Raw genomic sequence first — 144179 nt, forward strand, 5'->3', positions numbered from 1 at the left:
GAGAACCCAGGCACGACACCAGCCTCCGGGGCGCTCCCGCCGTCCCCAGCCCGGCTGCTGCCCCCTGCGCTCAGTGTGCGCTGAGGCTTGGTCCTTTCTAGGTAAGATTCCATTTCTGCTTTGTGGATGCGCCGGGACGCGTCTTGGTCAATTCAGAGGCTCTCGCAGCTGTCGGCGATGGTCGCTACCTGCCCCTTGTAGGAAGGACTCTGTTCTCCTGCTGTGAAGAGGATGATGCACTGGAATTTTCTAACAGCTTCTTCTGCGACAGCGATGGGAGAGGAGGCGAGGGCGGCCCGGTGCCCCTGCCCCTGCTCCGTCCCCACCTGCTCATTTCCTGCGATCAGTCACCAGGTGCTTGGAGGTTGTCCGGACCACGTTTGTGCTGTCTTTTGGAATGAATGAAAACCTTAATCGCCTGCTCTCATAGTTTCTTTTGAACTATGGAAATATCAACCCTGTAAGAAAATATGAGACTCAGACTTGTGGGGGGGGGGGAAATGGGCATTTATTGAAACCTTAAAATCTGTACCCCCATAATATGCCGAAATAAAAAAAGAAAAAAAGAAAAAATATGTCTGAAGGGAACACTGAAAATAGCTTAAACTTTTCTCTGTAAAGTTTTTCCGGGTGAGCAATGTTTTCAACTTAAAATGTTCCCTTGTAATTATGCCTCTGTCTGTGTTTGCGATTTGCTCTTGCTTGACTTCCATTCTGTTTATTCAGCAGCCGAGGCCCGGCCACGGCGGTCAGCTGACCGCCAGGCATCTCACCGTGTGCTTGGAAAGCGAGAGTGGAGCCCAGATAACGAAACCGCGCGTGCCGCCGCCCTGCTCAACACTGCACTTAATGTGGGAGGAATAATCTTGCTGCGGGACCCTCCTCTCTCCCTCTGCCACATAGATGGCCTTAGATGCCACATAGATGGGAGGGCGGGAGGGGAGAGAGAGGGCAGGCGGGAGGGAAGCAAAAAGTGATGTCAGATTTGGGAATCTGTCCAACTTAAAAAAAAAAAGAAAGAAAAGAAAAGAAAAGAAAACTCACGCTGCTGCTATCCCACTACTGTGAGATGGCACCAGTGCAGTTTCTACAGCAAGGCTTTAGGGCACTGGGACACCAGAGCTGTCCCCTGGCCACTCTCTTTCCACCCGCCTCAGCAACAACATCACAGCCCAAAGCCAGTACTTTACTGAGTGATCAAAAGCCAGTTTTTTGAGCGTTTAGCAACACTCCTTGACTAATGAGGTCTCTTATATCACAAAAAAGGAGAAGCCAGAAAAGCATTACGTTTTTAGGTTTGCGGTTTTTCAGGAAATGTACCGTTCTCTCACATTTAGAGTTTTATCTATGCTTCTGAATTCGAGCACACGCTACTGAAGAGAGAAACTGAAATGAAACCGTAACACGACCACTCCCAAAGCAGGTGGCACCACACCCAGCAGGTTCCCGCGGCCGGCCCGGGCCGAGGGCGCCCAGAGCACAGGTGAGTGGGACCCTGTTCGCAGCGCTGCCTGGGACCCCAGACCAAGCGTGGCACGCGGGACCGCGCTCTTTGAATGAACAGGAAATACAATTTCGAAATCAAGGTTTAACTCTAGAAAGCAGAGACACCGGACAGTTGTTTGGGGTTTGTAGGCAGCATACGAGGCTAGCAGAGACACTGCGCGGACAAGAGCATTACTAGACGTGCAGTCGCCAGCCCTCCAGGGCCACAGCCTCTGCATCCATGGATTCAAACAACTGCCGATCAAAAATATTCTGGGGAAAAAAAACCCAATAAAAATAATACAAATAAAAAAAACAATATAGAACAACACAACAGCTATTTACACAGCATTTACATTGTATTAGGTATTATAAGTAACCTTGAGATGATATCAAGTATACAAGAGGATGTGCACATGCCGTTTTCTATCAGGGACTTGAGCATCCACAGAGTTTGGTACCCAAGGGGGTCCTGGAACCAGTTCCCTGTGGACACTGAGGGACAGTTATGCATTTTAGTGGAAAGGCTCTTGAAAATGGGAGAACTAAAGATGGGCAGCTTCCTGGGGAACATCTGTTCTTACTGGGAATCTAAGCTTCGAGATCTAGGCCCGAGGCCATGCCTGCAGAATGTCTGTCCCCGACGCTGGTGTCCCTTTGTGGACTGTCAGATGGTGGCTGCTTGGGAGTGTGACACTACCAGGACAGTGCAGCTCTTCCCTCCCTCAGAAAGAGTGGCCCTTTGGAAGAACCAGAGAGCCAAACGACTAGGAGGGCACAGATCCTGGTGCACATACAGCCGCCTTCTTTAGGGCACTTTCAGTGTGTCACACTGGCTCCCTGCAAGAACATGGCGACAACACAATGCTCCTGCCACAGGTGACCACAAGCAGTGACCTCTGTTAGTACAAATTCAGTAGTGTTATGGTTCGAGAAGAAAATCATTCAGATGTGTGGTGATCTACAGGAGTTGGCACGTTTACTGCTAATATAAAGTACGTTTTAAATAAAGCCCAGCTTAGCAAGAGTAAAGACAAGGGAAGTTATCAAACAGGACGATGTCTGTTAGTCTTTGGTTTTAAATATGACACGGCTCTATTTTCTGTCTGATGATTGCTAAGGGGCATCTAGCTGGTAGCTTGTTTTGTGTTTCTGTTGTCCCCCTTATTTGCCTTTCTTATGGGTGTTTGTTCATCAAGATGGGGGCAAAGCTTTGAAATATATTAAATATTTCTTCCCTTAAGGTTTTTTTTTTTTAAAGAAAACAACTTTATTAATTTCTATATGCTATGGTTTGAATGTTTGTGTCCCTGCCAAAATTCACATGTGGAAACCTAATCACTAAGGTGATATGTTAGGAGGTGGCGCTTTGGGGGGTGATTAGGTCATGAGGGGGGAGCCCTCAGGAATGGGGTTTGTCCCTGATGAGTCAGTCTGTCCTCTGAAGCTTTGAAACCAGGCATTGACTTCTCCTCTCTAGCTGAGGAAGTCCTAGATGGCATCTTCTTCCATTAGAAGGATGTTTCGTCTACATGGAAAATCTGTTGTTTTGCGTAACCACTGTCACCAATTGTCTTAGCTACATCTAGGTAACTTCCTGCAGCTTCTGCGTCAGCACTGGCTGCTTCATTTTACGCTTCTATGTCATGGAGAGGCTTCTTTCCTCAAACCTCATGAACCAACCTCTGCTAGCTTCATACTTCTGGCAGCTTCCTCATCTCTCTGCCTTCATAGAACTGAAGAGAGTTCTGAACACCTTGCTCTGGTGTTAGGCTTTGGCTTAAAGGAATGCTGTGGCTGGTTTGACTACTAGAACTTTCTCCCCATTGGCAAAAAGGCTGTCTTGTTTTTTCAATTGTGTGTTCACTGGAGTAGCACTTTTAATTTTTTTCAGGGACTTTTCCTTTGCATTAACAACTTGGCCAACTGTTTGGTACAAGAGACCTAACTTTTGGCCTGTCTTGGCTTTTTATATGCCTTTTCCACTAAGTTTAATTCTTTCTAGCTTTTGATTTAAAAGTGAGAGATGTAACTCTTTCTTTCACTTAAGAGTCCATTGTAGGATTATTATTATTATTTTTTTTTGAGACAGAGTCTCACTTTGTTGCCCAGGCTAGAGTGAGTGCCGTGGCGTCAGCCTAGCTCACAGCAACCTCAAACTCCTGGGCTCAAGCAATCCTCCTGCCTCAGCCTCCCGAGTAACTGGGACTACAGGCATGCGCCATCATGCCCGGCTAATTTTTTCTATATATATTAGTTGGCCAACTAATTTCTTCCTATTTATAGTAGAGACGGGGTCTCGATCTTGCTCAGGTTGGTTTCAAACTCCTGAACTCAAATGATCCGCCTGCCTCGGCCTCCCAGAGAGCTAGGATTACAGGCATGAGCCACCGTGCCCGGCCGTTGTAGGGTTATTAATTGGCCTAATTTTAATATTGTTGTCCCAGGGAGTAGAGAAGCCTGAGGAAAGAGAGATGGGGGAAGAGCCAGTCAGTAGCAGTGAGCACACACACATTCATGCATGGAGCCCCAAAACAATTAAAATGGTAACAGCAAAGATTACTGATCACAGATCACCTTAACAGATATAAATGATGAAACAGCTTGAAATATTGTGAGAATTACCAAAACGTTAACACAGAGACACAAAGCGAGCACATGCGGTTGGAAAAATGGCACTAACACACTGGCTCGAGGCAGGGATCCACAAATCTTCGCTTTGTAAAACACAGTACCTGGGAAGCACAACCAAGTGACACATGGTAACACCAGGTCTGTCTGCATGAAAGTGGAGAGGTCAAAGTAGCAATGAATACAAAGTGAGCATAAAGTCCATCCAGTCCACCTTCTTGGAAGAAGGTGCAGTCTGGAAAGGACTTGTGATCTTGACCCTTGAGGTGGTCCTTGAAAGGTTAAACTTAAACAGAGAGATGGGCAGACAGGATGGACACCAGTACACTGGCGGGGGTGTGTGTGTGCAAGACCTATTACAGGGGTGATTAGGCCAATTTGGTTGTAGCCCGATTCTACCAGAAAGTAACGAAGGAAGTTGAAGAGGCAAGTAAGGAACAGACGACAGAGTCTTACAAGTAAGCCCAGTGAACAATGGGGGAAACAATCAAGATGTCTGACCGGGACGTGGACGCAGTGTTAGCTCTGCAATACTGATTGGGATCTAGCTGCAGGGACCTGGAGGCAGGGGAATCAGTGAGGTCACGGTGTGAAAGGGCACTAAGCCTAACAACCCATGGGTGGGCTCAGAGGTGAAAGTTTTTTCTTTTTAAACTCTCTGGAGCCAAAGAGCAGTGGCTCGGGCCTGTCATCCCAGCTACTTGGGAGGCTGTTGCAGGAGGATCCCTGGAGCCCAGGAGTTCGAGGCCAGCCTGGGCAACATAGTGAGTGAGACCTTGTCTCTAAACAACAACAAATATCTGGGAAGCATTTCCAGGGTGAAGAAACTGCAGTATTTGTTTGCTGTGCTATGAGGATAAGAAGCACTTTCGGAATGAAGAGCAGTAAGCTGCAATGGGGTTCCATATGGTGACAGAGGAAGGCTGCCGTCAGCCAGGGAAGAGAGCGGAGGAACGGGCCCTGGGGAGGGAGGTACTAGTGACATGAGTGTCTAGAGTGAGTGACTAGACTGCCTCGGTCAGTTTTAGGCTTAAAACAATATGCAGATGTGCAGACGCTGAAGTCCCTTGAATAAAGTGTTTATTTTCCTGTAGAAATAATTTGTTATACGCCATCATAAAATGTACATTTAAATAGCTAGACATACAATAGAAATATAGACACACTTGATCTTCAGGTCAGCCTTTGATACTTTAATAATCTTTGTAAGGCAACCAAGCTTTGACATTAATTAAGAGGGAAAAATTCTACCTCAGTGACTGAAACATTAAATTTGGATCCACTGAGATGGCCCTAGAGCAATTCAGAGACATAAACGTCAAACTTACCTGTTAATACTGTTCAGAGAAAAATAGCTCAAAACCCATTCATGTAAAAACATGACCCACTTTTAGGATAATGCAGTTCCTAGTGCAAGAGAAGGGGTAGTAGGCTCAGATGACAGTTTCATATTACTTTTCACAACACCCCTGTGAGGTGGGTTTAACATTAGTATAATTAGCTTCACTTAACAAAGAGAGGAAATAAAAGTAGGGAACTGCCCTAGGGTTACAGGGTAAATCTATGGAGGTGTCCGGATTGGATCTTAACTTTCCTGACTCTTATAGAATTGAGAGGTCTACCTGAGGAACAGGGTACCATGGTGTTAAAAATGTTCTGTGTACATCAATATATAAAGAATACTGTTAAAAATGCAGCTGCTTTTATAACCTCTCTAAATAGCTTACTATTATAATGCAACATGGTAATTCTATTTTTGAATCAATAAGTAAGAAGTTTACAGTTGCAAAGACAAGGCATTTTTATATGATTAACTACACTAACTCTCTAAACCAAAACTCCAAACCAGCCTACTACATACTGTGAAGGAAAAAAATCCTAACTTAATACAAAGCTGCAAAGTTGTGTTTTCTTTACAAGAGACCTTTTCTCTAAGTTGCCTAATTATATTTTCAGATGGAAGAAACAAAAATTAAAATGCAGCTCTGAGCCATGTCATTTTCAAGTGAAATGTATATATTATAGCTCTAAAAAACCAGAGCCAAAAATATGTTTACTTGTGTCAAGTATTTTGTAATATTATGTGGGAAACTATGCTAATACCCAGTGTATAGACATTAAACCTGGAACAGTCTTTGGTGCCCCTGGATTATTTTCTAGGGCAATACAGCCAATTTCAATTACTCATGGGCTGAATACTATACTGTTTACTCTTAAACCTATCTTTGCTCACTAGAATTTCCTATCAACATTACATTGACAAAATGTCAGTTAATTTTACTATTTATAAATGCTTTGACTAAAATATAAAGTTAATAGCTAATATACTAAGTTATTAAGTATAAAATGTCCAATTTCCTTAAGTACTGAGTTTGACAGTTTATATCTCTGACATTTCACTGACACTTCTTATTTTTATAGTGAAGATACATCCTCAGTCTTCCTAATACATGTTTTGGCTTGTGATTATCTTTCACATTTTTTTTTTTGGAGCAGTTTTTGTGAAACCATGGATAGGTCAAAGATTTGGGGGGTTATTTTTGGATATGATATTGGTTAATCGTGGAACCAATGCAGCACAGACAACTTGAAATACCAACAAAGTGTTTGGGAAGGATGTGGCTAATGAACACACAGTACGTTGACGGTTTGAGAAGTTCCGTTTCCGGTGAATTTAATTTTGAAAATGAGCCACATGGGTGGCCTGAGACCAAGGTGGATAATGATGAGCTGAAAGCTGTAGTGGAAGAGAATCTATCTCAATCTGTGCTGAATTTACAGCAAGGTTTGAAGTTACTATTCCAACAATATTGAACCATTAGAAACAAATCAGCAAGGTAAAGAAGCTGGATAGATGGGTTCCTCATGAATTAAGCGAGTGTCAGAAGAGAAATTATCTCCAAGCTTGCCTTTCTTTGCTGTCATGACATAAAGGTGAACCATTTCTATACCGTATTGTTACATGTGATGAAAAATGGATTTCTTGACAATTGCAAGCATTTGGCACAATGGTTGAATAAAGATGAAGTGCTGAAACACAGTCCAAAACTGAATATTCATCAAAAAAAGCTAACGGTGTGTTTGGTGGTCTGGCGCTGGTATTATCCACTACAGCTTCATGAAACTTGGTCAATTACAGCCAATGTCTACTGCACCCAATTGGACAAAATGGTGAGGGTGTGTGGGATGAAGCAGCCGAGATTGGTAAATAGAGACAGGCCAATCATTTTGCAAGACGCTAGACCACATGTCACACAAACAGCAATGCTCAAACTAGACGCTGGACTTAGAAACTCTATGTCATTCACTGTATTCACCAGACCTTGCACCAACTGACTACCGCTTCTTCCAGGCTTTGGACCACTTCTTGCAAGGAAAAATATTACATTCTCAACAGGCTGTGGAAAATGCCTTTCGTGATTTTAACTCCACTAACTCTACAGGTTTCTTCGCTCCTGGAATAAACAAGCTACCATTAGGATAGCAAAACTGTTTTGACAGTTTAGGTGCATACTTTGATTATTGTACTGCTTCTTGTTTGAGATATAATAAACTACACTTTTGATTTGAAGTTGGACATTTCATATTTAATGACCTAATAGTTTTGGACTATCTGTAGATATGATTTTCAGCACAATTTCAATTCTCCAATATAAAACCAATTAATATGAGACTCTAGACTGATTCAGGTTGGTCATTTAAAAAACTAAACGGAGATTTTAAAAGAAAATTAAATTTTCATTTTTTTCACAAAAATTTGCAATATAGCACCAATCTTTTTATTAGTTATGACAGTAGATACTGGCTGGTATTTTGTTAACATGAAAGTTTTCCTGAGAAGTCCAGTTTACACACTCCACCAATTCCACTCCCCAAGTTCTTTAAATATAGAGGATAATGGCACCCTGCTGCTGTGTGGCAGCTCAAAAAGAAAGAAAAAAGAGGCCAGGTGTGGTGGCTCACATCTGTAATCATAGCACTCTGGGGGATCTGGGAAGATCTCGAGGGGCGGATCGTTTGAGCTCAGGAGTTCAAGACCAGTCTGAACAAGAGCGAGACCCCGCCTCTACTAAAAAAAAAGTAGAAAGAAATTAGCTGGACAACTAGCACTCTAGCCCAGGCAAGAGTGAGACTCTGTCCAAAGAAGAAAGGAAAGGAAAAGGAAAAGGAAAAGGAAAAGGAAAAGGAAAAGGAAAAGGAAAAGGAAAGGAAAGGAAAGGAAAGGAAAGGAAAGGAAAGGAAGGAGAATGTTGGTACTCAGTAAATTAGTGTCAAGAAACACTTAGAAGTCCATCTTTCCAATGGAGGTTCTTAGATCTATAATTCTATTTTAGTGCAAGAATTCCTGAAGGTATTCTCCAGATGACCAGCATGTTCTGACCTCATATACCTTGGCAAAGGATATTTCCTTCCTACTAGGTTTAAAAGACCATTCAAGGCTGGGCATGGTGGCTCATGCCTGTAAGCCCAGCACAACGCTGAGGCAGGAGGATCGTTTAAGGCCAGGAGTTTGAAACCAGCTGGGCAACATAGCAAGACCCTATCTCTATAAAAAATAAAAAGAAAATTAGCTGTGTCCCAGCTACCTGGGAGGCTGTGGCAGGAGGATTGCTTGAGGTGCTGCAGGTTGAAGGAAGCTATGATGACACTGCACTCTAGCCCAGGCAACACAGTGAGACCTTGTTTCAAGGAAACAAAACAAAAACAAAGACCATTCAAGGCAGGCCTTTCTATTATATCATACTACTGTGTCGTGGAGAGATCAGCAAATTCTACTTTGCTTTTCTTAGGATCAGAAAAACTCTTGAGTCATAATTCCGTGAAAGCTGTGAATATAAAAATTTTCTTCAAGAGAAGCACCATTATCCTCAGCACCTATGTTACATATCATCAGATAGAGCAAATATTAACCAAATGACTACTCAGGTTAAATGGCCCGAGAAATCACATTTGTTTTCAATGACGGGGTAAATTTTCAACCCCCCAAAATAAATGAAATGGAAAGCTACAACAAACTATTAAAAAAGCAATATCCATTTTTCTGGCTCAGTTGAATCATGGTTGCTTCCTTTCATCAGTTCAAAAGAAGTCTGGGGAAAATGATAAAAATAATCCAAGAAATGCAGTTGAATGCCATGATATCACGAGAAGACTCTAGAGAATGAGTTTTCTCTAATTTCAATTAACAGTTAAAGTTCTGCTGAGCTATAAATTATCTCCTGTCCCACAAGCTTTAAAAACAACTCACAAAATCCACATTAGAATATAAGTTTTTTAATTTTTATAAATAACTTATCTGTTACAAAGATAGTTTACCCAGCTAAATCACAAAACCATCAACTCAAGATATCCAAATTACGTTTTATTAATAAAACAAGTAAAAACTGATTTATCAATCTTCACATAGAACTGCAGATGAAGCTGAAAAACAAGGCCTATTTTTAAAACAAAATGCATCAAATGTAAGGGCTTTGGGTCTATTGTCTAATTAACTAGGATTGTCATATTTCTTCCCATATACAAAATGCAAAGCTTGAAAGTCAAGGCTTTGACATTCATAGAAATCACTTGTAATAATCCTGTTTATTTGAAACATAGCCACTTGCAAACATTTACAGTGGGTGACAGTCTACATTATCTTCTATCTTTTGCTATATTTCAGCACTTCCCTTAGCCCCATGCTCGGTACTGATATATAATTTCATAATTCTGTCTTTTTAAATGCATACTGTTACTTTCTTTTTCTTGATTCCATTTAGTTATATACATTCCTGATCATCTGAATATTTATTTTCCTTACAAAAATATATCATCAATATAAAGAGATGCTTGAGGTTGCTTCAGTGTTCAAGTTTGCTTTTCTTTTTTTCCAGCTTTTCTTCAGTTGTCCTAAATATGACCAGCCTTGTTTCATAAATACTCATGATACTGCCACCAAGTCAGGTTTAGAAATGGATTGCCCCAACAGTAAAGCATTTAAATTTCTCTTCAAAACAAGGGCTGTAGGTACTGCTGCTATTGCTGGTTTTGAAACTGTACTTTCCCAATAATAAATCTCTTGTGAAAGTTCTGTGGGACACCAAGTGTATGAAGCAAGCTCAGCGTTGTTGTTCTGTCAGTGGGTTAAAAATATCTTTGTTTAAAGCTTTCCCGTGGAAGAAAAAACATTGTGTTGTGTCACCCACTGCTCAAGTCAGTATACACTGTGAGCTACAGACATAATTCTTATAATATTGCCTGCGATTCACTGGCTGCATCTGTATGTCTTCACAGAACACTGGCACTCATGAGGGCAAAGTACAGAATAAGTAGAGGGAAATTATTCTGTGCATAGTTTCATCTCATTAATGCTTTTTTATTTTAAGGCATTGCTTCTCTCAGGTAAGGCTTAAAAAGGGACATGATCGTGCTTAATCACTAAAAGGAAAAAAGAAAATTAGTTAACAAAAGGCTATTACACTATACATATAGAAATATAAGAAAATAATAAAGAAGAAAAGAAATCACTTAAAGCAGACTCAAGAATCTGTACAGTAGGAAAAGCTTTGGGGTATTTCACTGTATGTTTGTACAGACAATGCATGCTGCTTTCCTTTGCATCTTTAGCCCCTAGATGCTGGTTTCACAGAGTGGAGACGTTTCAGGGAAGACAAAGACAAGGCCAAGAGTACCACAGATTTGTGAACTTCTTCCCCTATCCAATGGCACTATGCGGCAGCAAAACAGTTTTTAAATAGTTAAACCTTGTTCCTTTTCTTCGTGTATGTAGTGTTTCACTGAAAGCTTTAAAAATAAAAAAAGCTATCGTTCTATTCCTTCCTCTTGTCAAAATTCAGTAGTGACATGAGGGGAAAAGGTACTGGGAACACCTAGGCATTAACATATTGAGAATTATCCATATGGGATACTGGTAACACTGTACACGGTTAGGCAGTGGGCACCGAAGTCTTCTGGCAGAATACCTTTCATGTGATGAATTTCAACTGCCCATGACATTATACTGAGGTATTATTAGCTCTGTGGGCTGACATTTAGCATTAGCACACCACCATCTTGTCACACCTTCAATTTGACAAAACCCTATGTAGCAGTGAAACTTTTCCCCGACGACAAACTAATTTCTTGAACTTCAGATGTGTTTTAGAAAAGATACAGGGCCTTCTGGCTCAGAAATGCCTTGGCATCTCACACTGTTCACAGCGGATTAAGGCTGGATGGTTCAAAAAAGTACAGGCAGTACAATTCCACTGAGCTCCCTCATCATCTTCTGTGTCTTGAGTCTTTGGTGTTTTGATGGTGGACCTTTGATCTGTAAGGAAGCAAAAAGATTATTTTAGAAGTAAAAATCGCAAAGTCTAAAAAATTACTGGCAACTTTAAATACCATCTGTACTGCACAGCATGAAGCAGCTTGTTAACCAAATGAAGCATCTAACTGAAACTGACACACATGCTTGAGCATCACCAACCTCTATCAAGCTGGTACTTCTCCCTTCAGGAAAATAGCAACATGGACATGATGTTATCACCGTCATATCTCCTTAAAGGAGAAAACAGCATCATTTTCTCCAGTTTATAGCAAGAGAAAGGGTATCTAATAGCAAAGATTCCCACAGTATCACTTAAGATTGTGAAAAGGTGTCCTAATGCAGAAAAATACTGACAGTCTGATTAAATAATGTTACAGTTTCATTTCCCACTGAAGTAGTGTTTATGTTTGTTTTCAACCAGAAATAGAATTTTCTGTTAATACATGTTCTCTATCTGCTGAAAATGTAAGTCTTGAATGACACAAACAAAATTAAAGACAAACTAATTCCTACAGTCTTATTTAACTATACATCAACAATAGATCCTGGAGAAGTAAATCAGTGTAAAAACATTGCCATACTTTATTTCTTGTTTTATTTTTTATCACATTCAATATGGGATTGAAAGCTGTGAGAATGAAGTTCTGCTCCAGGGTTTGCTATTAACTCCTGATTTCAGATCAATCACAGGTTTCTTATTTTAAAATAAAGGTCACTGCAGTTCTAAGAGGCCAATGTTCTAAATGGATAGTGGCATCTTTCACATACAGAATAATTATATTCTTCAAATGTCTCTAATATGAAATTACATTTATGAAACTACTTTTAAAAATTTGGGATTCACAATAAATTTAGAACAGTATTCCTATAAATTATTTTGGGGAAGTTTAAGGTAAAAGGAGCATGCATTGTTGGATTTCTCCACCAAGGTATATAATTTGAAGATTCAAAATTATGTTAAAACAATGTGTATTAATATGCAAATTCTACCTACTCTGCTAAGTTGGTAAGTAAATGATACCTTTTGTTATTTTAAAACAATTATACTTAGCAGATGAAAATATAGGAAGTTCTTATAACAAATTTAAATAATCAAGTGATCTTTGGTACTCTGTTCCCCCTTAGCAGCACCTTACTCACTGATTAGTCTTATAGAGATTTTATTGCAAAGCCCCCGACTTTAGGAATTGGTTTTCCATTTGTCACAATGTTTGCCACATGCATATACACTTTTTTTTTTTTGAGATAGAGTCTCGCTTTGTTGCCCAGGCTAGAGTGAGTGCTGTGACATCAGCCTAGCTCACAGCAACCTCAAACTCCTGGGCTCAGGCAATCCTCCTGCCTCAGCCTCCCAAGTAGCTGGGTCTACAGGCATGCACCACCATGCCCGGCTAATTTTTCCTATATATATTAGTTGGCCAATTAATTTCTTTCTATTTATATAGTAGAGATGGGGTCTCGCTCTTGCTCAGGCTGGTTTCGAACTCCTGACCTCGAGCAATCCGCCCTCCTCGACCTCCCAGAGTGCTAGGATTACAGGAGTGAGCCACCGCGCCCGGCCCACATACACTTTTGAGTGTAATTTATATAGTATTTTCCCCAAATTGAAAAATTTAAAAACATCTAATTAAGTCTTAAGTAACAATAATTGAAAAATCAAGAGTCTGACAATACTAGTTAGCATGCCCTGAAACGCATTAAAAGAAATAAAGTTCAAATAAGTTTGACTTCTTACCACCTAAAATCACACCGCACAGCTGGGAAACTGTTTTAATCTCAGGAGCCTTCCGTCTTACTGGAATTTTGATCTCAGGCATTAGTTAGAAAACATTCCCACCTGGTGCACTTTTAGTACAAGTTTGTCTATTCCTTTTGTTTAACTGCAAAGGTTAAAATCTTAAGAATGGGGACCCTAAGTAAGTACCATTTTACACTTCAATCTGTTATTTAAGTAGTACTTAATGTAATCGATAGGGGATCTATAAAAATTTTTTAAATGAAAATCTTCAGTGGTTTTCTTATATCTGCACAATTTCATTTGGTACTTAGAATTATGAATACTTTTATCAGAGGTATTTGGAAACTAAATAAGTAAAACTGTAAAAGAAAAAAAAGGAAGTTAGATTGCAAAGAATGACATGTGATTCCCACGTTTAATTTTAGCTGTTAAAAAAAAATCTCCACATTGCGAAGCAGAACTGATTCCAAGAACTAAATAAAACTCTATAAATGAAATTAATGTCTCCCTACTTTAGCTTTAAGGCAAAAAATGATTGATTTCTTATTTTTCCCCAAACAGCCACCATACAAGCTTCTTTCCTGAAAAAAGTTTTTAAATAATTGTTTTTTTCTTTTACTTTTTTTTTTTTATTTTAGCGTATTATGGGGGTACAAGTGTTAAGGTTACTTATATTGCCCATGCCCCCTCCCACCTCGAGTAAGAGCTTCAAGCATGTCCATCCCCCAAACGTTGCACATCTTACTCGTTGTGGTTGTATACACTCATCCACTCCTCCCCCCTCCCACCCTCTCGACACCCGATAAATGTTACTCCTATATGTCCACTTAGGTGTTGATCCATTAATACCAATTTGCTGGTGAGTACATGTGGTGCTGGTTTTTCCACTCTTGAGATACTTCACTTAGCAAGAGGTGCTATATCACCATTGTTTCTTAAAGCTGAGTAGTACTCCATGGTATACATATACCACATTTTATTAATCCACGCATGAATTGATGGGCACTTGGGTTGTTTCCACAGCTTTGCAATTGTGAACTGTGCTGCTATAAACATTCGAGTACAGGTATCTTTTTCATAAAGTGACTTTTGATCTTTTGGGAATTCTCTTTTACTTTTCTTACTTTTTAAAATGTCAGACAGGTAATGTGCCTACATCCTAACAAGGTTTGAGAGAGGCACATCTCACACAGGCCTATGAAAACCCAACCATCATGCTTAAGAACTACAAGGGGATCTTTTCTTACTTTTTATCATGGAAAGTTTCAAACATATACAGAAGTAGGGAGAATAGTAAAATGAGCCTTCATGTATTCATCCTGCTTCAATAATTGTCAAGACCAACCTTATTTCATTGTATGTTCCTCCTCCCTCCTACTCTTGATTCACAAGTAATGGATTATGCTAAGGCAAAACAGGAATCTTTTCATGAGAAAAACTAGTTTTTGAAAGAGTAAAGAGATTATATGAAGAAAACTCAGAGTCTGAAATACTCACCTTGCTTATTTTTAAGGAGTTAGTGCATATACCACTGTTTTCTTTATTCCTTTATTCAATTAACAACCAAATAGCATCTAGTGTCTGAACACTACCTTACTGTGACAAATGCTCTAATTTCATTTCTGAACCTCTGTAATAACTGTTCGTTATATTCTAGCTATATTTAAAAACATTTAAATAAAATATGAGGACACATCAATGTCTAATTACACTTAAAAACAAAGGAGTGAAAAGAACAGAATACTGAACGAGAATGTGAACATTCTTTTAACAAACCAAAGAACCAGCAACATGCTTTTTCTTTCTTGTTCACATTTTTTTCATTCCAATAAAACTTAATTGACAAAAACAGATGGCAAACTGGATTTGGACTATAGGTCATAATTTTCCGACATCCTAGTCTAGTGCCCAATTTAACATGGATGGTATCCTACCAGTATATAACACATTGACTACCACACTAGAAAAAAAAAATTATTTTCCCCTAGGGGCCGTGGTGTTTTACTACGAAAATAGAATAAAAACTTCGAAAACAAAATGATTTGTTTTTCTCATTTAATGAAAAATGCATTATTTTTATTGTTTTCTGTGCTTGAGTTATATGCAACTTGAAAAATAGTTCAAGCAGCTCCCAAGGTAAAGAGATATGTGATTTACACATGGTTCACAAGGTCCCAGGCTCAAAATTAGCAGAGTTAAACACAACTCACACAGCAGTTTATGTGATAAGCATGTGAACTGCAGCTGCCTGATTCATAAAATGATTTAATTTTGTATTTCTTAACCTCTTTTCTTTCTTCTCCTACATTAAGTACTTGGTTTCTCAGTGACAGTAACCATAAATTTTATAGGATGTCCTGTAAGTCCAGCCTCACAGGAAAAATGTACACTTTTCTACCCATAATTCATACTTTCCTATTTCTACAAACTTTGTTGTTTCTTATGAAGGAAGAAGTAATACAAATAAGGTTTTTTTTTTTTCTCTTGGAGACAGAGTCTTGCTCTGTCACCTGGGCTAGAGTACAGCGGCATCATGATAGCTCACTGCAACCTCACACTCTCCCCTAGGCTCAAGGGATTCTTCTGCCTTAGCCTCCTGAGTAGCTGGGACTATATCTGGGACTACAGGTGTGTGCCACTACGCCTGGCTAATTTTTCTATAGAGACAGGGTCTCACTCTTGCTCAGGCTGGTCTCCAACTCCTGGTCTCAAACAATCCTCCCACTTTGGCCTCCCAGGTTGATGGGATTACAGGCGTGAGCCACTGTGCCTGGCCACAAATAAGTGTTATCTGTGAAGCCATTTGAAAATACAAACATATGTAAAAAAACTGCATGTTTTGAGCATTTGTTGCAGCACACTAGTGAGGCTGATAATACCCCATTACTAACCTGATTCCCTAAGTGTTTGTTGACTTAGCACATCAGAATTTGAATGAAAGTTCTGCTCTTGTTTTGCTGTCTTTTTTTGGACCCCCTCCCCCAACTTACTGAGGTACAGCTGACAGTTAAAAAGATGATTTATGTATACATTGTAAAATATTGACCAAAATCAAGATAATTAACATACCCAACACCTCATATAGTTACCAGGTTTTTTTGTGTGTGTGTGTTGAGAACACTTAAGACCTACTCGTAGCAAATTTCAATTATTTAGTAAAATATGAACTATAGCCACATTGTTGTATATTAGATCTCTAGAACTTATTTTGCATCGGTTAAACTTTGTAACTCCCTGACCAAAATCTCCTCATATCCCCTGGTAACTACCATTCTACAGTCTTTGTTTCTAGGAGTTTGAAATTTTTAGATTCCACGTACAGGTAAGATCATGTTAGTGTTTGTCTTTCTGTATCTGGCTTACTTCACTTAGCATAACGTCTTCTAGGTTCATCCAGGTTATCACAAATAACACGATTTCCTTATTTTTTAAGGCTGAATAATATTCCATTGTGTCTCTCTGTGTGCATATATATCAATATATCTATCTCACATTTTCTTTACCCATTCATCCACAGACATTAGGTTGTTTTCATATTTTGGCTAATGTGAATAGTGCTGAAACAAACATAAGAGTGCAGATAGTTCTTTGAAGTACTGATTTCATTCCCTTTGAATATATACTCTGAAGTGGGATTGCTGGCTTTTAATTTTTTTTGAGAAACCTCCGTATTATTTTCCTTAATGGCTGTACCAATTTATAATCCCATCACCTGTGTACAAGGATTCCCTTTCTCTACATCTTCACCAACACTAGTTATCTTTCATCTTTTCTAGTAACAGCCATTCTAACAGATTTGTAATATACCTGTTGGCCACTTGTATGTCTATCCAGGTACTTTGCCCATTTTTTAATTTGGTTATTTTCTTCTTTTGCTATTAAGTTGCATGAGTTCCTTATATGTGTTGAATATTAACCCCTTATGAGACATACTTTTTAAACATTTTCTCTCATTCTGTTGGTTGCCTTTTCACTCTGTTATTTCCTTTGTTGTGTAGATGTGTTTTAATTTGATGCAATCCTACTTATTTTTGATTTTGTTGCCTGGCTTTTGGTATCATATCCAAAAAATCATTGTCCAGGCCAATGTCAAGAAGACTTTTACCTATGTTCTCTTCTAGTAGTTTTATAATTTTAGATCTTATGTTTAAGTATTTAATCCATTTTAAGTTGATTTTTGTATATGGTATGAAGTAATGGTCCAATTGTATTCTTCTGCATGTGAATATCCAGAGTTCCCAGCACTATTATTGAAGAGCCTATCCTTTCCCTATTATGTGTTCTTGGCACCCCTGTCAGAAATAAGTAGACCACAGATGCATGGATTTATTTGTGGGCTCTCCATTTTGTTCCATTGGTCTATGTCTATTTTTATGCCAGTACCATACTGTTTTTTTTTTTTTTTTGAGACAGAGTCTCACTTTGTTGCCCGGGCTAGAGTGAGTGGCGTGGCGTCAGCCTAGCTCACAGCAACCTCAAACTCCTGGGCTCGAGTGATCCTTCTGCCTCAGCCTCCCGGGTAGCTGGGACTACAGGCATGCGCCACCATGCCCGGCTAATTTTTTTATATATATATCAGTTGGCCAATTAATTTCTTTCTATTTATAGTAGAGACGGGGTCTCGCTCAGGCTGGTTTTGAACTCCTGACCTTGAGCAATCCGCCCGCCTCGGCCTCCCAAGAGCTAGGATTACAGGCGTGAGCCACAGCGCCCGGCCAGTACTATACTGTTTTGGTTACTATGCCTTTGTGATAGATTTTAAAATCAGGGTGTATGATGCCTCCAGCTTTGTTATTCTAAAGATTGTTTTGGTTATTTGGGATATTTTCTGGCTCCATAAAATTTTAAGATTTTTTCCTGCTTTTGTAAAGAATGCCATTGAGATTTTGATGGGGATTGCACTGAATCTGTAGATCACTTTGGATAGTAAAGACATTTTAACAGTATTATTCTTCTAATCTGTTAGAAGATAGAAGGAAAGGCTGTCTTAATGGAAAGGCTATCTTTTCATTTACCTGTCTCTTCTTTAATTTCTTTCATCAATGTCTTAGAATTTTCAGTATATGAATCTTTCACCTCTTTGGTTAAGTTTATTTCTAAGTATTTTATTCTTTTCGTTGCTATTGTGAAATGGGACTGTCTTCTTGATCTCTCTGATTTCATTTTTGGATAGTTCATTGTGTATAGAAACACAATTGACTTATGCATGCTGATTTTGTACCCTGAAACTTTACTAAATTTATTTATTAGTTTTAACAGTTATTTTGTTGTTGTTGAATCTTTAGGGTTTTCTATAAATATGATCATGTCCTCTGCAGAGATAATTTTACTTCCTCCTTTCTGATTTGGATGCGTTGTATTTCTTTTTCTTATCTAACTGCTCTGGCTAGGACTCCCAAATACTATGTTGAAAAGAAGGGTGAGACTGGACATCCTTGCCATGTACTACATCTTAGAAGGAAAGTTTTTGGTTTTCTTGCATTGATTATGTTACCCGTGGTGTTTTTTATATATAGCCTTTATTGTCAAGTTCCTCCTATGCCTATTTTGTTGAGTTTTAATCATGGTGTTGAACTTTGTCAAATGTTTTTTATTCATCAGTTAAGATGATCACATGGTATTTTCTTTCATTTTGTTTCAGTGTATTGTAGCACACTGATTTGTGTATGTTGAATAATCCTTGCACCCCAGGGATAAATCCTACTTGTTCACAGTGTACGATCCTTTTAGTGTTGTGGAATTCAGTTTACCAGTATTTTGTTGAGGATATTTTACATTTATGTTTATCAGGATATTGCCCTATAGTTTTCTTTACTTGTAGTGTCTTTGTCTGGTTTTGGTACCAGGGTGAAGTTGGCCTCAGAAGGAGTTTGGAAGTATTCCTTCTTCTAATTTTTGGAAGAGTTTAAGAAGGACTGGTATTAATTCTTTTTTGAATGTTTGGTACAGTTTACTCATGAAGCCATCTGGTCCTGGGTCTTTCTTTGTTGGGAGATTTTTGATTACTGATTCAATCTCCTTATTTGTTATTGGTCTTCAGGCTTTCTATTTCTTCTTGATTCAGTTTTGATAGGTTATATGTTTCTAGGAATTTATCCATTTCTTCTGAGTTATTAAGTTTATTGGCATTTAATAGTCCTAACACAGTCCCTTAAGAGACTTTTATTTCTGAAGCGTCTGTTGTAATGTCTCCTCTTTTAGTTCTGATTTTGTCTTCTCTTTTTTCCTTTATTTGTCTAGCTAAGGGTTTGACAATTTTATTTATTTTAAAAAAATCAACTATTAGTTTTGTTGATTTTTTTCCATTGTTTTTAATTCTCTATTTTTGATTTATTTTTTGCTTTTTATCTTTATTATTTTTTTCCATCTGCTAACTTTGGGCTTAGCTTGTTGTTCTCCTAGTTCCTTGAGGTGTAAAGTTATATTGTTTGAGATTTTTCTTCTCTTTTAATATAGGCATTAATCTCTATAAATTTACCTCTTAGTACTGCCTTTGCTGCATCCCATCGGTTTTGATATGTTGTGTTTTCATTTTTGTTTGTCTCAAGATATTTTTTTATTGCTGTTATTGATTTCTAGTTTCATTCTACTGTGGTCAGAAAAAATACCTGGAATGATTTTGATCTTAAATTTGTTAAGACTTGTTTTGTGAACTAACATGTGACCCATCCAAAAGAACAGAATATTCCATGTGTGCCTGAGAAGCATGTGTATTCTGCTGTTGGGTAGACAGTTCTATGTGTTTGTTACGTCTATCTAGTCTATAATATTCAAATTCAAATAAGCAATTTCTTTACTGATTTTGTCTAGATGTACTATTATTATAAATGGAGTACTGAAGTCCCCTACTATTATTGTATTAATGTCAATTTCTATCCTTAGATCTGTCAATACTTGCTTTATATATTTATGTACTCTGATGTGGGGTGCATATATATATATAAATAATTATGTTTTCCTGTTGAATTGATCTTCTACCTTTACATGACCTTTGACTCTAGAGCCAGTTTTAGACTTAAAAATCTACCTTGTCTGATGTAAATATAATTACTCCTGATTTCCTTTGGTTACTACTACAAAAAATATCTTTTTCTATCTCTTCTCTTTCAGCCTATGTATATTTTTAATTATAAAATGAGTTTCTTATAGACAGCATTTCATTAGATCCTGTTTTCTAAAATCTATTCGTCTACTCTATGCCTTTTGATTGGTGAGTTTAATTCATTTACATTTAAGGTAATTATTGATAAGTGAGCACAGACTATTTCCATTTTGTTGTTTTCTGTCTATTTGACAGTTATTTTGCATCTCTTTTCCTCTCTTGCTGTCTTTTTTATTTGAAGATTTTTTAATAGTGATTTACTTTGATTACTTTGATTATTTACTTTGATTATTTTCTCTATCCTTTGTGTATCTATCATAAGATTTTTTCTTTGTGGTAAGCTGGAGGCTTGCATAAAGTGTCTGTTTACGGCCGGGCGCAGTGGCTCACGCCTGTAATCCTAGCTCTTGGGAGGCCGAGGCGGGTGGATTGCTCAAGGTCAGGAGTTCAAAACCAGCCTGAGCAAGAGCGAGACCCCGTCTCTACCAAAAATAGAAAGAAATTAATTGGCCAACTGATATATATATAAAAAATTAGCCGGGCATGGTGGCGCATGCCTGTAGTCCCAGCTACTCGGGAGGCTGAGGCAGAAAGATCGCTCGAGCCCAGGAATTTGAGGTTGCTGTGAGCTAGGCTGACGCCACGGCACTCACTCTAGCCTGGACAACAAACCGAGACTCTGTCTCAAAAAAAAAAAAAAAAAAAAAGTGTCTGTTTACTATACTTGTCATTTTAAATTGATAACTTTAATTGCACACAAAAATACTATACCTTTACCACCTCTATCCTGTCACACTTTGTGTTCTTATAGTTGGAGTATGCTTTTTAAAATATTATATATCCACTAACAAATTTTTACATTTTAACTTTCATATTAGGGTTAAAAGTAAATTATACACCACAATTAGTGTTACATTAATCTGCATATGCCTATATATTTAGCATCACTAGTGGTATTTATGTACTTGTTTCTATTTCTATACATATTGTAATGCCTAAATCAAAAGACACGGACATATTTTTAAATGTCTAAGTTTGATGTGTATATATTCTGTGAATATCAATGATGTAAAATGACCATTTATCTGGAATTCAGAGTATTTTGATTACTTAGAATTATGTATCAATTAAATAAAACATGATATGCATGAAAAAAACTTCCCTAAGGTATCTTTCTTATCATTTGTGTAAAATTTTAAAGACTATAAATCTTTGCACTTGATTTTTGTTTTTTAAACCAAGACTTGCTGTTCTGGAATATACAGTGATTTCCTAAGGTCACACATATTACTCTTAAAAAGCTATGTTTATCATGTTATTACACCTTTGCATCCTACCCAATCTCCAACACTTAAATGAAAATACACAAACATCTTCCCAATGAATTCACCTAAGAAAGCCAAAGTTTGAAGCACTTCTAGGCAGCAAGTTGCTAAAAATAAAAATTTTCTAAAATCTTGCTTTTCAAAATGTAATAATTTTCACACTTAATGGATACACTAACCTTTGGGTTTTGGTGGCACAGGACCTACAAATCCAATATTGTCATAAAAGTTATGAATAGCGCTGGGATTAAAATGTGGTCCTGAAACATATAAAAAGTAAATATATCAATGTTTATAGCTCAAAAATACTTAACTTTATTTTTAAAGCAAGTATTTCTTTCTAAAAAAACCACCATATTATAAACAGAAAAATGCTTTTATTTTGTCCCTCTAATGGCAAATTATACATAAGATTTCAAAATACTTTAAATATAATTTATTAGGTATATTATAGTATTCAGAAACAAAGGTAAGTGGTAAATTGAGGAAGAAGTCAAATCAATGCTCGTAAGACATTAACAAAATCACAAGTAGAAACCTGTTCTACGTGACAAGTTAAAATAACTTAAAATTTAACAATTTAAAATATAATTTTAAATTTTCAAACACGGACTTAAACAATTAAATAGCTTTGCCCCAAGTAAGTATAAAAACATTATACATTAATGTAATATAATGGTATGGATTTTATGCAAAAGGAGTAAGTTTAAGGACTGTATTGTAGTTTCTAAACCAGCATTAACTTTTTCTCTCCAAAGTTAAATTATGGTAATTTTCTATGAATTTTAAGATAAATAGTTTAACCAACATTTTACAAGAAATAAAACTAATTGTCTTCCAATTTAATGGATTCTAGAATACACTCAAAAGTGTGATCTAGGACTTTTTTTTGTCTGGCTTCCCTCCCTTTCCTACCTTTTCCATTTTATATATTTCTATTATTTCTTCAACTTTAGAATTAGATTCAAGTGATACAATTTTCTTTTAATTCTCTACAGAACTGAATTAAATTGTAAATACTTTTTACTACATTAATAAATTATTGCTTGTGGCCGGGCGCTGTGGCTCACGCCTGTAATCCTAGCTCTTGGGAGGCCGAGGCGGGCGGATTGCTCAAGGTCAGGAGTTCAAAACCAGCCTGAGCAAGAGCGAGACCCCGTCTCTACTATAAATAGAAAGAAATTAATTGGCCAACTGATATATATATAAAAAATTAGCCGGGCATGGTGGCGCATGCCTGTAGTCCCAGCTACTCGGAAGGCTGAGGCAGAAGGATCACTCGAGCCCAGGAGTTTGAGGTTGCTGTGAGCTAGGCTGACGCCACGGCACTCACTCTAGCCTGGACAACAAAGCGAGACTCTGTCTCAAAAAAAAAAAAAATAAAAATAAAAAAAAAAAAAAATAAAATAAATTATTGCTTGTTACTAACAACTCAAGCATAAACAACTATCAGTGTCCTAAGAAGGTATAAATCTCATTTTTATTTTGTTCTCTATTTTATCAATTTAGATAGTACCATTGAAAAGGGGATGCCTTTTAAATTAGATTCTTAAAAGTATAATTTTTGAAAGGTAAAAGAAAAAAAAGAAACAGGAAAAATTTATATGAATACATATATTTTAATCTTAATACTGTGACAGATTCTACTAATAAATAAAAGCAATAGTTCTGGCAATGCATCTAGACAACAGTATTGTCATCCCTTAACACATGACTACAGTGATTCTGAAGGGTATAAAATATATCAAGTTACTCTTCAACCAAGTACATAATTATCTTTTGAGGGTAAAGAGGAAATAACTAAATAGTTCTTTAGTGCTATCTGGCTCCAGAGCAAAATGTTCTGAGACAGTATTAAGGTTATGATTGATAAGTTTGATTTTAGCTATAGGAAAAGAGTTGGTAGATTAAAACAATCAATTTCATCTGAGTATGCACTGAACTTTACCTCGGGCTTGAAAAAGATCAATTTCTTTGGTTAAGCAGTCAATGTCAATCTGGAGTTGTCTATTACAACTTCTTAACTGCTGCATTTCTTCGAGCTGAAAAATAATTCTATGTAAGAAAGACTGGCATTGAATTCTCATGTCATTAGTTAATCAAGAGTAGAGTTTGGCAGTGGAAAGTAAGGACAGAAAAATAAGTATGACTTAAGAGCATTTGTAGAAAACTAGATGAAGACATACACTTATGGCAGATGGCCTATTCTCATGTTCAAGCATAGAGGTCACAACAGTTACATAAAGACTTACAGAAGGTATCTGGGATATGGAATTTGATCTTTTCAGGCGCCTTCGAGTTAGATTATTTTCCATTTCATTAACCTCAGATTTTAGTTTATCCAGCTTTTTCTTCTGAATCTCAAGTTCTCTTTGAAGTCGTTCCATTCTGGCCTTCTGGTGTACCAATAGAGCTGTAACACATATTAGTAAACATGAAGACTCACCCACTTTAGTCAATTAACCTTTAAGTAGACTTGGGAAAACAAAACAAACAAATATTTCTCTGACAAGAATTTGCCAAGAATTCCAAAGCTACGTTAAAACAAATATTTTGAGTGTAAACTTTAAAATTTTCAAAAATATTAAAGTGAAAATTGTTTTAATTATTTAAGCAAATGTCACTCACTTTAATTTCTTAACTTTTTTTTTTTTAGTTTTTGGAAAAACTCACTTAATGGCTGAAGATAGCATTTTTAAACCTATAACTTCTCTAATAGTTCTCTAGTCAACTGACATACTCACTGTATCTAATTCACATCTAACTTACGGAAAGGACAAGCCCTTTTACTCCAGAGTCTGGCATGTCTGATCTATGAATGAGGTATTCTAATATGAAAATATTATAGATATTTTAGAAGTAAATGTGGAATAAGTTGAATCTATTTTGACGTATATAACAAATAAAATAGGTAGACTGATTTCAATCTACGTGAATGTTAATATTATTCAAATCACAAAGTAAAAACTCTATCATTTTAAAGAAATCAAACACTTAGATTTCCTTACACTCAGATTATATTTTGTGAAAATATTTTCCCAAGATTTGTAAAGAAACAAAATAAGCAATCAATCTTGCAGCTTAAACAATGAACTACTTGGGAGACCTCACTAAGCTATAAAAACTGGTATAGGTTCTTGTGATCCATCCTTGGATGTGAGTCTCATCTTTTAGGATACCAGACTAGAAGCAAAGATACCTGAATACCTGAATTTTATAAAGAGACAGCTTGGGATGATTCTTCCTCAAGAAAACAGGCAGATTTGACAAAGTACCTTAAACAACCTCTAGAAATAAAAAAGTCATTGAAATGAAAAAGTCGAATAGACAGACTAAACAGTAGATTAGATACAGTCAAAGACACCGTTGGTGATCTGTCAGACAGATCTAAGAATACAGGATGCACACAGAAAAAGTGAGAGAAAAAATAAAACAAGTTGAAAGGTCTCACGTACATCTAAAAAATGAATTCCAGAAGGTGACAACAGAGAGAATAGACAAAAGGCAAGATCTAAAGAGAAACTGGATGAAAGTGTTCTAAAATTGAAGGAAAAAAGGAAGTAACAAATTTTAGAAGATAATAAAATAATGTGTTCACCTAGCAAATTTATCAAAGAATACAAATGAATAAAGACATATTAAGACAAAGTTTGAGAGAATTCATCAATTATAGATAGCTACTGAAATAACTACTAAAGATGTGAAGGAAATTAAATACAAAAGGATGGAATAAAACAAGTAAATTTTTAAAAAAGCTCTGACTATAAAACCAATAAAAAAAAAGACTATGGTGAGGGTGGGGGAGCAGCTAAAACAAAGCAAAACTAAAATATTAGAAAAGAATAATAAGAAATTGGAAGTGTAAAGATCAAAGGTGAAGTACTCTAAGGTCTGGAAAGTATAAGAATACCCTCAAATGTTGCTCAGCCAAATATACATGTTAAATATTTAGGGATCACTACTAAAGGAAGCTAAATAGAGTGTGCAGTTTCTAAATGAAGACAGAACAAAAGGAGAAATAAAGAAATTTGGTTACATTTAGATAGCAGGAAAAGAGGAAGTAAAAGAAAGAAATACAATACAAAACAAAAACCCAACAGGAATAATTCCAAATATATTACATCAGAAATCATAATAAATGCAACCTAATTAAATGTATCTAATTTAATCAGATCTCATTTAATTAGACCTGAGAGATCAGTGGACTGGATTTTAAAAACTCAACCTATATGCTATTTAAAAAAAAACAAAACAAACACTCAAAACATAATTCACTCATCCCCTCTCTTAATAAGTTGACAGCCTACTATGTCAGGTGTTGTAAGCACTTGAGAAATTAATGAACAAAACAGGCAAAAAATTCCTTCCCTTTCTGAACTTACATTATAATGACAGGATAGACTGCGGAAGGGCAGGAGAATAAGAACAAAACTCTATATATGTGGAAAACAAACTATGATGCATGGGTCAAACCTGGCCCACTTCCTGCTTTGTGAATAGAGTTTTACTGGAATACGTCCTTGTTCATTTGTTTACTTGTTGCCTATGGCTGTTTTCATTTTACAACCGAACTGAATAGTTGTGACAGAAACTTTGTGGCCTACAAAATCCTAAATAATTTACTATCTGGCTCATCACCAGATCATGTAGAACCTTGTTGACTGTATTACTGTGAATAAAATGGGGACACATCACAGCAAAGTTCAAAGCAAAAGGACTAAAGTAAAGTATACTGTACTTCAGGCACCACTGTAAGAGGCATAAAATACTAGCAGCCTATTGCTCAAAGCAGTAATATATGAAGGCTGATGCAACTGAAGGCAACAACAAAACCAAAAGCCAGCTCTACTCCTATGCTGACTTGACCCCTTACACTAATAACCTAACAGAAAAAGCGGTATCCTAATTTCTGGGCATAAATACTACTTACTTCAGTCTCTTCTGTTCCTTTTACACACAGTGCTTGGCATTCAGTAAAAAATTATGAGACATACAGAAAAGTGAGAGAAAAACCCAATTCATCAGCAAGAGATAAAGCAATCAACCGAACTATACTCTAAGATGACCCAGATGCTGAAATGTCCTGATAGGTTATTTAAAAATAACTATGATGACCACATTAAAGGAACTAGTTTAAATGGTGGACAACATGTGGAAACAGATGGAAAATTTGAGAAGAGAGGTAGGAATTATAAAAAAATCAAATGTTAGAAATAAAAAATATGATATCAGAGATAAAAAATTGCTTTGACAGGCTTATCAGCACACTAGATACAGAAGAATCACTGAACTTGAAGACAGAAATTACCCAACCTGAACACACAAAAAAAGTGGGGAAAAGAACAAAGAATTTAAGAGTTGCAGACAATATGAAATAGTATATGCATAACTGGTAAAAGAGAAGAGAAAAACAAGGCAGAAGAATTATACTTGAGGAGATAAAGGCCAAAGATTCTCCAAAATTAATGAAGTACAACAAATCATAGATCTAAGAAGCCCAGAGATCCTCAAATAGTGCTAAATCGAAACAAAACACCTACACACAACATAGTTAAACTTGCTGAAAACCAAAGATAGAGGGAAAATCTTACGGCAGCCAGAAAAATTTTTATATAGTTATTTCAGAGAAAGATTTGACTTTAGGGAAAAACATATTATGAGATAAAGATGTTCTTAATAACTCAGTAGTCTACTTAGTTGGTAGACTACTTAGAATCTCTTAGGCATAACTGTCAATTATAAACAAGTTACAAACACTATGAATATAGAACAGAGATATATCTATTTTTCAGCATATTTTTTCTTCAAAGTAACTGGGTTTTTACGAGTCTAGTTCACTTTTTATTTGTGGTTTGGGATTTTTAGATAGGAATCTCAGAAAGAAAAATTACTGAGAAAAAAGAGAATCGAGTGAATCATAGTGAATTTCTAAAAATCACTATGAAAATTCAGCTAAAGCTATACTCTCCTCTGTGTGTTTTCTCTACAATTTTAACCTTTACTGTCCAAAATACTACCCAATACTTGTACATTATGAAATGGTGTTATTAGAGTCACACTGAAGAAGTATAATTATAGTAAAGATACTTTTGTTCTAATTAGCTTCCACAAAATGAAAAAAGGTTGGGTGCTGATTGGGAAGAAAGAAACGTGACAGTCATACTTCCAGGGTCCAAAAGAAGGTTGGACAGAGAGTAAGGAAGGCTTACAAAATTAGTTGTTGGGTGAAGCTAGACATTCATACTTGTTACAGAAAATGACTGTGAATAGAGATTTGAGAAAATCACTTACATTGGCTTTTTGGTTTTTGCTTGTTTTGACACGTAAGGAAACTTATAAACAAAATCATAGCAACCACACATACAGATGAACCGGGCTCATATACTCACATAGTGGGTGGGGTGATTTGTTACACAGACTACAGAGAAGAAAAAATTTTCTCCACCCCTATCATTTATTTACATATAGATTAATACTGACTTAAAAAGCCAAGCTATAAAGATTCAATTATATTGGCCAGGACTTTTGTTTAAAGATAGTTAACTGAGCATTGTGTACAAAGAAACCCCATAAAAATAAAAGAGGAATAAAATAGGTATAATCCAACAGCAATATTAAACAAGAAGGCGGCAGGCAGAGTGTGGTGGCTCCTTCCCGCCTGTAATCCTAGCACTCTGGGAGGCCAAGGCAGGAAGATTTCTGAGCTCAGAAGTTAGAGACCAACCTAAGCAAGAGTGAGACTCCGTCTCTATTAAAAAATAGAAAAAATTAGCCGTGTTGTGGTGCATGCCTGTAGTCCCTGCTACTCAGGAGGCTGAGGCAGAAAGATCACTTGAGCCCAGGAGTTTGAGGCTGTAGTAAGCTACGATGATGCCACTGCATTCAAGTCAGGGTGACAGATCAAGACTCTGTCTCAAAAATAAATAAGAGAAGATAGAATAAAATAAAGAAGGCAATTAATTGACAATAGATATCAGCAAGCTTCTGGAATACTAAGACAGACTAATGAAGAAGAGTCTCATGGACAGGGAGGGCTCTGCAGAAACCAAAAGAGGCTCTTGACTTTGGAGAATGCAGGTAACAACAGGAGGCAGAAGTGAAGAATAGGCCAGAAAACAGAGGCTTAACCGGCTATCTGTATTTGGAAAAGTCAATCTCTTTGCATCCTTAAGGACCTTTGCCATAGGTTTATTGTTAAGTTTCCTCCCACCCCCCAAACACACTTTTCCCATCCTGGCCTCTGCACATACAGAACACTAGGTGGTGATGGTAGAGTATTCACTTGTAGCAGCTGACTCCTTGCCTATCCATGGCAAAGCAGTCTGCCAAGTAACAAGTCTCACTTTCATACACAAGGCTTTCAGTCAGCCTTCATAGCACTTCATTCTTAAATATGAACCAACAGCCAACGATCACCACACATCTGAGGAACAACTGACATGAATGTGAAAGATCTGGATAAACAAAGAGAAAAACTAAACCCAGATTAAGTGAAGATAATTCAGAAGAAAGACAAGAACTTACATTCTAATTAATATCATTAAGAGATGTGAGACATTAAACATAATGTCAACAATAAAACAACAATCTGCTATGAAAAAACAATCAGAAAGCTCTCAGAAATTAAATACATCTTTGCTAAATTAAAAATTTGATATATGGGTTGGAAAAAAATGAAGGAAATCTAAAATGTAGAACAGAAAAACAAAGAGGTGGAATATATCAAGGAAATAATAATGAGAAATAAATAGAAAGTTGGTCCAGGACATTAAAAGCTGAACAAGAGGAGGTCTACAAAGACAATGGAGAAACTAATGGGAATCAGAAGAGAGTTTCTCAGGGATAAAGGGAGATACCAGCTTTTACACTGGAGGAGTCCACTAAATGTGGGATAAGGATGATTAAAAAAAAAAAAAAAGACCTACACTAATACACAATTGTAAAATTTCAGACTACTAAAGACAAAACGAAGATTCTAATATATTTCCAAAAAGAATAAAATAGATTACACATAAAGGTACAAGATCACATACACATATGATTTCCTAAGTGACCCTCAGTGATACATTCTGTAGAAAAATAATTTTCAACTAAGGATTCTGTACCCAGCTAAAAACATGAGGGTATTTTTTAGATATTTGAGGACTTAGAATTTATCTTCCAAGTCTTTTACTAGGAAAATATTTAAGGAGATATTCTAAGTAATTCAGTGCATAAACCAAGAAGATAAGATTCAAGAAACACTGACTCTATGAGTGATAAAAGAAATCCTTAGATGCTTTCTGTGTTTGCTTAAAAAAAATCCTCAGATGGCTGTGCAGTAATCCTACCAAACAACCTGTCAATATTGTAACAGGGAACAGAAGTCTCCTAGAAAAAGGAAGACTTCTGAAAAGAAGTTCTTCTAGAACTTCTAGAACTTTTCTTCAAGAAAAGGCGGCTTCTTTTTTTCTCCTAGAAAAAGGAAGGATGGTATCATGGAGATGTTGGAAGGATATGATAAAGGCAGAGAATGAAAAATTAAAAATTTCAAAAAATAAAAAACCCAAAAAGCTACACAAAACAACTATAATCAGATAAACCATATGGCTCTGAAGTGAACATTTAGAAGTCTGACTACTATATATATCATTTATTAAGTTCCAGCTTTTATAATCAACCTATAGAGCAAACACAATATATAATTGCTATGGTCTAGATCTTTGTGTTCATATATTAAAATATAATCCTCATTGTGGTGGTATTAAGAGGTGGGGCCTTTGGGAAATGATTAGGTCATTATGGGATTAGGGCCTTTATCAAAGAGGCCTGAGGGAAACTTGGTCTTCCCTTCTCTTTCTACCATGAGTACACATAGAAGGCACTATTTATGAGGAATGGGCCTTCACAAGATCCATATTTGCTGGTGCCTTGATCTTAGACTTCCCAGCCTCTAGAACTGTGAGCAATAAATTTCTATTGTTTTTAAGTTACCCAGTCTAAGGTATTTTGTTATAGCAGCCTGAACAGACTAACATAGAGACTATGTTATCTACTATGAATATGTATTATATAAGCAACAATAAAAAAGACACAAGTTGGGAGGAGGGGTGAAGAGAAAGGAATAGGTGCTAGTGATCTATAGGTTATTAGTGAAAGCCTTATTTATCATTATAAGAAGTTAGCAGAAAAAAATTTAAATCTCAGAAATAAAAAAGTATAAATGTATTTAAAAAGCTATATTGAAACTCTTATGTTTTATGATACACACATGCAATTATATATAAAAACTATATTACATATTGAACATATATTAATTTACATATAAAAATATGTATACCTTGACAAAATTAAAGTAATATTTAATTAAATATAAGTAGTAAAAGAATTTGCTTATTAAAAAAAAACCTATGTCATTGGAAAATATATCACGTATTTATAGTTATAAAGATTTTAAGCTTATTTAAAAGAAAAAAAAAGAGAAATTCTGCCATTGAAAAACATAAATGGTACTACCTTCTAGTATCTTTTTAGGTTTTCTGTCATGATAATTTTATATGCTTATCAGGGTAAATGACTAAACCTTGCCCAACTCATTGTACCTAAGAAGATACAATGTCAGCTTCTAAAATAAGTCAACATTATACTAGACTATAACTCTGCCGACAGGGGGATCATATCTGTTTTACATACCACTATTACTATAGTCACTTATTCGGTGGTTGAGTCACAAAAGGTTTAAAGATGGCTATTACACTTTAAAATAAAGCCAACTGCTTTCATTTATTTTGCCATCTTTAAAGGCAGTTAAAATCAGATCTTGCAACAGTGCTGCAACTGGATGTGTAATTTGGGCAACTGATGTAACAATAAAACTATGAGGAATAATGCTTATTCTCTATAATTATTTTAAAGAAATTTAAATTATTTATATATAGGTATTAGTAAGAGATGAGTTTTAGTCATTTTTGGCAGAACTAGTGGGGTCTCTTGCTAGGTAATAATCTGTTGGCATTTATTTGTACATAATTAAGATTCTGCATATGACCTTGTAGTATTGAGATAAATATCTAAAACTTTCATTTTAGACAGAAAGAAAACTGAGGCCTAGAGCTATCAAAAGAGCCTCAGAGAAATACAACTGGATGAACCACTATAAGGAAGTGGGAGCGTTCATAGCTTTGAAAGGTTTATACTTTTAAAAGAGGACATGGTAGCTTGGTAGCTGCTTTTAAGTTCTGAAAGGATGACATATGAGACCAATTCAATATGGTTTCAAGGAGAGAAGTATCACTATAAGGAAAGAAAGTCCAGCATAAGATTTCTGTTCTTTTTTCAAAATCTTGGAACTGAGGAAAGACTCGTAAGACACAAAATCCAGAAGCTATAAGAAAAATACTAAGTCTAAATATATAAAAGCAAACAATTTATAAAACATGTTATTGACCAAGTTAAAAGTGATAACAAATTAGAAAAAAAAGTAGGCATCCTACAAAAACAGGCAAGTTTACAAAATAAGAAATACAAATGGCTCGAAAAAGAACACATGAAAAGATGCTTAATCTCACTCGTATTTAAAGATGCAAATTTCTTGTAAGCTCCTTAAAAAGATGCAAATTTTAAAAAAACAAAATACATTTTTACCTAGCAGACTGACAAAGATGTATTTTTTTCAACCACCTACATACATGATGAGTGGGGGAGTGGAAGAGGAAAGAACATTCTTATAAATGTTGCCAAAAATGTTCCTTATTTATAAACATGGGAGTATAAACTGGTATACTTGAGAGAAAGGCTCAAAATTGAAATTGGCAACATTTACTGTGGCTGTCATTAGTGTCCTTCACCACATACTTCTGGCTCTCTATCTCCCAGTTATGTGATAGAATTAATTGTGCCTCCTGATTCCCTCTGAATTAGGTGTGGCTGTGTGCCTTGTTTTAGTTAAAGAATAACATGTGTTGAGGCAGAAGCTGAAGGAGCCACAGCTGTTCTACTATAGTTCCTTTGTCAAGGTACTTCCATTAACCTGCATCCTTTGGTGAGGATGACATAGGACAGAGGCCACTAGTTAATGTGAGCTAGAAATAAACCTTTCTTGTTTTTAAGACATGGTTTGTTACTACAGCATAACCAAGCCCAAATGATACATCTATCAAAATTGAAAATAAACAAATACTTAGACATAACACTTCCACTCCTGGTAATCTTTTCTGCCAACATACTTGGACATGGACACAAATACGTATACATAAGGATTTTTACATAAGGATTTTACAGCATTGTCTGTAAAAGCAAGAACAACAACTCCCTTAAGGTCCATCAAGAAAGGATTGATTAGGTATTATAGTACAAAACACTATACAGTCACATTTCTTAACAAGCAGATCTGTACATGCTTACATGGAACCTCTCAAAGAAATAAAGACAAAAAGATTAAGACAAAAAGCAAAACACTATGTTCCATCTGTATAAAAAGAGGTATATATGTGTTTGACATAAAATTTCAATTTCTTCAGAAGAATGCAAATTGAACTGTTTGTGAACAGTCATGGGTTATCTCTAGTGAGGGAATTCTTCATTAAATACCCTTTAGTTTTGTTTGCATTTTTAAAAAAATATCAAGTATGTAGAAAAATAGTTGAATTCAATCCCTATCAGAATCCTAGCTGACTTTTTTGTAGCAACTGACAAGCTGGTTCTAATATTTAGATAGGATTCCAAGAGATCAACTCTCTTGAAAAACAAGGTAGGAGAACTATACAACTCAATTTCAAAACCTACTACAAAGTAGCCGTATGTACTGGCATAAGGAACATGACAGATGAAGGGAAAAGAATCAAGAGTCCAGAAATAAACCTTCGTGTTTATGGTGAACTGATTTTCTACAAGGGTACCAAGATCATTCCATGGTGCTGGGATACCTGGATAGTCAAATGCAAAAGAATGAAGCTAAATCCTTACCTCATGCCATTACACAGAAATTAACTCAAAATGGATGAAATACCAACACATAAAAGCTTAAACTATAAAATTCTTAGGAGAAAAGATAGGGGTATATCTTCATGACCTTAGATTTGACAATTGATTCTCAGATAAAGACACTAAAAGCAAGAGCAACAAAGGAAAAAATAGACTGGACTTCAGAAAATAAAAAAACTTTGTGCTTAAAGGACACCATCAAGAAAGTGAAAAGGGGCCGTGCGCGGTGGCTCACGCCTGTAATCCTAGCACTCTGGGAGGCCGAGGCGGGCGGATTGCTCGAGGTCAGGAGTTCTAGACCAGCCTGAGCAAGAGCAAGACACCCCGTCTCTACTATAAATAGAAAGAAATTAATTGGCCAACTAATATATATAGAAAAAACTAGCCGGGCATGGTGGCGCATGCCTGTAGTCCCAGCTACTCGGGAGGCTGAGGCAAGAGGATTGCTTGAGCCCAGGAGTTTGAGGTTGCTGTGAGCGAGGCTGACGCCACGGCACTCACTCTAGCCTGGGCAACAAAGTGAGACTCTGTCTCAAAAAAAAAAAAAAAGAAAGTGAAAAGGCAACACATAAAATGGGAGAAAATATTCTGACGAACATTTTTATAAAACAAAAAGAATGGAAGAAAATAATTGCAAATCACATAAGGGACTTATTTCTAGAATATACAAAGAACCCATACAACTCAATAAAGACAAATAACCCAATTAAAATATAGGCAAAGGATATGAATGGGCATTTTTCCAAAGAAAAAATACAAATGGCCAATAAGCACATGAAATGATGCCGAGCATCATTGGCCATTAGGGAAATACAAATCAAAACCACAATGAAATACTTCACAGATTCTTGAATGGCAAGAATCACAGAGAGAGATCAAAACCCTCACAGACTGCTGGTGGGAATGCAAAATGGTGCAGACACTTTGGAAATGTCTGGCATCTCAATTGTTAAACACAGAATTACCATATGATCTACCACTTCCACTCCTAGGCATATAATGAAGAGAAACACATGTATACACAAAAACTTGTACATGAGTGTTTATAGTAGCATTATTCATAATAGCCAAAAGGAAAAAACAAAAATGTCCATCAACTGATGAATGGATAAATAACATGCAGTATATTTATATAATAGCATATTATTTGGCCATGAAAAAGAAGTACTAATATTTGCTACAACCTGGATGAAATTTTAAGTGAAGAGTGTGTTAAGTTAATTTTTTATATATATTTTAGTTGGCCAATTAATTTCTTTCTATTTTTTTATAGTAGAGACGGGGTCTCGCTCTTGCTCAGGCTGGTTCTGAACTCCTGACCTCGAGCAATTCGCCCGCCTTGGCCTCCCAGAGTGCTAGGATTACAGGTGTGAGCCACCACACCTGGCAGAAGACACATTTTTATTGTATCTTCTTTTTTTGGTTAAAATTTCTTTTACCAGTATATGTTTTTTTCATAATACTTTTTAAAGATATTGGTTTAATACATGAAATAACTTGCTAGTAGGTAGAGCTCTCCAAAATGGGACATGCTGCCTTAGGAGGCATAGAATGGATTTATACCTCATAGGGATCTGAGTGTTAGACAGATAAGGGGACTGAATAACCTTTGGTGTAGGATTCGACATGACTTTAAAAGTTTCTTCCAACCTTGAGATTTACCCCAAATTAAAAAGGTAGTTACTCTTAAGACTGGAAAGAACTTGTGGGTAGCGGGCTAATTTGAAAAAACCAAAATTCTAGAAGTGGTTTGCTGTCAATTAATCTTAATTACTGAGTTAATTTTTTTTTTAAGAGACAGACTTGTTATGCCATCCAAGCTGGCCTTGAACTTGTGGGCTCAAGCGACCACCTGGGACTATAGGTGCATGTCACAGCACCAGGCCAAGTTAATTATTCAATAATGTGATTTCAATGCCAAAACAGAACATTCTAGAAAAGGTACTTCCAATCAGCAGCTGCCATAAAGTGCAAATTAAAAATCTGAATTTAAATTGTATTTCCGTAGAAAAGAGCCCACTGAATTTGTATGATTAACATTTTTATTAAATCTCATTAAAAAGAAAAGTGTTATGATTTGGACGACATATTGGTAAAAAGTGATAAGAAATGAGAAACAAAGTTCAAGAAGCTAATTTTCAATTCATAATTTTTCTTACTTGTATTTCTATTTGAGGTTCCAAGTCAAGGCTATTGATTAACATTATGATAGGACCATAAATATAACTGGGAAAAAAGGTATTAAAGTATCATTAAAAATATTTAGGATTTTATATGTGTTTATTTTTTAAAACAACACAAAAAGTTTACCAGCTAAGTTAATACCACAGATGGATTTCCAAAGAAATAATAGAATGAGAAATCATTTTTGGCAGCAGTGTTAAGTAAAGCATTTTGTCCTCTGTACATATAAAAGCTGCCAGTGTTACAAATCACTGTGAAAGGGAGAGGATACTAGAAAGTTCTCAGAACACAGTGAATGATAAAGTATTTTTTGATATTTTTCAGAAGTTAGGTAGAGTCAGGTGGTATGACTCAAGGGGAAAAAATGTAGCTATGTGACCAGTGACATTACCACTGGTAAGCAATTTTCACTTCTATATTTGTTCTTAACAAAATGAGAATCTTTTTTATACCTATAAACTTTAAAATTTCTCTCCAATCTTAATTTTTTTTTTTTATTTAGCACTCATTTTCATCTTTGATTCCTGTAATCTTTAAGGACTTAAGTTTAATTTATTTCCTTTAGGGGTGGGGGTGGTGGTGATAGTGGTGGTGTTAAAGACTCAGTACTGATATAAGCAAGGTCTTGGTAAAAGTTTCATTAATTTCCTTCTTTTTATCTCTATATAGCAGAGGGCATATCAATATATCTTTTATAAACATTTTCATTAAAATATTTTTATTGTAGTATGTTTAGATTTCAAATGACAGACTAAAAGAAAAATAATGTACTATGGTTACCACATTTATGTATGTTTCCTCCTCATTTTGGGAAAAATATTTTCCTATGATTCCAATACCTGACTCAACTTATTTTTCTACTCTGAAACAGTATGTTCCAGGAGTTTTAGAAAGGTCATTTTCCCTGCAGGAGATAGAACTATTTCTTTTCTCTTTCTTACCCATACCATTCAAGTCAGAGTTCAGAAAAGATTCTTGCTTAAAGATCAAGATTCCTCAGGCTACTTCATTTAATACTACTGTAGAGAGTACTTGTAAAGTATGTAGTATCCTACATACTTTACAAGTATGCAGAAAAGATGCATTTTCCATCCAAGAACAATCGTTTGATTTGTCTTGAACTAGTGAATGCAACACTAGATCAAGATTCCATCACTGGATGCTACGTCAACCTGGGTCAATACCAGTTCTATAGTATCCAGAAGGAGACAAGGAGATGAAGGGTTGCAGAACAGCATCCATCTCAATATAGTGCACACACATAGAAAACTCAAGGGCACATAACGAATGTTATGAACTTCTATATGTATGCAGATATGTTTAAAGAAGGTAGAGCTGTGCATGGGGGCTCACACCTGTAATCTCAGTGCTTTGGGAGACTGAAGTGGGAGGAAAACTTGAGGCCAGGAGTTTGAGACCAGCCTAGGCAAGGTAGTGAGAACTCGTCTCTACAAAAAATAAAAAAACAATTAGCTGGATGTGGTAGTGTGTACCTGTAGTCTCAGCCACTTGGGAGGCTGAGGCAGGAAGATTGCTTGAGCCCAGGAGTTCAAGGCTATAGTGAATTATGATCGTGTCACTGCACTCCAGTCTGGGCAACAGAGCGAGACATTGTCTCTTAAAAAAAAAAAAGTGACTGAGGTTGTTATAGCTGAGTCTGAGTCGATAGCTATTAGTGAAGAGGAACAATTTGAGTGGCAGATTCTGGGGAAGCCTGCTTCTTTGGTAGCTCTTAAACCAGAACCTTTACATATCAGAATTTTTTTACTTTCAGGTTCCTTCAGAAGGTGCTCTCTAAACCTATCCAGGGTGGTATCTAGGGTGCTACTTTATAGTTTCAAGTTATTTCTAATTGTTATCCGTTTATTGTGATTTCTTTCCCTACAGTTGCCTCTTCTTGTTATTTTATTGAATGATCTTTTAGCTCCATTTTCTTAAATTGTTTCTTAAATTGAGGCACATGTGGCCCCCACAATGGTGTGCCATGGGTTCTATGAAGCTACAAGGTGTCTTTCCAAAGGGTTTCTCTTGAAAACCTGAGAAGAAAGACATTATAGTGCAGTGGTTAAGACTGTGGGCCCTGTTGTCAAATTCCTAGTTAGAATCTTGACTCTGCCACTTGTCCTTTTACAAGTCACTTAACTTGCAAGCAGAAAGAATACTACTAGTGCCTACTTTATCGTTGGTTTCAGGAAATAAATGAGCATTCAGAACAGTGCCTAGAACATAGTAAACTTTCTGCAAATATTAGTTATTACATATCTTAATATTAGGTTACTCATTTTTTCTCCTTAAGCAATATAAGCAGGGATGAAGAGACAGGAATGCTGAGAGGTCAAGGGTGGATTTAGATAAGGAGACCTGGGATGTCTCATTGGAAAGGTGACTTTGAGTGAAGACTGAAGCATGTGAATTTCTGGGAGAAGTGAATTCAAATAGTGGAAATAGCAAGTACAAAGGCCCTAAGGTTTGCCTTCTGTGTTTAAGGAAGAGTAAGGCCAGTTGGGCTGGAATAGAGTGAGTAGTTGGTAAGCAAAAGGAAAAGAGAGACAGGGAGGGACAGCTGATCATGTTAAGGCTTCGTTGCTTTTACTGAAAATGAAACAGATGGCCGTCATGTGCAAAGGAGTGATATTATCTGATGTATGTTTTTAACAGGATCTCTCTGGATGTTAGAAGACCACAAGGAGGCAAGGGTAAGAACAGGCAGGCCACTGCAATAATCCATTTGAAAGATGATGGTAGCTCAGAAAAGAGTGCTGTGGCAATGGGATAAGTGACTTTCTTGATATGTTTTGAAGGTTAGAGTTGACAGGATTTGTTGTCAAACTAGATGTGAAATGTGAACGAAAGGAGTCAAGTATGTTTCCAAGGTTTTTGGCCTAATCACTAAAAATATGGGAAGATTGACCATAGGAAGAGTAAGCTGGGGGAAGATTAAGTTGTCAGAAGCTGTTTTAGACATAGTAAGTTTGAGATACCTATTAAACACTCCAATGCAGATGTTAAGTAGGTAGTTAAATAAACTGGCTTGAAATCCAGGAAAGAAGTCCAGTTGCTTTGAGTTATAAATTCTACAAATCTGGGAGTCATGAGCACATAATGTCATTTCAAGTTAAGAGGCTGAACAAGGTCATCTAAATTTGTATAGACAGAAAAGAGTAGAGATCTAAGAACTGAACTGTGAGGCTTTGATTTCATTGGGAACAAATAGGTAGAATAAAAAGAGGTGAGAGGTCAGATAGATGGAGAACCTGTAAAGAATAAAAGCAGCAGGAATCCTACAGTAGTATACTAGAAGCCAAATGAACAGTGTTTCACAGAGAAGACAGTGGCAGACTGTGTTAAATACTGATGATACAAAGATAAAGGAAAATGCAGGCTGCACTGTATGTGGTAACAATGCTATCACTGGTGACCTGGACAAGAGCAGTTCTGGTTGACTACAGTGGGAAAACTCTTGAGTGTAGCAGATTCAAGAACGAATAGCAGAGAAACTGGATATAGCAAGTTTAAGTAACACTTCCTTTTCACATTCCAGATAAATGTGAATAACTTTATTAATATGTAATATCCAGTTAAATGTGAATGTTTACTTTACTTGAAAATTTCCCTTATCAAATTATCTTCATAAAAAATTTGCTCTTCATTTTAAGAATCAGCAACTATCTAAACATAGGAAACCTATTTTTGAGTTTGTTTTTTTTTTTTTTTTTGAGACAGGGTCTGACTCTATCACCCGCACTGGAGTGCAGTGGTGTCATCTCAGCTCACCGTAACCTCAAACTCCTAGACTCAAGTGATTTCACTGCCTCGTCACCATGCCTGGCTAATTTTTCTATTTTTTATAGAGACGGGGGTCTCGCTCTTGCTCAGGCTGGTCTTGAACTCCTGGCTTCAAGCAATCCTCCCACCTTGTCCTCCCAAAGTGCTAGGATTACAAGTGTGAGCCACTGCACTCATCTGAAGCCTGTTGTTTTATCAGAAGTCGAGGAGGAGAAAAAAGACTTTTGGGGAAGAAGAGAAATTAAGTATCAGTGGAAAAAATAGTATATTAAAATAGTATATTCATTGCTGAAACTAAACAAAAGTGGTTGCAGTTAGTCACAGATATGTGGAAAATAAAAGTATTAACATAATTTATAGGGCAAGTGAAATCACCATGAACCTCTAAAAGCACATAGCACGCACCCATGCACCTAGGCTTCACCATTCAGAGGCTCTAATGAAAGAAGTTTGGGCTGAGTCTTGGGCACTTAATTTTTTGAAAGCTGCATAGGTCATTATAGAATCTGAAAGCACCACAGTGCAGCCTGGATTGAGGATCAGTAGTGTATAACCGTTTAGAACATAAAATAAGCCCCCAAAATCAGGTTACTCAAAGAAACTCCACAGTAAAGTCACTGTATTAGAAAGTGTAAAAAGGACAAGTGGTACCAGTGGTACCAGTGATAGTTGGGGGCTGTATGCTGCATGAGGATGATGTTATATAGCATTTTCCAACCTACAGCTGGACATGGAACAATTCATTGTAGATACAAAGATAACTAAGATACGTACTTACTAAAACCATGGTCCCCAACTTGTAGGCCATAGAACTCGGTAACCGATACCTGTTCCCAGACCCCAACCCCCCCTGTGGAAAAACTGTCTTCCATGAAACTGGTCCCTGGTGCCAAAAAGGTTGGGGACTTCTGCTCTAAAAGACTCAGTTAATCTACAAACTTGCAACAACATTCAAAAAACAAACACTTAACCTTCACCTTCTTATCTGAATACATTTAATGTTTCCTGCTGAAAATTAAGTAACTTACGCGGTCAGATAAAACATATCAACATATAACAGAAATTGTCTTTGCTTGAGTTAATACAGATACAGTTTAGTATTATGCCACACTAGTCTATTTCAGAAAGGACAATCAATCAAGGTAGTTTTAAAATTCACATTCTTATTCACAATTCCAAATAAAAAGAAATGTATTACCCAACATTTAAGGGAGGTTCAAGTTGAAAAAGACAAGTATGAGGAACAAGATTCAAATTTCTCTTAGAGAGATAAATTATTCTAGGACTCATGCAGCAATTTAGACTTTGATATAAGATGAAAATGTCATATTAGAAATATGAAGAAACTCTTTTTTTTTTTTTTCTGAGACAGTGTCTCACTCTGTTGCCCAGGCTAGAGTGCCATGGCATTAGCCTAGCTCACAGCAACCTCAAACTCCTGGGCTCAAGCGATCCTCGCCTCCTGAGTAGCTGGGACTACAGGCATGCGCCACCATGCCTGGCTAATTTTTTCTATTATAATATATTTTCTATTTTAATTTTTTCTGTCCAATTAATTTCTTTCTATTTATAGTAGAGACGGGGTCTCGCTCTTGCTCAGGCTGGTTTTGAACTCTTGACCTTGAGCGATCCACCCACCTTGGCCTCCCAGAGTGCTAGGATTACAGGCGTGAGCCACCGCGCCCGGCCTGAAGAAATTCTTTATTCTTCAAATATCTGGTCAAAGAAGGCAGATTTAGCATATTAGTCAAGAGTCAACTAGTTACTTGTTAAAATGTGTTTTCATCAATTTTGATTTGTAGAAATTGTAAAGGGAAAGTCAGTATTACCACAGGTACAAGATTAGCTGAAAAAAAAAGTGTTATGAACATTAACAAACAAGTAAACCAATCAGTTGATTATTCTGAAGAGCTGATAACATTCGAACTTCAAGTTTTATGATAATAAAATTAAAATTTATATAAATACACTCCAATGTTAAGATAACATTATTTGGGGCAATATTTAAAAGATGAAATGATAATGTTGATGCCCATTTCTGCTATGAAATGAAATGTACACCAGTAAGTCCAACATGGAAAATAATCCCACCTTTAGTATTAATACTAATACCTTTAGTATTAACATTACCTTGTGTGTAGGCAGCGTCATCAGATCCCATACTCAATTTCCGTGCTTCACTTATTCTATCCACATGTGCTAAAGTAGGGTCCGTGAGGTGCTGAATATTCTCTGTTTCTACATAATGATCAGGATGGTTTAGAAGATTTGTAAGTTCAAAGGTAGGGGATACCACCCCTGGTGAAACTGCAGGGGGTTTATTGGGAGAAACTGTAATTTTGAAAGTGTATTTTGTATTGGGTTGAGTGACTACCACTCGAGGAGACGTTGCAGAGTTATTGCCTATTGCTCGACTTTTGGGAGGGTGGTGATGAATAAAGGCAGGACCCATGCTCACTTGCCCAGACATATTCCTAGAGGCAGCAGATGCTCCAGAGTTTGTGGATATGAAGAGCGTGGGCTGATTCCGCATGACCTGTTCATCTCCTGTGGTGGCATTAGCTGAAATATAGACCTTGGGTTGACTACGGGACATCAGCTCATCAGTATTTGGGGGACTGGCAGCAATGTAAACGGTGGGTTGATTTCTGTTTAAGGTCTGGCTGTTGACAGAAGAGGAACTGCTGGAGGTTCGAGGTCCAGAAGAACGCAATTTTGAAGAATTGTTTCTTTGTGGGGGTTCAAGTTTGATTTCAATCTGGTTTTTTCGAGGTCCTGTTGAAATATTCTGAATGTTATATTGGCTGTGGGCAGAAGATTGTGAGCTACCAGATGAATGAACTGTTGGTGGTTGTGGAGTAGTAGGTGAACTGATGGGCATGTAGACATGAGAGGTCTGGTGGCCTTGCTGATTTGCTTGTTGGGTTGAGGTATGTGACAGAGGATTAGATGCAGGATAAGTAGTCCAGGGACCAGGCTGTGAAGGTTGATAGACTTGTTGAGGGTTCATGGCATTAAACTGAGACACCCAGCCAGAATGCTGTTGTGTCTGTCGAGCTGTACCACTAGGAGTTGTAATATAAGGCCTAATATAGATAGAATTTCCCTGTGGACTATTTAGTACAGGTGGAGGTACACCATGTATGTGCAAAGATGTAGGAGTATTACGACCAGTCTGGATATTTGGGGCTAAAGTTACCATAATAGGATTAAATCTGGGAGTTTGTTGAGAAAGGTTAGATGTTCCTTTGCTGCCTAAGTGAAATCCAAGATGTGGTGTTGAATTTGAAGCACCAGAACTACTGGACATTCCAAAAACATTAAAGCCTTGAGGAACTTGAGCTGGTGCTGTTTGTGGCTCCTGCTGAAATAGTTCATTATTACACTGACCACCTTGAAGTTGTCCATCACTAATGCTGTGCGTTAGAGTCCTACTTCCATTCATTCTATTTCCTTCTCTTCCATGGTGGTAAACGTTCTGTGACTGCAAGTCCAAGTTGAGAGAAGTCATGTGATTGCGTAGACCAGAGATTCCAGAATCATCTGAAAAATTCAAGTCTCCTTCTCCATAAAGATATCTTGTACTCTCCTGAGAGAGAACAGCACAGCAGGCATCCAGGTTATTATTATTCTATGAAACAAAATAAAAACAGCTTGATGATAACAACCAGAAGCTAATGCTTATATTTTCATCACTATAAAAATATTACATGATTAAAAACTGATTGGTTAATACACTTATAACAGGTATGTTTTAACTTGAGAAATATTTTTATGCAAATGGTTGAATTAAAAATCATTATTACTAGTGTAATGGAAAAGCTCTATGACTAGCAACTGCTAAAACTGAATCAAATCATTGTTCTGTTTTAGCAGTGAAAATGCATAAAAGCAGTAAATGGATTCGAGTAAATAAAGTAGAATTATAACCTAATTAAAAACGCAATTTTAATGTTGAACAAAATATAATCATTCAGCTTAAGTATATATACCATATAAACATTTTTTAAATAGTTAAATGAAAAAATATTTATCAATGCTTGCACATTCAAGTACTATGCAAATTCTTTTGAACTAATAACCATTTAAAAAGTTACAGTTGTAGTATTTAAATTAAAAAAGTTCTAAAATTCTTACCATAGTCATCTCAATTCCTCACATGCTTCCTCTTAATTTGTGTAAAATATATATCTGTATATGAAATATAAGCTCAAGGTAGCCTCCAAAGGAACTGAGTTCATATTTCTGCCTTTATTATATAAACGTAGTTGATATATATCTCTGCCTTTTGATAGCACCATAAAAATCTACTCCAGAGAAGTTAAAAAAAAAAAATTCTGTTGTTTTTAAAGAACTATCAAAAGAAACTAACCACTGGTCATAATAAATCATCTATAGAAACATTTATTGAACACCTACCATATGCACAGCACTTAGCTTATGAAAGACTCAATGACATATAAAACTCTAAAAGAGCTTGCAGCTCAATTAGAGAGATAAACCATAATTTTTTTTTAAAGCGATGGGGTCTTGCTCTGTCATCCAGGCTGGAGTGCAGTGTTATGATCACAGCTTACTGGAGCCTCAAACTCCTGGGCTCAAGCAATCCTTCCAGTATGTAGCTGAGACTACAGGCACGCTATCACACCTGGCTTACCCTTTTTAAAAAAATTTTATTTAGGAAGATGACACCAGACTGGATGAGGAAGAGGAAAACAGATCAGATGAGGAAAAGGAGATGAGACCCAACAAGGAAGATGAGACCAGATCAGAGGAGACCAGGCTGGAAATGGAAGAGGAAACCAGATCGGATAAAGAAGAAGAGACTAGACTGGAAGAGAAGATGAAACTGGAGACAAGACCAGATGAGGAAAAGGAGACCAGATCAGAGAAGGAAGAGGAGACCAGACCGGAAGAGAGTCTCATACTTTTTTTTTTTTTGAGACAGAGTCTCACTCTGTTGTCCAAGCTAGACTGCCATGGCGTCAGCCTAGCTCACAACAACCTCCAACTCCTGGGCTCAAGTGATCCTTCTGCCTCAGCCTCCTGAGTAGCTAGGACTACAGGCATGTGCCACCATGCCCAGCTAATTTTTTCTCTATATATTTTTAGTTGGCCAATTAATTTCTTTCTATTTTTAGTAAAGATGGGGTCTCCCTCTTACTCAGGCTGGTTTCGAACTCCTGACCTTGAGTGATCGACCCACCTTGGCCTCCCACAGGGCTAGGAGTACAGGCATGAGCCACCGTGCCCGGCTGAGAGTCTCATACCTTTTAAACATTTTTTTAGAGATGGGGTCTTGCTGCCCAGGCTGGTCTTTTATCCTACTTGCTATTCTGAATTGATATATACTGGTTTTTCAAATAAAATTGAAAAACTGGTCACAATCTTTATTGGTTGATCACTTCTTCTTATAGTTAGACCTTATCTTTTGCCAAGCCTAATTGGTGCTTTTTGCTGTAACTACTTTTATTGCCATTCCAAGTTAATTCTTTTCCCTTCTAAACCAAAGATCAGAGATCACATCTTCCTCTCATCTTCTCCCTTCTATCATTCTTAAATTAAAATGTGTATTCCCTACCAATTCCAACTCCACAATCCCTGTGTAAAAACTTGATACTCATATTTAAAAAGTCTTCCTGTTTAGCTCTCAAAGGTTCCTTTAATCCTTTGTAATCTGATTATTTAATATGTTCATATTAAACAGCAATATTCTAGCCCCAGCTATGCCATAATTTATTTGCCCTTTCTAACACCCAGGTTGAAGTGCAGTGGCACAATCATAGCTCGCTGCAGCCTTGAACTTCTGGGCTCAAGTAATCCTCTTACCTCAGTCTTCCTGGTAGCTGGGACTACAGACATCGCTTTCTTATCAGCAAAACATAAAATAACTTATAGGGGTTTCAAGAGGTTACAACAGGACAAAACGAAATATACATTAGACTTTTTATTTTAGAAAATTTTAAACATGTATAAAAGTAGAGAGGAAATATGATAAACTCCCAGGTACTCATCATCTATCTTTAACAACATGATGAATTTTTTTCATACAGTGTGTATGCCTGAGCTATTCCTCCCACCAAATTAGATAAAGTCCAAGACATCATCTTGTTTTCAGGAGTAAATATTTCAATATATCTCTCTAAAAAACAGGGACTCAATATCATCTAATATCCAAATAGTGTTTAATTTCCCTGTCTCATAAATGTCTTTTTATAGTAAGTTTAAATCAGGATATAAATAAGGTCCACACATTTCATTTGGTAGATATGCCTCTTAGGTTTCTTCTCTTAATTAAGAGATTAATTTATCTCCTTTTAAGCTCTTTTAAACTCCTCCTTTTAAACTCTTTCCTCCTTTTTTTTTGTGGAGAAAACTTAACATTTGTCCAGTAGAATTTCCCACATTGTGGATTGCACCCTGTGGTGTCAATATACCCTGTATTTGATTGTAAGCTAGCAGTTATATTTAAGAGTGTGATCAAATGCATGTAAAATTTTTGGTAAGACCCTTCATAGAGTCTATTGTCACACCACACAAGGAGATATAATAATGTATACCTGTCTTTTTGTGATTTTTAAAGCTGACTGGTGAAGTCAGATGCTGTCAGCTTGATCCAAATAATGAGTTTTAGCAGCTATTGATGATCACTGTTTAGAAACATTATTTCATTAGGGGTGGCAAAACAGTAATATTGGGGATATCCCAATTATAAGATTTCATCTTTGTTTCCTAGCAACAATTTTTCCTTGAAGACCTGCTCTCTTCAATTATTTGGCTACTTTTTGCATAAAAGAGGCAGGATAAAGAAAGTCTTTTCTCTTTGTGAGTTTTTAGAATAAGTCAGTCATAAGTCGGTGCCCTAGCAATCTCCAAAGGTGATTATGATTTATTTTTAGTATCATTATAAACTTCTGTGTCTTTAATATTTTGATGTGCTTCAATCAATTGTGGTCATTATATCCTATGTTTAGGCTACAGAGAACAGCTTCAAGTTGGCTCCTGGGTACATATAAAATGAATCCAGTAGTTTTTCATAGTTTCTTTGCTTTCTGATATGGCAAGATAGCCAAGCTCATCTTGTACATTTCCTACTCCAGACCTGGAATCAGCCATTTCTCAAAGAAGCCATGGTTCTTTTTAATTGGAAACTGTAGACAATTCCCTTTAAGTGTATCAAAAGGGATGGGATATGAGTTTTTAAAAGGCCAAGAATCATTGTTTTGTATATAACCACAGATCTGCATTCTCTTCAAAGCTACAAAGAAGTCTGAATCTTTATTTCCAGTTTCTCTTTTTCACTTTCCCCCTAAACTCCTGCACAGACACAGAAATTACAGATAGTATCAAAATACACCCTATAACTACCTTTCTCAAACTCTGATTCATTTACCCCTTCAACCAACATTTACTGAGCATCCTTTAGGCAAGTGGAAAGGAAAACGACAGCTCATCTCAAGAACCTCAAAGTCTAGCAGAGAAGATTAATGTGAACACAAATATAATACAGGACAGTAGGTGTTATAATAGAAAAATGAATAAGAACTATGGGTGAAGGTCATCTGAAAGACTTCAACTAAGGAGATGGCACTTAAATACCAAGTCTTACATATAGTGAAAGAATAATAATGCATTACTTAGAAAAGAAATAGCAATTTTAAATCTATAGATTCATTTAATCATCACATGAAAGAAACTTTTAAAAAGTGAAAAACTCAGTTAAAAAAGAAAAAAATCAAATTGCCAACTATCCCATATTTTCAACTATGCAATATTTTAAGTTTTAATTACCAAATATAAAAACAAATTTTAAGGATACAAATTACAGCTGCTGGCAATATAGCTATCTTAGAGAATCTATACCATAAGGAAACCATGTAATTCCAAAAAGAAGGATCTGTGTAAAGAAAGTCAAGAGGAGAACAGAGGATAGACACTTACATTTTCCTCCTAAGCAAGACGTTTAAGAACATGTATAGAGTGGCAGCATGGCACGATCCTTTACCGATTTCTTAAAAAGTTCTGAACCAATATACTATAGTGAGGATCTCCCAAGAAAAAGAACAGAAGTCCAACCAGTTGAGAAAAGGTGAGCAGCTCCCAAAACAGAGGCTGTCATTTAGAAGTAGCTTAATTTGCCTTTATAGTTTAAAAATCTCTCTCTAAATTCGGGAAAACTTGCATCTTAGTTGTATCCCCAAAGAGCCCTCCCCATTCCTTTCTTGTCACATTTCTCAGCAGCTAAAAAGTATATTATATGGATCCCCAGAATGATTATCAACTCATTTGTAAAAAGTGTGGTCTGTTTCATGGGTAATTTGCTAGCAAAACAGATTTCATATGAGTTATCACTAGGTGCTGAGAAGCACGTTGAGTGTAGAGGAGTTTTTTTTTTTTTTTTTGCAAAATCAGATTAACATAGTGAGGGTGGAATTACTGGATGTGCAACGGAAATTCAAAATCACCTATTTTCTATTTTTGAGTAAAGTAGAAAACATGCTTGATTATTTTATTTTTATATAGGTAATTCATTTATATAGATCAAAACAATAAAAAAGATACATATTGAGAACTCTCAATCCTAACTCTATCCCCATCTGGCTATTCTCTCTTGCCTACTATGGGTAACCATCTTTTGTTAATTTTGTTTTTCACTCTTCTAGTATTTCTTCATGCAAATAGGGGCAAACACACATATGTGTATATATTTATTTAACCTGCTCCAACTATACATCCCACTCTGCATCTTGTTTTCTTAACACATCCTGAAGATCATACTGTAAAAGTACACTAGAGCTCTTTATTCTTTTGAAAATATTTTAAGTAATTCTACAAAAGACTCTAATTTTTACACCCAGTTAGGGAATTTCAAAATCTCCATATGGGACGGGGGAGGAAGGTGTGGGTATATTACACACCTAATGGGTACAGTATGCACTGTCTGGGGGATGGACATGCTTGAAGCTCTGACTCGGGCTGGGCAAAGACAATATATGTAATCTAAAGATTCGTATCCCTGTAATATGCCGAAAGAAAGAAAAGAAAAAAATATCTCTATAGCTGTGCAACCGGGAAGTGTTCTGGACAATTCTTTCCAATATGAAGTCTACAGAATTTTATCAAGGAATCTAAAGTATTTTCCTATTAGTTTTTTAATAACTCACTGAACATTCTTAGCACAACTTTATTTTACCACAAAATTCTATTTTATTTGAAAAGTCAGGAAAAGGTACTTGTGTTCTAGGGGGAAGACTAACTTTTTCTCACTATCTCTGCTCCTTCCCCAGACTTGCTTTAACTTCTGACTATATCTTTATTACATTTTTTCCTCTCTTTTTTTCCCTTTCTCATTTTATATAGACAAATGAAAATTATCAAATATTATGGGCCTTCTACTACTATTACTCCTATTAATTAGCTACTAACATCTATTGAATACTCATTATGAATCAGGTATCCTACTAGTTGCTTTACCTGCATTCTATGAATTTTTAAAATTCTCATTGTACAACTGAGTAAATGCAAGTCAGAAAATTAGGGCCAGAGAGGTTAATTAAATTATTGTCACTAACTGCCAAGTCTGTTTATCACCAAAACACACACTCTTAACCATTATACTATGGAAAGAGTCAGGCAAGTTTGGAGAATTCCATGCAGCTAACAATGGCTATAGCAGAGGATTTGAGGAAACAGGACAGGACAAGAGATCAGGCTGTAGAAGAAGCCAGGATTCAAATCACTGACCTTCTATACATTAGGCGAGATATATGAGCCTCATTCTGGAGGGTATGGGAAACCCAAGAGATTTTGGCTAGATGTGGTGGCTAAAGTCTATAATCCCAGCACTTTGGGAGGTTGAGGTGAGGGGATCGCTTGAGGCCAGGAGTTAGAAACCAGCCTGAGCAAGTGCGAGACACAATCTCTACAAAAAAATAGAAAAATTAGCTGGGCATGGTGGTGCGTGCCTACAGTCTCAGCTACCCAGGTACTTGGGAGACTGAGGCAGGAAGACTGCTTGAACCCAGGAGTTTGAGGTTGCAGTGAGCTATGACAATGCCACTGTACTCTAGCTAGTGCAAAAGAGATCCTGTCTTTAAAAAAAATTTTTTTTAAAAGAGGCTTTATGGGCCGGGCGCTGTGGCTCACGCCTGTAATCCTAGCTCTTGGGAGGCCGAGGCGGGCGGATTGCTCAAGGTCAGGAGTTCAAAACCAGCCTGAGCGAGACCCCGTCTCTACTATAAATAGAAAGAAATTAATTGGCCAACTGATATATCTAAAAAAAAAAAATTAGCCGGGCATGGTGGCGCATGCCTGTAGTCCCAGCTACCCGGGAGGCTGAGGCAGAAGGATCACTCGAGCCCAGGAGTTTGAGGTTGCTGTGAGCTAGGCTGACGCCACGGCACTCACTCTAGCCTGGACAACAAAGCGAGACTCTGTCTCAAAAAAAAAAAAAAAAAAAAAGAGGCTTTATGTATGTTATTTACATAAACGAACTCTGCACTTTGATAGAACTAAGAGGGTAGACTGGAGAGATCAAAACTGGGTTAGGCTAAAGGCAGGTAGACCAATTAAAAGGTTAAATAAAAGGTGATAAGGGTTGTGAACAACATGTAGTCACTTAATACCAAGTATAGATTTGATAATACTTTCACATAATTTCAAGCTTTAAAAATAATTTGTCAAGAGTAAATATGTCTAACTGAGCCTAAATAGTTTTTGATATAAAGATTTCTAGTTTAATAAAATGTGAAGGTACAACTATCACCATTCAGAATTATGGATTTCTAAAATTGTGTATATTAACAACCTAACAACAATGTAAAAATTAGGGGATTAGTGATATTAATTGGAAAGCTTACAAATTAAAAATATACAATATAAAAATAGATTTTTTTCTTTAGAATTGGTACCTTAGGCATTAACTAGTTAAACTCCTTCATTTTACAGATAAGAAAATCAAAGTACAAAGAGGACATATTACTCGACAAATGTGCTTAGGGTGTCCATTTAGGATTAGAGCCTAGGTTTCCTCACTCCTTAATTTAATGATTTTTCTCACTTTCATATGAAGATCTGGAATTAGTTGTCCTAGCATAATGGGAGAGGGAAAAGTGAAGAAAGTTCATATCTAGAAAGTATATGGACCACAATCTGTGCTTTACATTCAGATCCATTTAACCCTCACATCTACTCTATCAGGTAATTATTATTCCTATTACAGATGGGATACAGAGAACTCCATCTTGTCAAAGGCCACATGACTATCAGACACCAAAGCTCATCTCATTTCATCATAGATCAATAATGCCAACATGAAGATAACTTAAAAGAGTTTTCTTCCAATGTTTTAAAAAAATAACCAGGTTTGTATTAATAAATTCAGAAATCATTGAACACTGACCTGTAACATGCACCTGGACACAACAACTTCAGGTACTTCAGGGAATTTTTGTCGCAGGTCATGTAAAACCTGAAAATCAATTTGGTGGCTTCCTTGGGCCATTCGTATATTGCCTGATCAGGATTATTTGTACAGTAGGCAATTCTAGGCCTTAGTGGAAATAGTACTCATCTCTTCTGTCCAAGCATTTTCTGTGAAAGAAAGAAAAAAAAATTTAATGAGAACTGATTACAGAATGAATATTATTGTGGGTTTAAAATGTCAGTACAGAGTGTATGTGCTTTAGCACTTAACATTTAATATAAGCTATAAAAATAATATTATTTAAACCTAAAATGCTTTTCATATAGTTATATTGTCTTTTCCGGATAACTTTTGGTAAACTTTATATTGTCTAATTCCTATGTATTTGTGTGCTCTATAATGGCTGAGCCAAAAGACATTCAAGTAAGACATTACTGTCAAGGTTGTTTTCCCTCATTCTTTTAAAGGGAAAATGATTAACTTTACTAATTTTTTTTTCTTGGTGATTAGAGGACAGCCTAAAGTGAGTAGTCGTATTTGCTTACTTAAAAATTCTAAAGTTTGGATACTGAAAAACATTTGGCTCTACAAATGAAAACTTAATGATTTAAAACTCAATTATTTGAAATCTTGCTTTATCTTTTAGACATACTTAATCCTTAAATGTACAATCAATTCATTCTCAGGAGCTTAGTGGCATTTTATTCCTTCTGCTTCTATTAAATCAGTATTTAACAAATATTAATATTTGGGCCCCAATACTAGAGGTTCTGATTTAATTGGTTGCGGAGCAAGTGGCCTGGGCATTGGGGGTTTTATAAATTCCCTGAGTGATTACAATGTGTGGCCAAAGTTGAAAACTACTTACTTTATTTTTATTCCTAATGTTCCTAATGTAAACCATGTTTACTCTTGAAAACCTCTTTGGGATATAAATAGGATGTAAGTATGTTAAACCTAAATAAAACACTAAATTTATTTATGATCATGCTATTTGATTAATAATTAAAATATATTTCATTTTAGGACAAATATAATAAGAAGACAGTATTTTTAAAACTAATTTCTTATTTGTAGTATTTCTCTTTTAACCTCATTAACATAAGCTTAAAAAAATACAAGTCTGAAAATTTCATGAATGTAGGAATTAGGTGTCTTTTGTTTATTATTGTGTCTCTAGCACTTTTATAATGTCCTTAACATAACAGTAGATGCTGAAATAGTTTTGAACAGATTTAGCTATGATAGAACTCCTGAGTCCTCAATAGAATAAATGCTCACTTAGATATCATGCAGAGTAAATGTTTTAGCTTTTTATCATTTGATTAAATTTTACTTGATTTTTCTGTGTGACTTTAGCTTAGTTACATCTCACAGATAAAATCACTGCCAAACTAAGTTACTTGCATTATAGATTTCCCAAAAGTATTTATATGTAAAACATACACACATTTTAGACTCAAAGAAGTCTTTCTATAAATGGGTTGCAGGAGAAAAGAGAACTACTGAAAATTAGTAAATGATATTTAAAAATAATTTAAGCGGTTACAAACATGCCACAGAACTGTTCAGCTTATGAAAACCTTTCTTGATTGCTCTCAAATTATCAGCCCATTTCTCTGCTCCTCCCCCATATAGGGCTAAAAGTCCTGGAGAGGGTTGTTTATGCTTAAGTGTCTTCATTTCCTCCCTCCTAATTTCTTTTAAAACCACACCAATCAAGATTTTATAGTTTTTCTCCACTGAAACCACATTTATCTGAGCAGCCATATACGTTCAGGTCATAAAGCCCAGGGGTGGGTTCTAGACTTCTCTGCAGCTTATGACCTAGTCAACCACTCCTTCATTCTTTAAAGAATCACTTCCCTTGGCTTCTGAGATTTATATCCTTCTGGTTTTCCTTCTACCTACTGGCAGCTTCTTCTCAGTTTTCTTTGCTGGATCCTTTTCCTTTTCTGGACATCTAAATGTTGGTGGCTAGTGGTGCTAGGATTTCTTTCCAACTATATCTACATTCCTCTTTAGGGTAATTTCATTCCAATACACTGCTTTAAATAGCATCTATATTAACTCACAATAAAGCAGATTAAAATAAATAATAAGCATCTATATACTGAGGGTTGGCAAATTATCATCTATTCCTTAAATTCCAGATTAATATATCCAAGTGCCTCCCTGACATCTCCTTTTGGATATCAGCTTATTTCAAACTTAATATGTACACAATCAAATTCTTAATCCCCCTAGCCAACACTTTTCCAATCTTTTCCATTTCAGTAAATGGTACCATCATTTATCCAGGTGGTCTTTCTCTCATCCTACATTTAATCTACCATCAAGCCTTATTGGCTTATCTACAAAAAGTATTCTGAATCTGACCACTCCTCCGCACCTCTATGGCTCTTGTCCAAGCCACCATCTAATTCCCTTAGACTGCAACTGCAAAAGTCTCCTAACTGGTCTCTTCCTGTCTTCATTCTTTGCTCCAACACCCGCACCCTTACCCCACGGCAGCACACACACACACCTCCAGTCTGTTGAGCAAAGTGATCTTTATGAAAAGATCAGTCCTCATTCCCCCTGCTCAAAATCCAACATAGCAAGGCTGCTGGCTATCTGCCACCCTTCTAACTTCATCTCCTATCACTCTCCTTATTCCCTCAATTCCAACTGGCCTTCTGGTAATTTCTCAAAGAAGCCAATTTTGTTCTTTCCTTAAGGTTTTTGGACTTATTGCTCCTTTTGCTTGGAACAGTTTTCCCTCAGATACTTACTTGACTGGCTCCCTCTCTTATGTCATTAAGATCTTTCATCAAATGTCACTTCTTCAGAGAGTTTCTCTGTCCACAATCCCTCTATCTAAAATAATGCCACACCTCTGCTGCACCCCCATCTCACCCTCACATCCTCATACAGCTTTTTATTCATAGCATTTATCAATACCTGATATATATTTATTCATTATCTATCCTAAAAACATTAGCTCCATAGGATCAAGGTCTTTGAAGTTCATGGCTCTATCCCCAGGATCTAGATCATTCCTGACTCCCACAGGACGTGACATTTGTTGGATAAAATGAAAGTTTTACTATAAGGTTTCCTCATATTACTTTGTTTCCAAAACATATTTCAAATCTACTTGGGAAAAAATAATTTATACAAAATTTGAGGGACAGGCAAATAAATACTCAGTCTGAGTGACTTTATTATTTAAAAGAGGATGAATGATGAAAACAAATTTCAACATATTCCATTATTAAAACATATACTGAAATATTTTACCACACTTGCTTGGTTTTCTATTAATAATAAAGACTACCAAGTACACAAATGAGACACTCTTCAAATGTACCATTTTATTTTATGGCTTCTATTTCCTGTAATGGCTGAGTGCCTCCTACTTGACCAACTCTTTCACAAATAACAACTAAAAACACTAGAAAAGCACAAAAAACTACTTGAAAGCAGAAACAAATGGTTTTTACCCAGAGAGCAGGACCCACTTAATTTGGGTAACTAAGACCCAGATAGAAAACCTGCAGTTGTACTTGACTGACGAGCCAAAGGACAAATTTTGCATGACCACTGTAGTTAAAAACTTACCCAGTAAATCACAGGAAGGAGAGAACCACAAAGAGGAAGCCCGGAATTCTGTGTACAAACTCTGTATATATCTCTGATCTCCAAACTACACATATGAGAGACAGATTCCAAGCAGCCAGGCTAATATTAAAATAACTGAACTGAGAAATCAGTTTGTATTTTGAGTTTAGTTATGTACCCACTGAAACAAACTAAACATCAATATTCATTGGAGGAACATAATATAATCCAGAGTGTCTATGTTACCATTAATAACATCCTGAATACACTCCAAAATTATTACACATAAGAAACAGGAAAAACTGACCCATACCCAAGAGAAAAGGCAACCAATGGAGACTAAGCTCAAAATGACCCAGCTGCTAGAACTGGCACGTAAGTATCTTAAAGCAGCTATTTTAACTATGCTCAAGGATTTCAGAGCAAATATACTTGGACCTCTCAGCAAAGAAATAGAAACTATAAAAAAAGAGCCAAAAGGAAATTTAAAAACTGAAAAATAAATATCTGAAATTAAAAAATGCACTGGATGGACTTAACTACAGAGTGGAAATGGCAGAGGAATCAGTGAACTTGAGGATAAAGCAATAGAAATTACCCAATCTGAAGGATGAAGAGAAAAATGACTAAGGGAAAAATAAAGAACAGAACCTCAGGGACCTGTGGCAAAGTAACAAGAGTGGTAGCATACCAGTAACTGGAGACCCAGAAGGAAAGGGAGAAAAATGAGGTAGAAAAAAGTATTTGAAGAAATAGTGGCTAAAAATTTTCCCAAGTTACTAAAAGGTAGGAATTTATAGATTCAAGAAGATGAGCAAACCCCAAATAGGAAAACAAAAGACAACTACACATAGGCACAACATAGTCAAACTGCTAAAAACTAAAGAAAAAGAAAATCTTGAAAACAGCCAAAGAAATGGCACGTTATGTATCAATAATGACAATAATTCGAATGAACACTGACTTATCAGAAACAATGGAAGCCAGAAGATAGTGAAACGAAATAATTTAAGTGCTGAAAGAGAAGAAACTCAAACTGTCAACCCACATTCTATATATTAAAAAAGTAAACTTAAAGAATGAAGGCAAAATAACTATTAATATTTTAACATGTAGCCTTTGTGGAACAGTAAATAATTTTTAAGCACAACCCAAACATATTACTGAAACAAACTGGTATTTACTTAATTTCAAAATGAAAACCAATAAATACCTTATAAATTTATTTGGGAAAATTATTTCTCATAACAAATAGAGACATACTTTCTATGGTTAGATGCAAAATAACCACTCTCCTGAGAAAGAGAATAAAGACATCATAGTTTATAAAATGTTTTCAGCATTAGGTGCAAAGTTTTGGGATCTAAACTTCTGCCAGCTAAAACGATCTAAGAGGACTAATTTCTCAAGGATTCTAAATTATAGCACACAGTACATAGAGCACAGAACAGTGAAAATATTACAAAAGTTTAGAAAAAACCAAAAACAAATAAAGCAACTGGATTTATAGGACTGATGAAAATTTGGACATCTATGAGATAACCAGATAAGAATATTTAAGACTGGTACTATCTTCACCTATTTATCTACCACCCACCCATCCTCCCCCAACCTACCTCCCCAGTTCTGAAGAGGAAAAATAAAAACATATCTGTACCTAGATATATTGTAGTGAAACTGCAGAAAACCAAAGACAGAGATTCTATCTTTAAAAGAGTAAGAGAGAAGAAGAGCTATAACTTAGAAAGGAATAACAATTAGACTGATGAACTTCTAATTAGTCACAGTAGATGCCACAAGACAAAAGAATACAGGTTGAGCATCCCTAATCCGAAATCCAAAAATGTCCCCAAATTGGAAACTTTTTGAGTGCTGACATAAGTGGAAAATTCCACAGAAGTGTTTGACAAAAACCTTGTTTCATGTACAAATTAAAAATATTGTATAAAATTACCTTCAGGCTATGTGTACAAGACACATATGAAACATAAATGAATTGTGTTCAGACTTGGGTCCCACCCCCAAGATATTATATATATGCAAATATTCCAAAATCTGATTTCAACTCAGCAATTCCACTTCAGGAATTTACTTGAGGAAACAGACAATCATATAAAGATATACATGAAAAGATATTTATCACAGCATCAATACAAAAAATTTAGAAACAACTTAAATAGAAGACAGATTTTTTAAAAAGTTATGGTATGTTCATACATGGATTAAGTAAAAATTTTATAAAGTATGAGATTTATCTATATGTACTGACATGGACAGATATTCATTAATACCATTCAATGGGGTGGGGGGAAGCTTATTACCAAACACTGCATAATGTAATCCCAATTATATATTGATAAAGAGTCTTTACTTTTATGTTATATACATCAGAACTGTCTGACATTTTTTATGTTGAAAACGTACTACTTTAAAAAGTAAAAATAATAAAGACATTGTTATTTTAGTTTTTGACTATTAGACTGCTGCAAATGTCATAAATACTGATGAATGAAATAATCTGAATAGTTAAGGTATCTGTAACACTAAAAAAATACTATATGGTTTTTTGAAATGGCAAGTGTATTTTGACAAATTGCTATAAAAATCCTATGGAAAAATAAAAGTCTATTTGTAACAAACCAACTATATATTTTGTTTTAATACTGAATTCATTTTAGACCAAAATGAAATAAAAACAAAGTCTTAAACCTCACACTAAAATAGTGAATATTCTACTTAATGCCTGATGTCACGATTTTCTTATTGAAGTTACTCATGATCTACATATGAAGTTTGGAAAGATTTTTTTGTTTTAGGTCCATCCTCACCTGCTATGATCTAAATGTCTGTCCTCTCCAAATTCTTGTCTAAATCCTACCCTGCAAAGTGATGGTATTAGGAGGTGGGGCCTTCAGGAGGTGAACAGGTATAACCGGTGCAAACCTTATGACTAGGATCAGTGCCCTTATAAAAGAGTCTGGAGGGAGCTCACTTGCCCTGGCCAACATGTGAGGACTTAACTAAAATATGCCATCTACCAACAAAGAAGGAGGCCCTCAGCAGACATCAAACCTGCTGGTGCCTTGATCTTGACATCCCAGCCCCTAGAACTGTGAAAAATAAATATCTATTGTTTATAAGCTACTCAGTTTATGGTATTTTATTACACTAGCCTGAATGGACTAGACATCACTGCATATCTGTAGCCTCATTTAGCTGTTGCTCATTTCGACAATCCATACCTATGTGTATAAAATGAAGCTGAGTCTTGATTTCAGTTAACCCTCAATTTTAGTCATAGTGCCACTGATATACTGCTTTTAACAAAGCCATACTAAATTTTCTATAAATACTTGTTGTATGGTAATCTCCTACATTTCTATGTGGCAAGGTGGAACTATCATTATCTCTAGTTAAAAGAAAATAAGCATTTGGAATTCTCCAGGATATTAGGAAATACTGTGATTAAGTTAAGAAGTACAAGAACAAATTCAGTAATTCTAATTTTAAAAAATCTATTTGAAAACTCAATATACCAGTCACTTTGTCATTTATCATTTCTCAAAGTACATTTCAATGGCTGTTATTGCTATATAAAAAAACAAGTTTTTTGTGGCAATATGTTTGAAAAATGCTGTTAAAGTCAAGGAGGTTTCTTTGTAGTTGGACTTTAATATGCACTGTGAATCTTGGGTAGAAGCAGCAGATGAAGTATTTCCCAAATTTAACTGGGCATAATCCCATTTATCCATAAACACCCTGGGGTAGGAAACACATGAGGAAATACTGTCATATAAAAAGGTAATCAAAAGACAGTATTACTTTTCTGTCTTAGGAATTTATCCTAAGGAAATAATTCACCATAAATTTAAAATAGTTTTCAAATAGCAAAAATCTAGAAAGAACTAAAAAGTCTAACTTCTGGAGAGCTGCTTTGTAAAATTGTAATTTATCAATATTTGACTTTATTACAGACATTAAAACCTATGAAAACCTCAGAAAATGAAAGGAAATGATCATATAATTTTTCATAAAAACAGTAAAAAAAAATCACATAAATAATTTTTGTTGGGAAAAAATTAAAATTGGAGGCAAAATAAAAATAGTATTTGTATAAGGGTAAAGAGATTATGGGAACTTTTGATTAAAAAGTAATGATCCCCGGGTGGCTGAGGCAGTAGGATCTCTTGAGCCCAGGAGTTTGAGGTTGCTGTGAGCTAGGCTGACGCCAAGGCACTCACTCTAGCCTAGACAACAAAGCGAGACTCTGTCTCAAAAAAAAAAAAAAAAAAAAAAGTAATGATCCTTAATTAACATCAAAATGTCTGTTAATGTATCATTTGGCGAGAATAAAGGGAAACAAGCACTTATATGTACTGACAGTGCAATCTCTATAGATGCCAAATTGTCAATCTATCAAAATTAAAACTATGTATTTTTTTATTTCACAATTTTACTTTTATGAATATGTTTGCAGATATAGTCACACAGAAAATTATAGATATTTACCATAGTACTTTTTGTGATTACAAACTACCAAAAACAGCTTAAATATCTGTTAATGGTGGCTATGTATAAACTATAGGGAGTAGTACTATACAACCATTAAAAAGAGCTAGGTGCTAATATGGAATAATTCCCAAGATATACTATTCAGTTAAAAAAGACATTATTCAGTTAAAAAACAATCACTACCAAGTGCACAACAGTGTTTTATATGTTCTTATATACAACACACACACTTTTACATGCAGATTTACCCAGTTTTAGATCAATTTTTATGATATGATTCTATGACATGATCTAGCTTTCTAAAACATTAAGTACTTACTTAATCAATACACGTTTCAAGGTTTGCACAACGCAAAATGAGTCTCTAAAGAATGCTTGTTTACCTACTTCTCTTTAAGATTACAGGATCAAATAAACAAACTGATGTGGTAACACAGGAAGGCAAACACAAAGATGTACTAATTAAGGTAAGCAGGTGTTGTGCTCAAAGGGCATGGTCTTGTTTTGGATAGCAGAAGTTGGGACCAATTAGATACATATAATTAAGGTTTTAATGCATGTTATAAAGAAACAAATATCCAGTGAAGAACACTGTGGAGAAATATAGGTTAAATTTTATCTAGACATTTGTTAGCCTTAAGAAGAAAGCAAATAGCACAGAAGCAGGATTTAGTGGTGAGTCATCTGGATTTAAAAAATTTATATATGTATGTCTCTCTCTCTCTACATATATATACACACACACATTTTCTGTAGAAGGCTACATAAAACTTTTTTGTACATGAAACAAATCCATATTTCAATGATTTCCTCAGCACATGAGCACATAACCTAAATATTAAATATTTATAATGTTAAGGTAAAAATATGAAGATTTCACTTAGATATTATTTTTATTTAGAAAATGTCTTCGCCCCCACCTTGTGATTTTCTCCTAGTGCCTATATAGTATCTTGCTTGCTAGCACTGAGTTAGTGGTTCTCCAATCTAGATGCACATCACAATCACTTGTGGAAGACACTGGTAACAATGATTTTCTCTGACAATGATTATCTCTGATGAAGGAGAAGAAGGTAACTGGCAGAACAGGGGCAGGGGAGGGAGACTTAACAGACTTCCTTTTTTACTGTATACTTTTTTGTGCTTGTTGAATTCTGTATCATACTGATGTGTTGTTACCTGTTAAAAGAAGGAAGAAGGGAGAGAGTAAGGAGGAGAAAGCAGCACCAGCAGCAGCAGCAGCAGCAACTTACTGCCATCAGCAGCACCTATGGAGCTTTGAAACCACAGTCCAAGGTTGGGAAGGTAACTCAACCCTAAGAATAAATATTAGAATTTCTGCATGTAGGGCCTGTGTATCTCTGTTACTAAAAAAAACAAAACTAAATACTCCACCAGTAATTCTAAAGGACCATCAAGGCAGAGAATTATGAAACCATTAATTCCATTTGATAAGGCTAATGATGTCTAAACAGGTAAATCTTAGGGCAAACAAGTTGAGTGTTTAAGTAGGAGAGGAAAAAAGTGCTAAACCTTAAAAATTCCTTAATACTTGAGATATGGTATGAAAATGGGCAACTTTCCTTGTCAAGAAAAGGGTGTTTCCTAGGCTGGCATTTTTCAGTTTGGTCTGTGGACCACCTCTAACAGAATCACTGGGCTTCATCCTAGACCCACTGAATCACAGTCCCTGAGGGAAGGGCCCAGGTATTTTTCACTGATTCTTTTCTGAACCCACTGTGATGTGTTCATCTGAATGTCTCCTCAAGTAAAGTTTATTCCAGTTCCTACAAGTCTTCTAGTTGATGATATAGTAAATGAAAGGCAGGGCAGTAATCAAAGGTAGGTAATCAAAACCCAAGATGACTACTATGGTCACAGGAGCATGTATAGGAAAAGGTGATAGTACAGAATTAATATAAGGAAGGAAAATAGAGATGGGAGGGGTATGGAATTTTGTGAGTTAAAAAATAAAAACTGGGTTCAAGGCAATGAAATAAGAAGGGATTATTTGAGTCTCTAACAGGAATGGTTAGGATTTCTTACATAATTTGATGCGATGGGAAAGAAATAACTGGTGGAAGGGAAAATTACCTTTTTAAGTGTCCATAAATGGGTTCTACAACTATATATTTAGCACCTCAGGCCAAATGCAGTTGTACAAGAAACACATGTGGATCATCTTAAGTCAACTAAAACTGAAGCTTATATACTATAAAATACAAACTGTTCTTGGTCAGGTCAATTTCTGAAAAATCTTTGTTTACTATCAAGGAGGTGCCATACTAAGTAAATGGTGGAGCAAAGCTAAGTTCCCAGAGATCTAACTTTTAAAATAAAAGGAATAACTAGTAATGTAACGTGTATAAACTATCTAGATTTATATAATTTAAACCTAACAAAGTACTGACCTTTACTATTAAAGTCTTAACAAAAAAGGGGAATCAATTAATAAGTAAAATGTCACTCCAAGACAGGCATAAACTTTCCTGAAGAGAAGAATTAGCTAAGAGTAGAACTTATGGAAACAAGGCTGGGTGCAGTGGCTCATGCCTGTAATCCTAGCACTCTAGGAGCCTGAGGCGGGAGGATTGCTTGAGCAAAGGGGAGACCCTATCTCTACAAAAAATAGAAAAATTAGCCAGGCACAGTGGTGCATGCCTGTAGTCCCAGCTACTTGGGAGGCTGAGGCAGTAGAATCATTCAAGCCCAGCAGTTTGAGGTTGCAGTGAGCTATGATGATGCCACTGCACTCTACCTGGGGTGAAAGAGCGAGATTGTCTCAAAACAAAACCCAAACAAACAGTATTCTACTAGTCTGCTTTAGCTATTTGTATTTCTAAAAAATTTCTTGTGAAAGAATATGTTAATAGTTAAAGAATATGTTAATAGTTAAAAACAGATAACCTACCATAGCTAAATATCAACATCAATTCCAAATAAGTGAACACTGTCTCATCTAATAAGATGAGACAATTAAATGAGATAATGTATATAAAATACATAGTATTTTATATACTATGTGGTGGTTAAGTATAAATTCTAGGATTCCATGTATTTATTTATAAAGTTCAATGTGCCACTTTCTTCTAGTATATTCTTGGGCAAATCAGTTAAGTTCTCTGTTTTCCCATCTATAAAATAGTGATAAGAGAATAGCTACCTCATAAGATAATGAGAATTAAATGAGTAATCCATGTAAGATACTAAAAGAGTACATACTAAGTATACAAGTAAATAAAAAATAGCAATCCTATAATTTTATTCTTTGTAAAATGGAGAAAAAAAGTTTCAAGGATTAGTGGCAACAAAGTGAAAGATAATTGTATTATATTGATATTACACCTGCCTGGCTTTTAGCAAAAAATAAAAACTGGTAGTAATAATTATTTATTCTAAGTATCATGAATTTCCACAAAGTACAAAGGAATAAAACCTTAGTAAAGAGGGCTGCATGTTACCCTAGCTGCAGAATATTGAAGGAGTTGATTCAACCTTTGAAGCCTTCCTTTCCACTATATATGGGACAAATAACTTGTGTAACTTAGGAACTCTGATGAAGCTCATAAAAAACTCAACAATACTAGGCTGTGCGTAAGTGCTAGATAAGTGGTATAAATTGTGTTATAGGTGTTCAAAGGGATCTCTCTGGGGTTGAGGAGGGAGTGGAAGAGTCTTGAAGCATAGGTATTTAATGAGGTTGAAATATGAAGCAAGACAACCAAATAGTAGGCAGAGTCTAGGGATAGTGTCGCCTGTCTGGCTTGAAGAAGAAAGGAGGGATGAGAGAAAAGAAGGGGATTATGAAGGTGTTCAGGGTGGTGAGTAGTTATAGAAGATGAGAAAGGCCAATGAAGGTTTTAAGTGTACAGTGGTCTTTATTAGAGAAGGCCTTGAGATACACTAACACAAAAGTTTTAATATTATGTAAAACTACATATATATAATTTTATATTTGCCTCATTCTTACATGATTGTGAATTTTACTGGAACAAATTTAATTAGTTAATAAAGTAAAATATGGTTCAAGCTGAGTATCAAAGAGCAACAGGAAGAAATACATAAAATTCACTTCTCAACTGCATTAGGATTCTTCCTTAGCTTATGGACAAGGTAAGAAGATCTTTCCATTTCAACATATCCTCAAATTAAATTGTGGTTTTCATACTACCTACTAGAGATAATAATTTCTTCTGTAAACCATGAAATCCTGAGTTGGACAGGATCTTAGGAAGTTATCTTCTAAAAGTATATAACTTAAGAGGTTAGAAACAAGCCTCATTGCCCAGTAGACTCCTTGCCATACTTCCTTTTCTACCCACCAGTCCAATTTACCTATCAAAACCAACCTCTGATCACAAAACTCTTTACATTAAGTAATGTTAGTTCCAAAGTGGAGAGATAATTTTGTTCATTGCTATATCTTGAGTACTTAGAAAGTGTATGTCAGCTGGGCGTGGTGGCTCACGCCTGTAATCCTAGCACTCTGGGAGGCTGAGGCAGGTGGATTGCTTGAAGTCAGGAGTTCGAAACCAGCCTGAGCAAGAGTGAGACCCCTTCTCTACTATAAATAGAAAGAAATTAATTGGCCAACTAATATATATATAGAAAAAATTAGCCAGGCATGGTGGTGCATGCCTGTAGTCCCAGCTACCTGGGAGGCTTTGAGGTTACTGTGAGCTAGGCTGACGCCACAGCACTCACTCTAGCCTGGGCAACAAAGTGAGACTCTGTCTCAAAAAAAAAAAAAAAAAAAAAAAGTGTATGTCAAGTAAATGCTCAGTAAACATTTGTTACAATAAGTCTATAATAACCACCAGTTTTTAAAGATTACTATAAAAAGTGGTTATATCCCCCCCAAACTCAAATGTTTCCCTTAACCTCAGCTGTAAGCCAATTCTGCTATAATACCTGTTTTGAAAATGTAAATTTGTTTCAACACAGTTGATGCATTAGAGAACAATTTAAGCATTAAGTGAATTCTGCTGTAATTTCATTTGAGAGAAACACTAGGTAATCATACATACTCAGCTGAAACAAGATGCATATGAATACTCAAAAGGTAAACACACTCAAACATCTACCAGCTCCTCAGCTTACCACCCATGCATCTGCATGTTACGAATCACACCTGGCCACATTTTGTGTTACAACTTTCCTTTTGATTTCAGAAAGCCCTTTTTCAACTACTTAACAATAACTCACAAGCTGCAATCCTTCCTATGTTCACTTCCATAAGCAAACTTCAAGTCTTGTTCAAGGCAAAATATAGTATTTATTGTAGTATTTACATATTTCTTAACCATTTAACATGAATAAACTATGCTATCTTTTTTAAAGGTTCCTATCTTTATTTTTCAAATGTTCACAGATGAAGTTTTTATGTTTTGTACACACAATCCCATTTTTTCCATAAGCCCAGTGTTTGTATGTGCACACATGATTTTGCATAGTATGGTAATATTAATATTTAGGAGCACATATATCAAATTTTGACAGAACTGACTGTATGTCAAAACTCCTCTGACCTCAACAACTGTTAACACTAACCACCCCAGGATGGCCAATGGGAAGATGGAATGTTTCAACCTTTTGTCAGTATGATGCTGACAGTTTCCAACACTAATTACAATTTTTGTCTCTTCTGTGGATTGGCTGACATTATTAGACTGCAATGAGGTATTCTTAAATAATATTTTCACCACAGAAAGAAGCACTGATATTCGGTCAGAATAGCAAGAATAAAATTTAAGTTAAAGCAAATTTTGAGACCTTTTGACCTCAATGAAGATTTCAAAATTAAATATCAAATTAAGAATCACACTGTTTGTCTAAGTACATACACTATTATAAATATCTTTTACATTACTGATGTAATATGCAAGCACCACATCATATACCAGTTAGGTAATATTTGGTGAACATTTGATTAACTTTAAAAGCATTTATAAATATCATGAATTTAACCTAAAATTATTTAATATTATTTGTACAGCAAATTAATGGAATTATATTTCTTGGAGCATGATGTTACAATTCTATCAAGAAAGAAAACTTTTTAAAAAACCTTTTTAAAGAAAAAGAAAAACTTTTAAAAAAAAATCTGGCATACTAAATTATTTTTCTAAAATAAAATGCAAGAATTAGAGCTATGCAATTACAAATTGAAAGTTCAAATAATATCTCCATTTAGATAAAAATAAGACTATTACAGTCAATCTTTAGCATAAATTTTTATCACAAAACAGTTGTAATACTGAATCATTTCACATAATCAGTTATTTGTAAAAACAATATAACAAATCAGTCATCCAAAATTAGTCATCCAAATGATACTTATTTTAAGTTAGCTATAATGTTCAGATGTAGTGTGATTTAAAAGCTTGAAGGGAGCAAAAAGATTATGTTACTAAAATCCTGATTTCTCAATTTTATAAGCCTACAATAATTTCCTTCCTAAAGAAAAACAATAAACATTAATAACTGAAGTAACAATAATCCACACTACCTCTTCTTAAAGAGAAAATCTCCCAATTTTCTCCTTTAATACATTGCCTCAAGGCCATGAATGCTGACCATTTCTTATGGTTAAAAGGATCACCAGTTATAAGTTCTTCTAAAAGGAATGTGCAAGTCAGCCACACTTGGCAGTTTATGTATTGTGGTTTTGTGGTAGGTGCTACCATTTTCTAAGGATCAAGAAAACTGCAATAAATCTGAGACAGAATGGTTATAATTCATCAAAATAACTGACTACTTTGTGTGTCTTTTCTAATTCATATCTCATTATTATTTGCAATACATTATGGTTTTAAGAGAGAAACAAAGTTATCTTTCAGTGCCCTTTTTCACTGTAATTTTTGGATAGTTAATCCTGTGCACAAATATAATCTATAAAAGAAAACAAGAACTAAGTATGATAATAAGTTTCTGTTTATGGGTAAAAGGGAAAGGAAGAGGAGAAAACGAAAGCACTTGAAAGAATCAGTTTTCATCTTACACCAACTATAAACATTTATAACAAACCAATTAACTCAATGATGTAAAAAAATGATAATTTAGTTAAATATTAATTTAAAATGGCACCTTAATATGAAGATTCAGAGAAACTTACAAGAAGTTTCACCAACTGATTCTCATGCAGTTTCAATCCCTTAATTGGCCTCATGTTTCTTCCTCTTCATCACACATAACTCTTCTTTCTAATGTCATGGCTGGGCCAGCTGCATGCATATGTGTGTGTGTGTGTGTGTGTGTGTGTGTGTGTGTGTGTGTGTGTGTGTGTGTGTGTGTGTGTGTTAGAGAGAGAAAGGGAGAGGGAGAGGGAGAGGGAGAGGGAGAAAGGGAGAGAGAGAGACAGCATTGGGAGTGTGATAACTAAGTTCATGGGTTAGATAAAATGTAAATGGATATTTGTTACTTATAATGAAGTATCCGAGTTCTTTCTATCTATCCAGTCATACCTTCCTCCCTCCATCTATCTGTATCTACATAAATAAAAGCATCTAATCTAGAGAAAAAAACCACAGGTTTTTAAAGAAGAACATGTAAGGATGGTCACCCAAATGTGGACTTCTAAAAACAACCTCAATGTCCATTACAGAGGAATAAGTAAGTATATTACTACACAGCCATACTAAGGAATACCATGTAGCTTTTTGTTTATTTGTTTGTTTTTCAGGGAAGTAAGATATCCAAATAATTATATGGAAAGAACTACAGACATTATTGATTGAAAAAAATCAAGATACAAAATCTATGTATAATACGATACCCTTTCTGTTAAAAAAAGACAAAAAAGATATACTTTAAACAGATATTCTTATTAATGTATGAATGTATAGGAAAAGTTCTGTAAGCATACACACTGTTTTGGAAAGGGGGCTATGTAGAGGGACATATGGAAGAAAAGTAGTAGTCCAAGGACATTTAGTCATCTCTGTTATATTTAAATTTTTGTATGTATATTCACATTTACTTGCATAATTAAGCATAAACAACTTAAAGAGTATTTTCCCTGTAAAATTATTCCCTATGTATTTTTCCATAACATTACTTGTATTCGGATATGTGGATAGGAGACTAAGAGTAGAATAGAATGAGTTATTTGAAAGAATCTGTACTTAGCCAACCACAGGTACTTTCAAATAACTCAAAGCCTTTGTGTCTATGCTGAAACTGTTATGATGTACAGGTAACAGGTCAGCAATGATCAATTATTAGGATGCCTGAAAGATGAGATTTACGGTCACATTTTAATGTAAATGTTACTTATGGATTTATATGTTTAGGTCTATGACTAACCATCTTTAAATTTAATCTCCTAATTTATAACCCATGGTTAAAACAAAAAAAGCCAGGTCATCTTTTTTCCACACAAAGGCTAACTCAAAGTAAACTATTACTCAAGCCCTCAAAATGATTAGGTAGTACTGATTCACCAATGAGATGGTTTAACTGATTAAAAGAAGGAGGTAAAGGGTGGCAGAAAAAGAAGTAGGTTTATTATTATTATTTAAGCTTCAGAGTCCCCCAATAAACACAATACTCTTATGGAAAGTTATGATACAGAAAGGTATCACACTATTTTCTCTAAGCCTATAGCATTAATCATTTTGCTTTTACGCTTACTATGGGCCAGGTCCTGTGCTAAATGCTTAATGTGCATTATTCAGTTACCTTTCACAATATTCCTGTAGTGAGGATTAAATGAAAAACTGCAGGTAAAACTCTTTACACAAAGCCTAACATACATTAGCACTACTACTGCCTAATCTCTAACTTCATTTATTCAATCCTTACTCTACTGCAGTCAGTTCAACAGATTCACTGACTTATATGCACCAGTGCGGAAGAAATCTTCAATGGAGGCTGGGCATGGTGGCTCACGCCTATAATCCTAGCACTCTGGGAGGCAGAGATGGGAGGATTACTCAAGGTCAGGAGTTCAAAACCAGCATGAACAAGAGCAAGACCCCTGTCTCTACTAAAAATAGAAAGAAATTAATTGGCCAACTAAAAATATATGGAAAAAATTAGCAGGGCATGGTGGCGCATGCCTGCAGTCCCAGCTACTCAGGAGGCTGAGGCAGGAGGATCACTTGAGCCCAGGAGTTTGAAGTTGCTGTGAGCTAGGCTGACCCACAGCACTCTACCCTGGGCAACAGAGTGAGACTCTGTCTCAAAAAAAATAAATAAATAAATAAAAGAAAAGAAAAGAAAAAGAAAAAGAAAAAGAAAAAGAAAAAGAAAAAGAAAAAAAAGAAAAAGGAAAAAGAAAAAGAAATCTTCAATGGATTCCTACTCCCTACCAAATTAAATCCAAACCCCTTCACTTGACATTCAAAAACACATATGACATAGCTCTATCTCCCACCATATCCCTCTATACCCCACTATTGGACTGCTCACAATTACTATAGCATATTACATACTTTCATTTCCTTAACTTAGAAATACTCTTGCCACTCTCTCTAAAGAATACTATCTATTCTTCAAGGCTCAATAGAAATACTACCTTCTCCATGAAGCTAATTCTTGCTGGTACTCTCAAGTAGGTTGTATGTATCTCTATTATGATACTTTCCTTTTGTACCAAAAGCAAGGTTTATTCATTTGTATACCCTTCCGTGCCTAATACAGTGTTTTACACACAATTTATATTCAATGTAGGAAAATTTCACTGTTACTAATAGTTCCACTGAAAATAACTAGTAAGACTTGATATTCATATGTAATTCCCTCTTTAATTTCCCCTTTGATTCTGCTAGTAGTGGTAATGATCATATAGTAACTCTGCTAATAGCTCCCTTTCTAGTCCTAATTCAACACTGAGACATAATTCTTTCAATACCAAACAAATGTGGCACATAATCAGTGACCTAATGTTGACTAGGGTGCCTGACATTAAATTCATCGTGTGTTAACACTGCAGGAGGGAATAAAAGGAAGGAGTTAGGTACATACTAGAATATTAGGATCATCTTTTAAATTCACAACTGGGATACAAAATTCCTCCATTCAATTTTGGGTAATCTCTAACTTAGACAAACTGAACTTTAAAATCAAATATATGTATGCTTATCTACCTGTTTAGTAAATAAACTAATCTTTTATGAATTCTGTTTCTAAATCTATACAAATTGGTTAAAGCAATTAAGTGTCCTTAAAAGCTAACTGACCTCAGCCCTCTAACCACTCAAGAGTAGCTTTCTTTTGGTTAAAATCTAAGGCATTAACCTCATTTTTAAATTTCGTTGTTACATTCCAGGACAATTCTGACTATTTATGACTTCCTTGACTGGCTTCTTTTGAGCAATCAAGTAAAAAACTAGCAAATACTAGTTATACACTTACATTTAAAATATAATTAAATTCTTCAGGTATAAGTACTGTAATACATTATTTGGCTCTATCCAGAAATATTATTTATGACTTCCAATTACTAAAGAATATATTAACTCTTTATGTGAAGGCATTAGTAGTGTAGAACAGTTGAGAATCTTAGGAAGGAGAACTAGTTTCATTCATCTAATTTCCTCTACTGCTTGTACTATACGTGGATATTGTAAAAGAAGACAATTTTGTTGTTAATATTTAATTTTCAATGAAGACTACTTTTTGTACATTTACAGGGCTTAACAGCATTTCAAATTTATTTTTCTTATATTGCTTTTACATTAGTTTGCTACTACTAGCAAACAGGTTAAATTAGAAATATTCAGGCAAAAGGTATGTTAAACTCAATACTAGCTGCATGTTACCTAGATGTTAGGGATGTTACTATACTTTAAAGCAAGATGACTACAAGTTTTGAAAGTAAAGTTTTCGTTATTATAGATTTCATAATAAGGCAGTTACATAGGCTAAGCTTAACTGGTGCCATGGACTTTAGCATACCTGGAAATAGAAAAATTCAAATTGTAGCTGTTCTTGGTTGGCCCATTGCCATTTTTGCAGCTTACAAATTTTTAATTAAGTAACTGCAGTGAGCTCATCTCTACTGGATACTTCTTTTCCAGGGCAGGTCCAGGAACTGGGTCTGGAGCCTTAAAAGCAGAAGAGAAACTAAAGTAAACTAGAGGTAGGCAGAACAAGAAATGTGACCAGACAACATTATAAGATCTAATCGCAGTGAGGTAGTCCCCCAAGTGTCTCACATAAAGTATTTTGAAATGGAAAAAAGGTCTCTTAAATTGCAAGTTACCAGAACATGCTATTTAGTTAAGTCATTCTCTTATCCTACCCAACTTTTTCTGAACTCTCAATTCTAGAAATTCAAACAGTAGCTTTTATGAAATCTCTAATGGCTTTTAGCAACAGACTGTCCAACAGGAGATCACAGAGTAACTGTAACAGAAAGAGAAAAACAACAAAACCCATTTTATTGTTAAAATTGGAATTGTAAAGTCCTTATTTTCAGGTCATTTTGCTCTTCTCTTTCGCAACTGTATTTCCAAACATCTTCTAACTGCTCCCCTAATTTCATTCATAATCATTCTGGGGGGGGGTTCTTAAGAAATGCTTTAGATATATCCAAGCAATGAACTGAATTGCAAGTTCCAATTTTTAAAAATATTTGGTAATTCTTAAAGAGGGAGGCAAAGAACAGCTCATAAGATGTGGTTTTTAACCACACTGGAAAATCTTTTTTCCATTACCAAAATAGATTCAATGATTTAAAAAAAAAATTGTTTTTGTCAGGCCCATATAAAAACAAAAACCAAAAACAAAATTGCAACTACAAAAGTTACAGAAATGGTAGGATATTAAAAATGGTAGAATATTATACTAATTAGACTACCAGGGTCTGGAAATGATGTCCTTATGCTTCATAGGTTGGCACCCTTAGGAGTTTCTCTTAGAAACTAATCCCATAGCAGTCAAAATAAATTGAATTTTCTGCTGCTGTCAAATGATGGCAGATATTGTGGGAATTATAATAGGACAAAAAAAAATCAAGAAGACAAAGATTGGGCCGGGCGCTGTGGCTCACGCCTGTAATCCTAGCTCTTGGGAGGCCGAGGCGGGTGGATTGCTCAAGGTCAGGAGTTCAAAACCAGCCTGAGCCTGAGCGAGACCCCGTCTCTACTATAAATAGAAAGAAATTAATTGGCCAACTGATATATATATAAAAAATTAGCCGGGCATGGTGGCGCATGCCTGTAGTCCCAGCTACTCGGGAGGCTGAGGCAGGAGGATCGCTTGAGCCCAGGAGTTTGAGGTTGCTGTGAGCTAGGCTGATGCCATGGCACTCACTCTAGCCTGGGCAACAAGCGAGACTCTGTCTCAAAAAAAAAAAAAAAATTGGGGGGGAGGGGGGGAAATGGGCATTTATTGAAACCTTAAAATCTGTACCCCCATAATATGCCAAAATAAAAAAAATAATTAAAAAAAAAAAAAAAAGAAGACAAAGATTCAATAAACTTAATTTCCTGCATTTCTAGTAACTAGCAATACAAAAAGCAAAATAGAGTAAAAGTAGTTTTGTGAAAAATGTAAATTTCCCACCTTTTGTTGCATGTTATAGGGAAAAGAATTTTGGGAGAGACACCTAGGTTCACATCTGATTTCAGTATGGCCTTGAATTAAAACTCTCTGCAGATGTTTCCCTTCTATTTAAATGGGATACCACCACCCATCTCAATGGATTGTTATGAGGTTTAGCTAAAGTATATATAAAACACCCAATAGACTGGTACATAATTAGGTATTCAATATAGTTTTCTGTATTACTAAAGAATGAAACTTTTTTTGTTCTAAATATGTAGGTATACTTAAGTTTTCATTTTCATAAATGCTAAAGCAACCACTATGTAACAAGCTTTAGGTTTAAATAATTCAAACTGCATCACATTCTAAGAGATCTAAGTGATTTATCAACATTGACTTTGGAATGGCTAGAAAGAGAATACCTAAGAGAGCTCAATTCTGAGAGCTGATGATAAATAAAATTATAACAATTTTCATTTAGGATGTAATGTAATTCTTTTCCCTCCAAGTAAAGTAGAACATACTTCTGCCAACATACCTCTTGTTAAAAGGTTATATATAGATCTGGAATACCGTGCTTCTTAAAAAACATAAAAGCAAATAATGCATGATATAATTTGGTCTTTAAGTAAGAAAATACTTTAGGGGCAAAGAAAAGCCTTAAATATGGATAATAATTTTCCTCCTACTGATAGAACAGTGGGTTCCACACAAAATTATTATTTACCAAATATGGCCCAAAGATCAGATTACACCTTCTCTGACATTACAGAGTAATAGAGCAAGTATCACAAGCCACAAGGAATAAAAAAAAAAATTCCCTATAGTCACTTTAAATGTGTTCATTGCCACAACTTTATTTCAAAATAGTTTTAAGAAGTTAACATGGAAATGATTTATTCAAAATAGACCACAACTTAATCAAAGGTAACATTAAATTAGTGTCTTCCTCTGAAAGAAAAAAATAAGTATGAGGATTCCTATTCACTAACCCATATGGACAGGCTTTTTGTTTAAAGACTATCAAGGAAAAAAAAAAACACATTAGATAAGCCATCACTTTTTGTTTATTTTATAACTAGCCATCACATTGAAATCTCATTACTCATAGTAATATTTCAGTTGATTCTCTTGGCTTTTACAATGTTATCTACAAATAATAATAAATTGACTTCTACTTTCAATAATTATAACCATATTAAGTAATTTTACTGGTTATCAAAACCCCAATAAACAGCACAGTTAAGACCAAAAATGTATTCGGTAGCTTTCTATTAAATAACTCCAGTTCCAGGGTCCCTTCGTTTTTACTGAACTAAACTTGACATTACTGATAACTTTCTCCTTGAAAACTACTTTTCTAGCCAATACCATACACTCTTCTAGCTTCCCAGGATCTTTATTACTATGGCTCGTCATACTATAATGTTTGCCAAAAGGATATAGGGACAAAGTTATGACATCCATTCTCACTTGTTTCTCTGGTATTTTATCTACACTCACAGCATAAGCTAAGGAGAATCTCCTTTAAATTGTAGAATCAATGCTGTATGATTCAACATTTAATTATTTTCTTACAGTTCTACTTCTGTGTTTCTTCATCAAAGTTGTAAGATCCCTGGGAACATGGGCTATGTGCTTAAATATAGGATACTGCTTATATATAATATAGGCACATCTATTCTACTTGATGAAACTTACATTCAGAATAGATTTGATGTTAAAAGGAACCTTACAGATTATCTAGTCCAACACCCTTATTTAATAAAAGAAAATCATAAAGTTCTAATCATATAAGTCAGTCATATCTGAATAAAAGTTTAGTTAAAACAAAATTTGCCTTATTACTTATGAATCATAAAACAAATGCATACATTTTATACAGTAAATATAAACAAAGTAATTAAACAAAACTTAAGAGTCATCATTAGGCCTAGCTTCACTTTTGTTAAAGACATGTTTCTATTTCTAAGAGGTTTTTCCCTTACACGACAATGTCAATGTACGAGTCTACTTAACAAACTGGATTAAGAAAAGTACAGAATGGCAATAAAGTTAAAACCTACTCAATCCAATATATTCATGCATTAATTAGTTACATTCCAGATTTTTGAACAAAACCACACTACTACCTATGCTAATGCTTTCCACTGGAGTTGATGTCCTGATCCAGTCTGTAAGAAGCAAATACCATAGGTCACTTGCTACAGCACTTAGTACAGTACCTTGCACACGGCAGCTACCACTGCTACTGAACAATTTCTCCTTCTAAATATATTCACATTATTATAAATATGGCCATAGGAATGATACAACCATACAGAAAAGAATCCTGTTAGGGGATGAACACTTCACTCTACTCCTTTTAGTCTATTTTCCAGGTCTTGTTCCATGAGTAGGCTCATAACCCTCACTTATCTAGGAACACCTGTCCAACCAATCTCAATCCAGAAATGCTTTAAGATCTCAAGATGAATCTGTTAGGCTCCTTGTAGGATGCTGAAAATGAAGAGCTCATTTTAAAAGTAAATTTTAAACTCCAGCATCTTGAAGCTTTTAAGCTGATTTAGCTGATATAGAATACATGAAAAATAAAAGGGAATGTTATGTGAAGCAAAAACATGTTTTTTCCTCTTAATTGTGCTTATATTTAAACTCTTCCCAAACTAATTTCCTTCCAACTTCCCATTTTTTGTCTGAAGTATCAATTTTCAACCTGAAAACTGAAGCTACCTTTACTCTTTTCTTTCTTTACCTTTACCCAACTCCTTCAAATCTCATCCATTTTATAATTAAATTCCTCAACACACCTCCTAAGACTCTCCTCACTGGATGTTACAGTTAATACAGTACACAAGCACTTCCATAGCTCTGAAATCTAAAAAGCTATAAAAAGATCGTTTCATGAAGCTTCATGGGGAAACTCATCTGGTGGTGGCAAAAATCTGACTTGAACTGACAAAAGGTTATTTACTGGCTTGATTTAACCCACTTACTGTGAATATTTCCAGCTTTCAACGCAGAAATATCACTGCCTAATTATAGGATGATGCTTCAGACCTTGCTAGAGGAGTTACATATATGGATTTCAGTCCCCTATATCACCGAATTCTATAATTTTTTTCTTTCTAATAACCCCTGGAACCTTACTCTACCCCTACTGCTACCATGCTATCCTTATCATTCAATATCTAAATGACCAGACCCTTGCTTACCTCCCCGCCACCATGGTCTTTCCATCTGACCTATAAATACAGCACAACCAATTAAAAAAATGTTCCTATATAACCACCGTAACTATTTCACTCCCTTACACAAGAATTTATTAATAATCAACTGAAACAGATACATAGAAAGTAAGGATAGTGACCGTGGAATTATAGATGAGTTTTTAATCTTTTTAAATGTTAGTTTCTCTACAGTTGTGGGCTAAAAAGAGTTCCTCCCATTTTTTAAAACTTGTTGAAACTTTAAAATATTCTAAATTATCTTACATTCATTCTGTAATTGAGACAAAACAAACAAATGAACAAAGTTGACTAGGCTCTTTTCCTGCTTATCACTTCGACTAAAACCCCTCAGTGTGGTTTTCAATGTCTTCTCCAGTCTGGTTCTGCTAGATCAGGGTTCATGGATCTCTTTGGCAGTCTGCAGAAAGCTACAGAGTCCCTCTCAGATGTTTTAAATGCATAAAATATAATACCTAGGATTACAAAGAAAGACAGTTTGCTAAAATATGTTAATTTTGAAAGTATGATTTTAAATGCATAAAATAAAATATAGGATTACCAAGGAATTATACTGAAACACAGTGACCAAGTATTTTTTAAAACCTTATTTGTGGTAAATTAATGTATATACTTCTTTATTAACATTTAATACACTGGGCCTAATAACAACCCTCATTTTGAAGTAGTAATACGCATAAATTATATCTAGTGATATCCACAATGGTAAAGTAATTTGAAACTATCTGTGCTTTTCCTATTAGTAATAAAGACACAAGTATTGCTAATATTGTAGTCTCTTGCTCAAAATCATAATAGAAGGAAATGCTAAATTATGAAAATATAAAGATGTCATTTATTTTTTGCCCATCCAAATGCATAGATCTCTCTAAATTCTATCACCAGACCCCTTCAGGATCCTGCAGCCTAGATTAAAACCATTCTACTAAATCCACCTACTTTTATTTCCCACAAGTCCCCACACCCTTAGGAATCTAGTCAGGCTTGTCTGAACATGTTCAACAGCTTTCTCTCCCTTCTTTCTTTATTGCCCTTGCTTAGAATGTCATTTCTTCACCCTGATGCTTATCAAAATCTTAATTACCTTTTCAAAACCAATTCTAGTCTCACCTCCTTCTTAAATCCTTTTTCTCCTGCTTCAGCCCACATAGGTCTCTATTCCTAGCATTACTAATGTACCTGTGGGTCAATGCTGTATGATTCAACATTTAATTATTTTCTTACAGTTCTACTTCTGTGTTTCTTCATCAAAGTTGTAAGATCCCTGGGAACATGGGCTATGTGCTTAAACATAGGACATTGCTTATATATAATATAGGCACGTAAAATACACTCAATAAATAAAGTGACCTCAATAAACCAAGTAGATGATCACTTGTTTGGCAACTTCAAGTACCAGAAAATATATCAACAGAAGACCAAAAATTCCACTAAGGAGCTAAAACATATATTATAAATTAAACTTATAATTCACCTCTATCAGAACCTAGATACTCCTGTTTAATAAAACCCAGAAGCTATTTACTAGGCAGCAATGACTTTCAAGTAATAAGTCATGGAAGGAGTACTAAAGCAGGCACAAAACTATGATTCATTCCAAATATATCTGTTAAGTATCTACTACACGTTAGGTACTGTCCAGAGTCCACAGATTCGATTCTCACACAGGAATTTAGTGCCTGGCCTTAGACTAGAACCTGGGGTTCCTGATTCATTCTGAAGCGCTGAAACAAAAAATCATTTTTATTTTCCAGAAAAAGTTTAGTACTGGGGGGGAGGTGGAGGGAGAGGTGTCCCTAATTCAGAAAGCAGCAAAGCATGTAAAACATTATAGAGAAAAAGCTTTAGAGCCACAAATATCTGTATCTCTCTACATATAACATATATATTTTTAAAAATCTCTATAAAATCTCTAAAGAAATAGATTTTGGGGTAAGTGTCAATCATCTTTTGTATTTATTACCTGATGATATTAGATGAATGAGGTGTTACTCTGCTCATTGACTGATTAACATTTTAATCACAAACACTTCGTAAAGTTTTGTTTTTCTTTAAAGAGCTCTGCCAATCTGTCTCATTTATTTAATATAAAAGTACAAAAACTTATCTTGGAGGTGGGGTGGGGTGATAGTAATGATGTTGGTAAATACTATTCTTTTTTTTTTTTTTATCTTTCAGTTATTTAATTAGGTTCTTTGTAAAAATTTAGAATACCAATCTGTGAGGATAAATTCCATTTGTCAGGGCAAACAGAGATCGTAGATAGCCCTGGAGCTGAGGAATTGCCTTGATTTTTGGTAAAATTTGGGAGTCCACAGCTTTCTGATCCACTTTGCGCTGTTCTGTAATCTCGTATTTCTCCTTTTCTGTGTCGAAGATCTCACCCTCCTGGTGTCTGGGCTTCCGCAGCTTCTTCTTCTTGAAGTAAGCATCGGTGAGATGCTTAGGAATTTTCACATTGCTGATATCAATTTTTGTGGTGGTGGCGATGACAAATTTCTGGTGTGTCCTTCGCAGAGGAACTCGATTAAGGGTCAGAGGTCCAGTCACAAGTAACAAGCCACTGCCGAGTTGCTTCAGGAAAACCACCCTCTTGCCTCTGTGGCGTCCGGTGAGGATGATGAGGATGGTCCCGGGAGTGATGCTAGCTCGCAGTCTTCTCACGTGTTGGCTAAACGGTTTTTTGCCGTGGCTCAACAGCTTTCGAGGAACATCTTCTGTTGGATAGTACCTAGGCATTTTGCGAAGTTTAACCACTCGAGTGCCACCATTCTTGTCACCACCAACTGGTTTTGTAACAGTGGCAGGACCTTCTCCTTCTTTTTCTTTTCAACCTTGGATTTAGCCACTGAGTATTTCCTCTTGTACATGGCCTTCCTAGAGTACATGGCAGATCGGGAATATCGGCCGATTCCTCTGACGAGAACAGGATTTCGGCTGCAGTGTGGCTTCCCCTTCTTAACCTTTTTAGCCTTGAGGTTAGCCTTTTTCACTTTACCACCAGCATCAGCCTTCTTGGCATCAGCCTTCTTGGCTTCAGCCTTCTTGGCTTCAGGTTTCTTGCCTTCAGGTTTCTTGGCTTCAGGTTTCTTCTCTTTAGTATCTGGCTTCTTCTCAACTTTTTCACCCGCCATCTTGCAAGATGGTAAATACTATTCTAAGTAATATTTTTCACTGGGAGAAAGGGACCAAAAGAGAAGGATAATGACAATGTGCTTAGGAAATGAGAAATTGCTCTGTACACATTTCAAGCTCTACTGTTGATTATGACTAAAAAAATTACTTTTCCTAAAGGGAAGTTCTTAGACTAATAGCAATGGAATTCAAAGTGAGTGAGTGAAGGAGAAGTGAGGGGTAGGATTAGAACAAGTAAACTAATAGGCTGACAATACCACGCTAACAACCTAAAGTCATCTTGTCCAAAACTCAACTCGAATACTCAATAATGTGTCTTTGTTAATCATAAACAGCATGCTTTTGAAGCTAGAAACCTCAGTCTTCGATTCTTTTCCTCTCCACGTACAACCAATGGTAAAGTTTCACTGATTACTCTCACAAAAATTTCCTACCTTCATCCCCTTTTCATTCCCAGGATGTCTTTGTTCAGGTATCTGTTACCTGAACAATCACATCGCCCAATGACCTCTTATCTGATTGCTTATTCTCTTAAGCGTTTCTAACTTGTATTTCATTCTGGTAACAAACTTACTAGCTTCCTAAAATACAGGCTGGATCCTGTTGTCTTCCTCCCAAAGAGAAGCAAGTTATTTTGTAGAGGTACACTGTACTGAGTTTTAGTAGAAGGTGTTGACACTGACCTAGGGAATAATGGAAGAGGCAAGACAGAAAGAGAAGAAATTTGAGGACCAGGAACTAACAATAAGAGTCAGAAAAGTTAGTTAGATAAAATTTAGTAAAGAATGGTATCAAGAAAACCAAATGAAAAGTTACAACAAAATGATTACAAAGTTTTATTATTTTTATAGTAATAAATTTCCTATTAATAGTTCACATTTATTAAATGCTATACACTGGGCCAAATGATTTATAATGCATTCACTTCATATTTCCAATAATCACATGAGGTAGGTACCTCTATATGAGACTCAGTTGACTACATGTTGCTATCTCCCACTAGAAAAATAATTATTTTATACAGCCCTTCTCCCTTGTTCCCTGAGAAGCTTAAAACAGAACATTAAACATTCTTAACTATGTTGGTTACCAGAGAAAGCCATTCTTCCTATGAACTTTATTAATTTGCATTGGACTAACATGATTTATATCTGTATACATGTATATACAGATATATACATATACATGCTATTGATCTGGAAATAAAATAATACCATGGTTTTAAAAAATACACATTCTGGTACTCAAATCTGTATTGGAATAGTAAAAGCTAAGGGTAATTTTGTTTTGTAAAGCTCAAAAGTGAAAAGGTATATAAAAATGCTTTTGTAAGTATAATTATTACTAAAGAGAAACTTGGTCTATACCTCTATCATCTACCTAAAAATGGGAAGAAAGACTAGGTGGAACGTAGACAGATGAACATTCCTTTATTTTAAAATGTGCACAGGAAATTGCCTATGAGACATGTGACTATGGACTCAACTCTAAGCCCAGCCTATCATTTGCAATGTATACTCCTTTCAACACAAGAAGGCAGGACCAAAGTTTAGATGAATTTGCAGAAATCCATTAGGGAAAAAAGAGCAAATGGCAAAAGGCAAAATATATGCCTCACTCATCTTGGGTTAGTGATACTGTGTATGGGGGCATTCTCTAGAAGTGGAATGCTTGTTTGAAAGCATCAACCACAACCTATATTCTGGAATCTCAAAAACTCATTTACTTTAAAAAATAAGCATGTCCACTAGCTTTAAACTCTGGTAGTCTATGTTCATTCATTCTCAAGTATTTACTGAGAGCTTAAGTGCTAAGGCATCATATTAATGCTACAAAAACTTACATTTAGTGGGAGAAACTGAAAAGTAAACAGATAATTATAATATAACACGTAAATCCTGCAACGGAATAAATACATAAATTACTAAATATCATTAGAGCTAATAATCAGTTACAAAAGAAAAAAACCATGGCATTTAAAAAACATTTTCCAGAATACATTAATATAAAATAAGCATATCTGAGTGGGACTCAGAAGATTTTTTTTTGGCCTGTTTTTTTGTTTTTGTTTTTTGAGACTGTCATTCAGGCTTGAGTACAGTGGCATTATCATAGCTCACTGCATCCCCAAACTCCTGGACTCACGTGCTCTTCCTGCCTCAGTCTCCCAAGCAGCTGGGACTACAGGCACACACCACTGTGCCCAGCTAAGGTTTCTATTTTGAGTAGAGAAGAGGTCTCACTCTTGCTCAGGCTGGTCTCGAACTCCTGAGCTCAAATGATCCTCCTGCCTCAGCCTCAAGAGTGCTAGGACTACAGGCATGAGCCACCGTGCCCCACCTCTCTGCCTGTTTTTATCTGTAATGGAAATGTTGCCATAGAAAGCCATTTAGGCACTTAGCAGTGTCAAACTCTTTTCACAATATTCATAGAGCTACTTCATTTTATAAAGATGTAGGACAAAACTCTGAAAATTAGTAAGACATTATTAAATGACCACTATTATAGCCATCTATCTATCAAATAAGTACAATTAAATACATAGTATAGTAAATATCCATCCCCCAAATTATCTCCTGATCACATAATTTCTGATGCACAACAGTCTGCTGATAAACAGAACTAATCCAAATTTTCACAAAGCCCTTCACATGCTAGGAGAATTTGGCTTTTTGCTAATAAGCCATAAATAGCAGTAAAAAGAAAGCAGTTATTACAGGCATAGTTTTTAACAAGTACCACTATTAATTTCTTATGTATCGATTCAAGTGATGAGTCCCAAATTTATATTTCTAGCCTGAATCTCTTGTCTGAATTCCATTTCATATATTGAATGTACTGCCTACTTGATATTGCCAGTTATATATCTAAAAGGGATTTCAAAGTTAACATGTTCAAAAACAAGCTCCTCATTGCCCAGCATGGTCTACACTTGCCACTTTTCACCATTTTCCCCCACTTAAGTCAAGGGCAACTACATAGTTCCAATTGCTTGTGCCAAAAATCTCAAGAGTCCTTCTTGAATTCTTTTTTATACCTTAGATTCAATTCATCAGCAACTCCTGCCCACACAAGGTTTGAAACATATCTAAAATCTGACCTCTTCTTACCCTTTCCTATAACCACCCTGGTCTCAGCCACCATCAGCTCTCCTCTAGATTACTGCAATAAATTCTAATATGGTCTCCCTGCTTACATCCTTGCTCCATCCCAAATGTACTCCACACAGCAAAGTTACCAACAGTTATAATTTAAAGAAAACCCCTTAAAAAAGACCTCGTCAATTGATGTAGTAAAAGCATTTGACAAAATTCAAGACCCAGTCAAAATAAAAACTCTTAACAAACTAGGAATAGAAAGAGAACTTTCTCAACCTGATAAACAGCATCTACACAAGTCCTACCTAACATAAACTTAATAGTGAAAGGCTGAATGCTCTCCCCCTAAGATCAGGAAAAAAACTTGTCAGCTCTCACCACTATTATGAAATATAGTATTGAAAGTACTAGTCAGAACAGTATGACAAGACAAGGAGACAAAAGGCACACAGATGTGAAAGGAAGAAATAAAACTGTCTCTATTCACAGACACATTAGAAAACCCACAGAATCTACAAAAACAAACAGAAAAAAACCAAACACACACACAAAAATAAAACACCTCCTAAAACGGACAGTTAATTTAGCAAGGTCTCAAATTTAGCAAGATTTACCCACAGAAATCAACCATTTTGCCACATACTTACAATGAACAATTGGAAATAAAAATTAAAAACACAAATCAATTACAGTCATTTCAAAAAAAATATCTAGGTATAAATCTAACAAAACAGGCATAAGATTTGTATACTAGAAGCTACAAAATGCTGATGAAAGAAATGAAAGACCTATATAAATGGAGAGACATACTATGTTCATGGATTGAAAAACTCAACAAAGTAAAAATGTCAATTTTCTCCAAATTGACTTATAGGTTTAATGCAATTCTTACCAAAATCGCAGCAAGATCTTTTTGTAGATTCTACATTTTACATGGAAAGGAAATGGAATAGCTAAAGCAACTCTGAAAAAGGAAAATTAAGTTAGACAAATTTCACTACCTAATCTTAAGATTTACTATACAGCACAGTAATCAAACAGTGTGGTACTGGTGGAGGTATAGACACAAAGATCAATAGGATAGATCTTTAGAATAGAATAGAATAGAATGATGTTGGAACAATTGGTCATCATTGGTCATAGCAAAAAAAAAAAAAAAGGAACTTCAACCTAAACTTCACACCTTATATAAAAATTAAATCAAAATAGATCATAAATCTATATATATAAGATCTTTAATGGAACTTTTAGAATAGGAGAAAAATCTTTCAGACCAAAAATTAACCAAAGTATTCTAAGATTTGACAAAACAAGAAAGGCACAATCCATAAAAGGAAAAAATGCACAAAATGGTCTTTATCAAAACTAAAATTTTTCGCTCTGTAAAAGATGCTGTTAAAGACAAGCCACATACTAAGAGAAAGTATTTGTAAATCACATACTCAACAAAGGGTTTTGGATCCACAATGTATAAGGAATACATCTCCCTCAACAAAAAATAATTCAGTAAGAATATGGGCAAGAGACTTGAACAGATCCTTCACAGAAGCTATACAGACAGCAGAAAAGCACATGAAAATCTGTTCAATATTAGCCACTGGAGAAATGCAAATTAATGCTACTGTAAGATGTCACTACATACCTATTACTGGCTGAAATAAGAAATACTGACAATACCAATGCTGGAAAGGATGTAGAGAAACTAGATCTCACATATATTGCTGGTGGGAATGTAAAATGGTACAGTCACTCTGGAAAAGACTGGCAGTTTCTTAAAAAGTTAAATATATGTCTATCATGCAACCCAACAACTGCACTCCTGGAGATTTACCCTATAGTGATAAAAACATATTTTCACATATAAACCTGTATAAAACTGTTCACAGCAGCTTTATTTTTATAGCCCCAAACTGTAAACTCAAAAGTCCTTCAGATTAGTGAATGAGTAAACAAGCTGTGGTATATCCATACAACAGTATACTTCTTAGCATTAAAAAGGAATGAACTATTGATACATGCAACAACTTGGATGAATTTCAAGGGCATTATGCTGAGTGGGGAAAAAAAACAATCTCTAAAGGTAACATAATGTATGATTTCATGTATATAACATTCTCGAAGTGACAAAATTATAGTGACAGAGAACAGATGGGTGGTTGCCAGGGGTTAGAGTTGAAAGAAACGGTGAGTCTATTAAGGGGATAACACAAAGGATGATGATGAAACAATTTTATATCCTGACAGTTATATGAATTTATACACATGATAAATGTCATAGAACTACACACATACAAACACTAATAAATAAATTGTGTTCTAAGAAGTGAAAGGGAAAAGGCGAATTAGATTATATCTTAAAACCCTTCGGTGGCTTCTTATCTCATCCTGAGTAAAATCTAAAGTCCTTATCACAGTCTAAAGACCCTAAATAGAAAGCATACATTCACCTGGATCTCATTTACCTTACCTCCCCCCACAACTCTAACTATACTGGCTAGCCTTCCTGGTCTTCTTGGAAGATGGCAAGCATATTCCGACTTAAAGGCCTCTGTGTTTGCTACTGCCTCTATTTGGAAAGCTCTTCATTCTGGTACCTGCTCAAATGTCATCTAATCACAGAAGCCTTCCCTGTCTCTCCCCAATATAAAGTGATGTCTTCTTCTTCTTTCTCCTTCCAGAGGAACCTTAAAATCAACAAACAGAACTCAAACATCTTTCTTGCCTGTTATTCCCCTGGTCTGTTCTGTATCAGTCAATATCACTCTACAATGTGTCCAGGAACTCAAGCCAGGGCATGTGTGATCTTTATCTTACTTTGCTTCACACTCAGTATTCCCTTGTGGAATACCTCACTTACTCTTCTTAATTACCCCATTATCACAGCCTTCACTCAGATCCTTTTCAACTCTCAAACAGATGCTAATAGGCCTGCCTCTCTCTCAAGCCTAGTTCTTTCCTAAAGTATTCTCTTCACTGCAGCCAGAGTCTTTCTAGACTGTTAATTTAAGAACTTGTCTTCCATCATTTATAGGATGAAGTCAAATCTCCTTTACGTAGCATACAAGTATTTTCATGCTTTGTCTTATAACCTACCACTGGTGTCTAATGCACCGTGGAATAACCCCCAGTTACTGCATACATGTGGACTTTTGCACCTCCATCCTTTATGCATGCTGTGTCTCTCTGTCCACCTTTCTACCTGCAACCTGGACCCTTCTTCCTTGCTCATCTGACATCCACTCAGATTAAGGGTCGCCTTTCCTATGAAATTTCCCTGTCATATCCTCATTGAATCAGATATCCCCTCCTATGATTCCTAAAGTATTTTATATTTAACCTTGTCAAGGCATTTGTCACAGTATATCACACTTGTTTGTATGTCTCTTAAGGACAAGAACTATATCTAACTCATCTGTCCATCCCCTGGACCTAGCAAAGTACCTGGCACACAGTAGGAACTCAAAACTATTGGATAAGTGAGTTAGTTTGAATAATAAAGAATTTAGAGATGAGACACAATGGAAGAATGAGTAAGGCGAGATTTCCTGATTTAGTCAGCTATTCTGCACAGGTGTGTCACAGAAGGCATTTGAAACATACTCTATCAAGTTTCTTTCTATTCTTTTGATCATGTGACAGCTTATAAAAGTTGATGTACTGATTGATAGCTTGGTCTGGCTAAGATCACTAGTTCAATTTTTCCCATGAATCAGTTACCTTCCCCAAAAAAGTACTACTTGTTTCACTTGTAGAACTATAGCAATGGCTCTGGACAGTCACCCTTTAAATGCACATCACTGTTCATGAGGGGAAAATCTCATGAAGAGAATGAGGATATCTCACTCAGGGCAACCCATCACCTCAGCTAGACAAATCTCAAAGGGCATGCAAACCCAACCAATGTGTCAATGCACTTTTAGATGTAAAAAAGCAGAATTGCCATATGTGGAAGTGGGAATTTTCCTCTGAAATCCCCATTTCCATATGTTTATTTTTTCATTTCCTAGAAAATCATCCCTAAGAGTGGCATATAGTACTTTAGTCAAGTACAGTTCAGGTACATGCTAGTTACAGGGTAAACAGCAACAGTTACCCTCCATATAAATATATAGTATCCTTATTTCCAGCAACTTTTATTTGAAATCAATCCCTTGGATGTTTCCATGAGCACATTTTCTCTTCAATTCTAGTAACTACTTAACTGTGATACCTACATACAACTGCTTAACTTATGAAGAGTAGACACCCATGTGTATTAATTAGGTCACAATTGTCTTTTAAAAACCAACGAAGCAACTATACCCACCATTTGTGCTCAACAGATTAAAATGGAACTTATAATCTTTCCTGGATTCTTTTTTAAAAAGCACCATTCATGCTCAATGGATTAAAATGGAATATGTAATCTGTCCTGGATTCTTTTTAAAAAGCAACTATCTTCTTGCCTATACTGCTATCTTTTCTATAATTATTTTCTAATGATGACTTAGTACCAGTAGAAACCTTTGATCAGGAAATGCTCGCATAAAAGAAAAGCGTAAAAGACAAAATAGTCCACAGAATGTCAAGAATATGGAAGTAAGTATCTATATAACAGGTATTATACCATAGATTTAAATATCATTAATTTTTAAAGGGCAGTTTCTTTAATTTAATAATCTATTAATGGCTTTGCTGCATATAAGATAATCTGTTGCAAAAAAAGCAAAATTAATTTGCTGACCTAATTATTACTGATATTAAGTAACCCATCCAAAAGTACCTGAAAGTATGTTTGTTAGGTCAAAATAATGGTATTTGATCAAAACAAAAATGAAACTTTTTTGTTATATACATACAAATAATCCTTCACACTACATGTTGACTTTTGCTAACAGCAAAACTTTCAGCTATAAAAACAAGACTGAAAAGACCAACATGTATCTCTTGTTTCTGCAATAAAAACATGTCATTTATCCAATGATTAACGGCTGGATCCCAATCACTATTTGTGTTTCTGGCTTTATTTTACAGACTGCACAAAAACTGCAACAAATGTAAGACAAAAGAGTATTTATTATCTCTACAATTAAGAGATTTTACATACACACACACACACACAGCAGAATATCCTAAACATACGTACTTAATAAAATACAGTTTTTAAAACTATTTTAACAGCAACTATGGCAATTGAATTTATATTTCAGTAATAAGTATTACTTTAGTACCTGGAAGAGTTCTGAAGTTTAGTGATCAATAAGCAAATCGTATTACTATGTTAAAATATTATTTATATAAACAGCATTTAATACTAATTAGCAGAGCAAAATATTCTATAATCACACCAGTTTACTCAATGGATTAAGAAAAAAATTTTCAGAAAAAAAAAATCAGAGCAAAAGACAATCACAGTTAATCCAATAATGAATACAGGGGGGAAGAAGGCACTATTTCCCTTTTGAATGTGAAGTATAGACACAGAAAAGATTATTACTGAAATAACTGAAAAAATTAGCTAGCAATTTAAAAGAGAAAAAGTACAAGATCATCTAATACAGATAAAGTGGTATAATTTTATAGTACTATATTAATCTCATATTTGAAGTGTTCTAAAAAATCTCATCCATGCCAATTTTCTAATGCTTTTCCTATCTTTTTCTACCTTTCTTTAACTAAATTATAGATTTGTGAATTACAAATTGACAATGCTACCTTTTCCTACAGAAATAGGGAAGAAAAATACAAAGAATTAATAATCTGCATGTTTATCCTGTGGTTAAAAACTAACAGTGGCTTTTTAAAATTTCATCTTCATCTAAAGAGTTACAGTAAATTAAACAGTATAAAAATTATTTCTTTTTCATTCTAGTTGTTACAGGAAAACAAACTGAATAGACACCCTGAAGAAAAAACCTAACAAACTAAAATTCCAAATGTAAAATTACTTCCCATTATTTATGCTACATATCTAATGTAACTATAACAAGAATTCACCTTGTTCTATGTGAAAGATTAATACTTTTTTATAATTAAACTTTGCTAAACAGAAGATTATCAAAATGAAGCTAATATGAAAAAGTTACAGGGAAGAAAAGTGGCCTTACAGCACAATTCGCTATTGCAAGGACATGGAAACCACCCAAGTGCTCATTAATCCATGAGTGGATAATCAAAATTTGGTATTTGCTCACAATGGAATATTACTCAATTTTAAGAAATGACAGCGAACTAGCACCGTTGATGCCATCCTGGATTAAGCTTAAACCCGTTATCCAAAGTGAGGCCACATAAGACCAGGAAAATGGGCTCCACATGTACTCACCATCATATTTGTACTGACTGATTAAAACTATGGTGCTCAAATGGTGGTAGTGCTCACCAGGGATTCGGGAATGGGGGTAGATCCACATCTTAGGGATATGGCGAGCACTGTGGAGGGGGAGGGCTTACCTCTAACTCTTCTAAGCGAGAGGCACAGATATAAAATGTAACCAAAATGTAAAAAGAAACCAAAAAACATAACAAAACAAACAAACAAAAATGTTTATCTGGTGGCAGACAGGTGGGAGGGGGGAGATGTGGATGGGTGTATACTTACATAGTGAGTGCGGTTCGCACCACCTGGAGAATGGACACACTTGAAACTCAGACACGGGGGTGGGGAGTGGCGGGGTGGCAAGGGCAATACATGTAACCTTAACAATATTTGTACCCCCATAATATGATGAAATAAAAAGAAGGGGAAAAAAACTGCTTTAAAAAGCCTAGGATATCATAGGATATACCTTACACTTTGAGTACTGTTTATTTATTCCAGATAGGTACTGTGGTAGGTAACATAAGACATACAGATAATGTAGGGTAGGTATTACTATTTGTATTTTTCTGAAGAAAAGTCCTTGGTGCAAACAGTTTGAGTGATGCCTAAGACCACATAGCTATAATTAGTAATAGAACTCAGATTTGAACTTCGACTCATCTGACTTTTATTAAAAGCCCAGGTCTTTTTATTATACTTCACTGCCACTTGCCATGGTAAAATTAAGATATTTAGTTAAAGGGGTAGAGTATGAGAAGCTGACAAGTTAACAAAGAGATCAATTAAAAATCAAATGTAATATTCTCCTCAGTTTCTGAGAGATTTAAAACCAGGTAAAGTCCCTTTTAACACTACCTCTTCAGTTCATATCAGAATTATTGCTTTTGCTGATTTTTCTAACTAAACAAAACCTGCCTGGTATGGAAACAATGTTATGCAAAGTCAAGTTGCTGAGTTCAAGTTTTCATTTGTATTAGCAACTATTATCTCTCATTGACGAAGAATGGAAAATCATTCCACTGAACTGCTATTGGCTATATACTGATGAAACAAGCCTTATCTTTGGCCTGCCTAGCTGGCAAAAGTACAGAAAGCAAACTTTGATGTACTCAATTTTGCTAACACTAAAAAGGTTAACGTTAAGACATTAAAGGTAAAAAAAAATTTTTTCCTTAATTTAAATGTGAGTAAAACTTCAAGCTAAAATTCAAAATAACAGTATTATTTAATGATTCAGATGACGGTTAATAAACCAGGGAATAAGCACTTACTGATCACAAATTACTCTTTCACACAACACTTTCTTTAATGGATTAATTCTTTTGAACAACACTGCTCACATATTTCCACCAAAATCTATGCTAAAATCTACATTTCTTTATTTCCTCTTCCTCCTCCTCTCTCTCTGTCTCTCTGCAGGACCATTCCAACCTCTACTTTATTATTTGGCTTCTGTGACTTATATCAGGAGTACTGGTATTAGGCCCATTTTTTGTTTTTCTTAAGTGAAACAAGACTTCCACTTTCTTTAACAAGGCAATTAAAATACTACAAATTCTTATACTGCTCATCTTGTTGTACTTGTTTGTGGGTAAATCGGATTTCCTTTCTGAAGCCACTTAAACTGACACCTTAGAATAGTATTTCTTTCCAGTAGATTGTTATTGTCCAAAATAAGCAAACAAAAGGATCACCAGAGTATAAAATATTCAATTCTATGTATTTCTATCTCACTTCCAAAACAGTATTGTGGCATATCAAATTTGAACAGAAAGCATCCTATATATGCCTTGTGGGGAATTTTTTAAAAATCTAAGAAACATTTTATGTAAATGATTAAAGGTCTTAGAACTTGACAGAAGTCTTAAGTTTTAGGAAAGCTAAAATTATTCTTCTTTGGGTAGAGGATAACTTGCTACAGAACAAGAAAAAGCTGACTGGTGCTAAGATTTAAGCATTTGAAGAATGGTTACTGTTAAAATAGGGGGTGGGATGGTTGTAGGATGTTTTTGATTTTTTGTCAAAACACCAACATTCCCTACATCATAGAAACTTAACTAAGTGACTGAGCCATTTAATCCATAAAGCCAGTACAAACCTAGTTTCAGTGAAATTGCCTTAAAGAGATAAAATAAACTTGTCCTTTAATACTTAAGAACATAATTATGCATGAATTATTTTTTCTACTCTGCTTTAAAAGACTGCTATATCACTTTTTCACTTTGATGTCAACATCATAGAACAGGTTAATAAACACTAAACTAACTACAAATAACTGATTTCTTCCTTTTAATTTCTACAATATTTTTCCAAATTTTTTGCTAGATAAAAAAAAAATAGTATTTAGAAGTCTTTGCATAACATCTTAGACTGCTCCTAAAACTAGCCTTACTAAGACTTAAGTCCAGTGCAGCCACCTTTCAGACTCAGGAATTTACTACCAAACAGAGTTGTGATATACAGAAAACTAATCACTAAGAACCATTCGATATTTAACACACAATATTTCTTGAGCTCTTAACTACAGGCCAAGCACTGAAGATACTGTGCAGTAAAGACTGAAAGGGGAAGAAGACATGGGCTGTCCTGGAGAAGCCGTTTATCGCTCTCCCAGGCTAAAAATGAAAATAAGCATTGCAACTTGAATGGTTATTTCACTCTTCCCTCAAAAAACTCATTCACAGTTTGCATCATTTTATTTTTGTAAAAGTTTTCCTTAATACTTTGTAAATTCTTTGAATTAATTACCCCAGCACACATTAAAGGAGTAAAATAATGACAAAAGTGAACATTTACTGAATATTTACTATGTGCCAGGCACTGTACTAAATGTTCTACAAGTATTTACATGAACTGGAATTATACACAGTATTTGTTGTCTACCTGTCAAAATGCTGAGATCCAGTTTATTAACCTATATGACAAGATGTGACACAATATTCCTTCATCAGAAAAAGGAAGATTGTTGTTTTACTTCTGCTATTACATTGACTAGATAGATAACATGCACAAACTCCAGAAAATACTAGTGACTATAATTTACTGTTGTGTTTTAATTAACCTTATGCTATCAGACAAAACTACTTTAGTTGTTCAAATGAAATGTATATTAAATAATGTCCACACAGTGCTAGCAGAGCTTCCTGGAGGGTCACCAACTTCAGACAAGTTTGTTTGACAGACAGACAGAAAACAAAAAGTTGCTATTTACTACACCCCTACTATATAAAAGACAATTTACATAAAATGAATAATTCAATCATAATAACAACCTTATAGCTACTATACCGATTTTATAAAGAGAACAAGCTCAGAGAAGCTAAGAAATTGTAATTGGTTCCAAAGTGAAAGGCAAAGCTAAAAGCTAGTTAAGTGGCAAAACCAGGATTCAAACCAGGATAATAAATTACAAAATTTTCTAACTGGCCACAAAGCAACTTTCTAAAGCAGTAACAATGGGAAAAAATTTCTGTAATTTTGAAGTACAAATATAATTGTGTTCTAAAGTTATAAAGTATATTCTTAAAAAAATTTATGTACAGGATAGTTTTTGCTTTTTGAAATCAAAGATAATACCCATCACACAGTTTTTTCAAAGATCAAACAATCTTCATTCCTCCACCCGTTTTTCTGTTTTTCTCCACAGTATTTTTTTCTCCCTAGAATACTACACTTTATTCATTTATTATGTCCTTTATCACTAAAATGTAAACTATACAAGAACAGAAATTTTTACCTTATTATTCATGACTGCATCTCCCTAGCACATAGTAAGTGCTCAATAAATATTTATGAAATGAATGAAAGCCTGGCACACAGTAGGCATTCAATAAACATTGGTTCCTTTCTCTTTAATATGCAGGATACCATTCCCTTGAAACCAAATTCTGAACTGGAATAAATGATTAGAAATGTAATAAAATTTCTTAATAAAGTTTTACATTAAAAATGAATGAGGCAAATAAAAAGTCACATTCAGCAAAGGCTCATTTATCAAGCATGACTAGGAGATAAAGGGGCCTATGTAAGTTAAATTTTGAATAAATATACTTTTAAGTGCCAAAATTTTAATCAATTTTCATAGAGACCATTCACTGATATTAACATACATGATTTTACTTTGTGGCAATTTTGACTTAGATCTCCTTCTGAAACATCAACTTGTCAGCTGACACTTCCACTGTGCTCACTCTGTACACTCCTTTTCTACAGATTAGGAAAGGAGAAACTAAGCATATTCTCTAAAATGAATCAATAAAAATCCAAGTGAAAAATCTAAGTGAAATGGTAACTGCAAAGTAGGAGCTTTGTGACCACTATTCTGGCACCATTTTCTTTTCTGTTTTTTTTTTTTTTTACTAGAAGGCTGAATGAATGTAGGTAAAGTACCATTTATTAATAAACAGGTTGTTTTGAGAGGTGGGATACTTAGAAAACAAAGAAGTAGTATCCCCCATCTCTGACTCTTTATCAAGCTTACAGTCAAGTTTAGTGATTAACTAAAGAGAATGTAAGAAGCACAACTCCTAAGAGTACTTAGGTCTTTTAGCTTTCTGGGTAAGCAGCATCCTTGATTTTTTAGGATCAGAATCATAAGATACAAAATGTTAAAATACTGTAAGTATTCTGGAAGTATGAGCCAGAGGCAAATAAATATAAACAGACATACGTCTAAATTCCATATAATTTCAATGTCTCCAAATTCTTACTATCTTAACACAGAGAGTTTTAAATAAGAAGACATATATAGATTGTCAGAGCCTATGAAAAGATTCAGAGCAAATTGCCTTAGTACAGTTCAGCATGATCATTTTCCTGTGCTTGGCAGCTACCACTACCCACATCTCCACATTCTTAGCTGCCTAAAACTGTTCATCTAATCCTCTACTAGCATCTTTTCCCTTTCTCCTCCTCCTTATTACTGTTTTGTCCCAATCTTCACACTTGCCTCTGTTATTATCTCATAATCCTCCTATTTTATTTTAGAAAGTCCCAATCTTAGATCAAATAAAGATGACATAAGTGAAACAAAGAAAAAATGCTACTACTGTTCTGGGTCATGGGAACCTGGCCAGGCAGAGATATAATGAAATTAAAACCTTTGTCAATTATAGTTTAATTTATGAACTTTATACAGTATAAAGATTATTAGGAACTTTTTTCAAAACATCTATAACAAGGCAAAAATTATCTTCTAAACTATGTTGAGGATCATAAAAAACTTTTAGTCCTGATCTGTTTATATAACTAAAAAATGCTGTTTTAGAAAATTCAGACACTCCTTAAGGACTTTTTGGGCATGTAATTCATAGAGTAAAACAGCCTACATTATACCTATTTTTCAAAATGCAGTCAGTTCATAGATACACATGTACATTTCATTCTAAATAGTACTTTGTGAAAAGAAATTTTCCTTACAAGGAAAATTACAGAAGTAGAATAAACTTTTCTTTCTGTCAAGACACAAGACCAATCATGTTAAAACATTTACTGGAGTGTAAGGTGTTACTAATACTAAAGAAGTCATCCTCAATCTCAACATAATTAGATCTGGGTAGTGCCTATATAACTATGTAGAGTTTAAACACCTCCTCATTCAGTAGGTGTAATAATTGTACCCAATATCCAAGTCTTAAAATACCCTTAGCTGAAGCAAGTGCTTCTTTCCACCAAAGAAATGACCAAATGTAGGTGCTATTTCAATCAAATGTAATTGATTTAACTTAAAATTTACTTTTCAGGAAACTTGTATCAGATGAGATGGTGATCATTTTAACCACTTCTTAATGAGTCACAAAAGCACAGGTTCTACTATGAGACAGTTCAATAAAGAGGGTGCGAATGGCAACATTTCACCAGTGGCCTTTAAAGAATACTTTTAAAGTCAGGAAAAATTATTCTATGCAGCCAAGAGACAAATGAAATGCTTTAGTATATTCAGTGGATAACTTATTCATCTAACATCTTCAACTTTCAGTTTGATTCTTTAACAATTTAAAACTTAAGCACCCTCTATTAGAAACTGATTATAGGCTTATGAGGGAAAAACCCAAACAGAAGTTCTGAATCACTGGAATTTTTGTTCTGTTTCCTGTTAACACACTGATACTACCATCATTAAACATATTCATTCCATATATGTTTTTTAAAAAGCTATAGGGTCCTTCTTATACTAACTGGGCCCTAATTTAGTCTATAGCTCATTTATTTGACAGTTCTTCCCATTGTTTCTAATTATTAAAGTGCTCAGCCAAAGCATACAGTAAAATGAAAAGCTATGTCTTCCTTTGTTTAGAAACTGCAATGTTTTCAAATTTTAAAGTTTCAAATTGTCAAGGCTTAAAATTGTGACTTCGCCGTTACAAAGAATTTAAAGGTATTTTTGAAAAGGTGTCAATGCTTAAAATTGTGGCTTCACTGTTACAAAGAATTTAAAGGTATTTTTGAAAAGGTGTCAATACTTTGCTACTGTACCAAGAGTGTGGTAAGCAATAGTAGAGTAAAAACTGAAAGCAAAAATTCTATTCCATGCCCACCAAAATTCCCGGCCAAATCTGGAATTGCATAATGAGCATCATATTCTTTTGAGTATGCTAAAGCAGAAAGAATTCCTTTTATAAAATGTTAAGTCAACTGGGCCCCCACATTTGACACTTTACAAACTTACCTAAAACAGACAAAATGGATGCAAAATTATATTGCCGTACAGTTGCTTTGAATACGACCTTAGTATTCAAGAACTTTCCAATGAATAAAGGCACTGAACAGCCCTCGCACTGGGGACCTGAATTTCACGAACTACTGAGAAGCCCCTGTGAAGCCACGAATTCCCTCCACTCTCCTGGAAACCCCTCTTATCAGAAACATTTGAAGAATTTCTCCACAACAATTAAGCTGACTTGAAGAATGGAAACCTAACATCTCAAATATACTATATATGGAATGAAATATGGCCAAACACATAAATACAAACCCACACGGTCTCTGACACTTTGGTGTACAACCTCTGCCTGAACATCCCACAGCATCAGCAACAGAAAGATCCACCTGTCACCTGTTCAGCAATACCGACACCCTTTCAGCCTTCCTGCCTCAGCCACAATCGTAGGGTTTTAGGCTGATGGGACAGAAAACTAGAATTATCTTGTGAAATCTAAGGAGTCACATATTCATAGCCAGGCTTGCTCCCCACTTCAAAGACGGCTGCAGAAAACCAAGATCGGAAAGGGAACGCTGTTCTCTCCCTGATCCTCACACAATTCCCCTGTCTCTCCCCTCAACACCTCTGCCCCTAAGTCATCTTTATCCAGATCTCAGCTCCCCAAAATAAGTTTCCCCTCCCCCAACCCCACCTCACACATGCCTGAGGGCGGGATGGGGGCTCGGGGCAGGCAGGGGCCCTCCCCACCCCCTGGCACCCTCCCCCACCCGGGGCTCTGCCGGGCGCTCGACTCCAATGAATCTCCCCCTCCCCCTTCCCCTGGGCGCCCGGGAGCCCAGGCCCGGCCCGATGCTCCCCACCCCCACCGGTCTGGAGGACTTGGGGGGCCTCCCTCTCTGCCTCGCCACTGGGGGAAGGAAAGAGGCGGAGGGAGGAAGAGTGCGAGGAAGAAGCGGACGCCCCGCAAGGGCCCCGCGCGGCGGCAGAGCCCCTTCCAGACGAAGGGAGGGCGCGGAAAGCTGAGGGGAGAGCCAGGCTGGGGATCCCGCCGAGGCCCGGCAGCGCTGTCCGCTTACCCTTCGCCGCCGCCGCTTCCCCCTCCTCCTCCTCGGCCGCCGCCGCCGCCTCTCCCACTAGGGCAGCCGTCTCCACCGTCGCCGCTGCCGCCTCCGCCACCACGGCCGCCGCCAGCGCCGCCGCCGCCTCCGATTCCACCCGGCAGGGGGGACACCTCAGCCCTCCCTCCCTCCCCGCTCAGCCCCCTCCGATCGGCCGCCGCCGCCAACTCCCTCCGGCCGCCGCCGCCGCCGCCGCCGCTCGTGGCTGAGGGGGAGGGGAGGGGGTCGGGCTGGGTCGCCCCGCCGGCGGCTGCTGCAGATCAAAAACGATGGCTGGGCGGCGTCGACGCTCCCCGATCCTCGGCTGCGGCTCGCTCGGTCTCCCCACCTCCCTCTGCCCCCACCCCCCTCGCGCTCGCCAGCCCTCCCCCCACCCCCCCAGGTCTCGCTCGCTCTCGCCGCGGCTCCGCCAGCCCAGTCCAAATCAAAATACTGTCACACAATATGGCGGCGCGGCGGCCGGCAAACACCGCGAGATCTGCGGCCGCAGCTGAGGCGGCGGCTGTGACGAGGCCTCCCCTAGCCGGGCGGCGGGGGAGCGGGCGGCGGCGGCGGCCCGGGGATGCTCTTTCTCCGCCCCGCACCCCTCCCCCGGCACTCGCAGTCTCCATGCCCGTCTTGCGAAGGCTAGGGGGAACGCGGCTCGCCGCCGGGGCCGTGCGAGGGGGCCCCGGATCCCACTGTAGTCGGGCGCCCATACTTGGGTCGGGGGTGCAGGTTTCCACCTTCCCCCGCGGGGCCGAGGACAGTTTGGGCTGAAGGAAGAAAGGAACTAAGGTCGGGTCTCAGCCGCACCTCGCGGAGGGGCTCGCCCTGTTCGCGGGGCGGCCGGCGGCACTGCGCGGGTGGGGACCGGGGAGCTGGCCGGCCCGTGGCGCTGCGGCCGCCGAGGGGAGCAGGTGGGCCCGCGGCTGAGGCGGCTGCCCTGGCGCTGCGGGTGCGGACACACCCCCTTGGAGTCCGGCCGCGCGAAGGCCGCCGGCTAATCGGGGTGACCCGTGCGGGAGACCAGAACTGTCCCCCGGGTGTGCGGGAGACGTTCTGGGAGCTTCCGAACTCGCAGCTTCGAGTCTCGAGAAAGGTGTCGGAGTCTGACTTTTCTTGAGCAGTTGGAGGAAAACAATCTAAATGCTGCAAGGTTTTTGTTGTTTCGATTTTATTTTAGTTGCACGTTCCTAGAAGTCCTGGAAGCAGAGCCAAAGACACTTTAGCTTTGAGGGGAGAAGGAGAGACTTGAAGTTTCTATCTCCTTAAAGAAATATTTGTTTAATTTCCCCCTGGGGGGAAAAAGCGTTTAACACTCAGACATTTCTCACAGTGTAAAATATTTATTTTAAAATTCTAGCGCTTTCGTGGTGTCCAAAACACTACAGCATTTTTCTGTCCCTGTCCAAATTGTCCATATCCCTGCCAGTTTCTTCCTTGAAATAATTCTTACTCCCAAGAAAAATCCTGAAGGACCATTTTTATTCTGTTTCCAGTATGAGAGCTATAGCTACAATGAAAAAAAAAATGTAAAGCATCTTGTAAGATGTACAGTCTCCTCTAATGTTAAGGTACTTTCCACACTTCCTTTTCCCTCACTCAGTCTTTAAAAATACCTGAAATCTTGGGCTGTAGCACCAATTAAAATACGTTACCACTTCAGAAGCCATAGTGTTTATGGTTTACAGCATCAGAATTTAAGTATTTTCTCTCCATTGGCGATATCATTAAGAGAATTAAAAGCAAAATTAGGATTTGAAAATGGAAAGATTCTATAGTTTTAATTTATTCACTGGCAATGAGAAATCATTGAACCTTAATAACTTTACAGCAGTTCTCTCTGAGAAGTTATTTCCGTGGTGAATGATAGAATAATTGATGTAATGATTTTAGAGAAATTAGATCCATTATTCAGTGAATTTCACTTGTCTTTGAAACCACTATAAAGCGTAAGCGAACAATTGCTTTCCAAAATATAGAATTGTGTATTTTATGCAAAAATTCTTTTAGAAATTTATGTAATGTATGTATTTTGATGGAAATATGCTTTATAAATGTATGAATATGACAGGTCTGAGCAGGTGGAGTGGAAGAACTGGTGGGGGGAGGCAGAGAAGGTATGTATAACAATACAGCCTTGCACCTACACTGGAGAGCTTCAACTTGGATCTAACCATGAAGAAGCATCAGACAAACTCAAGTAGAGAAAAATTAACTAGCCTGTATTCTTAAAATACTGTCAATGTCATAAAAGGCAAAGAAATGCTGCAGGTTAGAGGAAACTAAAGAGACAAGACAACTAAATGCAATATATGACCCTGAGCTGGATCTTTTACTGAAGAACAATGTTATAAAGGACAGTATTAGGGTAATTGATGAAATAGGACTTTGGACCGTAACGTATCATATCAGTGTTAAATTGATATGAATATGTTAGTTTCAAGACTATCCTAGTTCATTAGAAGGCACACTGAAATATTTAAAGGGTAAAAGGACATGATGTAGTGATTTTCTCCCAAATGTTTCAGAAAGAAAATGTGTATACACACACACACACATACATCTTTCATATCTGTCATATACACAGAGAGATTGATAAAATTTATAATTTGGTGAATCTGGATGTTTCTGTACTATTCTTGCAATATTTTGGTAAGTTCGAAATTATTGCAAAATAAATAGTTTTAAAAAACAAAGAGCTTTAAACTGTAGAGAGTTCCTTTATCTAAGAGGAGAAATGTTACAAGTTAGAGAGGCATATGATAGATCCTTTTACAATGGAACTAGCCATCTGTTCCTTAGTAACAGATTGGAATTTTGGTCCTCATTCAGTTTTTCCTTTATTTAATCTATCTGAATTTGGTACCAAAAATAGTTAGGAATCCTTTCTTATGTATTTGGTAACTGTGACTTCCATATTTATTGATTTAGTAAATATTCAGTGTATTATCCACAAGACTGTGGAAAAATAAGAAGGAATAAAACAGACCACATCTTTCAGGTGTTCTTTATAGTGGTTTCAGAGGGAAAAAAAATACAGTCCCTGTACTACATTCAAGAGTTTTTTAGTCTAGTACTATTTCTGATACAGTAGCCACTAGCTACCTGTGGCTATTTAAATTAATGAAAATTAAAATTCAGGCCCTCAATTGATTAACCACATTTCAAAGTGCTCAATACACTATGTGTTCCATCTTCACAGAACATTCTACTGAATAGTAGTAGAACAGATTACACTATATAGATAATATTGCTGCAAGCTAGAAGGGGATAAACTCTATGGATGCTTAGGGGAGGAGAGATTACTCTGAAAGGGGTGGAAGTGGGAGAAATATCAGGGAAATTTTTTAAAAGATTGCATATAGACGGGTGAAGATGAGTCAAGAGTATTCCAGGCTGAGAAAACATGAATACAGCAGGAAAGGGAGAGGCAAATGCAAGGGACGGTGCTTAATTCTGTGTGTCTGTAAAGGAGAATGGGGCTGTATAAAACCACAAATGCTGAGCTGCTGAGCCTGGACTATTCTGTAGGCAATAGGAAGTTATAATACTAAAGGTCTTTGGATGCGACAGATGACATAATCAAATAGATCTTTAGGAAGGATAATCTAGCAGCTGGTATATAAAATGGATTAGGTTTAAAGGTACAAAGAACAGATAGCACTGCAACAGCTCAGATGAGATAATGGAGAGTTGATATAGTGTGGTCTATTGCATGTAACAAATCCCAAACTACAATGGTTTAAATAATCAGGAAACTTATACTATATGTCACAAATTTGGAAATTACCAAGTAGGATAGACTTCATGTCTGAAAGATTGAGTAGCTCGGTAATATCACTAAGGACCAGGTTCTTTCCATTTCTGCCCTGCTATCTCGGGTGTAGGCATCATTTTCTGGTCAATAGCAAGATGGTGGTGGTAGTTTCCAGGCATCGCAAACCATAATGTCCAGAGGAAGGAAAGAGATCATCTAAGAGAGAGGGGAAATATTTCCCAGAACTTCTCCCTGAAACCCCTGATTGACTTCCCTTCCCTTCCCATTTCCTAGGCCATAGTTGAATCACATGCCCATTCCTGAGCCAGTTTCTGGTCTACACAGTGGAACAAGTGTTGAGGAGTCAAAGATGGAGAGGTAAAAATCAAAGTTAACTCTGAGGGTTTGAGCCAAATGACTAGAGAACAAGAGGAGAGGAGAAGTTATGGCAGGAAAGATGATGATTTTTGTAATAGTCCTGAGTTTGAAATGCGAAAGAGATGTCCACCTGGAGATGACCAGCGGGAGAAAACAGGGAACTGGAACTCAGACTGAGGGTCAAAGTTGCGGATGTAGATTGGAAGCCATTTGCAGAAAGATAATAAATCAAGCCATAAGATTGCCAAAAGAGGAGGTGGGAGGGTCTACAACACAACCCTGGAGGAATAGGTGGATACAGGGAATGCATGGTCAGAGAGCTGGGCAAACGTGGGCCATGTATTAATATTATACAGAAAACAGGGGCAAGAGATGGAGTTTCAAGAAGGCCAAGAGTATTAAGGGCTATGGAGAGATGCAAGATGATGCAGACTTAGGAACACTGGGTTGTCAACTAGAAGGTCATTGTGATCTTTAAGAGAGTCATTGAATTAGCAAGGCAGGAACAGGTACATGTCAGGAGTGAAGGAATGAGCAGATAGGTAGGTAGAGGTATGAAATAGAGACTATTCTTTCAAAAAGTTCAGTAGTCATGAAAGGGAAAGCTAAATGAATAGGGATGTTTATAACAATATTTATAATACTAAAAACTGGAAACAACTGAAATTTCTGAATAAATTATTGTTTTAAAAATTAGGGGGTGTGTACTCAACCTATGTGATGAGTCATCAAAAATAATTATAAAGATTATGTAGAAATATGAAAAAATCTTACTGTATAATATTAAGTAAAGGAAGAAGATAGAAAACTTAAAAAATAACAAAATATATTTATTACAATATCAAAAACTATCTACATGTGCATATAGAGATATTATAAGGAAATATATAAAATGATAGATAATTGTGAGTGGGTGGACAATAGATTTTTCTCTATTTTCCAATTTTGTATAATAAAATAGAAATTTTATAATTAAAATATGTATGTACATATATTTACAAATATTAGGTGGCAAAGACAGAGGATAGTAATCTGATGGAACTGTAAAATTAAAAACATTTGTTTAGGCAGAAAAGAAAAGGCACTTGGCTATTTTTTCAGGGTGAGAGTAAAATTCAAAGTAGAGTGAAAGATTGAGGGTAGAAAAAGGAGGTGGTGGATATAAACAGGAGGAATAGTTTAAGAGATCTACTACAGAACATGGTGATTATAGTTAATAATAATATTGTATTCTTGAAAATCACTGAGAGTAGATTTTAAGTATTATCATAACAAAAAATGATAAGTATGTGAAGTGGTAAATATGTTGATGAGCTCAATCTAGCCATTTCACGATGGGTACATATTTCAAAATGTATGTGATAAATATATGAAATTTTAATTTGTCAATTAAAAATAAATAAATTAGGGAGGGGGAAAGAATGAGACAAACTCTTGAGCATCTAAGAGAAGCATATGGAAAAAATATTGAAGGCACAAAAGGAGAGCTTAACTTTTTAGAGAAGGGACATTTTCTGAGACAAAAATAAAAAAGGAAAAAAAAAATCTCAAAGTGTGTGTGTGTGTGTGTGTGTGTGTGTGTGTGTGCAAATTGAAAGCTGATTCTAAGATTTATATGGAAATATAAAGGCCTAGAATAACCAAGGCAACTTTGAAGAATAAAGTTGAAAGATTTACCTTACCAAATTTCAAAACTTATTATAAGGCTTGAAAATTAGGACAGTGTGGTTGGTATTGGCACAAGGATAGATGAATACACCAAAGGAACATAATAGAGAATTCAGAAATAGAACTTGATTTACCACAAACTCACTGCTGCAATTCAGTGAAGAGAGGATAATATTTTGAATGAATAGTATTGGAGCAATTGGCTACTCATATGGAAAAAAAAAAAAAGTATTTGACTCTTACCTCATTCCATATACAGTAATTAATTCAAGATGGATCATAGACCTAAATGGGAAATTTCTTTGAAAAACTTCTATTTATCAAAAGACACTATCAGGAGAGTGGGTAGTGAAGAAAGAATATATTTTTAATACATATATCTATCAATGGACTCATACCCAGAATATGTAAAAAACTTCAACAAATCAAAGCAATTTTTAAAATGGGGAAAACTCTTGAAAAAGTACTTTTCAAAGATGACTTCCAAATGGCCAATAAGACCATGCAAAAATGTTTAACATAATTCCTTATTAAGGAAATGCAAATTACAATCAAAATGACCTACATCTCCACCAGAATGGCTAAAGTTAAAAAGAATGACAATGCCAAGTGTTGGCAAAGAAGCATGTAGAGCAATCTGAACTCTTATACACAGCAAACGAGGGCATAAATGGTTCAACCATTTTAAAAAACTCTTTGGCAGTACTAAAGCTAATATGCCTACTCTATGACTCAATTGTGTGACAGTTAATTTTATGTGTCAACTTGGCCGGGCCAACAGTGACAGTAGTTAGTCACACATTGTTCTGAGTGTTTCTGTGAGGGGTTTTTTTTAGATGGAATTAACATTTGAATTGGTAGAATTTAAGTAAAGCAGATTGCCCTTCATAATGTTGGTGGATCTCATCTAATCAATTGAAGGCCTAAATAGAACAAAAAGACCAACCCTCTCCCAAATAGGAGGAATTCTCCAGCTGATCACTTTTAGACTTGAATTGGAACATTGTCTCTACCTGGTTCTACAGCCTGATGGCTTTTAGACTAAAACTGCTGCATCAACTTTTCCTAGGTCTTCAGCTTGCCAGTCCACTATACAGATTTTAGCTTGCCAGTTTCCATAATTTTGTGATCTAAACTCTTATAATAAATCATATCTATATATCATACATGCATATGTATTACATATATATATATATATATAAATCTCCTATTGGTTCTGATTCTCTGAAGAGCCCTAATGCTCCTAGGTATGTACTCTCCAGGAGAAAAAAGTACATGTATTCATCAAAAAACATGTATATGAATATTCATATCATATTTATTCATAATAGCCAAAACCTGAATGTTCATAGCAGCCTTATTTTTAATAGCTCTGAACTGGCAACAACCCAATTCTGTCAAAAGAAAGATGAATCAATTATAGCATAGTCACACAATGGAAGTTACTTAACAATAAAAAAGAATGAACTAACAGTTTTATTTATGGTCAATTGATTTTCAACAAGATTGCCAAGACAATTCAAGGGAGTAGGGGAGAAGAGTTTTTTCAACAAATGGTGCCAGGACAATTGGATATCTATATGTGCAAGAATGAAGTTACCTCACATTGTATACAAAAATTAATACAAAATGGGCCATAGACCTAAATGTAAGAGCTAAAAATATAAAATTCTTAGAAGAAAATATAGGGATAATCTTTGTTACCTGGATTGGGCAATGGCTTCTTAGATATAACATCAAAAGCATACGTTAAAAAAAGAACAGTTACGTTGAATTTTATCAAAATAAAAAACTTAGGTATATAACCAAAAGAAATGAAAACATATATCGGCACAAAGGCATGAACACAAATGTTTATAGCAACATTATTCATGATAGCCAAAAAATAGAAACGACCTAAATGTTTGTCAACTGATGAACAGATAAACAAAATATGATGTATTCATCAATGGAATATTACTTGGCAATAAAAAATGAAGTATGGACACATGTTACAACATAGATGAACTTTAAACACATTGTGCTAACTGAAAAACACTAGTCACGAAAGACCAAGTATTGTATGATTCCATTTACATAAATTGTCCAGAATAGGCATATCCATAGAGACAAAAAGTAGATTAGTGGTGGCCAGGGCTGGAGGAAGAAGGCAGGGAGAATGTGGAGTGACTGCTAATTGGTATGAGTTTCTTTTTGGGGTGATGAAAATGTTCTAAAATTATCTATTGCTGATAGTTTCACAACTCTGTGAATACACTAAACTAAAAACCACTGAATGTTAGACTTTAAGAGAGTAAATTTTATGGCGTATGAATTACATCTTAAGCTGTGACATATTAAAAAAGAATGAATTACTAATATAGTCAACAAAATAGATAAATCTTTTAGACATTATGAGAGGAAGGAAAAAAAAGCCAGACACAGAGTACATATTGTGTGCCTTCATATATATGGAGTTTAAGAATAGACAGAACTAATTGGTGATCACACAAGTCGGAGGAGTGATTGGTTACCTCTGTGGGGTGCAGAATAAGCAATGTTGGTTGGGAGGGGCATGAGGGAGCCAGCCAGGATTCTAGAAATGTTCTACATCTTGATTGGGTGGTGGTTTGGATTTATACATATGCAAATACTTATTGAACTGTACACTAAAGTCAAGTGTGATTTAGGCACTTTACTGAATATATCTTGTGCTTCAATTAAAATGTAGGAAAAAAGGAGAAAGGGCATATGACAATGTAAAGAAATTTCAGCTTAAGAAAAGAGGGACAGTAGAGATGTTGTGGTGGCCTTCATCCTTTCAGATATATGAAAAGCAAGGAGACTTAGGAGGGAGATTAAAAACTTATGGAATGGAGATAGTGATGTGAAGGAAAAGAGTCACTCATTTATTCTTGTCTTATTTCTCTAGGTTAGATAAGGTGATTTATATGCACACGCTCCTATGTGTACAAAATACGGTATGTATGTGTTGTCACAGTGGGGAGAAGCACCAGAAACTGTTATAAATGATTAAAAAACATTCTTCAGAGAATAGTAACAGTGAGGGCCAAGAGAAATCAACAGTCTTCTTCATGTACTCATCTACCCTTTGCTTCAAGCCTAGGCTTGAAAACAGTAGGAATTAGAATGCACTAATTTTCTTATCTCTGTCTCTCTTTTTCACCATATATATTAGCCTCTTTAATGACAATAAGTTTCATTCAGAATGGTTTCAGTCAGCATAATTAGCAGTTGTTTACAATCTACAACAACATCACCTATCTTTAAGTTGGACTTGAGTGCTCAATACATTTAAGGGTCTTCTTTCCGTTTAGATAACTATAAAAGTAGTGTTTAGAAATTCTGTTATCTTCCCAACTTAGCAACAATGATGGTTTCCATATTTGAGACTAGATGGCAATGGAAGATTTTAGAAAATATTGCTACTATCTTATGTAGAATATGGCATATTGATACAGTGATGTTGACAGAATTTTAAGGAGCATCTGGATATATTATTAAGTGAAATAAAATAACCAGGTTGTAGAACAGTGTGTATAGCATGCAATGGTTTGTCCTGGCCGGGCGCGGTGGCTCACGCCTGTCATCCTAGCACTCTGGGAGGCCGAGGCGGGCGGATTGCTCGAGGTTGGGAGTTTGAAACCATCCTGAGCGAGACCCCGTCTCTACTAAAAATAGAAAGAAATTAATTGACCAACTAAAAATATATATACAAAAAACTAGCTGGGCATGGTGGCACATGCCTGTAGTCCCAGCTACTTGGGAGGCTGAGGCAGGAGGATCACTTGAGCCCAGGAGTTTGAGGTTGCTGTGAGCTAGGCTGACGCCACGGCACTCACTCTAGCCTGGGCAACAAAAGTGAGACTCTGTCTCAAAAAAAAAAAAAAAAAATGGTTTGTCCAAAGAAAGGGGAAATCTCTCTCTGTCTCTGTCTCTGTCTCTCTCTCTGACACACACACACAGACCTATACATTGGTGAGGCAAATGGGCAACTGAGACAAAGAAGGGAGAGAGAGAGAGAGATCTCATTTTTTCCCTTCCTCTTTCTGACTTTGAAAATGTGAATACGTTATATGTTAAAATTAATGAAATCTGAGAAGAATAAGTAGAACAGTGTTTTTAAAGAGGAATAATTGGGGCTGGGGTTTGGGTGGGATTGGTGCAACACACTCTTACTAGACAAAAGACTTATTACAAGGATTAAATGAATAAATATACCTAAAGTGTTTGCAACAATTCTTGGCATTGTAAAAGTGTTACATAAATATTGTTATTATTTTTATAATCTTGATAGGGGAACTGTGTGGCTCAGATGTCATTTATCATAGAGAAATATATTGACAGATACACATGAAGTTGAAATACTTAAATGGGGAAAAATAAAAAAAAATAAGAAGAAAAGACACTTAGCAAACTGGAAAAACAAACTCACAATATATATGATGGGCAAGATCAGTCATTTCACAAGTAGTGTTTTAGTATCTGCCCTGGGTCAGGCATTACATACACTACAGGCTGGCTGTATTGTGATGCAGAAGACAGTTCTAGCCTTCATGGAATTTACAGTCTACAGAGACTAAGAGTTAATATCCCTAATACAGAAAAGATTATTAAAAATCATAAGGGGGAAAAAAACCCCACAGGGCAATAGGAGATGGGCAAAAGAGAGAGGTTTTGTTTTGTTTTTAAAAGTATAGCTAATGGTCAGTAATTACAGGAAAACAAATTCAATAGTAGTCAATTCCACTCAGGCAAAACCAATGAGATTTATTTATTTGTTTATTAATAGTAAAGATAAAAAAAAAAAGACAAACCTCAATGTTGGCATGATGGAGATTGAGGCATTCTTATATCCGGGAGTGGGAGTATAACCGGTGTGAGCTTCCTGCAAGGCTATTTAACAACATGTATTGAAATTTTAAATATGCAAACTGTTTGACCTGCAATTCTACTCCTAGGAAGAAATAATTGGATGTATATTTGAAGATATATGTCCAAGGATGTTTACCTCAACATTCCTTATAATAGTACAAAAATAGAAAACAGCTCTAATACATCTTGATAATGTCGAGTGGATAATGAGAAAAAAGCAAGCGAGTGCAAAGGGTTAATACAATTGAATATAATGCAGTGATTAAATTATGTTAATAGTATATAGATAATGTGGATCTATATACAGTGACATGAAAAGATGTCACAATATTATATCAAGTGAAGATGTTAGGTGGATTTCATAACAGATTGTGAAAAGTACTCTGATCTTTCATAAAAATATGGGTGTGTATTTGAATTTGGGTATGTATAGAAAAAGTCTGGAAAGATTCCAAAAACATAACAGAGATTGTCTTTGGGTGGTGATGTTAGGGGTGATCTTCGTTTTATTCTTTAAATCTTTTCTGTGGTATTTTCCAAATTTTTAACAATGTATATATTACTTCTATATCAATAAACAAAATAAAATTAATCAAAAGTTGTTGCTTAAATATTTTTTAAAGAAATCCTTTAGGAATAACCTTTGTTTAACCAAAGCCATGATAACTGAAATTTTTATTATTAGGACTCTCAGGTTTTGCACATTCATATTTTTTCCTGTCCCAAGTCAGTAGGGAAACCTTTGTAAATAATAAAATATTTCAAGAATTTGGAACAAAATGACAATCACAGAGTACTGACCTCATTTCCACAACAGTTAAAAGAATTGAAAAAAAAGAAATCTTGACTGGGGCGTCAGACAAAAAAATCTGAACCTCTTTGAAATAGGTTCCTTGGCAGGGTCGGGCGGGGTATGGTAGAATGGAAGAGAAATGAGGATTTGTCTCTTCCTTGGTTTGCTATTGGCCTTACTGTTCTGAAAACTTCAAAACTTTGTAAATTTCCACATATACTAGCTTTAGGGTACAAGAGAACTACTCTACTATCACCTTTCTCCTGTCCTTGTTAAATGTCATCCTATTTGCCCTGTTATCTAGACATTAAATTGTCTTGGCTCTGTGACTGTTATTGTGCTAAGGTGGCAGAAAAATACCCAAATTCAACCCAGTCTTTTGTGGGACTCAGGGCCTAATACTTATCATATTTGCAATAGAATTGCTCTGTGACTCACATCCCTACCAATCCATGAACAGAAACCAGCTATGTCCCAGCGTCAGATCTTGGGGCTGGAGGAGGGGGCACAGTCCCCTTGGGGACTGTGGGGTTATTGTAAGGAATCTGTAATTTCATATAGGTCCCAAGCATGGTCTGAAGACTAAATAGACACAAGTACAATTACTGTTGTGTAGGGACCCACATTTTAAAACACTTAGATTACAGAGGAGTTCTTATTTTCAAAAGTTTACCAACTACAAATTAAGATAACAAACTTTGTATGGTTTTTCCTGCCTTCACATCTCTGTATAGGTCATTTCCTCTTCCCATCCACGCCCCTACTTTCTTGTTTTGGTGAGCACAGCAGGAGATGATGCCCAGCACACAGAAAGTTTTCAATAAGACTATTTAGTCCCAATCTTACAGACCTGTAGGATAGCTCCCCCCTCCTCATTTACTTCTTTCCCTTTGTCTTCTTTAGAACAAAATTCCCACATGAATTTTTTAAAATGAAAACAAACTTGGATCGTTGTGCTTGGAGGTGGGGCTAAGGAGAGGCTTTGGATAATCATCTTGATCCTAGACCTAATTATTGGTTTACGTACTAGAAAAATTCACACAAAATTTTCTAAACATTTATTTTCCAAAATAAATGTTGAAATGCTTGCTGTTGTAAGATGGAAAATCTTATGAATTCTGAAGAACTTTATAATGCCTATGTGTCTAAATTGGAGGAAAAAATGACATGTTTAAGAAACACTTGGAATCCAGTTTCAGCTACTATAGCATGTCTTTAAAGAAAATTGAAAAGAATGTTACCTCAGATGTATGAATAACTGCTTTGTCTATGTTAAACTCAAAGTCAGCATTTCTCTGAAGAACTTTGTGTTCTATTGTATTTTTTTTTCCTTTTTCTTCAAACTACTTTTTTTCCACATGATAATGTCAGGATTTTTAGTTTTTAACAACTCATCTATTAATAGCAAAGAACAGGGAAGGATGTTTGAGATAAAGAAGTGATTAGGAAGTGCTTTTATATGTTTAATGGTTCCTGAGTCTGAACAGTCTTGTGAGATTGGATAGGCCCCTTAGAAAAAGGAAATGTTTTCAAAGCGACAAGCTAATGCAGTATTTCAATTTAGGCTTGCGAGCCAAGTGACATTATGGGCTCACATAGCAGAATTTGACATTAGATTATGTTAAAGCATACTCCCACCCCAGCTCTACCCCACTTATACTAATAATCAATATTTCAGACAGATATTTGAACTGGAAGAAAGACATTCTATTTGTGACAAAATAATTTTCTACATTTTTCAAGTTCTATTACCAAACTTGGAAAGACTGCAGGACAGTTGGCTCTCTGTATCTGTATCTGTGGATTCCACCAATCTTGATTGAAAATATTTGGGAAAACAACAAAAACATAACAATACAATAATAAAAATACAAATAAAAACAATACAACATAGCAACTATTTATATAGCATTTACATTGTATTTGGTATTATAAATAACCTAGAGACAATTTAAAGTATACAGGAGGATGCACATAGAAGATACACAAATCCTATGCCATTTTATATCGGGGACTTGAGCCTTCGAGGATTTGGGTATCCCTGGTAGGTAGGGGTGGGGGTGGTCTTGGAACCAATCCCCTGTGGATACCAAGGGAGGACGATATTAATCCACTTTTAAACAAATGTGTCTAGTTCTTTAGGTAAAATGATGGGAGACCCTGTGGGATTCTGACCATGGTACACCTGTGGCTGTTTTCCATAGATAAATCGGGTGTGTGTTACATGTTTGTAAAGTCTACTGCTCTGTGAACTGAAAGCAGAGTATCAAGACCTGGCCTTTTGCTATCATGCCTGCCATTTCTTTTATTTTTACTTATCAGAATATGACCTGTTTCATAACATGTCTTCCATTGTTGAGCCTAGACATGCTCCACTTTTGACGCTCCAGAAAGAGAGTTGATCCAAGTAAAGCAGACACTTTCAGATTGAATTCACAGACTTCTGTTACTGAAGGAATAGGAAGAGCCAGCAGGAAACGGGGCTGTCTGGCAAAACCCACTGTGACCATCAGTAAAAATGGAGATGTGATCACTATAAAAACCAAAAGCATCTTTAAAAACAATGAGACCTCCTTTAAACTGACAGAAGAATTTGAGGAAACTACACAGGGTGGCCATAAAACCAAGAGTGCCATGACCTTAGATAATGACTCCCTGATTCAGGTTCAGGGCTGGCTGGCAAGGAGACCACCATAAGGAGAAAGTCAGTGGATGGGAAAGTGGGAATGGGAAGCGCTGTGAACAATATTACCTACACTCATAGCACAACGTATGAACAAACTTAGTCTTGGTTAAACACTCCCAAACCGTGAGCCAAACTGCTGAGGTTGTTTAAACAAAATTCTAATGTAAAAAAACCAAAAAAACAAAAAACACCCCAAATCAGTTGCCCGCTCCTTCAGTGTCTAGCCGCAATGCCACCTCTGCACCCACTTCCTCCAATCCTGAAGACAGATGCTTTCTTTCCATCTTTGCAATCTTCCCAGCACCCACTTTGTGCCCTCCTCAGGGCACTTACCACAGTCTTTTCATCTCTGTTTAGATCCCTCCTTCTTAGATTTCACTGATTCATCTTTACCTTAGCATCCACCATGGTCCCTTGCACAGGGTCTTGCCCATAATGGGCATAGCAAAAGTTTTAGTGGAGAAATGAATGAATGAGTATATTTTTTAAACAATCCAGTACAATGCATCATTAGGTAGAAATAAGTCTGTCATGGATTGAACTAAATTAGTAACATGTAAAAGTTTACCTTTTAATTGCATCATAGTACATACTTACTGTGAAATATTAAGGCGCAGTGGCTCATGCCTGTAATTCTAGTTCTTTGGGAGGTTGAGGCAGGAGGATTACTTGAGGCCAGGAGTTTAAGACCAGCCAGAGCCACATGGTGAGACCCTGTTTCTACTGAAAAAAATAAAAAAGATTAGCTGGGTGTGGTGGCGCACACCTGTAGTGCCAGCTACTTATGAGGCTGAGGCAGGAGGATTATTTGAGCCCCAGAGTTTGAGGTTGCAGTGACTTATGATGATGTCACTGCACTCTAGCCTAGGTGACAGAACAAGATCCTGTCTCCAAAAAAAAAAAAAAAAAAAAAGAAAGAAAGAAATGAGAAAAAGTATGCCTTAATTCTTCAACGTTTTCTTCTATTATGGCTTAGTGACTGCTGAGTCAATGGCTTCATAAAAGGGATTTATCTTGGAATCATAAAAATAAGATATTAAAGGACATAACATGTTCAGTAAATAGTGTTTGTTGACTAGTAGTCATTGAATACAGAGTTAGTGTACATGACTAAAGATGAAATATTATATAGAAATGTTTAAATAAAGACACAATTCTTATACAAAACAACTTTCACATGGATAAAACAAATAAACAAAAAGATTTTAAAGTGTGGACTGGTATTCATTGAATTAGGATTTACAAAGGTGGGTTCTTATTTCTCCTAACCATGCTTTCTGGATGAATGTATAAGTGTCATGTACAGAAATGACTATTGCCTTCTCTTGCTAACTTCCTGCTGGCCTTCAATTTAAGAAATTTTAATAGTTGAAAATGTAAGTTTCTGGCCGGGCGCGGTGGCTCACGCCTGTAATCCTAGCTCTCTGGGAGGCCGAGGCGGGCGGATTGCTCAAGGTCAGGAGTTCAAAACCAGCCTGAGCAAGAGCGAGACCCCGTCTCTACTATAAATAGAAAGAAATTAATTGGCCAACTGATATGTATATAAAAAATTAGCCGGGCATGGTGGCGCATGCCTGTAGTCCCAGCTACTTGGGAGGCTGAGGCAGAAGGATCGCTTGAGCCCAGGAGTGTGAGGTTGCTGTGAGCTAGGCTGATGCCACGGCACTCACTCTAGCCTGGACAACAAAAGGGAGACTCTGTCTCAAAAAAAAAAAAAAAAAAAAAAAAAAAAAAAAGAAAATGTAGTTTATGTAGTGCAGGCTTCAATAACATTGATGTATAAATAAGATTATAATTCTCTTGATACTCTAGTTTATAATGATACTCCAATTTACAGTGGCCCCAAGCACCCATCACTTGACTAGCAGGCTTTCCAGTTTTTCCCAGGATTATAGTTCCCCTGTTACCATCTGCTAGCAGAGAGAGAACTCAAATGTCTCTCGAGGCTAAACTCTGTAACTGCTCGTTCCTTGCCATGCCCTCTGGTTTCAGTTGCCTCAAGTGCCAGGGATTTGCCACTGGTGAAGCACTGTGGTTGCCGACCACCATGCTCAGAGCCCCCACTCTCCCACAGAGATGTGGCTCCATCCATCCTTAGTGTAGATCTCTGCTGGTTAGCCCAGTGCCTGATGATTCCAAGGATCAGAAGGAAGATGGCATCTTGTCATCACTAACATTTTACCTGGGTTATTCCTCAGTAAAAACCCAATCTCTGAATGGTATGACACAACAGTCTCAATTTGGACATAGGTTCATTTTTGCCAAGGTGCATCCAATGCACTTGGGTAACTGAGTCAGGATCCCCTCTGTCCATGAAGCAAGATGTGCTCCACTTTAATGACCTAGCCAGGAGTCCTCAAACTACAGGCCACGGGCCACATGCAGGTGTTTTTGCCCGTTTGGTTTTTTTTTTACTTCAAAATAAGATATGTGCAGTGTGCATAGGAATTTGTTCATGGTTTTTTTAAACTATAGTCTGGCCCTCCAGTGGTCTGAGGGACAGTGAACTGGCCCCCTGTTTAAAAAGTTTGAGGACCCCTGACCTAGGCTTTGAAGCTAAAGATCATTGATATTGTTTCCTCCTCCCCTCTCTCAGCCTTTAGCCCACTCTTTCCTCCCATTACCTCCTTAGGGTGAATTTCCTCAGTCTGACCCTGGGTCTTTCTTTTAATCACAGAAGGTTGTGTGTGTTGGGGGTGGGGTGGGGATGAGAGTGGGGCTGAGAACGATGGATTTAAGCCTGTGACTGACAAAAAGTTGTGTTGTATAACACTAAGCGAGTCTCAAGGATTAGCATTTAATCAGGAAAAGGTTGAAGGAAAGAGTAAAATCTCAAGAGTCATTTTCAGTCCTATTTTGAATTTTAAAATAGCCCAGAGAACTGCAGAATTTTACAGCTGGAAGGGATTTTAAAGACTATTTCATCCAATGCTATTATTTTACCTGTGCAGAAACTGACATGACTTGCTCATGGTCAGTTATTAGCAGAACCAGTTCTATAATCAATATTATCTGACTCCTGTCAAATTTGTACCCATGATTTAGCAAACACATCTTAATGATCAAAACCAGTTTGTTTTATTCTTACTTTTATTGGAAGGAAACAGGACCTTTTAGGCCTATAGAATCAAACATACAAATAAGGACTTTAAAAAATGTAATCGGAGTAACTATTAATGACGGATAGATATTTTAGGATGGACTCCTTTACCCGGGTTCACCAGGATTACAGGATGCTCTTCAGTTTACCATCTTCATAGTCCTACGGAAGATACTATTGTCATATTGTTAATACTTAGAGAAATAAATTCTTTAAAAACATTATAGTAAGAAAAAAGAAATCCTTTTATCTTTATCCAGAAGCTTCATCTTTATCTAGCAAAAACTTCATCTAGTTTATCTAGCTTTACTTAGCATAATTCTTATCTAACAAAAACTTGACTATAGGACAGATTAGGTTTGCCCTAATTTATACTGCACCATCAGGCATATTAACTTTCTTTCTGATGTGAATTATAATGGCAGCTGATAAGAACAGCCAGCCAATAGACACTAATGTAATTACTATAGTCCCTTGACTAGAATTAAATATTTCAAGCCAATGCTATAACCACAGATGAAAAATTTCCACTAAAATCAGACAGATTCTTATTATAGTTTTTATCTTCCGCTGTAATACTTTTCATTTTCTGTTATATATGAAACACAGGAAAATGTTAATAGTTCAGTCAAGGAAAACAAATAAATCTCATATTCATTTTGGATGAAGAAGCTTCTTTAAGCAAATCCCAGTGAAAAGTTAGGATTGATAGGAATAATAGAGAGAGGCATTTTTTAAAATTAAAAAATAACATAAGCAGAAGGAATGTACTTAGCCAGTTATAGAATTAATCACTCTAGCTGAGATTATCTTTGAAATTCTCAAACAGGTTCTGTCATGCGGGAGAATATAATATCGTTTTATAGAATTGCATCTGAAATAGGAAAAATTAACATTTCTTTGTGTGTTTGTGTGTGTCCTAGACTTTATAAAATGTCTTCCATATTTTAATTCTTCTTTAGAATAACCTTAAAGAGTAAATACTATAACCTCCAATTTATAAATGAGAAAATTGAAGTGTAAAGGTTAAATGATTTGTTCAAGGTTGCACATGTTAAGTAGTGGAGTCTTGATTTGAAATGAAGTCTTCTGATTTTAAAACTACATATTTTTCCTCAAAGAGAAAGCACATTTCCAAGGAGTAGCATGCATGTTTTCAGAGATACCTGGAATAGTAGCCACTTTATTACAAAATATTAGTTATGAATATAATCCCCTAAAGTCCCCTAAGATTGCTTATTTTTTTTCTTTCTTTCAATTAAATTGTGATTTAGTAATAATGGCTTCTTTTGGTATTTGAAGTTGCTGGCCCTATTTTTTAGGCAAAGCAAATTGATAATTATATGGTGAAAGATAAAATAATTGTTTTCAGAGTTTGCGTAATCCAATGTGTTTTCACATAAAACCAAATATTTGTAATAAATAAGAAACCTGAACACTAAGCAGAAATATCAATCCTTTATGAACATCATACATTATTTGATGGTCCTTTGTCCTTCATTAAAAAATATTAGTTTAAAAATTATATAAATTGAACATGGAAAAGAGTTAAAACAATACAACAGGATATAGACTAAAAAGTTTAAGTTCTTATTTTTACCCACATTATTATTTGTATGTTTGTATCTTGCCAAATCTTTTTCCAGTCATTCATTTGTTTTTTGTTTTTTTTTTTTTTTGAGACAGTGTCTCACTTTGTTGCCCAGGCTAGAGTGAGTGCCATGGCATTAGCCTAGCTCACAACAACCTCAATCTCCTGGGCTTAGTGATCCTACTGCTTCAGCCTCCTGAGTAGCTGGGACTACAGGCATGCGCCACCATGCCCGGCTAATTTTTTGTATATATATATTTTAGTTGGTCAATTAATTTATTTCTATTTTTGGTAGAGACGGAGTCTCGCTCAGGCTGGTTTCGAACTCCTGACCTTGAGCAATCCGCCCGCCTCAGCCTCCCAAAGTGCTAGGATTACAGGCGTGAGCCACCACGCCCGGCCCCAGTCATTCATTTTTAAAATAAGAAGTCATAGACAGGATATTGCATGCATGAAATGCATAATCTTTGATTGGATACTAGGTAAGAAAAAAAACACAGTTATAAAGGATATTATTGGGACTACTGGGAATTTAAAATTGATTCTGCATTTGATAATAATATTATATCAATATTTACCTTCTCCAGAGTGATAATTGTGCTGTGGATATAGAAGAATGTCTTTGTTTTTAGGAGATGTGTGATGAAATGTTGAAGTGAACTGTCACGATCTCTGCACCTAACCATCAAATGACAGAGGAAGAGAAGGAAAAAGGGAAAGAAGGAGAGAAGGAGAGAGGGAAGAAGAGAAGAGGAAAAGGAGGAGGGGGATGAGAGAGCGAGTGAGCATGTGCACAATGAGAGAGAGAGAAAGCAATTGTGGCAATTTTACCAGTTGGTGAATCTAAGTGAAGAATATCTAGATATTTATCACATAATTCTTGTAACTTCTCTGACAGCCTAAATATTGTCAAAATAAAAAGAATAAAGGGGGAAAATAGAAGATATCACGACAACATGCTGTAATGAAAACAGTCATTTGGTACCCGAAATATCAATGTTCAACTCCAGACTACTCATTACTTGGTGAGCTTGGCCTAGCTACTTAACTTCTTAGGAATTCAATTCTACCTCCTTACAATAAAGATACTACTTACCTTGAAGCATTCCTGTGAAAATATGTGAGAGAAGGCATGACCTACAATATTCTCAACACATATTAGTTCTCCTTTCCTCTAAACTCTCATTTTCTTTAATAATAACTTATGTGAGAACTTCCTGTTTACAGTAGTGGTAAGCTATATTATTCAAACCAACTCTCCTCTCCATTCCCCAGCTAAAAACAACTAAAAAGGCTGGATATAATACTTTTAAAAGCCTCTTGAAACATTGAAGATAGTAAGAAATTTTCAGGTCAAACATGGAAGGAAAGTGAGAACCCAGATAGGAAAGCAGGAAAGAAGTCATTTTGTCTTGAGGTCACTTTATAATTGTGAAAAATAAGGATCTTTTCACTTTGACAGGCTGGACCTGTCAGACCTAGAGGACATAACCCAAAGTCCACATCTGGCAGAAGAGAGCAGAGATCCTCTCTGGAGCAAAGTGCCTTCACTGTTAGCCTCAAATTATTCCTATAAATACTTTCACAAATGCAGTGTGCAGTGCATGGTCAAAGATAACCAGGCACAAAAACAACTGGGAAGAGTAATTCTGACACATTTGAGACAATCAAATGTAACTACTAGATGTAAATAAATACATAACAGAAACATTTGAACTTAGTGAGTGGTTTTAACATTAAATTAGAGGCAACTAAAGATAGAATTCGTTAACTATGAAGTAGGTCAGAAGAACTATAAAGTAGGTCAGACCTATGAAAATGGGTCAGTATCCCAATAACAACAGAGAGAAACAAGAAGAAAGAGGATTAGAAACATAGAGGATACTTTGAGAAATGGAGAAACATTGTATTGGTTTGAGTTCCAGAAGGAGAGGACAGAGACAATGGAAAAGGCAGTTTTTTTTTTTTTTTTTTTTTTTTTTTTTTTAGAGACAGGGTCTCATTTGCCACTCAGGCTGCGATGTAGTGGTGCAATCATAGCTCACTGCAACCTTCAACTTCCAGGGGCTCAAGCAATCCTCCTGTCTCAGCCTCCCCAGTAGCTAGGACCACAGGAACATGCCGCAATGCCCAGCTAATTTTCAAATTCTTTGTAGAGACGGGGTCTCACTATGTTTGTCCAGGTTGGTCTGGAACTCCTGGCCTCAAATGATCCTCCCACTTCAGTCTCCCAAAGTGTTGGGATTACAGGCATGAGCCACCATGGTGGCTGGAAAAGATAATATATTTGAAGAGATAGTGGCTGAGAATTTTCCAAAACCGATGAAAGACACAAATCTACAGATTATAGATCCCCAATGAATCTCAGGTAAATTAAAAAGCAGTCCTCACTTAGACCCATTGTAGTAAAACAGCAGAAAACCAATGACAAAAAAAAAAGTCTTATAAAATCAAGCGCAGAAAAAAAAAGATTATTTTCAAAGGAAAGAGAGTTGGGCTAACTAAAAGCTTAGGTAGCTTCACTGGCAGCCCTACTAAACTTTTATGAAAGAAATAAGAAATAAATCAAATCGTTTATAAATTCTTCCAGAGAACCCGAGTCTATTTTAGGAGTCCACTATGATATCCACTCACAATGAAAACTCTGTTCAACTTTGTACTGGAGGTTGTGGCAGTACAGTAAGGTGAGAAGGAAAAATAAAAGTATAATGACTGAAAAGGAAGAAACAAAACTGTAATTTAGATGATATGGTTATGTATTTTTCTGTATCTGTGTTATGTTTCACACTAAAAAGCTTTTAAAAACACCTATTTGCATAATGCTTTGTGGTTTTCAATGCACTCTTACATAATAGTCTTATTTGATTGTCACAATTCTGTGGGGAAACTAAAGTTTAGAGAAGTTGAGTCACTAAGCTGATGAGTGGGAGAACTTGTACCAGAACTCAGGCCTACTGTGCTTTTCTGGTTTGTAGGTATCTTTCTAAGGCATCCATCGTAATGCCAATTGTTTATAAAGAAATCCATTTATTCAGGAAAATAACTTACATTGTATGGTGTGCTATTGGTCATGAAGTGATACCAAATTATATGTGACCTTGGAATTAGATAGTAAGAAGAAGCTACAACTTAACCTAGGCAGCTGCTTTACTTTGATTATCAAAAGAGCAGGTGCTCAAAGGATGTTAGAAGCGATTTTTTTTTTTTTGAGATAGAGTCTCACTTTGTTACCCAGGCTAGAGAGAGTGCCATGGCATCACCCTAGCTCACAGCAACCTCGAATTCCTGGGCTCAAGGGCTCTTACTGCTTCAGCCTCCCGAGTAGCTGGGACTACAAGCATGTGCCACCATGCCTGGCTAATTTTTTGTATATATATTTTTAGTTGGTCAATTAATTTCTTTCTATTTTTAGTAGAAACAGGGTCTCACTCAGGCTGGTTTCAAACTCCTGACCTCGAGCAATCCACCCGCCTCGGCCTCCCAGAGTGCTAGGATTACAGGCATGAGCCACTGCGCCCGGCCTTAGAAGCGATTGATAGTACTCGTGTTACAGGCTGAATTGTGTTCCCACTCAAATTCGTATGTTGAAGTCCTAACTCCTAGCACTCCAGAATGTGACTGTATTTGGAGAAAGGGTCTTTAAAGAGGTAAAGTTAAAATGAGGTCATTAGTACCCTAATCCAACATGACACGTGTCCTTATAAGAAGATGAAATCTGGACCCAGATGGCACAGTGGAAAGACCATGTGAGACACAGGAAGAAGGCAGCCATCCACAAGCCAAGGTGAGAGGTGTGGAACAGATCCCTTCTTCAAAGCTCTTGCAAGGAACCAACCCTACTGACACCTTGATCCCTTGATCTCAGACTTCCAGCCTCCAGGACTGTGAGAAAACAAATTCCTGTTGTTAAAGGGACCCTAGTCTGTGGCACTGTTATGGCAGCCCTAGCAAATGAATGCAACTAGCAACCGAAAGAAAATAAAGGCCATTATTCTTGAACAAAAACCTGATGTAATCAGATGCTGGATTTGTACAGCAATACTTAGGTTTTTCAGCTTTTCACTTGTAACTTTAAAAAAATTTATTAATTTTTTTCAGGGGAAATAAATTTGCTATTGAGTATTTCACATTTTGTAGTCTCTATATGCCTTTTTACCATTGAAATAATTGTTTCTATAACACTATATTGGATTAATGATGTTTTACAGTAATTAAATTATTATGTTATAGTAGAATAACCACTCCTATCTTAACTTTTTATAATTACCAGTGATGTAAATGAAGTCATGTTGTCTGTGAAGTTATCTAACAGGATTTTGAAAGATATAAATTCCACTGTAACAGAACATGTTAAGCTTACATTTAGGGGTTGATACTTTTGAAGAGTTGACAGGAGTACTGATTTTTTTAACTATTTGAAAAGGCACTGGGGTACTGTCATTTGTGCCCTCTCTACCCAGGCTGAATGTACCTGGAACATCTGGTCTTTCATTCATTAAATCCAACATTCCAGTGGAAAATACTGTTGGAATGTGCAGAGATTCAAACAACAAGCCAGGACAGCTGCATCTGAGACCAGTTTTATTTTGAAACCAGAAAATCCATGCAAATAAACAAAAGCAACACACATAAGAAGTGAATTAATGACAGCCTACTGGAGATGACTCAAAAAGAAAAAAATTTCAATTGCAGTTTCCATCCTTCTCTCGAGGATTAAAAGAGGTGGGTTACTAATCATCTCAAATCAGATGGTAGATTTATATAAAACAAATTTATACTATATCACATATAAGAAACATTTTTGGAACATTTTAGTCCCAATGATTTTTCTAGATAAAACAATTCCATTTATTCTTCATCCCAAATCTCTCTCTCTTTCTCTCTCTCTACAATTCTAAACCAAGAGGAAGAAATCAAAAGGTTTCTAATGTTGTATTGTCATTATGGGGCCCCTTTACTGAAGGCCTGGAGTCACGAAGCCTAAGAGGGCAGTTTCTGGAGTTCACATGGCTGTTTTCATGGGCAGCAGAGCTCAGTTGGAAACTCCCAACTTGCCAACATTTAAATGGGGGAAATTAGTGAAGTTACGTACCTGGAAAAATTAACTTATTCATCTGTTCAAAAATTTTTAATTCAATCCTTATGCATTCAGTAACAATGAAAACTTTTACAGTTAGATTGGGTTATGTGCTACTTTTATTAATGAGAAACAAAGGAATTTAATTAAGATTAAGAACATTAAGGAAATAGATCATATGGTTCACTATGAAAAAACTCTAGAGTAAGCTCACTGTTGCTTAATTACGATATGGTATGTTGATTTGTGAAAACTTCAGGGATGCTTTTGTTCCAAATCAAAAAAATGCTAAATTTCTTAATATATAATTTTTTATGCTCCTTAGTTTACCTGTTGGAACACTGTTAACAATATAGTTTAGTGTTGTTTCAAAAATAAATTTAGTGACCAGCTCTTCCTCTATTTGAAAAAATTTCTTTTAGTTTATTTTGTTCTCTTTTTCAGAGTAAGCAAAAATTTTAGAAATGCTTCCTGGCATAGTATCGTTGTTTAAACTTGCTACTTCGTAGCCAATCTCTTACTTACTAACAAACTTTAATTGCATCAATCACTCATTCTAAAATTGTGCTTTTTATCTTGACTTGTTCGGTTCACATGGACTCCTGATTATGAATGAGTTTTCTGATGTTGACACTGACAGAGTTCAATCTATGGCATCCAAGACACTGGAAAATGAGCTTAATCAGGCTGGACATGGGGGTTCATGCCTGTAATCCCAGAACTTTAGGAGGTCGAGGTGGGAGGATAATTTGAGGCCAGGAGTTTGAGACTAACCTGGGCAACATAGTGAGACCCTCTCTCTACCAAAACAAAACAAAACAAAAAAAGGTTAATCAGTCTGTTGTAAAATATTTACTGAAACATTTGCTTTTTATAGAGCTTTGTACTAATCAGAAGCATGTGAACCAATCTGCTTAACTTTCTTTTCTTACTCTTATATTCTGCAAAATCTAGTCTCCAGTCACTTCCTCCTGGAAGGCTTCTAAGATTACCCATCTATATTACTCATTTAGGTCTTAATTTATAAAATTTTAAATGAACATTTGTTGGCATGTTGCTTCATAACTTGTTTTCTAATTATTTAGTTCTAATGATCTATCTTCATGTTAATAGTTAGACTGTAAACCCTCAAGGGTAGACACCATATCCTCTGTTGTTCGTATGATCAGCAACATCACTAAGATTAGCACTCATTTACCTAGAAAGCTAAAATAATATTTCCTTTTTAAAAACTTAGAAAGTAAAAATTTTTTTTTAGAGACAGCATCTTACTATGTTGTCCAGGTTGGAGTGCAGTGGCTACTCACAGGTATAATCATGGTACACTACAGCCTCAAACTCCTGGGCTCAAGTGACCCTCCTGCTTCAGCCTCCCGAGTAGCTGAGACTACAGGTACTCACCAACACAATTGGCTTAAAATAATATTTCTAATAATGACATTTAGTCACCGTAAAATTCTGAAGTGTTTTCTGAATGACCGAAGACAATATTTTTTTAGATTTATACTGACAGTGAATAAAAAAAATTTAAATGGAGTTTCTTGCTGTACTCTAATTTTTTGATATTTGGCAGTCCTTGAATGGTAAAGGTATGTCATCACTTTCAGATCTCAGAGTATGCTATCCTCGATCATTCTGAATAAACAGGAGTTTACAATGTGGTGTTCTGCATAGAGATTGTATTTGATTTTAACAAAATGGAACAAAACCCCAAGTAGAAGGAAAGCTTTTCAATTTAGGTCCCATAATTTTGGACTTTGTGATAAAGTGTCACATAGTACCTAGGCTAAAGTATACCTTTGTTTTAGCTATGAAAATGGGGTTTGCCCAGTAAATTACTAATGTAAAGAAGGTGAAGAAGTTTTAAATCATTCATTCATTCAACAACTAGTTATTTAGCCCCTACTAAATACTGTATACTCTTCTAGACTCTTGGGATGTATAAGAAAGCAAAACAGATGAGGATTTCTCCCATGTGGAGTTTCCATCCTAGTGGCAGGAAACATAATTAAAAATTAGTTAATCTATTGGATGGTGATAATCGTTATAGAGAAAAATGAAGCAACTGGGGGAACATGGAGAACATGAGGGGTCAGGGGTGCAGAGGGTGGCTGGGTAAGCATGCTCTGCAGAGGTGATGTTTGAGCAGAGACCTGCAAGAGCGAGGGCTGAGCTGTGAGTGTAGGTGAGTGGGGCCTGCAGGTACCAAAGCAGTGAGGTGGGCACCTGCCAGGCACAGGCCCCAGCAAGGGGCCCAGTGGCTAGAGTGGGTTGGGTGAGGAGGAGAGTGGTGGAAAATGAGGTCAGATCGTGCAGGACTGTGGTTCTCCACACAGCTGCCCATAGGAATCACCTGTAGAGCTTTTAAAGGACTTGAGCCTGAGTTTCTCATCTGGACATAATAGTACCTTACAAGGTGATTTAAGGATTAATGAGATAATGCATATAAAGTAGTTTGCACAGTACCAGCTACCTAGTAAGGACTTAAAAATATTGTCATCGTGCTATTTCTTTATTGCTTAGGTGTTTAAAATTTAATGAATTAATCATAACCTTTTTTTTTTTTTTTTTTTTTTTTTGAGACAGAGTCTCGCTTTGTTGCCCAGGCTAGTGTGAGTGCCGTGGCGTCAGCCTAGCTCACAGCAACCTCAGACTCCTGGGCTCAAGCGATCCTTCTGCCTCAGCCTCCCGGGTAGCTGGGACTACAGGCATGTGCCACCATGCCCGGCTAATTTTTTATATATATATCAGTTGGCCAATTAATTTCTTTCTATTTATAGTAGAGACGGGGTCTCGCTCTTGCTCAGGCTGGTTTCGAACTCCTGACCTTGAGCAATCCGCCCGCCTCGGCCTCCCAAGAGCTAGGATTACAGGCGTGAGCCACAGCGCCCGGCCAATCATAACCTTTTAATTTTATTCTTTGCTTAACAATATATGATTGAATTTAAACATGTTTCATATTTTTAGGAGATAATTAACTATTGAGTGGACCTTTACTGTATTGAGATTAATGCTTAAGACCTCTTATAGATAAGGCGCCCCATGCCTAAGTGCTCAGGCATTTGCTAATCCACTTAAGAAAATGTTCAGTATTAACCTGCCTTTTCCTGAATTTCTCTCTATGGGGAATAGTGTTATGAGGCAGTGTAAGCATGCACAATGTCTGTATTTTTAACACATATAAAAAGTAAAACCAGGCACAGTACCACATTGAAAACAAGTTCAATAACAGGCTGAGAGTATACCCGTGTTTTATCTGCTGGCTAGGAAGTTAATATATACATCAGCAGTTTACATTGAAAGAAATGCCTTTACAACGACTTTTGAAAAGCAGAATTCATTGACCATTTTAAAAAGTCACAATTTCCTAATACTCTCTTTAAAAAAACCCAGAAAACAAAGTTTGCTTGTTGTATTTTCTTGTAACTTTATGGGAAAGGGAAACTTATTATTTCTACCCATTCAATATTTCTGGGAGCATTCTAGTTTGGGCATAAATTTACACATTTCAAGACCTTCTCCAGTTTTACTTGCTTTTAAAAATAGTGCTTATTGTTTTCCTATTAGAAAAGTAATACATGCTCAGTGTAGAAAAGTATAAAGAAGAAAATTCACTATAATCCTTTCATCTATTGATAACTCACATCAACATTTTTGTGTTTTGCTTTCAATCTTTTTTTTAGTACATACTTTTTATGGTTGCATAGTTGAAGTTAAATTTATATAAAAAACTTTTTAGTCTGCCTTTTCCCCTTAATATTATATCGTAAGTATTTTCTCATGCTACTAAAAATTCTTCATTTTTAAGGGCTGCTAAATATGCCAGTGTATGTATATGTCATAGATTACTCAACTAATCCCCTATTGGGATAATTGAGTCTCCAAGTTTTGCCATTATAAATAATGCAGTGATGAACATTTTTGTATATAAATCTTCTGTCAAATTATTCCCTTATGGTTTCTGGAAGAGTAATTAATGGGCCAAAGGATCTGAAATCTTCCAAGGGTTGTGACTTATATTGGCGAAGTTCTCTCCAGAAAGGTTGAACCAGTTTGCCTGTGGAAGGACTTCAAAGCATGATGGGCTTTCTGGTTTTAATTTTAGAGGGATTTTAAAAATGCTTTTCCCATCCTGTTTGAAGAAACAATGTAGAGTAATATCAAGTATTACCAGTAACCTAGAAAAACTAAACTGCCACAAAAAGAAAATTGTTGTCTTGGATCTACAGAAATAATTTGTAGAGAGGTGTATACTATATAAATAATATTTGAAAATTATTTTTCATGTTCTGTGCATATAAAACATATGGAAGGAAGTCGGTTGATACCAACTGGATTTTTTTCAGACTCTAAGATCTTAAGATCACGGCATTGATTAAAAATGAAATAGTAGGGTGTAATTAAATTTGAAAGACTCGATCAGAATTACTTGATTGTTAAGAAGAGATTTCTTTGGTAGTGTATATGCCTTTTTTTTAAAAAAAAAGAATAAATTATTTGAAAGAAATACTAAAAGAACTTACAAAATACATTTTTGGTCCTTTCATTCTCTGAAAACAAAACTAAGATTTAATTGTTTTATTTGCATAGTGTATCATTATTATTATTATTTTTGAGACAGAGTCTTGCTCTATTGTCCCAGCTAGAGTGCTATGGCATTAGCCTAGCTCACAGCAACCTCAAATTCCTGGGCACAAGCAATCCTCCTGCCTCAGCCTCCTGGGTAGCTGGGACTACAGGTGTGTGCCACCATGCCCGGCTAATTTTTTCTATTTTTAGTAGAGATGGGGTCTCACTTTTGCTCATACTGGTCTCAAACTTCTGAGCTCAAGTGATCCTCCTGCCTTGGCCTCCCAGAGTGCTAGGATTACAGGTGTGAGCCATAGCGCCCATCTTGCATAGTGTATTATTGAGAGCAGTGGTTATCAAAGTGGGGTTCTCAGTCCAGCAGTAGCCACATCATCTAGGAACTTGCTAGAAATGCAAATTCTCTGGTCCTATGACCTCATAAATCAGAAACTCTGGGGGTGGTGCCAGAAATTCATGTTTTAATAAGTCTTTCAGGTGATTCCCATGCAGGCCCAAGTTTGAAAACCACTGATTTAAGGTTTAAAAACAAATCAGTTTGTCCACCTACCCTAACCACCGCCACCCGAAGCTATATAGCAACCAGCTAGAGGTATATAAGGAGTATTTCTGCCTCACAAATCTTCCTTATCTACAAATGTTTGGAAAAGTCACTCAATGGACTTAGTATATATGTGATAAAGTGAGTATATAAGTTTGTTAACATGGAAATCTTAGAAACATCTTCCTCTTTCTCATCTTGTAAGAAAGAAGGATTCTATTCTGCTTCTAAATTTTGTGGTATTAGTAGAGGTAATGTGTGGAAATGCACACACATACACAAAAAAAGCCAAGAGAAGGAGGTAGATCATTTTGTACAAGATAGCCCTAGTACTACTTCTGGAAGACATGGGAGACTGTTCCTCTGTAAGGAAGTGCTAGGCTCCAGGCACAATTAAAAAGTATTTGAGTGCCGTCTTTGGTGCCCTCTGGCTTTCTCTATTTGCCCCCAGAGGCCCCATGCTTTTGATCTGCCCTTTATGGTACTGTGGGTAAAACTAGCATTTTCTGAGAGACTACCCCATAGCCTGTGAAGATCTCAGTGGAGTTGGATCATTTAATCTTCCAACTATACCAGGAGAATGTGGCCTCTTAAAAATAAGACTTAGTGGGGTGCAGGGGCTCATGCCTGTAGTTCCAGCATTTTAGGAGGCAGAGTGGGAGGATTGCTTGAGGCCAGAGTTCAAGACCATCCTGAACAATATAATAAGATCCCATCTTTACAAAAAATAGCCTGGTGTGGTGGTGCACACCTGTAGTCCCAGCTACTTGGGAGGCTGAGGAGAGAGGATCGCTTGAGCCCAAGAATTTGAGGCTGCAGTGAGCTATGATCATGCCACTGTACTCCAGCCAGGATGATAGGGTGAGACCCGGTCTCAAAGCAACAACAACAAAACAAAATGCCAAAATGCCACCCACAAGACAGAGAGGAAAAATAACCTGCTCAGCATCATAGAGACATGAGTCAGGGGCTGAACTTAAAACCAGGCTGTCTGATCTCAAAATATTTCATCTTTGTGTGACAGTGCCCCAGATTCCCAAACAGTGGCTTCCTGCTCCTTCCAGCCACCTCCCGCTCATTCAGGCTGGGATCTCGGATGCTCGGGCTCTCTGGGCATGAGGAAGGCATGGGGGTGTTGGATGTGGGGGGAATCACACCATAATTCAAAGTAACCACTCTCAGGGTTATTTGCATTTACAAAGACAAGCTTGAAGAGGCAGTTCTTTAGATGTTGATTTAAGCATTTCTAGCTTCTAGCGTTATAGAAGCTGGATGGATAAGGTATATCTGACTAAGAGGAACTTTCCAGCAACTTTTAAAATCATGTCCTTCAGGCAACTGCCTATCCTGCCGGTGAGTCAGGTTAGAGTGTTTATATGCTTTAGAGTGTGTGTGTAAATAGATCATTCTGTGGCAAATATGGATTTACTCGTAGTGAAAATTAGATCTAATTTTGTTGTTAGATATGACTTCCTTTTAGTCCTGATGAGAATGCTCAGAACTAACCAAGAAGCACTTATTGAGTACCTTGTATGCGTGCATTGATAGGCATTGGGGATACAAAGACTGACTTCAAGAAACTTGCAATCTAGTGGGGGTTCTAGAGACAGAACACTGTAAACATTGTTGGGATAGCGATGGAAATATTCACAGGGAATTACGGAGAAGACAGGAGAGATACCCAGCACAGCTTGGGTAAAATCTGGGATGGATTCCTGGTGGTGAAAGTGACCCATTGGTTTAGTCTTGAAGAATAGATGCAGGCCAGAGGGGAGAGGCACTCAGGCTGGATATGTGGGGAGATAAAATATTTTGGTGTTGCCACGGCAGGAAGCTAGTGGGGTTGCAGTGAGTGGTAAGAAACCTCACAGGAGAGGTATGATATTTATAAACCCTGTGTTTGAGAGTGCTGGCTTTGTGCTATGGGCCATGCAAGGTTACTAAATGCTCTAAGAAGAGAAGAGATGTAGGTCAATTTCCATTTTAGGTATATGAGCTGGAAAGGAGTGGAAGTTTGAGGAAACCAAATGGGAGGGAGGGCTGTTACAGTTAACCATTGGTGGGTAGAGCCTAGAGACAACACACTTACAAGATTGTCATCATTGTCCTGAAATCTTGAACTATTCACCTCATTAATTTTAATGACTTTTATCGTGCTTCAAAAATGTTTTTTAAAACCAAAGTAGTACACACACAGAGTTATGAGCCAGAGTCCTCCACTGCCTCCCATTGGACTCTAGTCTTGTTCTCCAAAAGTCAACACTTCTCTTTGAGTTGTTCTTGTAGTTTCTTTTATACCTTCAAATGACATTCTCTGTCCCAACTTTGTGATTTATTCATTATAGATATTGTCAGTTGACTTCTTGTTGTACTACATGAAGATATAACTTACTCCCTCCTATCCTCTCATATTCCCAATATATTTATATCACTTTTTAGGTTTCTCTGCACATTTGCATAGGTCATGACCTAAGATCTCAGCTTCCGGTGACTAGTGCAACAGACCACGGTGGGAGGAGGAGCTGGGTAAAGGAGTCTCCCCTCTAGTCCCTCAAACCTACTATTGGAGAAATGTTTAATTTATCATGTAAATGTTAAGTCACTCTTTCAAATTAGCCACTTGTCAATCTTTTTTCTTTTCTTTTTTTTTTAAATTAAAGTAGGAAATAAAATCTTCACAAAGGTTTCCAAAAAAAAATATTTTCCCTAGCTGATCCCTAAAGCTATGCCAGTCAGGCAGTTGTAACTCATTATGACCCAGCAGTTAAGAATGCTTTCCTGTGATGTATTATGGCCTTAGGTGGGTGGGAAGATTTTCTGTCTGTCTGTACATGGCAAGAGCTGCCTCTCTCAAGGATAGTGGCAACCAGCACTCCTTGAGTGTGTGACTAATTCACGCGACTCAATCACAGTCTTAGGCTTTGTTGTGGAAAGAGTAAATTCCTGTCGGATTCATATTTGTTCTGACTGTTGTCCTAAAATATGATCTAAAAATTCAGTGAATAATGCTTTTAATCATACATGTCTTCCTTCAGTTATTTATTTATTTATTTATTTTGAGATTTGTTTTATGGCTTAGATTATAATCTAACTTGATAAATGTTAAATTATAACATGCACTTCAAGAGTGCTTTACTTGTAAAGCATATTTTTTTGTAGTTGGGTCTTGTTGTTTTATCCCGTCTGACAATCTTTGCCTTTTAACTGGGGTTTTTAGATCCTACTTACATTTAATGTGATTACTGATAGGTTAGGTTTAAATTGATCATCTTGCTATTTGTTTTCTATTTGTCCTATCTGTTCATTGTTTTCCCCCTTTTTTCTTTTTCTGTCTTCTTTTAAATTGATCAAGTATTTTTATGATTTCATTTTATCTCCTTTGTTGGTTATAACTCTTTGGTATTTTAATGGTTGCTTTAGGGTTTATCACCTATATCTTTGACTCATCACAGTCTACATTCAAGTGATATTTTACCATTTTACATATGGTCTAAGAATCTTGCAATGGTATACTTCCATTTCTACCCTGATTGTCTTTGTGCTAATCACACTAACCCTAGCACTTTGAGAGGCTGAGATGGGAGGATCACTTGAGACCAGGAGTTTGAGGCTGCAGTGAGTTGTGATGCAGCCTGGGTGACAGAATGAGACCCTGTCTCTAAAAAAGAGCAAGCAAACAAGCAAGAAAAAAAATCTTATATATTTATCTACATAGTTACCATTCCCAATGCCCTAATTCCTTTGTATGGGTCTATACAGACATCCGTTGGTATACATGGGGGGTTGGTTCTAGGATCTCCACGTATAACAAAAGCTGAACATACTTAAGTTCCACAATTGGCCATGTAGAACCCATATGCATGAAAAGTCAGCCCCCTGGTTATGTGGGTTTCGCATCCTGTGAATACTGTATTTTCGATCTGTATTTAGTAGGAAAAAGTCCATATATAAGTAGACCCGTGAAGTTCAAACTCATGTTGTTCAAGGGTCAACTGTATTTCCATTTGGCATCATTTTCTTAAGACTTTCTTTCGCATTTCTTGCAGTGTGGGTCTTCTGGTGATAAATTCTTTCAGGTTTTTAAATCTAACTAAGTCTTTATTTTAATTTCATTTTTTGAAAGATATTTTAGCTGAGTATAGAATTATGGTTGAATATTTTATAGTTCTCATCAAATTTGGAACATTTTTGGCCTGTTTTCTCATACCTGATAAGTGGACAAGATGACCCTTAATGTATCCTTCAACTCAACGTTATTCTGTGTGTGAATATGAATAGTTAGGTGGAAGAGATAGGTAAGCACCATACAGAGGAGTTTGGATGTTATTCTAAAGGAATAAAAGGGCTCCTAACCAGAGAAGTGACTGATTTAGAAAGAGTACTCTGACAGTTTTCATGTGAATTGAATATGAGATAAAAGTAATGACTATATTTATTAAGTACTCCCCCACACTGCATGTGTGTACATGTATTGAGCCATTTAATCTTCACAACCAACTCATGGAGTAGGTACTGATAACATCAAAGAAGAAAAACTGAAGTTTAGAGAGTATAGGCATCTTGCACAAGAAAGAAGAAAGTAAGTTGTGCAAACCAAAGCTGAGATTTCAACTCAAGGTAGTGTGAATTCAGAACCTGTATTCTGACTACTACAATGAACTGACAGATACTAGAAGCAGATGTTAACTTTGGAAGTATAGCAATAGATTAGGTCAGATGTGCAAGGATAAAGAAGAGGGAGAAATGGATTCGAAAGATCTTTAAGGGAAAGAATTGCTGATTGGATGTGTGGCAATAAGCAAAGGAAATGGGAGCAGGAGACCAAGCTGATTTCTAGATCTCTGGCTTGGACAACTTGGATGACTTGGTGATACCATCACCTGAGATAAAGAGCACAGGAGATGGAAATAGTTTTTAACAAGAAATACAAGTCCAGTTTTTGACACACAGAGATTAGAGTGTTTGGGGGACATTTAGGTAGAGCTGTCCAAAAGGTGACTGAATATGTAATCACTATACATATCTACCTTTGAGATTCATTAGTAAGTAGCAGGGACTTCTCAATCTTGGGACAGTTGACATTTTGGAGAAGATAATTTTTGTGTTGAGAAGCTGTCCTGTGCATTGTAGGATGTTTGGCAACATCCTTGGTCTCTACCGACTAGATGTCAGGAGCCCTACCTCTGAATCCCACTGTAACAACCAAAACTGTCAGACACTGCCATGTGTCCCTGGAGGGAAAGAAATCTACCTCCAGTCAGTTGAGAACCACTGGCATGTAGGTAGCATTTCAAGTCACAGAAGAGGAAAAAACTACCTAGTATAAGCGTACAGAGAAAGAAGAGAACGTGAGGGCATAGCACTGGATACCTACATTTAAGTGATGGGCAGGGAGACCTTGAGCCAGAGAAATGGACTGGCTGGAGAGGCAGGAGTGGAAGAAGATTGGTGGAACTGAAACCATGGGGAGAGAGTTTTAAGGAAGGTGTGGTACACAAGTCAAATGACACAGGAAGGTCAGGCAAGATAAAGACTGAGAAGTGTCTGGTACATTTGGCAATTGGGTTGTAGGGGTCTTTGTTGAGAGAAGTTTAAGTGGGGAGATGTGGGCAGGAGCCAGATTGCAGTAGCTTGGAGAGTGAGCAAAAAATGAGAAATTAGAAATGAGAATGGACTTTGTTTTTTCTTTGAACTTGGCTCTGAATGGAATGAATGAAGTTCATGGTAGTTACAAACGGATGTGGGGGCTGGGAAAGCTTTATTTCTTCTTTTCTCATTCATTCCTTCTTTCATTTGTTTATTCCTTCCTTCTTTTTTTTCAGCCTTTCTTCCTCCATCCCTTCCTTCCTTTTTTCTTTTCTGTTAAGATAGGAGAATTTTGTAATCTGGAGAGAAAGGTGCATGTTGCTATTTCCTAAATGCATCATCATTGGGTTTACATGCTCCTTTGACCATAAATGCCTTCTCTCTCTTCTGGCTTAACAGATTCCTAGCCAGTTTTCAAGGACCATCTCAAATGATACCTTTTCATTAAAAATTTCTCTGATCTTTCTCGACTGAATGAGATCTCTTCATCTTTCAAATACCGGTAGCAATTTGTCTTCTTTCTGGCCTGGTTATTGTTGAGATACCTGTGGTCATACCCTACAGGATCCTCTCAGGTCCTAAGGCTCCATGACCTTGTGCACAGTTGAGGTGGGGAGAGGGTTCAGCCAGCCCGTCTGATGTCTGGCACCTTCCAGGGCCTTCCACAGGCATTATCCAGGTCCTCACTTTCTCTGCAACCTTGACCTCCTTCCCATGTCCAATGAAGGTCTGAATCGCCACTGTTTCTTTACCATTTCTCAAAGGCTCTTTTCCTCCAGGACAATAAGTGCAGCTTCTTTAAAGAACTTGGGATTTTTAAAAAGAAAGAAAGGGAGTTATCTTGCTGGAAACCTTTGCTTTTCGCTCTATAACTTCTTACACATCCCATTATCATGGGGTTTGCTTGAAATGATTGGGAGGACAAAGCCAAGCTAATATTTCCATACAGTTCCTTCTGTAAACAATATGTGGGTATGAAAAGCTAAGGCAATAAGCTACTTTCAAAGAGCTATGGAGACAAGAGAAGCATTTCCTACTTTGAGGTTGTAGAGTCTGTGATTCCACTGCTGAGAGCAAATGCCTAGGTCCCTTGACACACTTTAGCAATGGGCTCCCTTACGTGGGTCAGTTGCCCCCAGAGACCTTTAGGTGACTGAAGGCAAGACCACCCAGCCATAGCAACGTCATGTCACGTTTATGTCACGTGAAAGTGGTTGGTTCTGAGCCTTGGATGTAAAATGCCACCATACTTTTGAGTTTGGGACTGAGGTCCTTTTATGTTTCCAAAAATGATATTGGTCAATGGAAATATTACTCTGTGGAGACTTAACTTGGTGAGGTGCAAGAGTAAAGTTTATTTTCTATTATACAATCACTGCTTTCGATTATCCTCCGTTCTTCTTGCTCCACTTGGTAGCAGCAGATTTTTAAGACATCTTGGGCTGAACCTCTTTCTAGTCACTTCCAATTTATTTAAATTTAGTCCAGTTTTAACTCTACTGTCACACCTCATTTAAAATATCCCCTCTCCCTCATCATGGGTGAGACTTCTGGCTGAAAGGACACGGAGCATGGAAGGTATGTGTCTGCCTTTCTATTCCCTTCCATCTTCTTGTTTTGAGGGTCCAGAGACAAAGAGGAGAGGTGGAGAAACCATCACAATCTCCTCATGTTGGTTGTTGCTGCTTCTTTTGCTAAAACGGACGGGCCGTGAATGTTCTCTTTGTGGCAGGCATCCGAAGGCTGGCTCTCTCATGGAATATTTAATTTCTCAGGAGGCTGCGTGAAGCTTCCTCATTATACAGTTCCCTTTTTTGGAAGGTCTGGCTCTCGCCCACCCTGGTCTGTCTGCCCTTGCTGCTGGGGTTCACTCACTTGGTGGACAGATCCTCAGAGGGTGGCACTAGCAGGGTGGCTTCCTCCCAGCAGCCTTCCACGAGAGCCACTCAACTACAGGAAACCCACGTGTCCATTTCACGCCAAGAATAGAAACTCATGGCTATCACTGCTGCCCTTCTGTAAGACCTACCATTTTCTTCTGTTTTTTTCTTTTCTCCTGCTCAGGTTGGTAGTGAGAAAGTCATCAATTTCATCATTTAAGGATGCCGTTCTTGATTTTTATAGGTGTCTCTAATCCTGAGTGTCTCAATCTTGGCACTGTTGACATTTTGGGATGGTTAATTCTTTGTTGTGAGGGGCTGTCCTGTGTGTTATAGGATGTTTAGCAGCATCTTTGGCCTCTACCCACTGGGTGACAATTGTGACTATCTAAAATGTTTTCAGATATTAACTCGTTGTAATAGGGTGACCAACATTTTTGCTGTTGGGCCTGAAAGTCCCTTGCCCTTACTAGGTATGAAGAATAATGACTTCCTAAAGCTGACCAAATCCCCCAAACCGTGAACATACTACCTTACATGGCAAAAAGGACTTTGTGGATGTGATTCAGTATTTGAGATGTGAAGATTATCCTGGATGATTTGGATGTGGAGCACAGAAGATACGTGTCTGCCTTTCTGTTCCTTCCATATCCTTGTTTGGAGGGCCCTTGTGATCACAAGGGACCTTATATGAAGAAGGCAGGAGTGTCAGAATCAAAGAAGGAGAGGTGACAACAGGAGCAGAGGTCAGAGTGATACAATTGCTGGTTTGGAGATGAAGGCAGCCCGAGCCTAGGAATGCAGGTGGTCCTTAGAAGTTGGAAAAGGCAAGAAATGGATTCTCCCCTAGAGCCTGAAGGAACACAGCCCTGTCAACACTTTAATTTTAGTCTAGTGAGACTTCTGACCTCCAGAACTGTGAGATAATACATTTGCCTTGTTTAAGACCCTTATGTTTGTGCTAATTTGTTACAGCAGCAAAAGGAAATTAAAGCACCCAGGAATGCCCTCAGTCCCAAGCAAAACCAGAACTGTCGGTCATCTTATCTGGGGGGCAAAATAGCTCCTGGATGAGTAACACTGCTCTAATTTTAGGAGTGATTTTATTGAGCCTTGCTCACTTAGCTTTGGGGAGGGACATACCCTTTTCCCCCCCTCTTCTTCTAGGATGGGGTGGTGGTGGGGAATTGCCTCTCACCACAGAAAATGACATTCTTCACAAGGGCAGTTGCTCAACGTCTTCCTCTCACTTCTCCACTCACTCTAGCCTTTGGGAGGTGAGGGGTGGGGCCGGAGGTTGGCGGCTGTGGGTTTTGTGGGGGGGTCTGACACAACTGATGCTCAGCTTCCTTCAGAATGTGGGGTGACTTAACTCCTTTTTGTCCTCAGCTTTTGCCAGTTCCTTTTGCTAATTCTAAGGGAGAAGGAAAATCTTATTCAACTTTCCGTTAATCTCAGAAGTAACTTGGAACTTGCAAAAAAGCAACTTCTGCTTTCTGATTGTCTATGAGTATGAGTAAGAAGGTCTGATTTTAGTTACAACACCTCCATTTCCTATCTGTGGTGGACTGCTACATGTTCCCCAATACGTGCTATTCCATAGCAATAGAGTTTTGGGCAGGATACATGGGCGCCCAGCTAAAGAGTACATTTTTAAGCTTTCCTAGCAGCTAGCTGTTAGATAAGTGACTAATATCTGGCCAAAACGATGTTAGTAACTTCTAGATCCTGTCCTAAAAAGGAAGTGGCTTATGCTCTACTTCCTCATTTCACTCAGGTAGGAATGCAGTTAGTGAATTAGCTTTAATTAGCAAATGAGGCCAATATGCCACAGGTTGATAGAACCTGGATCCCTGGATGACCTCATGGAGTAGAGTTTCCTCCCCACCCTTAAGTAAGATTAAGTTATGCATGTAGTAGAACACCAAATAATTATTTGCTTCCCTAGAGCAGAGAACCTGTGCACTATTTTCTTTGTGTTCCTTAGAGTAGGGGTTCCCAAACACTGTCATGCTAATGTTATCCTTGACAATATCTTCTGCTAAATTGAAATGAAAAAATAAAAATAAGATGCAGAGAGATACAGCGGCAGGGCAGCAGGACCATTTCAAGTTCAGTGCTCACATTATCATGCCAGCCCATAACCCTCTGGCCACCCAGTTCTTTGCAACAGCAGATGGTCAGTGATACTTCTCATTCTTTAAGACCTGGCTTGAACAGCACCTCCTCTATGTCATTTCTACCTATCACCTGGCTGGAAAAGAACTTTTGTTTCAATGTGCATAGCACTCTTTCAGTGTGATAGAGCTCCTCTAGATCCAGAAAGGAGAAGGAACTGAAAAGCAGAGACGGGCAAGTTGACCAAACGTACGTTGGAGAGGCTTGCTCAAGCTCTGCAGTGGGCATGGATCCTGCACCCCGGGCACCATCTGTGTCTGTGGTGAATGCTTCCAAGGTCTGAATCCTGAACTGTTGTTTTAAAAATTTATTTATTTTTATTTTTTAATTGACAAGTAAAAATTGTATGTATTTACTGTACACAACATGATGTTTGATACATGTATACATTGTGGAATGGCTGAATCAAGCTAATTAACATATGCAATACGCATTATTTCACATACTTATTGTCTTTGTGTGAAGAACACTTAAAATCTACTCTTTTAGCAATTTTCAAGTATAGGATATATTGTTATTAACTATAGTCACCATGATGTACTGTAGATCCCTTGAACTAACTAAAAAAAAATACAGCAATAAAGAAAATGAAAAGTAAAACCACAGACTGGGAAATAATATTTGCAAAGCGTATATTTGATAAAGGACTTGTATACAGAATATATGAAGAACTCTCAAAACTCAATGGTAGGAAAAGCAAACAACCCCATTTAAAAATGAGCAAAAGAATTAAACGGACGTTTCATCATCATAGGAGATAGATGGGTGGCAAATAAGCACACAAAAGGATATTTAACATTGCCAATCATTAGAGAAATGCAAATCAAAAACACAAATACCACCAAACACATATTAGAATAGTTAAAACAAACAAAAATCAACATTATCAAACATTAGCTAGAATATAGAGCAATTAGAATGCTCATCTATTATTGATGTGACTGCAAAAGGGCACAGCCCTTTGGAAAACTGTTTGGGAGCTTCTTGTAAAATTAAATATATGCTTACCTTATGACCTAGCAATTCCTCTCCAAGGTATTTACTCAGGTGTAATGAAAACTTATGTTCACATGACATATGTGGGTGTTTATAGTGACTTCATTCATGATCACCAAAAACTGAAAACAAACCAGATGTCTCTCCACTGTGTAATGGTTAGACCAAATGTGATACATTCATGTAGTAGAATACTCTCAGCAATGAAAGTAATGAATTATTGATAAATATAACTATGTGGATAAATCTCAAATGCATTGTACTAAGTGAAGGAAGTCAAAGATCACATACTACATGATTTCACTTTATGAAATGAATGATATATGATAATCTTGCAAAGACAGAACTATGAAGACAGAAAACATCAGTGCTTGCCAGGATGGGAAAAGAGGTGAAAGTAATTTTTTAGGGTGATGAAACTGTTTTATTTAACTGTTGCATTGTGGTGGTGGTTACACAACTCTATATTTTTCAAAACTTGAAGAACTGTACACTAAAAAGGTAAAGTGTACTATACGTAAACCACACTTTAATAGAAGTATGGAAAAAAGAATAATGCATTTTAAAAATGAATTTTTAATAACACTATTCAATTTAAAACTGTTATATAATACACAGTTTGTAGCAGCAGCTTGAAAATAGTATGGTGTAACTTCTTTCTCCGTGTCAACCAAAGTAGATCCTGAATTGTGAGACTTTGGCTTATTGAAACTCTGATATTTATAATTTACTCAAAGGTTGAACCATTTTTTCACAGCACAAAGACTAATGAAACAGCTTTTATTTAGGTATTATGCCTCTGACTCAATTTCCAACCATCTTATGACTTTCTAGTCCCAGTGACACTAATCAATTAAACTTCTCAATATCCCTGACTGTCCATATGTATTGCACAAGGAATCTAAGATTCAGAGAGGATAAAGGAGTTGCAAAGGCTCCACAGCAAGGGCCTCTTGTACTTTGATAAGGACTTGGAGGTTTCTAGCTCCCAGACTCATGCTCAGTCTACTAGGTCACTCTCTGAAAAAAATTCTGACATTAAAAAGATTGACTCATTCTGTAACCATGAGAATTGGAAACAACTACTGCACTGTGCGTGTGTTTTTTTAAAAAAGTTTTTATTACCCAAGCAATACATGTTCATTATAGAGAAATTAGAAAATATGGATAACCAGATATAAGGAACTACAGGCACAATATGTTTTATTTTAAATGCAGAAGAGAAAATTTGTTTTTATAATCACTGTGGGAGATTGTCCTTTCTACATTCAGAAGAGCACCAGGAAATTCTTTTTTCAGAGGGGGAGAAGTGAATGTTTTCTTCCTTTTCCCACACTAGAGCCTCCCCTTTGGCCTTTCAGAGATTGAGAATCACTCCTCAGCTAGTGGCGGCCACGTGGCTTCCGGTCTAGGAGCTTTCCAGTGTCTTCATGGAGATAAAGCAAAACTGTGGCTGAAGCCCAGACAAGGCCTGGAGACAGTCCCATGAAAAATGCACTCCATCCCTGAGAAAAACAAAAAACAAAAACCCGGCTCCATTCAACACATTATTCAAGATTCAGTGAACCAAGTGCTAGGAAATAAATAATAATAACAGATTTACCCTGGGCCAAGTAGTTACCATAACAATGCTATGTGGAAGGACAAATCTGTTTTGTATATGAAGATGCTGAGGCCATTTTTTTTTCACTTTTATCTAACATTTTTGTTTCAAAATATTTCAAACATACAGGAAAAGATAGAAAATAGTATAGTAAATACACATGAACCGGCCACCTTGCTTCAAAATGTCATAACATTTTGCCATTTTTTGCTTCACATCTTTTTAAATAAATAAAGCAATAAAAATACAGCTAAAACTCCCTAAGTGCTCCTCTCCCATCTCATCCTCTCTCTCCCTTCTGTCTCAGAGGGAACAGCTATCCTGATAGAAATTCATATTATCTTCATGCACATTTTTATACTTGTATGTAGGTATCTACAAACAATAGATAATATTTTTCTTATGACACTGAGAATTTTGAGAAATTAAGTAGCTTGCCCAAGGACACACAGCTAGCGAGTTACAGGGACAGAATTGGAACCCAGACATGCAGACTCCAGAGCCTGCTACCTTAACTGGTACTCTCTGAAGAGATACAATTCTTATACTAAAGAAATTCTTAGCTAAAGAAAAAAATCTGGGGGTGGAGGCCAACAATTTAAAAACCACAAAAAGTACAAAGGAAAGATTAACCATCATCCGTATTTCCACCACTGAGAATTAACTAGGTACCCTATTTGTTTTCAGGAGTTTCTAAAAAAGAAAAAATCACATGCTTACAGTGAAGAACTCAAACAATGCAGAAATAAACAAAGAAGAAGGTCAAAAAGTGTGACCCAAAGTACCTACCATATTAGATAAACATCCTTGCAGACAGCTTTCTTTCTGTGTATTCAGATAGAGTGACAGGCACTTTACTTAGTGCCCCTATACTCATTTGGAACTCCTGTTCTTGTGACAGAGCATCAGTGTGTCCTGGGGGCAGCTTTTACTACTTTCCTCATTCTTCTTCTAAAATTCATGTTGGGTTCATTTACAGTAGAGTCATCTTGCATCCACCCAGTCATCTTCCACCCGTCCATCCTTCTGTCCACCCAAACCTGCATCCACCATCCACGCACCCATCCTTCTATCCATGACCCATGCATCCATTCAGTGCTTAGTGTGTATCAGATATTGCACTAAGTATTTGAGATAAAAAGTTTCTGGCACATGGTAGAAGAAAGCCTAGTGGGAAAACCCAGACACTTGAGAATAGTTACAGGAATTTAATAGTATCAATAAAATACAAGAGATTCTGCAAACACAAAAGTAAGATGACAATAATGAAAGCTGATATCTATTGGTAAGTGATTGTGTCTGGCACTATTCTGAGCTCATTTTTGCACCCGAGGAAGTCAAGGAAGGCTTCTTGGAGGAAGTGACATTTGAGTTGAATCATGAAAGATGAGAAGTCACTTAGCAGAGATTCAGGAGAGGAAAATATATCCCAGGAAGAAGGAACAACTTATCTAAAACTGGAAAGAGTGTGCCCTGAGAACTATAAATGCTTTGTTGGGACTGTAACCAGTTTTGTCAGGGAGGGAAGTGGCAACAGATGAGGCCAAAAAAGTCAGATTATGAAGGGGCATGTGAAAAATTTTAAGGAACTGCATGACATAGTCAGATACGTACATTGTAAATATCTCTCTGGCTGTAAGAGGAGGAAATATTGGAGGAGAATGAGGATGTATGAAGGCAAAAGGACCAGTAAAAAAGATCCATGAATGCTGACCTAGCCAAGCACTGATAAAGGCTTGAATGAAGAGTGCCTGTAGGAACAGAGAGGGCAGAGGACATTTGAGAGATTTGGAGGTTAGGACCACCAGAGAGTAGTTATAGTAACACTAGGGAACATGTATTGAGCACTTTGCAGCTGCTCAACCACTTCCAGCATAGCTCTGTGGTATAGACACCATCACCAGCCACATTTTATACAAGAGGAAACAGCTGTTAAATAATTTGCTCAAGATTATATAGTTAGCAAGTGCTGGGCTCTACATTTGAACCCAGGTTCTCTGACTCCAGAGCCCATGCATTTGACCCTGGGTTGTGCTAACTCTCACCATTTTCCGTGGACCACATTTATGGAGGGAGATAAAGACAGAGACTCAAAGAACAACTGAATGTGAAAGTAAGAGGACACGTCTACAATGACTGTGAGTTTCCTACACTGGACAAATGTGGACAAATATTCCTATATTTGTATTCCAGTTTCCTATATTGGACAAATATGCTCCAGTCCAACTGGAGCAATTGGACTTAGGGTCACATCACTGTAGTACTCTAAAATAAAAATGTGAGGGTGTCTTAACATACATGGAAAGCCACTGCTATGCAAATCAAAAATCATTTCTTCGTTTTACTATTTGATGAAGAAGAAAATTTGTCAATGCTCATTGTGGCAAAGAATATCAGTCATCTCCAATATCCATTCTCACCTTCTTCTGTAGTGTTAATAAATAGAAAACATGATTTTTACGTGTACTCATGGCCACCCAGAACATTATTTTTTCCCAGCTCTATGTGGACCACATGATTAAATGTAAGAAGAGGCAGGGTAAACAACTTCTGGGAAATGGCTTTCCTATTCTTTCTGGCTGGAATGTTAACATGATGGCTGGAGCTGGAGCAGCCACCCTGAACCATGACGAGGAGCTAAGGATCGTAGAACAGTAACAGAGAAGGAGCCTGGGTCCTTACCACTGGTGGATGGAGGGATACATCAGCCCTGAACTGATGACCTGTGAATTTCTTTTTTGCAAGCAAGTGCCTTCTTGTTGAAGCCACTACCATTTTGATTTTTCTAGTACTTAAAGCCAAGCCTAATCCTAACTAAAACATTGATTATGGAGTATTTCAGAAAGTATATTTTGCTGGAGCTTTTGTTTCACCATTTGTTTTGGGTGATGATATTAATTCAGTCATTTGATGTTTATTTATAGTCATGTGGTATATAATAATGTTTTGGCCAATAACAGTTGTGGTCTCATAAGATTATGTAAGAAACTGTATCGTTTCTATGTTTAGGAATATTTAAATACACAAACACCATTGTGTTACAATCGCCCACAGTATTCAGTAAAGTAATATGCTGTCCAGGTTTGTAGCCTAGGAGCAATAGGTTACACCATATAACCTAGGTGTGTAGTAGGCTATACCATCTAGATTTGTGTAAGGGAGTCTTTGATGTTTGCATGACAACAATATTGCCTAGTGACGCATTCTCAGAACATATCCCTGTTGTTAAGCTACGCATAGCTGTATTGAGTTCTTACTATTTGTCAGAGATTGTTTTGACATTGATGATTTAGCAGTGAACAAAACAAAAACTCTAACCTTTTGGAGCTAGGGGAGAGAGAGAGAGAGAATGAATAAATATCTAAATATTTGCCCCCTGGATCCTTGTTGGTTCTGCCAATAGGGGGCACCAGAGGGAACCTGGACAGCAGGAAGAGGAGGAAGGGACATGCATGCTCTTTCCTGTTTGCCTTGCAGAGCCAGCTTCACTGCATTCCTCTGGAAATACCAGCCCCAGCCCCAGGTGTCTCCTTCTTGGTTGTCTTAGCTCCAGCTTTGCAGGAATCCCCACCTCCCTGCTCCAGTCTTCTAAATTTTAATAATTCCCAACCTCATTCCTTTGCTCCCTCAGCCCTCAGGGTGAGAGCTACTTCCTCCAGTTGCCACATCCACGAGACCTTGGAGTTTCCTTTTTTGCATTTTCAGTTCTTCAGTACCCTGGAAGAAGCAATTCTTTACATTCAGTCCTCTCTATCCAGATGACTGGTGTGGTTTCTCATTCCAACCAGACCCCAACCCGTGCCAGCCGAGATTGTGTCACGGGCATGGAGACAGGAGGGTGATGCCCACGGGGTTGCGGGATGGGTTCTCAAGGGGGCTTTCAGGGGGCATTACTACCACATATGTGCTCTGGCTTTTAGCTTGTTAGGCTCCCAAACTCAGTTTGGCCAGTGTTCCTGGAGACAGCCAGTTTCTCAGTCATGGGTCACGGCAAGACAACCTGACCGGGGAGGGAGGTGTGGCCCGATCACCGCTTCGTTTGATGGTGTGGGTTTGGGATGCCCATGCTCTCTGTTAGCCCTTCCCTCCCTTAGGCAAGCCCACAGAGGGATCCAGATGTGACCAAAGGTTCCTCAGCGAGAATGAAATCTGAGCAAAGGGCAAGGGGGTGGCCTCAGCAGGGAGGGGACCAGGTTATGGCATTCTAGCATATTCAACGCTGCTAAGCGACAGTCTGTCAAGTGGATCAGCACCCTCCTGTTCACCAGTGAACACCTCTCCCCTAGACAGACACAGACACACAGACAATCTCTGGGTCCCTTGGGCTTCCTTTTTCTAGGTTTCACATGGGCCAATCCTTTTCTTTTTGTTCACGTGTCTTGTCCGTACATGGATTTGACTACCGCTGTCTTTTGTATTTAGTGAACACCAGATAATACTTTCTGTTCCTTTCATTCTTTTGACGTATCTTCTAAGGTGACTTTTACTGGAAATGAATATCACTTAGTTAATTTGGCTGAGAGCATGTTATTTCCGAATCTGAGAGTGGTAACTCATTGTAACGCCTGGGAACGGGCTTCAGGTCACCAGGAACTCTGAGGGAAGGACGCGGCTGGCATCGTAGTCAAGTGGAACACTGGGAAAGTAGAGACCAGAGACGGACATTCCTTGCTCAGGGGCGACCTCCCAGTTGGCTGGAGAAGAGAATTTATGTGGGACCTGCGGTGGGTGACTGATGCGGGGCAGTGTCAGATTGTGGGAAACGTGGCATCCAGGCCAAGGAGTCTGTACCTTATATAGACATTAGGGAACCAGGGAAAACCTCTGTGTGGGGCTTGGGGCGTTAGCACTGAACCCCAGCCTTAAGACTCCAAGTTCAGTGCTCCACAGATGACCAGGCTCTAGGCAAAAGCCCTTCTCATGTTCTCTTTATTCTACTTTTCACTTTTCGTAAAACTTTGCTTTCAGTAAAGATGCTGGGTGGAGCAGTACTTGAAGGGGTGAGTGGTTGGGGGTTGGTGGGGCTGAGGAAGCTTAAGGAAGCAGGAGCAAAAACACAAACATAAACCACAGAAGAGGAAAGTGAGCTATTGGTTATTATTTCCATTCCTGTGGCTCTGAAATGCTATCCCAATTGTGGGAAGCTGAGAGAGTCCACAGCAAAATAAAAGAGAAGCAGTCGCATTAAGAGTGATGTTCAGATGCTGGAAAACAGCTAAGGTGTAGACTTACGTTATGGAAATATCCTTAACCTCAACCGAATTCCAAGAACATTCTAAAAGAGAACGCTGGCAAAGCTGGCTTTGCTTTGTAGGGTCTTCGCCATTAGAGACCCACAAAATTGTAAACCTTGGAAACTGCTGTGCTTTAAAAAAAAAAAGGCTTCTGAACCCTTGTCATTTAAAATGCATTTTTCCAGCATCATTTCAAATGAGTCAAAACTCTCCCTCTCTCTTTTTTTTCAGGCTCCAACTCCAAATTTAGACTAAATCTGTCTAAATCAGATTTCGAAATGATACAATTCTAAAGATGAGTATATATATATATATATATATATATATATATATATATATATATATATACACTAAATTTCCAAGCCTCTCTAATTTGCTGGTGTGCAAAATATTTGGGTGAAAACAACAAAATATAACCAAATGGTTTTTCAAACTCCCCCTCTACCATGAGCATCACTGGAGACGTGGCCACACTGTGTCTTTCCTGCAATGGCTCACACTTTCTCTTTAGTCACTAGAGTTCCCCTCTGAAGCCAACACTGCTGATCACTCCTTTTGGCCTCTACTGTTTTCTGCTGTGGTTTGCCTTGCTATGTCATGGGGCATCTGGTTCCTGTCACCATCCCTGCAGGCTCACTGATGTTTACGTCATTCCTTACTTTCCTCCTGCCCTGAGACGGCATCAGAACTCCCTCCCCAGCCATGTCAGAACGCTCATTCAACTTGGTCTTGGAGGTTTTCATAAAATCCCTCCATCAGGGACCCTGGCAAATGTCCCTCTGGGGATGGGAAGACATTGTCCCTTTACAGTAGAGTCCCAGCTCCAAGCATGGGTGCTGTGAGGCTGGGGAATGCCAGGTCTTTAGGCCCTGCCAAGGAGGCCAAAGTGTGGCCTTCATTCTTCTTTCTCGTTCAAGAGACTCAGACCAGGCAAGGCTACCTCTCCGTTCCGCTGGGTCCTCGGGCCAGCACCGCGCCCCGCTGCCTGCCGTAGCGGTTCTGGATGCCCACGATGGGCGTGCAGGACGGGCATTGCCTTCAGTATAAACGGAGACACATTCACTCGATCCTGCCTTGGAGCTGGCAGGAGGCAGGCTGGGAGTATGCCATGGAAAGAAGAAAACGACCCTGCCAGACTCTCCAGTTTCCAAAGTTAAGAAGAGCTCTGCTGCCCCAGAGCTGCCTGCCTCCCAAACAGCCCGCAGAGATGGCTCCCTGTGAGAGGCTGGCTGCCGCGGACCGCGCAGGAGAGCTCCCGGGTGCCAACGCCACTGGCCTGGTCCGGAATATCCTTTAGCAATTCCTTTTAGGGAAATTATGTGCCTGGGTTGTAGAATTGAAGAAGCCTATTAAGTCACCCTGTATTTTCAGGGCAGAGGAGGGACTATTTTTTGCCATTTTGGGGAAACTTTGTTCATGCTATTCCTTTGGAATATTCTGTCAATCTCCATATGTTGACATCCTACCAACCCCTTATGGTTTGCTTAACATGGCACTTCTTCTTGAAGACTTTGCCAGTTCTTGCCCAGCTTACCTCCTATACACATCTTTCATATCATAAATTACTGCAAAGTGGTGACTGGCAATCTTGGCTTCCACAAGCACCAATATAACATTTTGTGCATAATAGCTGCCAAATTAAATTGAGGTTTCTGTGTCTGCATAGTAATATGAATTTGCTACATTTAAGCAAAATTTTTGTTTTGATATGGCTACCTGATTTATTTTTAATTAAAAAATATCTGTTTTTCTGTAAATGATTCCTTTTTCCTAAAATGATTCCTTTTTCCTAAAAAGTAACAATATTTTAACAGCTCTGAAAATTAGACATCATTATCAAACCTTCTCAGCATGTGCGCTTGTCTAAATTCTGGAGGAAAAAACACATTATTGAAATTTGGTCAATTGAATGCTCCTTCACGAGAGTTTATTTAACTCTTTTTTAATTTCAGTTTTTTTTTTTTTTTTTGAGACAGAGTCTCACTCTGTTGCCCAGGCTAACGTGAGTGCCTGGCATCAGCCTAGCTCACAGCAACCTCAAACTCCTGGTCTCAAGCGATCCTCCTGCCTTAGCCTCCCAAGTAGCTGGGACTACAGGGATACACCACCATGCCCGGCTAATTTTTTTCTATATATTTTAGTTGGCCAATTAATTTTCTTTCTATTTTTAGTAGGAACAGAGTCTCACTCTTGCTTAGGCTGGTTTCGAACTCCTGACCTTGAGCGATCGGCCCACCTTGGCCTCCCAGAGTGCTAGGATTATAGGCGTGAGCTCTTAAAAAGAGCATTAAATTCAGGTTTTTTTTTTTTCTTGGATTTAATCTTTACATACGGGGCAAGTTCATGGTGGGGGCTACCAGTTGTGTTGAAGATGATAGATATGATGTGGATTTGTTCCTTATTGATGTCCTGTTGTTTTTTCTAAATGGCAAGGATTTTTATTCGGCCAAGGTTCATAGTACTCTGAAAGTCCTTGCCATTAGCTCTAGTATTTATTTTGCCAGGTGACAACTCTAGCATGTGATATTTTTATGCAGAAAAGCATATCTT

General features: G+C 36.8%; 1 protein-coding gene, 1 non-coding gene and 1 pseudogene across 4 annotated transcripts; all 3 read right to left on the bottom strand.

Annotated features, from left to right (window-relative positions):
• Positions 1–9374: 9374 nt before the first annotated feature.
• TAB2 (TGF-beta activated kinase 1 (MAP3K7) binding protein 2) lies at positions 9375–95456 on the bottom strand. 3 transcript variants are annotated; one of them, XM_020287259.2, is made up of 9 exons: positions 95073–95456; positions 69961–70109; positions 59982–60240; positions 50923–51113; positions 41652–43152; positions 23843–24003; positions 23539–23632; positions 21770–21850; positions 9375–11425 (listed from the first exon to the last, which is right to left on the bottom strand). In XM_020287259.2, the coding sequence occupies exons 4-9, from the start codon at positions 51022–51024 to the stop codon at positions 11283–11285; spliced, it is 2082 nt and encodes a 693-aa protein (XP_020142848.1). In that variant the 5' UTR covers positions 51025–51113; positions 59982–60240; positions 69961–70109; positions 95073–95456; the 3' UTR covers positions 9375–11282. The 3 variants fall into 3 exon arrangements, with proteins under 3 accessions (XP_020142848.1, XP_012615147.1, XP_075858992.1); XM_012759693.3 differs by lacking the exon at positions 59982–60240; XM_076002877.1 differs by lacking the exons at positions 59982–60240; positions 69961–70109.
• On the bottom strand, positions 14297–14400 carry LOC142871317 (small nucleolar RNA U13). The gene has a single exon (XR_012919567.1). It is a non-coding gene; the product is annotated as a small nucleolar RNA U13 (small nucleolar RNA).
• On the bottom strand, positions 76954–77950 carry LOC142870924 (large ribosomal subunit protein eL6 pseudogene; annotated as a pseudogene).
• Positions 95457–144179: the final 48723 nt, after the last annotated feature.

This window comes from Microcebus murinus, chromosome 5 (assembly GCF_040939455.1).
Source record: "Microcebus murinus isolate Inina chromosome 5, M.murinus_Inina_mat1.0, whole genome shotgun sequence".
NCBI lineage: Eukaryota > Metazoa > Chordata > Mammalia > Primates > Cheirogaleidae > Microcebus > Microcebus murinus.

Excerpts from the sequence above, each read along its gene's own strand:
- TAB2 (XM_076002877.1), bottom strand. The coding sequence starts at position 51,024 with ATGGCCCAAGGAAGCCACCAAATTGATTTTCAGGTTTTACATGACCTG. Across the intron at positions 21,851-23,538 it reads TGATCTTTTTCAAGCCCGAG|GACCACATTTTAATCCCAGC; the intron begins GTAAAGTTCAGT and ends TATATGTTTCAG. Across the intron at positions 11,426-21,769 it reads TGTGCCACCAAAACCCAAAG|ATCAAAGGTCCACCATCAAA; the intron begins GTTAGTGTATCC and ends GCTTCCTTACAG.